The 139459-nt window shown below is 50.9% G+C and overlaps 4 protein-coding genes across 15 annotated transcripts in view; 3 read left to right on the top strand and 1 right to left on the bottom strand.

Moving 5' to 3' along the window:
• The window catches only part of CHERP (calcium homeostasis endoplasmic reticulum protein), an 18851-nt gene extending 16185 nt beyond the window's left edge, over positions 1-2666 (top strand). Inside the window, exons 14-17 of one of the 2 annotated variants that reach the window (XM_034657983.1) lie at positions 96-239; positions 327-443; positions 927-1021; positions 1290-2666. In XM_034657983.1, coding sequence (XP_034513874.1) covers positions 96-239; positions 327-443; positions 927-1021; positions 1290-1483 — 550 coding nt within the window. In that variant the 3' untranslated portion in view covers positions 1484-2666. The remainder of the gene's footprint in view (positions 1-95; positions 240-326; positions 444-926; positions 1022-1289) is intronic. The other variant, XM_034657984.1, reaches the window with a different exon arrangement.
• Positions 1997-19054, bottom strand: C4H19orf44 (chromosome 4 C19orf44 homolog). Of its 7 annotated transcripts, none has more exons than XM_034657986.1 (11): positions 18930-19054; positions 17603-17799; positions 15701-15859; positions 14104-14869; positions 11962-12277; positions 8613-8686; positions 7513-7915; positions 6228-6323; positions 4657-4823; positions 3166-3233; positions 1997-3082 (listed from the first exon to the last, which is right to left on the bottom strand). In XM_034657986.1, exons 3-11 carry the CDS (start codon positions 15709-15711, stop codon positions 3079-3081), a joined length of 1905 nt encoding a protein of 634 aa, XP_034513877.1. In that variant the 5' UTR covers positions 15712-15859; positions 17603-17799; positions 18930-19054; the 3' UTR covers positions 1997-3078. The 7 variants fall into 7 exon arrangements, with proteins under 7 accessions (XP_034513877.1, XP_034513878.1, XP_019652594.1 ...); XM_034657987.1 differs by having other exon boundaries at positions 17677-17799; XM_019797035.2 differs by lacking the exon at positions 15701-15859.
• A 155-nt stretch (positions 19055-19209) lies between these two features.
• On the top strand, positions 19210-39014 carry CALR3 (calreticulin 3). Of its 3 annotated transcripts, none has more exons than XM_002912707.4 (9): positions 19210-19364; positions 19576-19677; positions 21796-21999; positions 28336-28430; positions 31296-31484; positions 34587-34694; positions 34789-34917; positions 35511-35603; positions 38794-39014. In XM_002912707.4, the coding sequence occupies exons 1-9, from the start codon at positions 19274-19276 to the stop codon at positions 38935-38937; spliced, it is 1155 nt and encodes a 384-aa protein (XP_002912753.1). In that variant the 5' UTR covers positions 19210-19273; the 3' UTR covers positions 38938-39014. The 3 variants fall into 3 exon arrangements, with proteins under 3 accessions (XP_002912753.1, XP_019653838.1, XP_034513873.1); XM_019798279.2 differs by having other exon boundaries at positions 34774-34917; XM_034657982.1 differs by lacking the exon at positions 34789-34917.
• Positions 39015-42477: 3463 nt separating this feature from the next.
• On the top strand, positions 42478-136951 carry EPS15L1 (epidermal growth factor receptor pathway substrate 15 like 1). Of its 3 annotated transcripts, none has more exons than XM_034657978.1 (25): positions 42478-42560; positions 65102-65143; positions 65335-65424; positions 65876-65923; positions 68159-68254; positions 68936-68998; positions 71932-72057; positions 75569-75628; positions 78788-79021; positions 83836-83993; positions 86721-86877; positions 87504-87589; positions 88474-88546; positions 94861-95022; positions 95849-96046; positions 97332-97496; positions 102237-102360; positions 103272-103322; positions 104467-104603; positions 109739-109799; positions 110739-110821; positions 116883-117015; positions 119224-119271; positions 131252-131457; positions 136334-136951. In XM_034657978.1, the coding sequence occupies exons 1-25, from the start codon at positions 42528-42530 to the stop codon at positions 136478-136480; spliced, it is 2781 nt and encodes a 926-aa protein (XP_034513869.1). In that variant the 5' UTR covers positions 42478-42527; the 3' UTR covers positions 136481-136951. The 3 variants fall into 3 exon arrangements, with proteins under 3 accessions (XP_034513869.1, XP_034513870.1, XP_034513871.1); XM_034657980.1 differs by lacking the exon at positions 42478-42560 and adding an exon at positions 64991-65012 and having other exon boundaries at positions 97332-97502; XM_034657979.1 differs by lacking the exon at positions 119224-119271.
• The last annotated feature ends 2508 nt before the right edge of the window (positions 136952-139459 follow it).

The raw sequence follows: 139459 nt of genomic DNA, 5'->3' as shown, positions 1-139459 counted from the left end.
CCTCTGAGGGGAATGGGCAGCTCTGTACCCAGACCCGCCCACCCGGGGTCTTCTGGAATGTTCGGGCGTGCCGCTCACCAGGCCTCTCTCTGCAGTGGCCCCTCGCGGTCTCGGAGCAGATCCAAAAGCAGAGGGCGCTCTTCCTCCCGGTCCAACTCGAGGTCGTCCAAGTCATCCGGCTCGTACTCCAGGTCCAGATCGCGCTCCTGCTCCCGCTCCTATTCCCGCTCCCGCTCCAGGTAGGCCGCGGGCCGCCCGCCGCGCCGATGAGGCCCATCTGTGGCGCCCGTGGCCGCCGCCCACCGTCAGCTCTGTCCTCCCCACAGGAGCCGCAGCCGGTCCCGCTCCTCCCGCAGCCGCTCCCGCTCCCGCTCCCGCTCGCGCTCCAAGTCCTACTCCCCGGGAAGGAGACGTCGGTCACGGTCCAGGAGCCCCACCCCGCCGTAAGATTTCTGTCTTAACTGTCCAGTGACTGCTGGTAGCGCTGGAACCCTCTGATGCTTTGCTGTGAATGTTGAAACCTGTCGCTAGAAGATGTGCTCCCGGTGGCCCGTGCTGAGGTGGCTCCCTCAGGGACCCCGAGTTCTAGCACAGTGACAGTGGCACCCGCTCCTCTCACACCTTGCTCTTACCTTTTGGTGGTAATGTAAAGCCTGAGATAGCAGCTGGGCTGTCTCTGAGCCTTTTGGGGGTTCCGTGTGCCCTGGCCTTGCTGCTCAGTGTGGGGCAGGGGCCATCCTTAGGGAGCTCCCCCACCTGGCTGGCGAAGATGACAAAGAAGAATGCTAGAGACCCGGGATGTGTGTGTGCGTCCCTCTAACGCTGGTGAACGTTCACGTATGCCGCACGCTGTAATATTCTAAGACTTTTCATTCCAATAAATGTATCGACTCTTTTTTAAAAAACGTAACCTGTCTTAATTTTAGTTCCTCGGCTGGTCTGGGTTCTAATTCAGCACCTCCTATACCTGATTCAAGGCTCGGGGAAGAGAACAAAGGACATCAGATGCTGGTGAAAATGGGTAAGGCTCCTGGGAAGAACCACCACCCGCTTCGGGCTTTCGGGGCTGGGGAGCCAGAGCGGGTTCCGCTCGCTGCCGGTACTAGAAAGGGCGAACCTGCAGAGTTCTCGCTGGGCGCTCTTTCTCACCGCAGCAGGCTCCCGCGTGTCAGCCGCGCAACCGCGCGTCACGCAGCTCTGCACGTGAAGTCTTGTTTCAGTTCATGGATAAATGTGCCACATTTCGACTTCCTGTGGGTTGTAACCACCCTCCCCCCTTTCTTCTTAAGGCTGGAGTGGATCTGGTGGCCTCGGCGTGAAAGAGCAAGGAATCCAGGACCCCATCAAGGGGGGGGACGTCCGGGACAAGTGGGACCAGTACAAGGGTGTGGGCGTGGCCCTGGATGACCCGTACGAGAACTACCGCAGGAATAAGAGCTACTCCTTCATCGCCCGCATGAAGGCCAGGGACGAGTGCAAGTAGGCGCTCCGCGGGCAGGAGCCGCGACTCGGCCACCGCGTTGGGCCGTTGGGACCTTCCTGGCTCACTGGCAGTGACAGACGGTAGGGACAGCTTGGTGGTCACACAGTCGCCATCTCTGGGGAACAGCAGAAGAGAAGGAAGATGACAGCATGCCTAGGGAGAGCGCCGTGCTCCATAGCGTGGGAGGCCCTGGGCCCCGCGCCCCACCTGCCAACCAGCTCTCACGGAGAAGCCAGAACCTGCCCGGAGATGCCCCGGCCGCCCAGCCACAAGCCTCCTTCCCTTGACGGAGAAGTGAGAAACACAAGACCCTCCACCCCTGGACACCAACTCCCGACACCCGAAGGCACAGCTGCGCACCTCCCCGCAGTCAGCTCCGAGCTTCCACTTAGCCCAGGAGGAGTGTGGAGGTCGGACGGCCCCGGGCCCGCACCCTGCCGCCCGCACCCTGCCGGCCCGCGCTGGGTGCCGAAGCTCGGACCAGGCGCCAGCTACAAACAGAAAAACAGACCCTTTCTGATTGGCAACGTTACACAGGGCTTTCATTTTTACTCCAGATGTTTCGTTTTAGAGAAGGGAATGTTGGCCTAAGAGAATCCCAGTGAGAATTTGAAACCTGGTTCCTCAGACGTGCTCACGGCCCGTAGTTCAGTTACTTTAGTTGTTTGAGTTGAAATTCTTTCCCCAAACGTTAGCCACTTGTGGTCCCGCAGGAACAGAGGTTCTAAGGAAGCTGATCTGAGGCATCTTCAGGTCCCGGAGTGACGCCCTCGGAAAGCCTGCGTCCTTAGCGTCTCTGCTTGTGTGTTTCACTTAGAGGAACCCAACACCAGCGCTCGCGTGGACGGCCCGCTCCGATGCGGGGTGCAGAGAGCGACCCCGGCCAGGAGGGCAGATGCCGCCGGGGACTACGCAGGGATGGGCCGCGCCTGGCGTCTGTGGGCAGCTCGTGCGGTGCCGTCTTTGTACAGAAACATTTTTGAAAAATTCTTTTCAATAAGATGCAGAGTCCTCTCCAACTTTTCAACCTGATGTGATAAAATAATTTGATTTTGTTCTAGATTTCCTGTAGCTGTGAATTGTTCAAACGTGTCTGATTCAGGATAAAACGTAAACACGTGCTGTTAACGATTTCTTGTGGATTTTACTGTTTTGCCTTCAAATAAAAACTTTTTTTAAAGACCTTTTTCCCTGTGTGTTCGAGTTAGAAGTACACTCGGGCTGAGTCCGGGCGGTGTGCCGATTCCGAGTTGTGCAGTCTGGTCAGAAGCCGTGCCCTGGCATCTCCCATGGGTGTCCCCGGCGCGGACATGGGGCGCTGGCTCCTGTGGGGCAGATGGGGCTTCTCGCCTCTTCCATCTACCTCCGCTCACGGGGAAGGCAGTCCCGCGGGGCTCCAGACTGGCGCGCATCCTCCATCCTGCCGTGAGTGATGACAGTGCCTCCCACGGCTCCGTGGCCCCTGGCCTGTGCGTCCTCTCGGGCCGGGCACTCGGAGGAGGTGGGGGCTGGGAGTGGTCAGCCACTCAGCTAGGAAAGGCTGGAGCCGGGATTCCACTCAGGTGAGTCCTGGGTGCTGCCTGCTCCCGCCACTGTCACCTGGAAAACAACGTCACAGCCCGTGTACTGGCCCGGCTTGTTAGCTCAAACCCACAAACCCCGCCTCACCTCCTGGTACTCACAGCTCCTTCTTCACCTCCTCCAGGGCGTCCTCCATGGATAGCGGGGCGGGCCTGTGGTGCCTGATGTACTGTGGGGCAGAGGACAGAAATGTCACTGCTGCTGCCTCAGTCTACTGAGGCCTTGGGTGTTGGAGGTGGCACCTGTCCCCAGTGGCTCCCAGACAGGTGGACAGGAAAAAAGGTGGGATGCCATGTGACAGTGATGTGGAAATGACAGGTGAACCCAGACAGGTGCCTGGCAAAGCACCCCGCAAGGGGCGAGCCCTGACTGGGTCTGAAAGGGAAGAATGACAGTGGCAGGGCCGGCAAAGGGGGGCTTCCAGGGGGGCCCTCAGAGCACATGGGGACTGGGTGCCGCTCCCAGGACATGGGCCCAGCATGGGCAGTGAGGAGCCACGGTGGGCTGTAGGCAGGTGAAATGGACCAACCACGTCAGCTGTATCCCATCAACCAATGTGTAGGACCAACGGAAGTAAAAGGACTCTGCGGGGGTGCCGTCCACAGTCCAGAATGGGGGAAACTGGAACAACCTGTTTCCTTGAACAAATAAACTACAAGGAGACATCAGAGAGATTGGCGGGGGCAGGGGAAACCCGTGGAGCACGGGTTCTCAAAGTGGGCGCCCCTGTGGGGACGTCAGCAGCGTCAGAGCTGAGAACCGCTGCTCTGACCAGAAGGCTAAAAAGACCCCAGACAATCTTGATGTATGGACTTTGTCTGGGTTCTGATGAAAAAACAGCAACAAAATGTACAACTTTCATGAGACAAGTAGAAATCTAACGCTGGATATCCAACGGTATGAGGAAAAGCTCGTTTGGCTTCGGTATTATAACGGTATCGTGACCGTATTTTTCCAAAGTCCTTTGTTTTGAGAACTTCGCACTGAAATATTTGTAGATAAAAGGATAGAAATCACCATGCAGAACAGCTCATATAGTATGATGCCATTTCTATAAAGAAATACACATTATTAAACAGAACGTTGTACCTATTACCTTGTAATATATATTTGATAATACACAATTACAATATTGTACATTCTGTACATAACAGTTCATGTTTTACGTGCGGAAAAGCTAAAGAACATCACGCGGGTGATAACTGTCTCTGAAGTTATGGAGGGCTTTATAAATTACCTCTCTCTGAAATCAGATTTTTATGAGAACAAATTTTTTATAATCAGACAAAAATTAACTTTGGGGAAAGAGAGAGGTGAGTGTGACATTCCTGGCGCTTCAGCTCCCAGGACTGCGGAGACAGGCCCGCCAGGGCAGAGCTTGGGAAGGGTCTGTGGAGGGACAGAACCGCCCCCCACCCCCGCCGCCCCCTAGCAAGGAGGCTGCCTCTGATCCGAGGTCAGAACCAGGCTCCTTCCGCTGGGACCGTAGGCGGCTCGGTCCACAGTGTCCCTGCAGCCCGGGCTGTGCGCCGTCCCCCTCCACGCGCCGAGGCCCCCGCCCTCTCCCGGGAAGGGCTGTGCGCCGCGGTCACCTGTTTCGTTTCCTCCAGGGTGTGGTAGTGGAACGAGTCTCGGTCCAGGGACTGCAGGAGGGAGCCGTGCAGGTGCCGGCTGGTCTCCACGAACTGCCGCGTCAGGCTCAGCTGCTGCTTCAGCATGTCGTTGAGCGCCAACACGGCCGGGCTGTAAGCTGTCAGGGCTGCGCCCGCTCCGTGTCACTCGGCCGCCCGCCTGCCTGCCCCGCCACGGGTGCCCCCCCGCCCCCAGCAGGGGGAGCAGGTCCGCTGCTTTGGCCCCACGTGCTCGGCAGCGCCCCCGTGCGGCCACGTGGGGATGCTTTCTGGAAGGTACCGCCGCCAGAAGTACCAAAGGCCCCACCTATCCCTCCCGGCCGCCTCCACCCTGGAGTGAGTGAGCTGCTTTCTGCCCGCTGGCGTGTGACTCGAGAGTCGCACACGTGGGATGCTCAGCGCACCGGCAGAGACGCGAGTCTTAACTAGACGTCTGACTGCAGGACGAAGTCTAGTCAATCAGCAGCCCCAGCGGTACACCTGCCCACGGGAACCTTCTTCACACCACTGAATCGGACACTGAGAAATAGCTAAGAGGGTACATCTTACGTTATGTGGGGGTTTTTTTTTTTAAGATTTTATTTATTTGATAGAGACAGCATGAACAGAGAGAGGGAGAAGCAGACTCCCCACTGAGCAAGGAGCCCAGAATCATGACCTGAGTTGAAGGCAGCTGCTTACCCAACTGAGCCACCCAGGTGTCCCACCCATGTCCCATGTGTTAAACACATAACATGGTAATTAAGGCAATTAATTATAAAGTAATTAAAAATATAATTAAAAAATAAAAGTTTCCATTAAATTCAAAATACATTGAAAAATGGAAGTTGTGCAATGGTTCGAAAGGATCACCGGAAGGCTGCGTAACAACACGAGCAAGCTCTGGGGTGCTCGCCAAACGGGAGACGTTTTAGAAAGGAGATAAACAATCCCGTGGTTACAACTAGTGTATGTTAGTATCTTCATCTTCAAAAAAATTGAAAAGGGCAAAAACCTAACAGGTACTAAACGGACCCTTGTTTGTGTCCCTCGAGCCATCTGTGGCCCTGTGGGGACTGGAGGCAGCGTGGGCTCCCGATGGCAGCTGCTGGGGCCCCTATGCCACAGGCCAGGATGGGCCGCCTGGGACCCTGCCACACCCCGGACGTGGCAAGGCACCAAAGCCCGTGGCCGCTGCGCTGGCCGCCACCCAGTACCGGCTGAGTGTCTCTGGGGGGGAAACTACTATGGATTCTGGACACAAGGCACGGGCGGGAACACACAGAAAAAGCCCGGCTGGGGTGGAGGGCTCGGAGTTGTGTTTTTCGTAACTTCCCTGTTTGATCTGACATGGGTGTCGTTTGGCAAGACAGACTGAAAGTTCTCAGACACTCAGTCTGTCGTCTGGGATCCTAGGAACCGTGGCCGTTGCCTGTGGTGCAACAATCTCACCAACAGATTCCCCAAACCCAGCACTAACATGGGGGCACCCCCCCCCCAGTGGCCGTGACTCTGCGCCTTCACCACCAGGACCCGCCAAGCTGGGCTGTTACCTTCTATCGAGTCCGCGCTGACGACGTGACTGGCAATGGGCACAGGGTCCACGTAGGCACTTCCCAGGGCCAGCCCCATGGCCGCCACACCGGCCCCTGTCCCAGGGACAAAGGAGGAGGGGATGAATGGACAGGATGCGGAGCAACGCCTTTCCTCAGTGGATGGGACGTGAAATAGGCTTCACAAATCAGGTCTTGTCTGAACAGGACAACCGCCCTTCTTGCTTTGTGAACCTCTTCCCCTTTTAAAATGTCCCCACATCTGCCTCCATCTTCCCGCTGGCTTCTCCTGGGACAAACCAGCTGAGCCGGCTGCTAACCGGGGCGCCGTGCCCTCCCCACCTCGGCCTTCCATCTGCGGGGCCCCATGCAGGCTTCGGGTGGGCCCTGGACTCTAATGAGCCGGCTTATTTAGGCTGGGTTTTCCTCTCCTTTCAGTGTCAGTCCTGGTCTAGGAAAAGGGCATCAGCTGTGTTGTATGAAAGCTCCCTTTAAATTTCAAAAAAATACAGAAATGCACACATTTGTCTGCATTTGACAACCGGCTGTATTGTCAGGCAGCAGGGGGCTGCGGAGTGGAACCTGGAGGTTTCTGAGTCACAGCACCGGGCTCCCACTGCCTTGAACACCTTCTAGTGATCAGACTTGGCACATTTGCCTCACTTTCCTCCCCGAGAAACAAGAGAATGGCCATGCTACCCCCGGTGTGCAGCCCAGGCTCCTCTATGGCTAAGCCTCCCCAAATCAAAATGAACACCGCAGGTGAGAGTTACACCCCCTTGAGCAGCCCAGGAATAAGCCCTGGTGACATTGTGTGTGTCCATCTAGACGAGAAAAGAGAGCGGGGGAAGGTTTAAAAGAAAGGCCTGGGGCTGCTGCACTTAAACACGGATGGTGTGAGGGTCCACGCGACCCTGGGCTCCGCAGGACGCGGAACAACATCCCTGGCCTCCACCCACGAAACTGTCACTCGGTCACGACAGCCAAAACTGGCTCCAACCTGGTTGAGGTCCCCCAGGGACAGGATCGCCACAGTTGAGAACCACCGCCTTGGCTGTGGGTCCTGAAACCTTTCGGGGTGTTTTAGAGCTCGGGAGGCAGTTGCAAACACCCAGGGCAGCTGCCCCTCATCCTCGGAAGAGGAAACGCGGCCCCGCGGCCCCCCAGCTGGCTAACAATGACGACCCAAACCTCCAGACCTTGAAGCTCTTCGTTGTGCTCCCAAGGATGCCCGTGGCACGCACCCCCAGCGCCTGCACCTCCCTCGGGGGGCCCACCGGCTTACCCTCTGCCCACTGGTAGGTGAAGGCGGGATCGAGGGTCTGCACGGCTGTCTCCTTCACGATGACTCTCGTAACGTCCCTCACCTGCTTTCTCCAAGGCTCGAGTGTTGGCAGGGACAGGTCTGGCTGCAGGCTTGCAGAGAATTCCGACCTAGTGTCCAGCGTCCTGTCGGGAGACTCCTCAGAATGGGCCCTCGACTCCGATGCGGTTTCAAAATCTTCCGAGTAAGCCAAGCTCACTGTGCTCGCTGTGGGCTTCTGAGAATTCGGCCTCAGGCTGGAAGCCCCCTCAGGCCCGGCGGAGGAAGCCGATGGCTCACTCAGGTGCTCTGAGACCTCACTTCCAGTGGGGGGCCCCCTGGCCTGGGGGCTTCGGCTGGAGGCCTTTTCCCGCTGGCCTTCTTTCTAAAATGAAGAATGACGGAGGTAACTAGCAAGTGGTTTTGTCCGATCAGCATGCTCGAAATGCCGCTGCGTTGGAATGGGTACCCAGGGGGCCCAGCAGGTGAGGGTCCCCACTGGTCCTACAGTGGCTTTGGGTGGGCCCAGGACTGTGAGCGCAACTCGTGAGACGCTTCAACATGGGGTTGCTGCATTTGAACAGATGGCGTGAGCCTGTGTCGGTGGCATGTGGACGAACTCTGCTAAAAGGTCATTATTCTGTATTATGACAACATGCGTTCGGGAGTGAGAAGGTTACTAATATGGCAAGAATTGCAACGGGGCACCGGGATGAGTACAGGTCAGCGCGGTGTTGTTACGGGGCAGTTTAAGTGGGACCTGCTTCAATCATCTGCTGTATTAAGTAGCTTTATCCTGTTATCACCTAAATCAGGATCTCTCCCCCAGGGCGCTCCTGACATTTGAAACTCAAACATTCTTTGCGGCGGGGCCATCCTGTGCAGTGTGGGACACAGAGCAGCGTCCCTGGCTGCCACCCTCCCAGATGCCAGCAGCACCCTCCACCCCAGGCATGACCAACAATGTCTCCAGACATGCCAAGTGTCCCCCAGGGGTTAAGAACCACGAGCCTCAATGAAGCACAATCATTGTAAGCCTTTCCACGTAACCGACAATGGAAAGTGACGTTGGCTGTACTTACTTCCTGTTCCAAGTCGGAGTTCTCGCTGATAGCGGGGGCCAGATCATCAAGGGATAAAAGATTGATTCGAAAATCTGTAATCAAAAATGCAACATGGCAACACTGACTCATTTACTTCCTCCACATTGTTTACTATTATGTGGTAGTACTGAGTGCTAAGGACGGAAACGCGGGAAGTGTGCAGTCTCTGTCCCTAATAAGCCAGCACAGGGATCGACACCCTTTTTCTGTAAGTGGTAAATAGTTTCCACTTTGTATCCTAGCCTGTACACAGTTACTCAGCTTTGTCCTTACAGTGCAAGAGCCACCACAGACCATGTGTAAACAAGTGGATGTGGCTATGTTCCAATAAAACTTTATTTATAAAAACAGACACTGGGCCAGAAGAGTCGATAATGGCAATGCAGTGAAGGACGCGTGGTGACAAGTGCGCTCAAGGTATGGGGGGTGGGGGTAGGGGGACAACTCAGGCAGACACAAGACTAGACCCGAAGTGTCCTAAGTTCCCACTTAAAGCAAGTTAAGGGGATAGGAGCCTAAAGTGAACCAGCACTGGGCGTGCCAAATGTCCCGTCGCCAGCGCCTGAACACGTGGGTGCTGGAGACTTGGGAGTAGAGAATCCTCTGGGGAGCGCTGGCATTCCTGACAGATTTCTCTGGACCCAACAAATGAGCCGGCACCTACAGGCGGACGGGCAGTGAACATCAGCCAACGTTGGCAGGAACTCTATTCTGTGGTTCAGTTAAGGCCCTGAAGCACAGGAGGGGGGTGGCGTGTGGTGAGAGGGGGAGAGAGAGGGAGAGTGGGAGAATGTGCGCGGCCACAGGCACAGGAGGGAGCGGGGCCCTCTGTGCAGCAGGGACAGAGCTGGCAGCGAGAGGGGGAGGTCCACACTGTCAGCCCCCCACACCTGCCCGTCCTAAGCCCCAGAGTGAGTCCCCCGTCGCCACAGTCCTGGGGTCACCCCTCCCCCGAGCTCTCTGACTCTGTCGGTCACCCCAGCTCACATGGGCAGGTAGGCCCAAAGACACAACCCTTTGGAAAAGCCTCTGAACTAGTAGGCATCCCAGCTGGCCCGGAGCAAAGGCACGAGGGTGATTTTGGACTTGAGCACTTTGGAACCACATTGGCACTGGCTGAGGAACGATGTCATTGCCACGTCGGCCAACGCTTACACGCACGTGCTTCCTGTGGAGGACCAGCCGGTGCTTCACGTGCACGGTCTCACTAGCATGGTTCTGCCCTCACTTCACAGATGAGGAAACTGAGGCACAGAGAGCCCGAGACTGCACAGTCAGTAAGAAGTGAGGCCAGGACGTCCACCCCAGCTACGTCAGACCCTAAACTCAGAATGTATTCACCGCTCCCAGCTTGCCTCCCTCTCTGAGGCTACATTTGGACAAGGGAGGGACGGGACTGGCCCCCAGGAGAGGCCCCTCCAGGCTGGCAGCGAGGACGGAGAGGCAGTGGGACTGGCGGTATGGACAGACGGCAGAAGGGCAGGGACCTGGGTCTGTCGCCTGCCCTGCCAGTCTACGCCCGCTTTCCCATCCACGTGATGAGGCAGGTGAATGGAGCCAGGGGGACAAGGACACCCACTTACCAGCCCTCGGGCCCAAGGATCAGAACCATGATTAGCGAGGTGCCACGTGGCATCCAGAGGATGGCAGCCACTGAGGGGGCCCAAAGGGCTTCTCACACCGGCAGCCTAGAGCCGGTCCCCTGCATTCTCCGACCCTAAAGAGGGCACCTTTGTTGGCTACATCTCCCCCCTGCCTCGGCAGATCTGCTGCTGCCCTACTGGGGCATTCACGCCCGCATTTGTCTGTGATGGGGTTCGGGACACACCACCCCAAAACTTGGCGCCTCGGCATACTGAATATTTCAGGCTGAAGGAACTTGAGCAACGGCAGGCGCTGTGAGAATTCTCTGCCCTTCTCCCCTGATGCAGCTCCTAAGACCCTCATGGGAGAAGTGCCCTCCCTCTACCCGCCTCCTCTTTCCGAGACGGAGGGACGCCAATAGGAAGCCCAGCAGGCCTCACTAACTTTGCCCGTTTACTACCCTCGGCTCATTGCCTTTTGTCCAATCACATCCTTCCATCACTTCCCATTCCTCACCAAGCCTAGCGGAAAACGCTCACATACAACTGCTTCTTCGGGTCATTTCCTTATGAAGGCTCCTGTGTCACGTAAAACTTACACTAGATACTCATTTAACATTTATTTAACATCTGTATGCTTTTCTCTTGCGAATCTGTCTTTTGTTGCAGGGCCCCAGCCCGGACCATAGAAAAGCGATTTTTCCTCCCCTACCACGGAGTCACGAGCTCCGGGTCACCCAGCACGCAGGGGCCAGGGCGCTCATGGGCCTGTTTGGTATCATCCTCCTGCCATCACAACACTCGGCATGTGCCGGTGCCCAGGGGGCCCCCGAGACACAGTTCAACTTGGATCTCATGATGAAGCGCCCCAGACGGAAGTGTTGGTTGGTTGTGCGTCTCTTTCCTTTCTTTTTTAAATATGTGCAATATTAAGATTAAAAAAATAATGTTGGCGTGCCTGGGTGGCACAGTTAAGCATCCGACTCCTAGTTTCAGCTCAGATCATGATCTCAGGGTTGTGGGATTGAGCCCCCATGTGGGGCTCTGTGCTCAGCGGGGAGTCTGCTTGGGACTCTCTCCCTCTGCCCCCCCCCACCGCTCATGCTCACGCACATGCGCACGCGCTCTCGCTCAAATGAATAAATAAAATATTTTCTTAAAAGATACAGACAGGGACGCCTGGGTGGCTCAGTCGGTTAAGCGTCTGCCGTCTGCTCAGGTCATGATCCCAGGGTCCTGGGATCAAGCCCCGCATCGGGCTCCCTGCTCAGCAGGGATATCTGCTTCTTCCTCTGCCTGCCGCTCCCCCTGCTTGTGCTCTCTCTCTCTCTGACAAATAAATAAAATCTTTAAAAAAATAAAAGATAAAGACAATGTTGAATAATGCCGAAATAATACAAATGTCTAATTGTGACTGGTTAGAGATTTACTTCCTTTCCCAAATTTAAAAAAGAAAGGAGGCAAATTTCTCTTTCAACAAAAGGAACACAGAGTCGCCCTTCTGCTGTACATGGCCCTAGAATTTTGTTTTTGGGTTATTGCTCTGGGTCACTGGGTGAAGACATTAGACAGAGAACAAAAATCTGACTTGGCCCCTCCACCAGGAAAGAAGGTCAGGAAGCATGGGTGCAGCGTGAGCCATGCACTCCGCACGGCAGTGCCCAGTGACCCCTCTCCCAGGGACCCTCCCGGTGGTCTCGCCCTTTCTGCCCAGGGTGACAGCTGGGCACAGGGCCGTGGGTTACCATTCAGGCTGTCATCGGCAGCTTCTGAGAGTGACTTATCGCCAGGCCCAGCCTCACTCCTTCCAGGGGAGGAGAGCTTGCCACGCCGTGCCATCGAGGCTGACTTTGGAGAGGTGCCAGTGATGGAAAGCAGTGCCGTGTGGGCTGCTGTGTCCCCTGAAGTGTGAGTCTGTGGGGAGCGAGCTCTTGAGCCCACGCTGCGAAGGGTCCCGTCTGCAGACTGTGAGGCTGGCAGACGTGATGTCCTTAATGACTTTGAGCTGGAAAGTTCCTCACTGGGTAGCGAAAGGATTCTTGGCTGAGTTGGGATCTGATCCTACTTTGGCGGAAATAAATGAAATTAATTACCAAACAGGTGACCATAAAGTCCTTACCACTGAATAATATGGCCAGAGCAGGGCATGAGGCCAAGATCAGGGATCAAATAGTTCTCTTTCTGTGCCCTTTTCTCTTTCTCTCCCCTCATTTCTGGAAGCCAAGCTACAACATTTAAACAAGATAATACTGGGACCAGAAATACTCCACAAATAATCAGAAATATCACTTGGCTTTCAAATAAATTTTGTTTTAATTACACCTTTTTAAAATTAAGGCCCCTCGGGGGCACCTGGGTGGCTCAGTCGGTTAGGCGTCTGCCTGGGGATCAGATCGTGATCTCAGGGTCCTGGGATCGAGCCCCGCGTCGGGCTCCGTACACAGCTCAGAGTCTGCTTGAGGATTCTCTCCCTCTGCTCCTACCCCCACTCATGCTCTCTTTCTCACTCTCTCAAATAAAATATTTTTTAAAAAAATAAATAAATAAAAATTAATTAATTAAGGCCCCTGAGTACACGATCTATGATAGCCTGGACCTTCAACAGAATCAGAATGTATATACACGTATTTTCCCCCTTAAAATGCAGCCTTCCCATCACTTCACACCCACGAAGATGGCTCTAGTCACCAGTGTGAGCTCTGATCACAAGTGCTGGTGAGGAAGTGGAGAAACTGGAACCCTCGTGCACTGCCAGCGGGAGTGCAAAACAGTGCAGCTGCCGTGCGAAGTAGCTTGGCAGTGCTTCAGGATGCCACGCGTGGGATTGCCATGGGGCCCAGGAATTCCACTCAGACGGACAGACCCGAAAGAACTGAAAACAGCGACTCAGACAGATACGTGTACACAAATGTTCGTGACAGCACTGTTCACAAACAGCCAAATGCCCATCAATGGATGGCAGATGGATAAGAGGTGGTATGTTCACACAATGCCGTCTCACTCGGCCACAGAAAGGAACGAAGCCCTGACACACGCTACGACGTGGATGAACCTCGGAAACGGCGGCCAGTCACAGAAGGCCCCACGTACTGGGTGAGTCCATGTATACGAAAATCCCCGACAGGCAAATCCACCGAGACAGAAAGCTCATTAGAGGTTGCCAGGGGCTGGGGGAGGGCGAAGACGAGGAGTGATTATTTAACAGGTATAGGGTCACCTTTGGGGCTGAGGAAAATGTTCTGGAACCAGTCAGAGGTGGTTGCACAACACCATGAATGGACTAAATGGCGCTGAAGTGTTCGTCTTACAAACGTTACTTTTACGTTACCTCAATCTCATCTCAATTGAAAAACAATGGAAGGGCAGCTATGCCACGTTTCCTGTGTGGTGCCACTGACAGGCAGCCGTGGATCGCCACTGGCGAGCAGTCACACAAAGTGTGCTGACCGAGGTGCACACACTTCCTCCGGATAGCATAACCTGCCTAATACGTCCCAAATCCTGGCACCCACGGAGCAGCCCCAAAATAGGCAGCCGTGATTGGCTGGAGCCCAACCGTCCCTTGTCAAACCCCTTCCTCAGTAGCCCGAGCAAATTGGCTGCTTTCGAGTCTCGAGCCCCGTGACATGAAGAGCAGACTCGAGGCTTCGTTATGAGTAAGTACACGCCGGCGCCTGGGTGGCCCAGTCGGTTGAGCATCTGACTCTTGGTTTCGGCTCAGGTCATGATCTCAGGGTTGTGGGATCGAGCCCCTCCCCGGACTCCGCACTCAGCAGGGAGTCTGCTTGGAGATTCTCTCTCCCTTTCTCTCTGCCCCTCCCTCCCTCAAATAAATAAATAAATCTTAAAAAAAAAAAAAAAAAGGAATAAGTACATGCCAACCTTACCGAGAATAGTTCGGTCTGTTCTTCCTCACTGACTCTGGGGCCTCTTAAACGCTGATTCATGAAGTTTTCTTTTTCTCTAGAAGATTCTATCAAGCTTCCCAGCAACTCTTTCATTTCCTCCTCATCACTGTCTGGAGAATCCAGTTTTCTAGTAGGTTTTTTCTCTTTGGGTGTTTGAAAATTCCTCTCTTTTCCAAAACGTGCTTCAGGGAAGGTATTTTCAACGGGTGGTTCCCTCCTCTTTAGAAACCTACTGACCTTCCCATTCTGCGCGCTGCTCTCAGCCACAGGAATTTCACGGGCGTGTTTCTGGGAGGTTTTATCCAGGCTGTGTGAAGAAAGTCCGGCTGTACCCCTGGGGAGGACCGTGTCTGCGCTCCTTGGAAGACTGTCCTCAGAGGTCCTCAGGTCCGATTCCAAGCCAGACAAATCCATCTGCGCCTTCCGCTTCATGATCTTGGTTTCTATCTGTGCCAGCTTTGTGAGCACGGCGCTGGCCCTGAGCTTCGAGGCCGTGGTCGGGGGTCTCCCTGAGGAGAGCCTGCTCTCGCCCTCCACAACAGCCTTCTCTTTCAGGAGCGAGTGTTTTACACCCATGGTTTGGCTTCCTTTTAGAAATCTGCTATGACCGGGTGTTATTTTGGTAAGACTTCTACTGATTTTCAAGTTTCTGATTTCTTCCATCTTTGACTCTTCTAAGGAAATATCACTAAAATCATCAAAAATATTGCGCACGGGATGACTGGCTCTTCTTACGGAAGCCATTCTAGAAAGTGAAGAAAGAAAATGTAGAGTAAGAATACCTGACGTTCAGGGGCGCCTGGGTGGCTCAGTCGGTGAAGCGTCTGCCTTCTGCTCGAGGTCATGATCCTAGGGTCCTGGGATCGAGCCCCGCATCGGGCTCCCTGCTCGGTGAGCCTGCTTCTCCCTCTCCCTGCCGCTCCCCCTGCTTGTGCACTCTCTCTCTCCTCAGTCAAATAAATAAATAAAAATTAAAAAAAAAAAAAGAATACCTGACGTTCATATCATGCATTCAAATCTCTCAATGCCTCCCATTTGAGAGTTCAGATCCCTCCTCACAGTCTGGCTAGAGCCTTTCCTTCAAGCCCCACGATGACAATGAAAACGTCAACACCCAGTACCACTGACAGGTTCTATGCCAGGTCTTCAATGAAACGTGTCAATGTTAAACAGAAGAGCCAGTGCTTCTCAGGCTCCAGCGTTGTGCCCAGCGCTCTGCTCAGAGCTGTATTATCTCATTTAATCCTCAGGCAACCCTGACTCAGTTACCATCATCCCCCTTTTAGAGAGGAAATAAAAGCTCCCAAAGGTTAGGTCACTGGTCAAGGTCACCAATTCAGGTCACCTGGCTGGTGAGCAGCAAAGCCAAATTCAAAGCTCAGGTCTGATTCCAAAGGCCCCCTTCTTCCCCACCGTCCTTCACTGCCTGGCCAGCTACACCACCACTACTCAGAGTCCTGCTCCCAGCTCGCTCCCCAGATCAGGGCTCCTCCTTCACCCAGGTGTCCCTAGCTCTCTCACAAAGAATGGCTCGAACACAATCTGTACATTTAAGGAGTCCCCCAGAAAACCGTACTTTAAGTGCATAAACTACCGCCCTGGAAGGGTGGAGGGGTTACGGACAGACACAGCATCCACCAAAATGTCGGCTGAATGGTGTGCGCACATGCTGGTGTACGTTCTTTGGAGGAGAGGGGTCAGTGCTTTCACATATTCTCAGAGTTCCCATGTGCCCCTAAAAGAATAAAAACGACCCACTATAAGATTTCCAAAGGTTTCCAAAAAGTTTAAAATCTTAAAAAGATGGAAAAATAGGGCATGCGTGGGTGTGTCTTTGCTGCGGCCCCTTTAGTAAGGAATGTGGCCAGCAACGAAAGTGGGAAATGCCGAAACCCCACGACCTGGCGATTCCACGTCTGGGAATTTACCTACATTACATTCAGATACGCACACAGAGATGCGTGTTCAAGGAATGTCACAGCAGTACTGTTTATACTTGTCAACAACCTGAACCCATCCATAGAGACCTGGTGCGATCCAGGAGAGCGCACGCAGCTCAGGGACTACGATGTAGCCGATGAAAGGAACGAGAGAGATCTGTACGCATAATAACGCCCCCAGCATAATACTCCATGAGGCAGAAAAGACAAGATGCACAACCATTGCTTGTTTCCATACTGTTTAAATGTTTTAACAAAGCCATACGTTATTTTTATTATATTTTTTAATTCACTGTGAGACCTGAAAAAGCCTTTTTTCCCATCCCTATCCACTTGGAAAACAAGTTTACTGGGATCGCCAGATTAAATACAGGACACCCAGTAATCTGAATTTACAATAAACAGTAAATAATTTTTAAAACGTAAGTATGACCCCCATTTTTTTTTTAATAGGCTCCATGCTAGCACAGAGCCCAACGTAGGCCTGAACTCACAACTCTGAGACCGACACCTGAGCTGAGACCAAGAGTCAGATGCTTAACTGACTGAGCCACCCAGGCACCCCTGACCCAAATATTTCTATACTAAAAAGCAGTATGTTCCAAACGCTTTCAAACTAAAAAATTATCCGTTGGTTATCTGAAATTCAAATTCAACTGGGTGTCCCATATTTTTTTTTAAAGATTTTATTTATTTATTTAACAGAGATAGAGACAGCCAGCGAGAGAGGGAACACAAGCAGGGGGAGTGGGAGAGGAAGAAGCGGGCTCATAGCGGAGGAGCCTGATGTGGGGCTCGATCCCATAACGCCGGGATCACGCCCTGAGCCGAAGGCAGACGCTCAACCGCTGTGCCACCCAGGCGCCCCATGGGTGTCCCATATTTTTATTTGTTACATCTGGCAACCCTATGTCTTCTGCGCCTTTCAGAGCTGACCTCAAATGTTTTGTGCAAGGAAAAGTATTTAACCCAGACCTAAGATTCCGTATAAGAGTGAATTAGTTTTCTGGGGCGCCTGGGTGGCTCAGTCGTTAAGCATCTGCCTTTGGCTCAGGGCATGATCCCAGGGTTCTGGGATCAAGCCCTGCATAAGGGTCCCTGCTCCACTGGGAGCCTGCTTCTTCCTCTCCCACTCCCCCTGCTTGTGTTCCCTCTCTCGCTGGCTGTCTCTCTGTCAAATAAATAAATAAAATCTTAAAAAAAAAAAAAAAGAGTGAATTAGTTTTCTTTTACTCTGTTTCTCTGCCTGGTGTGCTTGCCTGCTTGTCCCCATCTTAACCACCTGGGTACTAAGGCCTGAGCTAGGACTAACAGTATTAACTAACCTAGCACAGGCCTGACCCCACGGGTCAGGGAATACAAAACCACACCCAACAGAAACAGTGCAGAATTCCTAGCCTGTGTGACACTGGGCAAGTTACTTAACCACTCTGTGCTTCAGCTTGCTCATCTGTAAAAAGGTGGTAATAACTACAACCCTATATTCATTGTAGGGCATGGAATAAATAGTAAGATTTAGATAGTAATGTTTGGAATACCTGCTTTTAACAGGCTTTTAGCTGGAAGGACGTGGTAAAGAGGAAGCGGATGCCGCTGGCACATCAACAGCTACCTTCATTAATATTTTTGTAACTGAAGCTCAGGAGAGGACTCGGACCCGGCCATTCTGTGGGTCAGAGGGAAAGCCCGACCGCCAAGCCAAGTTTTCCAGCATCTAGTTCTTCTAAGAGTTTCCCTAGGTTTAAAAATAAATCAATGATGGTTAAAGAGGCAAATATTGTGTTATGTCCATATTACCACAAGCTGATATATTTTTAAAACACATAATTAAAAATAAACCAATGGGCAAAAGATATGAACAGATACTGCACTGAAAAAAAAAAAAAAAGATACGAATGGCCAGCAAGCATGAAAAGAGGTTCAATGTCACCAGCCATTAAGCAAATGCAAATTGAAACCACCAGATCCCACTTCACAGGCACTAGAATGACTACAATCAAAACTACAGATAACAAGTGTGGGCGAGGATGTGAAAAAACTGGAACACTCATACACTGTCATGGGGACTGTAAAATGATACAGGGGCCAATTTGGAAAACAGTCTGGCAGTTCCCACATAGCCGGAGACGATTGAAATGTATGCAAACGTTCATAATAGTATTCGTAGTAGACAAGAAGCGGAAACAACCCAAAAGTCCATTAACTAGTGAATGGATGAGAACTGAGGTCCATCAGTAAACGAAATACTATCCCGCAATAAGAAGAGAACAAATACAGATACACACAACAGCATGCATGCATCTCGGACACATCATGCAAAGGGAAAGTAACCAGACGCAAAAATCCCACACACTGTATGATCCCATTCATAAGGATCATCCAGAAAAGGCAAATCTGCACAGTCGCAAAGCACCTCAGTGGCTGCCTGGGGCTGGAAGCGGGAGCGAGGAGGGACTGCAAAGGGCCAGGAGGGATATCCTTTGGACAACGGAAAAGTCCTAAAGCTGGATCGTGGTGATGGCCGCACCACTAGTTAAACTTATAAATAAAAGTAACTGAGTTGTACCCGTAAGAGGGGTGAATCATATGGTACGTAAATGAATCCTCAGTCAAGTTGTTTAAAATAAGTAAACCTAACTTTGAAAACACTGGCTCCCCTCAGACCATCGGGCCCTTCCCCACCGCCGGGAGCGACCCACTCCCGACCACGCTCCCAAGTGGGCCCCGACCGGCAAACAGGCATGAGGCGCCGGGCCGCCCTCCCGCCGCCCTCCCAGCCCAGCTTCAGAATGCTCCCCTTTCCCCGCAACTCCTCTCCCGAGTTCTGACGCCAAGCCCCGCGGCAGCCCACCCAACTATTCCAACCTCCTGCCGGGATGTCCAGCCGCAGAGGCCACCGCGGTGCTTCCGCCAGCCACTGGGGCCAGATGGGACCGTTGCCGGGCAACAGAGCCAGGGCGGAAGAGACTACACATCCCGGCGCGCGCCGCGCTCAGAGGACCAATGGGGCCCCAAGTCACAATCGCGGTGCGTCATGGATATGGTAGTGCCGGGAAGGGCCAGGCGTGCACTGCGCGCCGGGGGCCAATGGTGCCTCAGGTCACAATCGCGAGATGTGACGGGAGTTGTAGTTCTGGGCCGGACCGACACGCCGCGGAGACCGCCGGGAGCAAAGGGGCGGTTACAAGAAGAAGCGCCGTGCGCTTTCCATGGCTGTGGTTAACGTTCCGATTTGGGCCGTCTGCATGCTGAGGGTGGCGCTGGCCACCGTCTACTTCCAAGAGGAATTTCTAGACGGAGGTGAAGAGGCGACACCTGTGGTGGTGGAATGGGGGCGTAAGCTGCCCAACCAGTAGTCCGAGTAGCCATTGGCCCCGGTCCATCGCCGTGGGATCGGTGGTGGCGAAGCCTCCAAGCTTCGAAACCTCGAGCCTCCTACCCCCCCGCCACACACACCTTTCATGACTCAAATGAACAGATTCAGCCCTAACCGGTGTTGTTTCCTCCACAGAGCGCTGGAGGAATCGATGGGTGCAGTCCACCAATGACTCTCAACTTGGGCATTTTAGACTCTCGTCGGGGAAATTTTATGGTCATAAAGAGAAGGACAAAGGTTAGTGTAGGAATGGTGAGAAAATCGAGCTAAGTGACACACACACACACACACACACACACCCCACCACCATAGCAACCTTGCAAGGTTGGTGTGGCACACCCCTAACACCTCTTACAGCCGTTTCACCAATGGGGAAACTAAGGCTTGGAGAAGGTCTGGCGTTACTTTTTCTCTTTCCTTTCTTTACTTGCCCAAGATCGCCCCATTGTATACCAACTAGTCGCATGAGTTTGGAGACCCCAGCTCTTTGACCTGCAAAGGGAAAAAGATTAGGGGATATTTCTCATTTTTGTTTACACTTTAAGAAGAAAAAAAAATGAGGTTAAAAGGTACGTGTTGTCAGGTGCATAGATCTTAGAGATACAGAAAGATGAGTGTTTACATCAGTACACTCTGGTCAAGATAGGGAACATTTTCAGAGGTCCCCTTGAGCCCTCCACCCCCCCCCCAAGTCAGTACCCTCCTGGTGCCAAGGATGCCTTCTGTCTTCTCATTCCTGATGATAAGAGGTGGACACACCACAACTCATTTACCACCTGTTTTTTGCACTGGTGAGATAAGAATGATTTTTACATTTTTTTAATTGTTGGGGGGAAATCAAAAGGGGAATAGTATTTTATGTCATATAAAACAGTGAAGTATATGAAATTTCAGTGTCCATAGCAAAGTATTAATGGAACACAGCCATGCCCATTCATTTACATAGAGCTATGGCTTTTTTTATGCTGCAAAGGCAGTAAGTTGGGACAGAGACCATATAGCCCACAAAGTCTAGAATATTTGTTCTCTGGCTTTGCAGAAAAGGTTTGTGGACCCCTGATTTAGATGAAAAGTTTCCCTCTTCGTCAGCCTTCTGCTAAACCTCCATCTTGGCTCTGTTACTCCAGGGTTGTCCTGTCGGCAGCTTCCGATTTTTCTACTATATATTCATTGTTTTCTAAATTACATGTTGACCCAATGAATTGGTCAAAATTCAGCTCATAGGACAAAAGAAGAGTGAAATTAGGGGCGCCTGGGTAGCGCAGTCGTTAGGCGTCTGCCTAATTTGGCCCCTTTCACTGTGGTCTCCCAGGACCATCACACAGAAGTGGTGGAAGGAAGCATAAATAGAATTTAGTTGGACAGAGACGGGAAGTGGTGAGAGATGATTGGGGTGGCTGAGGAGGGTGGTGAGAGAGAGGGAGGCGATGAATCCTGGCCTTAGTAATTACCTGGATGGTAAGGGGGTAGAGGAGGGGGTGAACCTATGAATTCTTTGAGAAAGGGAAAGGTTGGGGGGAGAATGGAAGAGAGAGAGAGAGATGAATGTGGTAGTGAGCCATCAGCCATGAGTTCAGGCTTGGACATACTGATAGAAAATGAAAATGCCAAGTGCATTTATGATGAATCTCAGTGTTGGCAGGTATGGAGGCAGGAATGTGGAGCAAGGAAGACTCGGTTATATAGTAAGACTGCCTTTGTTTTCAAGTTTGTTATACTCCAGTATAAGATAAAAATTTGGTACAGAGCCTAGTGGCTACTGAAAAAGGGGGGGGGTTAGACTTGAAGTGAGCACATAAATTTATAAAATGTGAGATGATTCATGTGACAAAAGGGTGGTATCTTTGTAAAAAGAGGACAGCTGCAGGCCAGTGCATCCTGAGCAGTGAAGCACTTTTTTTTTACAGGACAGTGCTCTGTCCTCCATCCACTGTGGTGTGTCTTAAGCAACTATTTTAAGATAAGAGTTAAAAGATATGGGATGCTCTGTTTTTTAATTAAGTTGCTACACAACCTTTATTGTATTTCCCACCCTTTGGAAGATGAATCTGAAGCAAAATTAACTTCTAATCCACAATTAGGTTGCATATTTGTAATTTAAAGCTGAAGTGTTTTTGTAACTTAAGACATGACAGTGGCATATTGAGCACAAAAACAACTAAGCATGGAAAGTTCTGTGGCAGCAGAGAGCCTGTTAGTGGTATGCCTATCATGTGTTATTGTAAAAATGTGTTTTAGGCTTGGATTGACAGAAGTGGTTATTATTGGGGGTGGGAGAAGGACCACCATTGAATTCCCGGCAGCACTGAGCACGGTGTCGTTCCTAATCCCTCATGAGTATTTTTTTGTTTAAAGGTCTGCAGACCACTCAAAATGGCCGATTCTATGCCATCTCTGCACGTTTCAAACCGTTTAGCAATAAAGGGAAGACTCTGGTCATTCAGTACACGGTGAAACACGAGCAGAAGATGGACTGTGGAGGGGGCTACGTTAAGGTCTTCCCTGCAGACGTGGATCAGAAGAACCTGAATGAAAAATCCCAGTACTATATTATGTTTGGTGAGTTTAGATAGTACAAAACAACCATTTCTCGGGACTTTGAGCACTTCCATTTCATAGAATCTCAGACTAAGACTTTGCCAAAGTAGTAGCATTGAGTATATCTGACCAAAGGTTTTAGCACTGTTTAACCTGACTAATGTAAAAAGTCAACTGTACCATTCTATTGTACCTTTAAAAAAAAAAAAGATTTATTTATTTGAGAGAGAGGGTGTGTGAGTGAGTGGGGGAGAGGGGCAGAGAGAGAGAATCCTGAAGCAGACTCCCCATTGAGCACAGAGCTGGACATGGAACTCAATCCCAAGACCCTGAGACCATGACCTGAGCTAAAATCAAGAGTCGATCGCTTAACTTACTGAGCCACCGAAGCGCCCCCTATTGTATTTTTGAGAAAGTTATTTATTCAACATTAATGTAGCCCCATGTACTTTGGAATATATCAGGAGTCAGCAGACCTTGGCCAAGGGCCACATCAGCCCACAGCCCATGTTTGTTATGCCTGAGAGTGGGTTTTAACATTTTTAATAATTGAAAAAAACTGAAGGATAATATTTTTGACACATGAAAATGATAGGAAGGCCAAAATGTTTCCTGTCTAGCCCATGCTGGCCCTGGAACACTTTAAATATTTCCTGATAACAGGAGTAATTGATTTAAAAGTTGTGCTAGATTCGAGATGGGACCACATTGGGCCATAGGAACTAGACATAACCGAAGGGTGTGAATTCAAAAAGCTTTCAGAACGAAGAGGATTCTGGGAAATGAAGTAGGAAGCACCAGGAGTCCATCTCCCCACCTAGACAACAATTACAACAATAGAATCTAATGTAACTGTTTTGGAACTCTGGAGTCTATGGAAAGATTGCTTCTTCCAGGGGAAGAACAGGAAGGTTAATTTTGGTCAATTTCAGCTCTTAGCACAGTAGACATACCCGTCCCCCATTTCATGCACAAGGCAGACAGCTTTGCATGTGCTCCTGGAGCAGCCTACATACAGCTTGCCACAGAGAGGGTGGGCAAAAAGGACCCTGTCCTCCCAAATATCAGGGGTCTGAGCTCTGATTACTGATTGCTGCTTCTGATCACAGAGGTGCAGACGAAGAGGTGAATAGCAGAGTTTTGTGTGTTATTGAAGTTAAACTGGTATAAATTCAAATTAGAGAATTATAACTTTAGTATGTTTAATGTAATCCCCATGGTAACCACAAAGAAAATAGCTATAGAATATACACAAAAGGAAATTAAAAAGGAATTTAAGCATTTCCCTACAAAAAATCAACTAAAAACAGAAGAAGACAGCACGGCAGGAAATGAAGGACAAAAAGCTGTAGGGCATATAGAAGACAAATAGAGTGACAGAAGTGAGTCTACTTTAAATGTAAATGGATTAAACTCTCCAGTTAAAAGACAGAGATTGGCAGAATGGATAAAAACACATAATCCAACTATATGCTATCTAAAAAAGACTCATTTGAGATCCAAAGACACAGGTTGAAAGTAAAAGGAAGGGAAAAGATATTCCTGGCAAGTAGCACCCAAAGGAGAGCAGGGTGACTGTACTAATATCAGACAAAATAGACTTTAAATAAATCAAAAGGTTATAAGAGACAAAGGACATTATATATTACTAACAAGGTCAATATAGCAAGAAGATGTAACGATTATAAACATGTATACGCCTAATGAACATCAAAATATATGAAACAAAAATGGGTAGAATTGAAGGGGGAAGTGGACAGGGATAATAAAAATTAGAGCAGAGATAAATGAAATCATGAATAGAAAAACAACAGAGAAAATAAATCAAAAGTTGGTTCTCTGAAGAGATCAACAAAATTGACAAAACCTTTGGCTAAATGGACAAAGAAGACTCAAATTACTAAAACCAGAAATGGGATGTTACTACCAATTCTACAGAAATAAAATGAATTATAAGACAGTGTTAATAGTTGTACACCCCAAAATTGGATAACCTTGGTGAAATGGACAAATTCCTAGAAACACAAACCCCGCCAAGTCTCAATCATGAAGAAATAGAAAATCCAAAGAGAGCTATAAATAGTAAAGAGAGCAGTAAGCCAAACTCTCCGAACAAATAAAGTCCTAAATCTGATGAATCTGTCATGATTTCTACCAAATATTTAAAGAAAAACTAATACCAATCTTTTTCAAACTTTACGGAAAAAATTTTCAAACTTTACAGAAAAAATTGAACTGGAGGGAACCTGTATTTCCGAACTCATTATCCTGACACCAAAGCCAGACACTACAAGAAAACTATAGAACAATATGAACATTGATGCAAAAATCCTCAACAAAATACTAGCAAAAATAATTCAGCAGCATATTAAAAAGGATTATACACCATGACCAGGTGGCATTTCTTCCTTGTCTGCAAGGATGATTTGAAATAGGAAAAATTAGTCAATATTACATGATACATCAACAGAATGAAAGAAAAACACATGATCATCACAAATTTTATCATTACAAGATAAAAACAGTCGACAAACTAGGAATAGCAGGAAACTACTGCAACATAATAAAAGCCATCTATGAAAAACCCACAACAAACATACTAAGTGGTGAAAGACAAAGTTTTTCCTGTAAGATCAGAAACAAGGTAAGGGTGCTCACTTTCACCACTTCTACTCAACATAGTCCTGGAAGTCCTAGCCAGAGCAATTAGGCAAAAAAAATAAAAAAATAAATAAAAATACAAGTCATCCAAATTGGAAAAGAAGAAATAAAATGATCTCTTCGCAGATGATAAATCTTATACACAGGAGACCATAGAGATTGCACAAAAATTATTAGAACTAATGCATGAATTCAGCAAAGTAGCAGGATGCAAAGTCAACACACAAAAAACCAGTTGCATCCCTATACATAAACAATGAATTCGAAAGGGAAATTACAAACACAATTCCATTTATAATAGTTTCCAAGAGAGTAAAATACTTAGGAATTAAGCAAGGAGTTGAAAGACTTATACAGTGATAACTACAAAGTATTGCTGAAGGAAATTAAAGAAGATATAAATAAATGAAAACATACCCATGTTCATGGATTGGAAGACTCAGTAGTGTTAAAACGTTAACACTGGACACAGCAATCTACAGATTCTAAAGCAATATACAGATTCAACCTAATTCCTATTAAAATTTCAATGACTTTTTTTTTGCAGAAATGGAAATACCCATTCTAAAATTCATATGCAATCTCAAGGGATCCTGAATAGCCAGTCTCAAAAAAGAAGACCAAGGGGTGGGGCGCCTGGGTGGCACGGCGGTTAAGCGTCTGTCTTTGGCTCAGGGCGTGATCCCGGCGTTAAGGGATAGAGCCCCACACCAGGCTCCTCCGCTATGAGCCTGCTTCTTCCTCTCCCACTCCCCCTGCTTGTGTTCCCTCTCTCGCTGGCTGTCTCTCTCTCTGTCAAATAAATAAATAAAATCTTTAAAAAAAAAAATAAAGAAGACCAAGGGGTGTCTGGATGGCTCAGTTGGTTTGGCATCCACTCTTGATTGCAGCTCAGGTCATGATCTCAGGGTCCTGGGATGGAGCCCTGTTTTGGGCTTCGCACTCGGGAGCCTGCTTGGGATTCTCTCTCTCCCTCTTCTTCTGTCCCTTCCCCCACTCGCATGCGTGCATGCTCACACTCTCTTACATGAATAAATAAATCTTTTTTTATTTATTTGCGAGAGAGAGACAGTGAGAGAGGGAACACAAGCAAGGGGAGTGTGAGAGGGAGAAGCAGGCACTGGGATCATGACTTGAGCCGAAGTCAGATGCTTAATGGCTGAGCCAACCCGGGCACCCCTCAAATGAATAAATAAATCTTTAAAAAAAAAAAAGAAAGAAAAGAAGACCAAAGCTAGAGGACTCAAGTGCCCATCAGCAGATGAGTGGATAAACAAATGTAGTGTCCATACAATGAAATATTATTCAGCTTCATAAAGGAGGGAAATGCTGACACCAGCTACATGATGAACCTTGAATACATTATTCTTAGTGAGATAAGCTGGACACAAAAGGACAAATACTATACAATTCCACTTATTTTAGGTCCTTAGCATAGTCGAAATTATAGAGACCAAACATAGAATGGTGGTTGCCAGGGGCTGGGGGCAGGGGAGAATAGGGAGTTCTTCATGGGTGTAGTTTCAGTTTTACAAGGTGAAAAGAGTCAGGGGGATGGATGGTGGTATTGGTTGCACAATTATGTGAATATTTAATACCATTGAAGTTACATTTAAAAATGGTAAAGGTGGTAAATTTTATGTGTATTTTACCGCAGTTTTAAAAAGTGAAAAAAAGTCTTTCAAGAATGGAAATGTAGTTTTAAAATATCCATCGGTAATTCAAATTTAAGGAACCGTTTTTTAATAAAATTCTTTCCTCTTGTGATGTGGATAGCTTGCAGAAGTTTTCTGTCATAGTTTTTCTATGCTTATCTCTGAATTTATGATCAGCGTTAGGCTTTAGACACCTGTTATGCCATCATCATGTTTGTATACACAGCTGGTCATAGTGTTACACAGAAGTAGAGAGAATAGGGGCACCTGGGTGGCTCAGTCAGTTAAGCGTCTGCCTTGGGCTCAGGTCATGATCCCGGGGTCCTGGGATCGAGTCCCACATGGGGCTCCATTAGGCTCCCTGCTCAGTGGGGAATCTGCTTCTCACTCTGTCTGCTCATGGTCTCTCTCTCTGTCTCTATCAAATAAATAAATCTTAAAAAACAAAACCAAACCCGAATCTCGGGGTGGCGGGGGGTGGGGCTGGTTGGCTCAGTTGGTTAAGCAGTTAAGCATCTGTCTTGGGCTCAGGTCATGGTCTTGGGGTCCTGGGGTGGAGCCCTGTGTCAGACTCCCTGCTGCTCAGGGAGTCTGCTTCTCCCTCTCCCTCTGATCCCCCCCCTGCTTATTCTCTCTCTCTCTCTCTCTCTCCCTCTTGTTCTGTGCTCAGTCTCTCAAACAAATAAAATCTCAGAAAAACCAAAACAAAACCCTAAGGCTCACAAAGATTAAACTTCCTTGCCCAAAGGCAGGTCAGCATGTTTAGAGCCCTTCTGTCTACCCCATTTCCTCATAAAAATACATTATGTGCATAAATATTTTATGATTGCTGTGAACAGAAAATGTCCAGATTTTCCAGTCAAGTCTGGGCATGTTCTGAAGCTTAATTTAATATTTAAAACGTGTAGGTGCTTAGAAATAGGGAAATTCTGACCAGTTTTGAAGGAAAAATTTCATGTTTTAATCCCCAGGTAGTAGACTTTTATACAAATAGTTCACATACCGTAGCTTTTGTTTTAAAAATTGAACTGGAATGTTTTCCAGTGATAAGAAAAAAGGAAATTACACAAACCAGCGTCTCTGAGAACTCGGGGAGGTAGACATGGTGTTCTTTGTCAGTCCTTCAGGATGCTGCTTCCAAGTTCAATGTCACATCCACTCTGGCAAATTGATAATATCCTTTTAGTAATTATGTGCAGCCTGGATCTCTCTTATTACGAAGGTTCGTCACTGCAAGTTCTAGAAAAAAAATCACAGTCATCTGCTTGTGTTTACACAGCCTCACAGAATCCCCAGGGGGCGGGTGCAGGCCCGGGTCAGTGGATGTGGTGGAATTTGATTTGAGACAGAAAGACACCCAGATGCTCTAGTACATTCCTAAGGCTTAAGGTCAATAAAGCAGCAGCAGTGGGGTAATTCCAAACATCCTCCGAAGGTTTGACAAATTTTCCAGATCCCTCCTGCAAACCTTGTTTAGTATATTCAGAAATCCTTAATCTGAATATGTGTGTGTCGTCTTAGGACATAATAATAACAAATACTGAGCTTTGCCATATTAAATGCTTGACACACATGAGCCCATCTAATTGGCAAAATAGCCTTGGAAGATTCACATCCCCGTTTTAGAGAACAGAACACAGCCATGGGGAGCCGCATAGTTGCAGATATGTCTCAGCACAGTGAATGAGAGCGGGAATCCCAGCCAGCCTGTCCCGCCCTGAAGCCCTCAACCTGGGCACAGGGCACCTCTCAGATTCAGAGCGAGCCCAAGCCTCAGGCAGCACGTCAGGGATGCTTCCTAGACCGTTAAACCCTTTTTTACTCACGTGCTGCCTTACGCTTGAGTAGCTGCAGTGACCAGAGAAGTAACGGGAAGGGCGTCACTGCCCATTTCAGTATCCACGCCGAAGTCTGATTTTTCTTGCACACGTAAGCTTCCGGTCCTCCTATGTTATTTCAGGGGAATGGTTGGGGGTTTCCTGTGGGGATGCATTAGACAAGGAAATTGAGAGCAGCTCATATATATATTTTTTTTTTGTAGGACCCGATATTTGTGGATTTGATATCAAGAAAGTTCACGTTATTTTACATTTCAAGAATCAGTATCACTCAAACAAGAAATCAATCCGGTGTAAGGTAAACGCGTTCGTCTTCAAATCTGTGATTGTGTTAACTCTTAATGATAACCTAAATTTAGAGAAAATAGTTTTGATCTTAAAATATTTAACTGAGTCAGGGACGGATCTTAGCAGCACACCCCTGCCCCTTGGTTTCCAGTTTAACAGGCTCATTAGAGACACTTACATACCCCGTTAGCTTGTTTTCTGAAGTTTGTACCCAGTGGGAGGGCAGACTCACTCTTTACTGTGAGCTGCACTAGAATTTGCCTTGTAAGGGTCACGACAGTACAGTCACATTTCTGCTCTATCCATCCTCACTAAGGAATGAAATATTCAGCATGGGGAAAAAAACATCCTGGAGAAATTAATCTTCAAAATACCAAAACGTTTAGAAATGGGAATGTCTCTGAAATGAAAGCATGCTTTCTTACCTTCTATCCACGGATCCTGTGAAAATAACACTTTCTGTCTTGAGGCCCACTTTATAACTCCATGGCCCAGCCCAGGGCTTCTCCAAAGACACAGCTTGGGTCAGTTCCCTGGTGCTGGACCTGTGGAAGGGAGGTACACTTCCTGAAGCACCCCCTCCATTTGAAAGTAGCAGCCAGGAAGCAGGGACCTGTCCCCTGGGGTGCCCCTGGTGCCCAGAGCTCCAACATGGGAAGCCTCCACAAATCTGGGCGAATCTGGACAGGAGACCAGAGTGTGTTTTGAGAGGCACGTTGACAGCATGGAGGGGAAGTGTCCATAACCACCCCTTCTTCAGTCCTGACCCAAGCAGGGGGGTGTTCAGTCTCCCCACAGAGCCCCAGTGAGTCTCCATTGGCAGCGTGGTTCTTCTTGGGGTCCCACCCACTGACTTGGTGGCTGCAAAGGATCATTGGGTCCCCTCCACACGGAGAGGCCTGACATCCCTCCTGTGGGGGTGAGGGAGAGTTCGAAATCCAAGACTTTCTCCCCCATCTTAGTGTACAGGTTTTACACTTGATTCCCAAGAAATTGTTCAGTTGCACATCGGGTGTGTGGGACAGAGCAGGGGTGACACTACGGAGGCCATGAAGTCTGGCCTGGACCATGCTGGAGATGTTAGAGCACGATCCGCTCAGGTCAGCCAGCCTAGGGCACCCCCCTCCCCCGAGTGGCACCTGCAGGCTGATGATGCTCTCAGACTTGTGCTATTTCTGCAACCTGCTAGAAAAATAAAATGCTTCTGTTGAAGGAGCACCCGCTCACAGCAGGTAGTTGGGCATTCTGGTCCTTCCAGTGAGGAACGGCTAACTCCAGGGGGTCTGATTCATTCTGTGATGCTGTGAAGGAACCTCTGGGAGCCTCCCCTGCAGGCAGTGGTCAGCCCTCAGGGGATCTGCAAGGAGAGGGGCAGATCTGCCTGTTAGAAAAATACCTCGGATGCTCTCTCTCGGGATGAGGGGTGGAGGGATAGGGTGATCAGTAGGCAGGGAGAAGGGTGAGATTGTTAGGCCAAGGCTTCAGCGGGATGCAGAACAGGGGACTGTTTTGACAGATAATTCAGGGGCCGGACCCAGAGGACTTCCCGATGTTTGGAATGTGAGTACTGGGGATGTGGGCCATGACTCTCAGCAGCATTGCTATTAAGCAGCAGGAAAAGCAAAAAGGCCAGGAAGGAGGCCAGGGCACACTCAGGAGTTGTGTTTTGAACTCTTGGTTGTGAAATCCCAGCAGAAATCCAGATAGAGGTGTCCAGTAAGTTGTTGGAAACCGTGGTTGGGATTGAAGATCCTGGTTTGGGTCCATTGCATATGTGTGGGAGTGGACGATATCCCTCAGGAGGCTCTGCGCCTGTGGTTAAATCCTGGAAGGTACCAACTACCCGGCCAATGAGCCCAAAGTCTAAATTAGGAAAGGTGAGTGGAGACCAAGGTGGGCAGAGAGTGGGAGACAGCGCTGGGAGAAGCGTATACTCAGCTGTCACAGCGAACTACAGAGGCTGAGAGGGACACAGAGCACACAAAGCCATCGGCCACGGTGTGACAGCAGTGACCTGTCTCTCAGGGCAGAGCAGAGGGGTACTAAAAGAGATTTATCTTGGCTGCTAGAAGAGGGAGAGTCCTCCCGACAGAGCGTTTAAGATGCTGGGTTCCCGAATCTGAGCAGTGTCAGCACCTCCGGACGGTCTGCCCAGGTGCAGACACAGCAGGTCAGCTGACCCGGGAACAGACACTTCCCAGGCATTTCCCCAATGACGCTCAGGCTGCCTGGCCCCACGTTGAGAGCTGACCGCTGCTGGAGCAGAGTGCAGGAGTCCCCCCTGCTCCCGACAGGCAGGGACATCCTGGGGACCCCCAACCTCTCCTGCACCCACCATCCACCTTCCATCTCTCATTTATTGAATGCTTGCTGAGGGTTTCCCTTGTGTCTGGCCTGGGGCCTTAACTCTGACCAAGAGAGGCACCAGGCCTGCCCTCGCAGAGCTTGAGCCATTGGACAGCTCAGAGCATTAGAAAGTTCTCCCGTGTAGAAAAATAGACTAGGCTTCATTTGGTATCTTTCAGAGAACAGAACACGAAGTTGTTTTCCACATAACTTTTCATGAATCAAACAGAGCAGAGGTCCCTTGGTTTACACCCACCACCGTGTCATAGCCGCCTGTGGGGGTCTAGGTAGGAGCCATTGTCTACACAAAAGGAGGTCAGCCATTCAAGTCAGCTTGGTAGTGAGGAAGTTTTGTACAAAGGGGGGATTTCTTCTGCTGGACACATTTTTTAGTCAAGTCAACCCCTGTCCCTAGAACCTCTCTCCTTGCTGTTTATAACAAGACTTTGAAGACCTAAACCACGTATGCCGACCTGCCCTGAAAGGTCAAGGGTCTCATCATTATCCTTTCTCCTCCTAAAACGTGCAGGTTGATGGCTTTACACACCTCTATGCTCTGATTTTAAGACCAGACCTCACTTACGAAGTGAAGATCGATGGTCAGTCGATCGAATCCGGCGACATTGAGTACGACTGGAACTTAACGTCACTCAAGAAGATGGAGAAGTTCTCTGCAGAGTCCAAGGATTGGGACCAGGCTGAAGGTGACAAATCCCAGGTATGGATTTTCCCCAAGCAACTCTAGAGAGGGTGCCAGTGAAGTCTGTAAGTAGCCGGCTCCTGTGGGATTCCTGCACCGCCGGTAATCATGATGTCAGCATTATCACAACCAAAGTGTCCTCCCCGGGGGCTCCCGGGTGGCTCAGTCCGTTGAGTGTCTGACCTGTGATTTTGGCTCAGGTCGTGATCTCAGGACTGTGAGACCGAGCCCTGCATTGGGTTCCACGCTGGGCATGGAGCCTGCTTAAGATTCTCTCTCTCCCTCTGCTCCTTTTCTCTGGCCCCCAGCTCGCACTCTTTCTCTGTTAAAATAAATAAATAAATAGATGGATAGATAGATAGATAAATTTAAAATCGATTTTCTGGGGAAAAAAAAAAAAAGAAAGAAAGTGGACTCCCCGGAACATTTGCCGCTGAAACTGGCCACGCACCTTCATCCAGGTCTCGTGAAAGACTTTTATAATACTTGAGATGAAAGCAAGTAAGTTTTGTGTTTTTGACCAATGCTTTTTTTTTTCTAAAAGATAATGCATCAACAACCTTTATAAAAATGATTTTGTTTGTTAATCTGAATTTGAACATAAAGTATTTTTTGAGCCTCACATTTGTGGCTGACCAACAAGGACCCGTTACTATAACGGCTGTGGTTCCTAGGGCCGCCGTAATGAAGCCACGTGGGCGGCTTAAAAGAACAGAAATGTATCCTCTCAAGGTTCTTGAAGGCAGAAGGCAGAAATCCAGGTGTGGGCAGGGTCCCACTCCTTCTGAAGGGGGCCAATCCTTTCTTTGTTTCTTCCAGCTTCTACTGGCTGCAAGAGTTCCTTGGCTGGTAGACATCAGTCTCTGCCTCCGCCCCCACAAGGCCTTCTTGTGTGTCTCTTTCCTCTCTTTTAAAGATGTTTGCCCTTGGATTTAGGGCCCACCTGGATAATCCAGAATGATCTGCCGTGAGATCCTTACCTGAATTACATCTGCAGAGATCCTTCTTTCAGTATAAGCTCGCATTCCCAGATTCCAAGGTTTAGGATGAGAACAAACTGTTCCTGGGAACTACCATTCAACCCACTACCTCTGTCTTGTTTTGGTTTCAGTTTATGTTTGTTTATTGTTGCAACGTTTTGTTTTGAACATCAAACACCACACCAAACCCATGAGCCATTTATCTTAAGACAGTTGTCTTTGCCGTAACTAAAAGTACTGGACTCTGTGTGTGTGTGTTTTAAGATTTATTTATTTATTTGAGAAAGAGAGAGAGAGAGAGAGAGAGGGTGAGCGTGAGTGGGAGGGGCAAAGGGAGAGGGAGAGAGAATCTGAGGCAAACTCCCTGCTGAGCTCAGAGCCTTACTTGGCCTCGATCTTAGGACCCTGAGATCATGACCGGAGGCAAAACCAAGAGTAGGTCACTTAACCGACTGCACCAACCCAGGCGCCCCTGGGCTGTGTTTACCATTAATTTCTGGCAACTTAAAACTGGTCCGTGGCACTGCTGTCTGACAATGAAATACGTCATCACAGACAGTGTAATCAGTAAAGCAAAAGAACGAAGTTTCTCTCTCCCTTCCTTACCTTCAGAACAGACCAAAACAGTTTTCGCTTGGAAAGAGCGCTTACTTTAACAAGGCACAGAATGGCAAAGAAAACCGATCTGGCTGCGCACAAGACACAGGTGTTGGGGGGAAAGTCCCAGCCGCCTGCGTGCCGGCCAATAGCGCTGTGTGTCTTGGGGCGGAGCGTTCGCGAGCCGGGTCCCTGGTGGAGCCTAATCAACCTTCCAGAGGCTGGCCTCCAAACTGGCTGTGTTTTGTCCATGTGTTTGGTTCCGTGTGAGCTCCCCAACAAATGAGTTCATGATGGTGTTATGATTTAATCACCTGCAATCATAAGGAGCCAGCTACTCGGAGGGAATTGTAACCATCTCCTGGTCCCAGCACAAGAGCGGCTCATCTGTTGCCAGTTGGGGTGGGGGCAAAAAGCAGTAGGAGAGGCAACCAAATCCTGTGTGTCAATCATTGAGAAGTATTGTGTATCACGGAAAAGCCACAGTCTAAATGCAATGTTACTCTTTTTCTGTTATGCTAGAAGAGAAAAAGCATCATTGTACACAACTTCTATGTGTTTATGTGTTTATCTAAATATTAATCCATAGGACCTTTTCCTCATCCATTTATTCAACAAATACTTATTCAGCACATACTAAGCCACATATATATGTAGAGATGTGTATGTATGTATATATATGAGTACACATATACACGTGTTAAGTGTGTATGTATGTGTGTACACATAATATGTGTGTATTATGTACACACGTATGCATGTGTGTTCATATGTATTACACCCAAGCACATGTGCGTGTATGTATACATGTGTGTCTATATGTGTACAGTGTGACTGTTATATATAGAGAGAGAAGGTCTGTATAACATAACTGCTTTTCTCCTGCTACCCAGCGGTCCCCAGGTAAGTCCTGGAACATTTCTTGGTTGTCCAGCCTCTCTCTCTAGAACACTCCATGTATGACTGCTATGTAGAAGTACAGACCACCTAACCAGCAGTGACTGTGTGGCCCCTCCCCCTGCCATCGTCACTTTTGTCCCATCCTTTTTTTTTTAAAGATTTATTTATTTATTTGAGAGAGAAAAAGAGAGAGCCTGCACATGAGTGGGGGGAGGGGCAGAAGGAGAGGGAGAGAGAGAAGCAGTCTCCTTGCTGAGTATAGAGCCCAACGCAAGGCTTTGTCCTAGGACCCTGAGAGCATGACCAGAGCTGAAACCAAGTTAGCTGCTTAACCGACTGAGCCACATGGCACCTCTCATCCCCTCGTTTAGCTTTAGCCACTATTTTGAGTTTTGCGCTCTGTTGTTCCTCTCACCAGCTTGGGAAGGGTGGTGTGATCACGCCAAGGCTTAGGGAGAAAATCCCGGCAGTGTGTGGCCCCAAAACCCTTGGTGGGACTGGGAACCCCGAGCACTTGGCCCTTTGACCACCAAATTGATGGGGAAATTGTGACCAGGGCCACGGGCCTGCTCCTGCCCCTTGGTAACTAGGAATTTCTTTTCTCAAATCTGGGAATTGATTTTCTTTTCTTACACACATTTAGGACTGGGAGAAGCATTTCCTGGATGCCAGTGCCAGCAAGCCAAGTGACTGGAACAGTGAGCTGGAGGGGGACTGGCAGGGGCCGATGCTGCAGAAGCCTCCATACCAGGTGCGTGGCATCTTCTCCTGCGATGCCCTGAGATGCCCCTCCCCCTCCGTGGCCTGCATCCTTTGGAGCCGCCACTTAGAGTTTGTTGTTGCAGGATGGCCTGAAACCAGAGGGTATAGACAAAGATGTTTGGCTCCACCAGAAGATGAAAAACAACTATTTGACAGAATATGACCTCTCTGAATTTGAGAACATTGGTGCCATTGGACTGGAGCTTTGGCAGGTCACGTGGTTTTTAATTTGCCATAGTCTGAGAACTCCGAGCTTTAGCCTAAACTCCTTCATTCACATAGCTGGTCCTCCTTGAGCTCCTACTATGTGCCTTCCCCCCGCACCCAGACCCAAGACACATAGCCGTGGACAAAACAGACATCCTTTCTGCCCTCTGGTCACTTCCTGTCTGCCTCCCTGGGAAAGTGTCACTCCTCTGCTTGGGCAGTGCTGCCGCTGCTGGCCGTGGCCTACTTTGCACAGTAAGGTTCTCGGGCAGTGGTTGGCAACTATCGCCGAATGCTCGAGTCACTTGGGTGCTCTTCCAAGTCTCCATGCCCATGTAGCACCGGGGACCAGTTAAATCAGCATCCCCATGGGTGAGGCCAGGCATCAGGAGTTTCTAAAATATTGTTGGCGATCCCAATATGCAGCTAAGTTTGAGAACCAATGCCTTGGATTGAGCGGATGTTTTAGAAATGAGTTTAAGCATGTGCTACTGTCGAGAGCCAATCACTGTGACGGCACTGAGCCAGATACAACTCTCTTGGTGGAAAGCTGCCATATTCCTCACATCAGTAAGAAAGGCCCCATTTTCATCCACAGGTGAGATCAGGAACCATCTTTGATAACTTTCTGATCACAGATGATGAAGAGTATGCTGAGAATTTTGGCAAGGCCACTTGGGGGGAAACAAAGGTATGGTGCACACAATGAACTTCTTGTTCATTACTCATTTATTTCTGTACTTGATTCTAACATATAGGAAAGGGCTTGATGAGTTTTCAGTAGTGAACCGCCCACCCAGATCCAGATACAGAACATTAGTGCCAACCTCCTTCCGCCGCCTCCCAGCCACCGCCTGCCCACAAAGGAACCACCACCATACATCAATTTGACCTCCTTTTGAAATTCATAGAAGTGGAGCCATCCAATATTTACCTGATAATATGAGGTTCATATTACCAAATACGGCAGCAGCTCGTTTTTTAGTGTGTGAATATTCCAGAAGGTAGGTATCTGTTCTGTGTTGATGTGGCTTTGGATTGCTTCCAGCTTGTGTCCTCGTGAATAAAGCTGTTACCGTCATTCCTGTGCATGCCCAGGAGAGGACAGGCTGGGTTACAAGGTCCCACACAGCCAAACAGTTTTCAAGGTGTCATCCTATTTCCTGTTCCCTTGTGCCGTAGAGGAGAGGCGAGTCTTAGTTTATGCCACATCTTGGCTACGCGGGGTACTGTTGTCAGTTGCTGACAAGTCAGATTTCCTGAAGTATAATTTACATACTGTAAGACTTACCCTGTTGTGGTGTAGAGGCCTGTGAGTTGTGACAAACGGAATCCTGATGCGGAAGAGTGTCACCACCCCCAGAAGTCTCCTTGGACCCTTTGTAGCCAAACCCCCTCCTCCTCCAGGCCCCCACTGATCTGGTATCTGCCCCCGCCGTCTTGCCTTTTCAGAGCGTCCTGTAAATGGATTCATCTCGGGTGCAGTCTTTTTGAGCCAGCTTCTCAAGCATAGTGTGTCTGAGATCCATCCGTGTTGTTGGGGCATCAGTCAGTAGTTGGTTTCTTCATACTGCTGAGTGGTTTTATCTCTTCAACAGCCGACAGACAGTTGGGTTGTTTCCAGTTTTTGACATATGAACAAAGTTCTTATAACTGTCTGCTTGCAGTTTTTGTGTCTGGATGTCTGCTTTTAGTTCTTTGGGATGAATAGCCAGGAATAGCCGAGTCCTGCAATGGAAGTTGCACCCCACAAGAAACTGCCAGGCTGTTCCCAGAGGGGCTGTGCTGTCTCGCATCCTTACTGGCGCTGGGGATTGTGGGTTTCTCTAGGTCTGTGGTGGTATATCTGGTTTTAGTTTCGTTACCCTGATGACAAATGAAGGTTGGCACTGTTCTATGGCTTTTGTGGCCATTTGGATGTCCTCTTTTGTAAAATGCCTGTGTTTTATTGTTTTAATTGAAGTATAGTTGGCATACAGTATTATATTAGTTTCGGGTGTACAATATAGTGATTCAACATGTATATACATTATGAAATGCTTGCCACGATAAATCTGCTACCATCTGTCACCATATGAAGTTATTGCAACACTATCGACTATATTCTCTATGCTCCACGTGACACCCCATGACTTATTTATTTTATAACTGGGAGCTTGTGCCTTTTGACCCCCTTCACCCATTTCACCCAGCCCCTACGCCCTGCCTCTGGCAACCGTCAGTGTATTCTCTGTTTCTATGATTTCGTTTTTTTTAAAAAAATATTCCATATAAAGTGAGATCACATGGTATTTGTTTTTCTTTGCCTTACTTATGTCACTGAGAATAATGTTCTCAGTGTCCATCCATGTTGTTGCAAATGGCAAGATTTCATTCTTTTTTATGGCTGAGTAATATTCCACCGTGTGTGGAAGACACACACTGTGTAGACACACACACATGCATACATATCACATTGTCTTTATTCATCTGTTGTTGGACAATGGGGTTGCTCTCATGTCTTAGTTAAATAATGCTGCAATAAACATGGGGAGCCGGTGTCTTTTTGAGAGAGTGTTTTCATGTTCTTGAGATAAATATCGAGACGTGGAATTACTGGATTATAATGCATTGCTATTTTTACGTTTGGAAGAGGCGTCATACTGTTTTCTGTAGTGATTGCACCAATTTACATTCCCACCAGTGGTGTGCAGGAGATCCCTCTTCCATACATCCTTAGCCAATGCTTCTTACGTAGTGTTTTTTTGACACTAGCCATTCCAGCAGGTGTGAGGTGATAGCTCATCGCGGTTTTAATATGCATTTCCCTGATGATCGATGATGTTGAGCATCTCTTCTTGTGCCTGTTGGCCTTCTGTATGTCTTCTCTGGAAAATGTCTATTCAGATCCTCTGCCCATTTTTAAATCAGATTTTTTTTTGCTATGAAGTTATATAAGTTCTTTATATATTTTGGATATTAATCCCTTATCAGACATGATTTACAAATGTTTTCTCCCATTCGGTAGGTTACCTTTTCATTTTGTTGATGGTGAACCATTTCTTTTTGGATCTGACTTCTGCCACGAAGCCTTACTAAAACTCTTTTTCAGTAATGACTATGGAAACCATCTTGAGGTGTCTGCACCCCTTAGCCCTTCTGTTGATCCCATGGACTTGGATTTTCTCACTTAGGCTCAGAGGAACCCTTGCACTGCCTGTTCACTGCTCAGCTGATTGTGGGACAGGGGCCCAGGTACTCTGGGAATAGAAAGAAGTGAAGTGAAAGAAGTGAAGGGGAGGGTTGTATTTATTTCCTGTGGCCGTTGTAACAAATTACCACAAACTGGCTGGTTTCAAACAACACAAATTTGTCATCTCACTGTTCTGGAGGCCAGAAGTCCAAAATCAGTATCATTGGGCTGAAATCAAGGCCTTGGCAGGACCACGCTCCCTCCAAAGGCTCTCGGGGATCATCCTTCCTTCGCCTCCTGCAGCCTCCAGTGGCTCCCGGTGTTCCTTGATTTGTGGCCATGTGACTCTGATTTCTGCCCCTGTCTTCATGTGGTCTTCTCTTCTTGTGTCTGTGTGTATGTCAAATCCCTCTCTGCCTGTCTCCTATGGGGACACTCCTGATGGAATTTACGGCCCCGGATAATCTTCCCATCTCAACATGCTTAGCTTAATCGTATTTGCAAAGACCCCTTTCCCAGAGAAGGTCACATTTACAGGTTCCAGGGATTAGGGCCTGGCATCCTTGGGGACTCCTCCAGGCCTCCCCCAGGCAGTGTGGAGGCTTGCAAGAAAGAAGGCAGGAGCAGGCTGCAGGTGGACACCTGGTCTGTCCCCTGGAAACATAACCCCCAGTGGCTAATGGCTCGTGTCTCTGTTTCTTTCTCCAAGGGCCCAGAAAGGGAGATGGATGCCATCCAGGCCAAGGAGGAAATGAAGAAGGCCCGTGAGGAAGATGAGCAAGAGCTGCTGATGGGCAAGTTTGGTGGGCAAGAGGACACTTTCCAGAGATTTCACAGGAGGGATGAGCTTTAGTCATTCCCACCCCAGATAAAGATGACTGGTAAAACCTTGTTTCTACTTTAATCTACATGTAAAAGTGCAGATGTCAACATATGTGGTAATTTGTCCAATTTGCTCTGAAAATGTTCCTATGCTTCTTAGTGGGGTTGGTCTGATGTTCCCTGAGCCCCACCCCTGGGCACCGAGATATTTTCTCTCGACCAAGCTGAGTGCTAGAAGCCAGAGGCCAGTGGGGAGTCTGGCCAAAAATATGATGCTCTTTTCTTAGCCTCCAACATGTTTTATAAATAAAAGTAGGTAAAACTTATGAAAAAAGAGACATGGCACCTTATTTCTTCAGGCTGCAAATTATAGCATATGCTAACCTTTTCCAATAGGAAATCTTTACCCAGCATCACTAGTGAAGAAAGGTGTTGCAGGCTTCACTGGCACACTGGTTGTTTTGGAGAACCCGGGTCTGTGTGCAGACTTTTGTCGTGCCATAACAAAGCCGCTGCTTTTCCTTCACTCTGTGACCCACTTCTGTGGCCTTTTGTTCTCTGAAAGACAGAGGAATGAAGTTCCTTTTCTCAACTGAAAATAGTAATTACTTCTCCGTTCAATTTTTTTGCCTTAATCAAATAATTGGCTTTTTTAAAAGTCATACATAACAGTCTAGAATCCAGTGATATTACAAATAAGCTGGATACATTGGAAAGTATGTGTGGCACATTGCTAGGTGATCCATGTGAAAAGTCTGCCCATGAAGTGAAATCCTGGAAAGTTTTGTTCTCATTTTGGCTGAAGTTGGCAGACCCTCAAACGTGGACTTTAAAAAATATATTTTATGTATTTATTTTTAGAGAGAGAGAGAGAGACACACACACACACACACACACACACACACACACACACGTGAGTGGGGGTGGGGGGGAGGCGCAGAGGGAGAAGGAGAGAATCTCAAGCAGGCCCCATGCCCAGTGCAGAGCCTGATGAGGGGCTGATCTCATGACCCCGAGATCAGGACCTGAGCTGAAATCAAGAGTCGGATGCCCAATTGGCTGAGCCACACAGGCGCCTCTAAATGTGGACTTTTGGACTGATGGCTGATGTTTATTGGGGGTTGGTTGTCACTCTCAGAAATGAATGACTCACTTCCATTTAGTGCAGGGATGGGAGTCAACAGTCTACCCCTTTAATCTCTGAACGGTGTAAAAAGTTACTGAGGAAAGAAGCAGAGCCAGGCTTAGACAGAAAATGCTGGAACACAGTTGTACAGAGATGGGTCAGACCATCTCAGATGCTGCAGAGCTCATCTTTGGAGCAGGCCATCCTGGAGAACTTTCTGTGAAGATGGAGATGTTCCCCATTGCAGTGGCCAATACAGTGGCCACTGGCCACATATGATCCCTTGAAGTGTGGCTGGTGGGACAGAGGAATGATTTTTTTAAAGTTAAAAATGGGTGTTAGAGTAGTTTTAGGTTCACTGCAAAGCTGCGCAGAAAACACAGAGTTCCCATATACCCCCACTCCTATACCTACATCCTCCCCCACGATGAATATCCCACGACATAATGGTACATTTGTCACAATTGGTGAACCTGACACATCATTATCTCCTAGAGTCCATAGTTTACATTAGGATTCACTCTTGGTGTTGTATATTCTATGGAGGAATGAATTTTTAATCTTATGTAACTGTAATTAATTCAAATTGAAACTTACTTGGCCACACGGACTGTGTCGCCCCCATGTTGGACAGTGCAGCCCTGGACTCTGGTGAGGGAGGTCTCAGGATGGTGGCTCTCTGCCCAGTTGGTGGCTACAGGAGTAAGAGGGAATCCCAGGCCGCTAGCTGGGTGGGACTCATACTACCAAGCCTCCGTTTCCAGTCAAGAGGATACAGGAGAGTCTCTGTGGTCATTGACTCTGTAGAGGCTGGAAGCCTGCATGACATTTCACAGACACTTTTACCCATTGGTTTCCTGTCATGTTCTGTCAGAAAGAAGTGGGAAGGCAGGCAGAGAGGAGAAGCCGTTTTTTCAGGCTTCTGCCGGCACCTTAGGCAATGGTGAGAAAAACAGCAGTGACTTCAGCGATGGCAAAACAGCTGTGGCTGGTGAGAGTGGGCATCTGGGTTCCTGCTCAGGGCCCAGCGATGATGGGTTTTGGGTAACACCTTTTCCCCTTCTGACCTTTAGCCCTAGAAGAGCCAGCAGCTTCTTACAGTTACTAATCTTCAGGTAACCTTATATTACTCTTCTGTTTTTGCCATACTTTTATACTCATTCTCTTATATCAAATGTCCTCTGTTGGAAATGACTCGACTTTTCCTTATGGAACACAGACGGATAAAGAACTCACGACAGCTAAAAGCCTCCATCTCCATACCTGGACCACCGCTCCAGCTTTCCAGCTGGCCCACTCCTGGCATCCATTGGCACTCAGGCCACTTTGCCTGCTGCATGGAGACTCACCATTTTAGAACACAAATCTGATCATGTTCCAAACCCTCTGGTGGCTTCCCCTTGCTTTTTATACAAGGAACCGAGGGGTGAAGGAACATGGCAACAATGAAAACTTGGAGCTCAGACAGCAAAACAGTCTCAAGATGAGGCCAGATGACCCATGGTCTTATCTCATTGTTCTTTGCTCAGCGGTGTCTCAGACCAGCAGCAGCTTGACTCCAAAATGGAAGAGGCGGACAGGAAGCTGTGGCCCACCCCTGAGATCACATGGCTTTTTAGGTTGCCTGCCTGAGACAAGGTGCCAGACTCACTGTGCGGCCACCACAGGAGGCCGGGTAAGGGAGGCCCACCTGCTTTGAGGAAACCTTGTGCCTCTGTGGTCAGCTGCCTGGCTGGACCTTTCTTTCTCACCCTGTTAGTGGAAACTGGCCACAGATGAGTGTGTGTCCTTAGCCAGTGGAAGAAAAAACGTCTAAGGAAATAAATGCCCCCTCCGGTTTGGGTTCTCCAGCAAACATCAGGCGCCTGCTCTGTGCCGGGCACAGTGTGAGCCGTGGAGGTGGAAGGACAGCAAACACATATTACCATCCCCTCTTCTCAGAAGGGGATTGGGGGCTCAGAGAAAATACTTAGGTGACTTGCCAAGGTCACCCTGCTAGAAAGTGGGAATTGGGAAATAATACACACACACACACCCGCCAGTCACCCCCCCACACACGCACCCTATCCGAGAAACCGGGAGCGTTGTTGGGCACGGTAAGGTTCCTGACCCTCTGCGGGGTGGGCAACAACCTCTCCACAAGGCGTTTGCCAGGCGCACGGGGAAGGGAAGGCACCTGGAGGAATGACAGCACATCATTCCTCCAGGTGCTGGGCCGGGGAGTGGGGGGTCGGGGTAAGGTGGTAAGGGGCAGAAAAGCTTGGCGCACACCCGGCGACCGGCACTCCCCCGCGGACCCGCCCCCTCTCGGCCCCGGCTAGTGTGCACGAACCCGCCCTCGGCCCCGCCCCTTTAGGTTTGGGCGCGCGTGCGCAGCCCTGTTTCGGTCCCGCCCTCTCGCAGACTCAGCTGCGCGCGCACCGCCCCTCACACCCGTGCGCACGCGCGGCCCCGCCCCCGTCTCCCGGGCGCTCGGAGCCCGAGTCCGCGGGAAGATGGCGGCCCCGCTCATCCCGCTCTCCCAGCAGGTACGGGCCGGCGGGCGGGGGTGCAGCGTCGGGGTGCGGGGCGCGAAGCGGGCGCCCCGATGAGGCCGATGCGCAGGGAGGCCCAGTCGAGTGTCGGCGGCTTGCGCTGAGGGGCTCCCGCGGAGGGCGGGCGAATGGGCGGGCGGTCCTGAAGGTGACAGGCCGGCTCGGCCCGCGGCCTCCCGCGCCCTGGCGACCCTTTGCGGGCGGCTTACAGGCGGGGCCGCTGCCTGTGTCTGCACAGTCCGGGACCCGAGCCCGGCTCCACGCCCGGCCTTCGCCGCCGCTGCCAGGCCGGGCGATGCACGGTGGCTCTGGGCTCTCATTGAGGGAGGTGGGCAAGGGGAGTGAGCCTTTCTACCGGTGCGTCGGCCCCGCGAGTCTTTGTTTCATGCCGGGTCCCACCGTCGGAGCGGACTGTGTCCCCGCCGGGGTGGAGGGCTAACCCTGCCATAGCCAGGACCCTCCAGCAGTGCGATCCAGGACTCATCCGTCTCTTCCTTGGGAGCTGTTTCCGCCACCCTTGAATTGAGAAAGGGGAGATCGCAGGTCTCCGGGCCCCTCTCTGTGCCCTCAAATACGCCTGGTGGTCTTACTAAGGGGCAGTAACAGTGGCGCGACACATACGTGCAAAAAAGAGCCTTGCGCAGGCAGCCCTGCTTTCTGGGAGGGACGTTCATTCATTTATTCGTCAAATGTGCGTTGGTCCAGGTGCTGAGAACGCAGCAGTCACCCAGACAGACAAGGTCGCTGCTCTCCCGGAGGTGACATTCTCATGGGAACTAGAAACTACCTGTGCCCTGCTCATAACAGCTGCCTTTATTGACTGAATACCTGTGTCGTACCAAGCACAATACTATAAGAATTCTGTCTAAATGATCTAGCACAGAGTTGGGATTAAGAGTGGGGACACAGGGTCGTATCATTTTGTGTTTAGTTTTTGGCTCTATCATTTATTCTTCTGAGTGTCCTTGGGTAAGTGCTTAGAACTCATTTAGAAAATGGAAATATAAAAAAAAATACTGGGATAATGTGAAGATTAAGCATGTAAAGCACTTAGAACAGTGCCTGGCACATCAAAGCACTCAGCGATACTGTAATTATTATCATCATTTAATTATCCAGCAGATTGGGACATATGGGAATGTAGACCACAGCAGTAAGAATGCTAAACCTTAAGAGAGCTGATAAGCAGGTAGGCATGACTGGCCAGCTGTTCCAAGGAGAGAGATATGCATACCTGCTAAATCTTGCAAGAAGTAGCGAATTTGTGACACTGTCAGTAAATTAAAAGTATTAAAGACGAGTGGTTATTAATTAACATGTTCTTATAACAGGTACTAAAGTGCTGTGTAAACTAGGTGCCATACAGATGTTGGGTATTATTATTATTAATAGTTGCTACAGTTTAGGGGGTGTGTGTGGGGGTGGCGGGGTGTAACTCACTTTGGCTCACTTAATGAAAAAGTGCTCCCAGTTTTGGGGGGAATCTTTTTAAAACTATCAAATTTTGACAGTAGCCCTAAGTTGAACTTTGGTGATGACAATGGCTGATGTTTATTGAGTGCTTTAGAATTGAAGTGCTAACACGTTGGCGCTTATCCACACGACGAGAGAGGAATTTTTTTTTTTTTAAGATTTTAATTATTTATTTGACAGAGAGAGACAGCAAGAGAGGGAACACAAGCAAGGGGAGTGTGAGAGGGAGAAGCAGGCTTCCCGCCGAGCGGTGAGCCCAATGCAGGGCTCGTTCCCAGAACCCCGGGATCATGACCTGAGCTGAAGGCAAACGCTTGACGGCTGAGCCACCCAGGTGCCCCAGGAGAGGGGAATTCTTATTTTACTGATGAAGGATTAGCTTTGGAGGAAGGGAGTGGTTCGCCACTGTGAGTTAAGGTATGAAAACATGAATCGGGTCATATGATTTGCCTACCTATCACCTTTTGGAATAAAATCCCAGTTCCTTCTCAGGAAGCCTTGCTGGTCTGGTGCCTGCCTGCCCTCTCTGGTCTCATTCTTTCCCTGGTACCCACTCTTTCCCCGGTAACCACACTGCGGCCATACTTGCTGCTTTTCTGCTCCTCCCATAGTCTGAGCTTTCTCTGTCCTCCAGGTGTCCCACTCGCTGTTCCTTCTCCTGAAGTTCTCTTCCCGAAGTTCTCCTCCCTGTTTCTTCCCTTGGTGCTGTCAGTGCTTGGCTCTTTTTCCTTTTTCAGGTGGTAGCTCAGATGTCATTCTTCCCAGAGGCCTTTGCTGACCACTTGTCATAAGTAGGGGCCCCCTCTTCTATCCCACCAGCAGTGTGTCTCCTCCACACACCCCTCAGCACCTTTCCTGGTTTACAGAGGCCTGTTTCCCCATTAGACCAGGCACCCGGTGAGAGCAGGTGTAGATTCTTGCTCCTGTGACCAGCACCCAGGAGGTGTCCGGTAAACTCATGAAGCAGGAACCAGTCAGTTACACCTACCAGCGCAGTTTACAGGTGGCTTTTCTTCTCTACATGTGGGATGGGGCTAGGGGTGGGAGCAAAATTGAAGGAGTTTCAAGAGACTGACAGCCAGGAGCGTATGACAGCTTCAGGTTGCTGACTTCTGGGTTTTTTCCTGTTCCTTTATATGTTTGTTGAACAAAGGCACGACCAGGTTTTCTTCCTTCAGGTAGTTATGTCAACAGTTCTCTTTACTTTCTTAGGTGAAGTTCTGCACCAGGTGTTTGCCTCGAGCTAGGTGGGAGACATAGCCCTTAAGGTGTTTTCAGTCTAGCCGAGGGATCACACAGGTTCACAGATTGTTACTGGGGAAGCATGGATATGATTCTAGGATAATTTCTGGTTGGGGGCAGTCTGGGAGCCCCCTGGAGCATGAGGCTGTGCTCTGGTTGGACTGAGGTGTAGGGTGCACTTGGAACGTGGATGGCCCGTTGAAGGTGAGTAAAGTGGTTGCCAGCGGGTTTGTAGAGGGGAGTGGGGCATTGTGTTTCTCCTCTGGCCCCAGTACTTTAACCATCAGCATCTTTCCTGGTCTGCTCCATACTCCCCAAAATCTATGACACCTCTTGCCCTGTACAGTCTCTTCTGACCCTGAATACAAATCTTGCCTATTTGAAGAGTCAGGAGTCTAGGGTTGATTTCTCCCTCCATTGGTGTCTTGGTGATTTCTGTTTCTCCCTGCCTCCGAGCACAGCTCCCCTTTGCCTCTCCTACCCTGGAAATTCACCTGTGTCCCTCACCCCCTTTGTACCATATGGTCTCATAAGTTACTGGTCGCCATGCCATCCTTAACCCCAGTGGCCTGTAGTTGGTTGTCCTTGAACCTCACAACACTGGTCACTATAACCCACCAGTTGGCCTTCACTCTGTCTTCTGCATTCTTTCTCTCTGTCTGCTCCTGTCTTAGGGTCTCCCCACAGAGCATGCCGTTCCCCCACCAAGACCCTTCCGGAGTCCAGCCTCCTGTTTCTCCCTTGCTAACACCCCACCCCTGCCGGCTGCCAGATGGAATTGGCCACCTCCTTACCCACATCCACCGGTTCACAGGTCTGGGGTTGTCCCCCTTCCTACTTAGCCTCTCTCTCATAGTTCATTCCGCACAACCACCTCCTGCTCCAGAAACCTCCAGCTGCTCCCATTTCACTCCCCTCCTTATGTCCAGCTTGACTGTTCCTGGTTCAGCATTCCCACACCCCCTGGGCCTGCTCCACCCGACCTTGCCGGCTTGCTCTCCCACACTTGCCCCATTTTCATGTAAGGCCTTGCTCTTCCCAGTGCTCCCCCTACATACCTCCCCCCTTGTGCTGTGATCTCCTGTTTCAACCTAGCCTACCCCCCGCCCATTGGAGGCCATTCTCGGAGGCCTCCTTGGTGGTATCTTGCCTCAGTCCCACCTCAATGACAGTTCTCCCTCCTGTACCTTCTGTGGGTCCCTTGCATGGCCCTAGACCCAGGAAGCACATGGAAAACATTGGGCTCATTGAAGAAGAGAGTGCCTTGTGCCCAAGGAGTTCCACCCCCTCCCCCTTGCCACTGGGGTCCTCCTCCTTTGTCATGTGCTTCCTATGCCCAAGCATTCGAGATGCATCATCTCTTTAATGGGTGCCAGGTTTTAAGGTTTTTGTTTGTTTTTTTTTTTTTAAAGATTTTATTTATTTATTTGACAGAGAGAGACAGCCAGCGAGAGCGGAACCGCAAGCAGGGGGAGTGGGAGAGGAAGAAGCAGGCTCCTAGCAGAACAGGGAGGCCAATGCGGGGCTTGATCCCAGGACCCTGGGATCATGCCCTGAGCCAAAGGCAGACGCTTAACGACTGAGCCACCCAGGCGCCCCAGGTTTTAAGGTTTTTATTCCTATTTTGCAAACAAGAAACTGAGACCCACAGAGATTTATGTCACTTGTTGCAGTCCCATAGTTGGTGGGTCAGCCCCACATCTGTCTGCCTGCAGAGCCCTGCTCTTTCCCCTATTCCAGGCAGCCTGCTGGGCACCTCGCCCAGAGCAACACCCGGTGAACGTGTCTTCAGTGAATGCCAAGTGCTTGGGGCACTTGTTTGTCCTTTCGTCCCTTGTTTTTTTTCTCTGAAATAATTGCTACTCTCTCTGTCTTACTAGAATGCTAATGGTGATGTGGTATAAATTGGTGAATAGAGAATCAGGTTTTAGAGTAAAGATTGGCCCTACCCTGTAAGACCCAGAATTCCCTGGCTCTTTATCTTACTGACCTGCATTGGCCTGGTTTGTGGACCGAGTAGCTCCCAGTTAAGCAAGAACATGTAAGTTTTGCTCCCTCCACACCAATTTTGAACTTATTTTTTAAAGATTTTATTTATTTATTAGAGAGCACAGAGGGAGAGGGAGAAGCAGATACCCCACTGAGCAGAGACCCCGATGCAGGGCCTGATCCCAGGACTCTGAGATCATGACCTGAGCTGAAGGCAGACACTTAACCAACTGAGCCACCCAGGCACCCCAATTTTTAACTTTAAAGCAACTTTCCCACGCCTCATTCTTCACCCGATCAGCAAAGAAGTGAACTGTCTTTGATCAGATGGTACCCAAGAGCTGAGTGTGTGCTCTCTGATGCCTCAGGCTGCTTTTACGTTATGATGCTGTCGGACGACACAACCGCCACCACCCCCATGAGAGACGCCTCGGCAGCCACGCTGGGGGCGCTCCCAGGTTCTCCCCACTTAGACTTCACCTGAGCAGCCAGCGTCCACACAGCTCATGTAATGCAGGCCTGGGGCTCTGTGTGGCAGCGTAGGTTCTGTTTGTTTGTTCGTTTGATTTTTTAAGCAGGCTTCATGAGGAGCGCAGTGCGGGGCTTGAACTTACTATCCTGAGATCGAGACCCGAGCTGAAATCAAGAGTCGGATGCTTAACCAACGGAGCCACGCAGGCACCCCTTTTAATTTTTTTTTAACTGCCAAGCATACAGCAGTATGAGATCTCATTTGGTTTTAAACAGTGGTCATGCCACCTAACCTCTAGATACTGTGGAGTCTGGTGGAGAGAAGATCACTTGTTTAAATTCTTATTTTGTTTTAATCTCATCGCACTGGAAAGTCATGGGAGAAACAGAAGCTGCCTTATCGTCATTACAGGTTCCCCTGCTCGAATGGGTGTTTGGTGCTTCATGGCTGATGCAGAAATGAGCGAGCCATGCCCAGCCCATGAGGAGGGTCGGCTTGGTCCAGGCCATGGTGGAGGCCTGGGCCATGGGTGGTCTGAGCTGGGTGAAGGGTGGATAACTTGCTTCTGCTTGGGAAAGGGCTGCATAGAGAAGGGGCGTCTGGGCTGGGCTGTGGGGACGCTGGGAAGAGAGGAAGGAATGCTTTTTCAGACAGAGGCAAAGCAGAATAAACAGAAGCCAGGACACTGGAATTCTAGCTCAAAGGGCCTGAATGTGAGGCCAGGGCTGGGGACTCTGGGGTCCCTATCCCTCTTTTTACTAGGGTGACTTAGGGATTAAAGGAAGAAGGTGGTTTGGTAAATGGGACACAGTTTGTGCCTGGCCTACAGATTGGCCTGAGACAAAAGGGACTGACACGGTGTCTGCTTGCCTAGAGAGTGGCTGATGGTGGTGGGGGGTGGGGAGGGAAGGAAAGGAGACCTGCCTGCTGGGTGGCCCAGAGGGCTGCTCCTGCTTAGAATGCTCTGTCCGCCATAGCAGGCCCAGCCCTCAGTGTCACAAGCTGCTGGAGGGAAGTAGAGGTTGCAGATGACCAGAAACAGCCATGTCCTTAGACTTCCGTCTGGCCCTGCCTCTGCCTACTGGGTGGGATTGCTGTACTTAACCGATTTACCGATTACATTTCAGACCAGCCGATACAAAGTCAGTTCTCCTTTTGTGTACACCCGTTGCAAGCTGGGAAGGGTGGTGCCAGGAAGGCTTGCTGTCACTGTCTGCAGACTAGAATTGGGCTTCTGTCCCATCTAACATGCTGCTCACCTGCATCCCACGCTTCCCAGTTCTACCCTCCCTGTTTGCTTAGCCCTGTGGCCCCTGAGCCTTTTTTGTTTGTTTTTTTTAAAGATTTTATTTATTTGAGAGAACGAGCATGGGCACGAGGTGGCGGGGGGGGGGGCAGAGGGAGACAGAGAAGCAAACACCGTGCTGAGCAGGGAGCCTGACGTGGGGCTTGATCCCAGGACCCGGGGATCATGACCTGAGCCGAAGGCAGACACTTAACCACCTAAGCCACCCAGGTGCCCCAACCCCTGCACCTTTGTTTCAGTTGCTTGCTCAGGCGATGTTCCCTCTTGCCTCAGGGCCTTTACACATGCCTTTCATTGCTCCCTTTCTGGGATGTTCTTCCCCCCCCACTTTATTTCTGGGTTAACCTCTACTCCTCTTCCTATCTCAGGTGGCACATCACTTCCTCAGGTAAAGCCTTCCCTGACAGGTTGGCCCAGCTTCTTTGTTGCTGCCTGTGGGGATACTCTGTACTTTTCCACATGCCAGTCTGTAATTTTCTGTTGGTGGGATTATTAGAGTGATGGTCAGTCTCCCCCACTGAGTAGACTAGGTCCACAAAGCCTGTTTTAATTCATCCTTGGTCCCTAGGTGCTCAGTAATCATCTGTTGAATGAATGGCAGAATGGTAGGGCAGGTCCGCAGTATGTGAGGCAGGGAGGAGCTGTGTCATGTTGTTGACGAGTGAAGTGACACGTTCAAATCTGACTGCTTGCGTAGAGAATGGGCAGAGCTGGGGACTAGCTCAGGTTTGTTGTGATATGGGCGTGAAGTGATAAAGAGGAACCTGGCCTGAGGTTGTTTCCAGAAGAGCAGAAGGGGTTGGTGATTGAAGCAGTGTGTGGGATGGTTATTTGCACCGGGGCATTCTAAGTGTGGGGAGGAGGCAGGAGAAGGAGGCAGGTGTGGTGTGTCCAGCCAGCAGGGCAAGACAGCCTTCCTGGGCGGTGCCAGGTGGGTGGCTGGGACGGGTGAGACAAGACCCATCACCTTGCAGCGGGCCCTCCAGACCTGGTGGGATCCCGTATATAGGGGCAGTTGAGAAGCAGCCTAGCTCCTGGGGGCACCGTCAGATCCCATTTGCTGAGCACCTAGCCTGTGCTGGTCTGGGACCAAGAAGACTAAAACTGAGCCCCTGCCCTTTAGATGGCTCAACCGGAGCTGGGCTTCCAGGCACAGAGATAAGTAGGACCCTGTGTCTAGGATACCCTTGTGGAGGTCGGGTGGCAGCCTGCAGAAGTGGAATGAATTGCAGTTGCCTCCACTGGCTTGGAAATAAGGAGAGCAGGAAGAGGGGGCCTGGGTCTTCCTTCCTCCTTTCCCTCTTCCGTTCCAGCAGCACTGGAGGGAGCAGATGGGTGCAGCCTTTCAGACTGGCTGCTCTCCACCCCCTACCGCTCGTCAGAGGCCCCTTCCCTGACTCTGGTAACCCAGGTGTTGGGGAGAGATTTGAGGTGCAAGTTTTGTACAGAAGAAGGGAGGGGGGTTGGACACCCACTTTGTGCCCATTCACCACTGACCCCCCATTAGGGAAGTGTCATTGTCACTGTCCCTGTGCTCATTTCTGAACAAGGAAATGGAGAAGGACAGAGCTAAAATGACAGGTTTCAGGCCTCCCAGGGAGTTGGGATGCTTGGATCAGCCTTGGCTCCAAAGCCAGTGTTCTCTCCTGTGGACAGCACACCGTGGGCTCCTGGGAGGGCAGGAGCAGCTCTGCCCCTGCTGTGTCCCGAGCCCCTGGAGCAGGCAGGTGATAACTGTCTGTTGATCGGTGGCAGCAGGGTCCAAAGAGCAGCCAGGAACAGTCTCTCTAGCTGACGGGAGTCGATTAGTGGAAATGTTCTTTCTCCTGGGTGAAGAAGCAGACACCTAGTGTGCTGGTGAAGGGGAGTCAGGGAGGCCTTGAGGCCCAGCATCCTGACGGCCAGGCCCCCACCCTTTCACAGGGCTCCCTGTGTCCCTTCACTGGTGCTGTGAGAGGGTGTGGGGAGGGGGTTCTCTGATTTACTAATGACAGTAACGAGCATGCCTGTTGAGCCATAGAAAATTGGATTTCTTAATCCACAAAGGATGTTTGCAGTTTTACATGTCCAGTGGGAAAAGGAAACGATCTTCTTTCGGACTGCTTTTAAAGGGGAAAAGAATAAATAGGAAAAAAAAAAAAAAGACAAAAGGCCTGTTGAGGGTGAGATCCTCACAGGGACATTATGAAGTCAGGACTGGAAAGTTTGGGGCAGGGATTAGCCCTCTGAATTCCCCCGCACCTTAGAAACAGCACTGTGTGTGGCTGGAGGTGCCAGGACCTGGCAGACCTAGGTGTGTGCTGTGGAGAACATTTCTTCTGCTGGGAGTTTTTTTTCATCAAGACCAGAACGGTCTCTGAGCCCGGAGTGCCATATCCCTGTATCCATTGTGGATGCTTTCTCCACAGAGAAGAGGATTCCATCGGGGATGAGCAGACGCCCATGGTTGCTGAGTGCGTGCAGGTCGGGGCTGTTGTTTCTGTTGCCCACGTACCAGACAAGGGAATCGGCATTTTCTTTCACACCAAGCTGGTCCTGTTGGCATTCGGCCTCTTGATTTAATTTTTTGTTGCCTCTTAGCCACTTGGAATTATCCTTTATTTCACAGCTACTAAGCACTTAACCTGCTGTGTGTGCAATTGGATGTTTAAAAAAAAAATAAGACTAAGAGAACTAGTAAAAGACTGTTGGAAGCGGCTTAGCCAACTAGTTGAGCGAGAAAATGAGTACGATATGTACTGTAGTGTAGCCAACATTTGGTGAAATATTGTATCATTTTTTGGCAAAGATCATTTGGTGTGGCGTGCTGTCAGGGCTGTGATGTGATTCTTGCCAAACACGCCCTGATTAATAACCTTGCCTGACTTCCCTTCCCGCTCCTCATGATTCCTTATAAATAAAGCCAGCTCTCTGTCTCCGTGACAGTAATAAGAAGGGCAGCAATGGGTACAGTAGCATCTGGGGATTGTAGAGTGTGCTTTACCTACATATTCTCATCCGGTACTTAAAGTAATCCTCAGGGCAGGCGCTGTATTAGTCCCATTCCTTGGCTGGGGAAACTGAGGCCCCGGGAGGCTTTGTAGCTTGTCTTCACTCTGCTGCTGAGTGGTGGAGCTGTGTCTACCCGATCATCAGCCTGCCTGCACCCATCTCACCCACTCCCTCCTGAGACTCCATCAAAGTCTTACCCATTCTGTAAACAAACAAACAAGTTTATTTTTTAAAAAAGTATACGGAAGGTTTGCTTACGGAGCCAGCGCTGCAAGAGGTAGAATAAGTGTGAGACTTCTGCCTCACCCCCCACCTCCCAGACCTGAAAATGTAGGAAGGAGGGGGCCCACCCAGTAGAGTAGCCTTGACAAGAATTGGACATTAAGAAATGTCCCATTTGTAGGTTTGGGGCTATGGGAATGTGGAGGAGAGAGAGACTCATTTCAGTTGGAGAATTGGGGAAGTTTTTAAAGCAGGGGGTCGGTTGCGGGGCTGGGAGGTAATTGGCCTTGAGCAGGCACAGCGCCCCCCGCCAGGCATAGGGAGTAATTTGTGCCCAGAGAAGGAGCATCCGGTGCCCAGTATGTAGAGAACCTGCCAGAGCAGGAAGGAGGGCTGGGATTGAGCGCTGTGCGCTCGTGAGTGTGTGCAAGTGTGAGTGAGTGTGAGCGTCCAGGGGAGTGCGTGTGTGGTGGGCAGCGGGGGAGTAGTGAAATTAGCCCAGCAGGGTCAGGGGATGGCTGTGGGGCACCTCGAGAGCTAGGCTGAGGGTTGGAACCTCACGCTCTTCGCCAGCCACAGCGTCTTTTCTGAGCTGGGGAGTGACCATGTGAATTCCCCTCCCGGCTCCTGCCAGCACGTTTGCTCTTGTGTATTTGTTCCCTGGCCAGACCTGATGCTCTGCTCCACCTCGGCAGTGGCGACTGTCTTGCTCACTGGAATCCGGGAGCCTACTGGGTACCTGGTGCCTAGAAGACCCAGGCTCTGTAGAAGAGCAGTGGGTGCTGGGAGGCTGATGATGCCACCCTCAGAGAGGAGGGGAGGGGCATGGAGAGCGGCCGACCTGATCCGGCTGGGGGTCCCTGAGTGCTGGGCAATGTGCCTGCTGAAGGGATGGCAAAGTATCGGGCCAGGGCTCAGCATGTAGCAGAGACGTCGGAACCCCAGGGTGGCTGATCTAGGAAAGGAATTTTGGGAAGATTCAGGGCACCCTTGGGGAGAGTTGGGAGCACTGTGCGAAGTGGGCATTCTCAAGGAAGGCAGTAGGTCCCTGCTGTGTAGGGGCCCGTACTGCTGAGCTGTCACCCCTGTGAGTCTGTTCAGGGCCTGGTCCTCTGTGCAGAGGAAGGAAGGGCAGAATGGACGGGTGCTGTTCTCTGAGATGCTGGGAAGAGCGATATCCAGGGACGCTCTGGGGAGGCCAGGGCTGCTTTTGAGCTTAAGCAGCATTTTTGGGAGAATGGGCTAGAGTCTGTTCCCTGCTCTGCCGAGCTGTCTGGGCAAGGTCCCGGGAACTCCTTTTTGTCTGACCCTTTCCAGTCACATCCACCTGTCCTCTGTGTGGCCACCCTCAACCCCATACCTCTCCCTACATGCCTGTCCCCTGCTCCCTTCAGGACCCTGCTCCCTTGGTGTTTTCCCACCAGTGGTGCCTCTTTCCATCTGTGTTGCAGGCCTATCTACCCCCAGTGCTTCAGCGCAGGTGCCCCTAGGTGTGGTTGTTGTCTTGTATCCCCTCGGGCAGGCTCAGCTGGGCAGTGTCGGTGTCCCCAGCCTCACAGCTGAGTGTCTGGGGCGCCGAGTGCCCCCGCCATCCCTGTCTGTTCCTCCCAGCACTTGGCTGCCTTCTGTGTGCATTGTCACATGTAATGACATTCTCCTCCAGACTAGTTGCTCTGCAAGACGCCCTGTAGAAGCTGCTTGAATGGGAATGAGATTTCCACTTCCCTGTCCCATAGGGACATCCCAGAGAAGCATGTTTAAAGGTGAACAGCCCCCTTTCTTTGTGTCTGTGCACAGTGAGTGGCTGTACTCCTTGGCCTCATCCTCCTGGAGGCCTACCGAAGTCTCCCCCCGGTCGCTCCCCTGTCACTCACTCCACATAGCTAAATGCCTATACAGTTCACTGCCTCTGTGCACATCTGCTCAGCTCGCTGCGGGGATCATGTTCTGGGCATCTCGGCAGGGCGGGCACAGACCCTTTTACCTCACTGTGTCTACCCTTCCTGGCTTGCTGAAACCGTGCTGAATGACCTCAAGTCCCTGCCGGTCCCCTCTGCCCTGGAATCCACCTTGCCCATCCCTGAGCCCTGGCTCAGGCTCTGGAGGCTTCAGCTGTGCCTCCTGCTGTCGTAGCCCTCATTTCCCTTGTCACCTTGTGCTGTAGTCCGGTGCTCACTTTGCCTGCCTGTCTGCCTCTCTTGAGCTCTGTCTCACACCCTTTTGTATCCTTGATTCCTCCTCATAGTGTGGACTTAATGTGTGTTTGCTGAATGAGTGAATGAATGAATTTCAAGGCCCAAGGGCAGACCGCTCTTTCAGGAAGTTTTCTGTGAAGAGTAGGTGGGAGGTCAGTAGTCTGAAGTGGAATGGCCTGAGGGGACATTTCTAGGGATGGGATAGGATTTCGCATGGGAGCAGGTGGAAGGAGAGGACAAAGAGGAGAACGGGGCTATAAACAGCCAGCGTTGGAGGAATGAGCACCCCATGCCAGGCTCTGGTGGTGGGAATGCGATGAAGAAACCGAGGCACAGAGAGACTGCTCGCCCTTCCCAGAGTTGCACAGTACTCTAGTGGTAGGATGGGACTCGAGTCCACATCTGTCTGGTGGCACTGTTGACCTCGCTGTGGTTCTGCTTCCCCCGGTGCTAGGAGCGCCAGGCCAAGAGGTGTGGGCGGAGACCTTCGGAACTCAGTGTACGTCTTGCCTCCTGCACAGGGTGGCCGTGTCAGGGTGGGAAGGTTGCCTCAAGTGACCTCCGTTTCTCTTTTATTTCCATTTCTGATAGATGGGGCCAAGAGCAGTGGTCTCGTGGGAACGCTGAAGCTTTTACACCTTGAGTCTGCGTTCCTGCTGATAGTTCCTGGCCCTGAACTCCGTCTGGCTGTCTTGTTCACCTTGACGCTTCGTTGTGTGTCTAAACTTTGGGTCATGGTTCTCTTGCTCTTTGGTTCTCCTTGTAGGTGGGGGCTGCAGGCCTTCCCCCCCGTGTCGTGTCCCCACCGCAGGCCTTGAGTTCCGAGTGGGTTGGACGGAGGCCCTGCATGCTGTGCTGAATGGCAGGTTCACATCTTTGTCATGGTGATCATTTGGGTCTCCAGGGAGAATCATATTATCTTCGGATCCCTCTTCTTGTATGTGGCTCTTTCCCTTTTCTGTCTTATTTACAAAAGCAGTGTGCACTAATGTAGAACACTGGTGAACTCAGAAAACCACGGGGCAGGTACGGGGAGCCAGTTCACTGGTAGGAATCAGTGTTAGTCTGTGGCGTCTGTCCTGCCACATTCAGGTCCATGTGCATATGTGATCGCTGTGGGCTTACCAGCCGGGTCATCACTGGCTGTGCTGGTTTGGGCCCTCCCTTTGCACTTGGCAAATACCTGACGATCATACCCCGCTTGTAAATGTTCTGCCCATGCTGTTTTACTGCTATGTGGGATCCTCGCCTGGGTCCAGCCTCTGCTGTCACGCGTAGTCCTTGCCCTCCAGCAGGGTGAACTGATACAAGCTCTTGCCTTTCCCCACCTCCTGCATAGTTGATCACTTCCTCGGGGTAGACCCCCGGGGAGAGGCCTCACAGTAGCAGAAGGGGTGTGTGTATGTGTGTGGTAAAGACGTGCTAGTTTTTATTGCTTGTCAAAAGTATCACACTGCTGGTGATACAGCTGCTCTTTGTTCATCGTACTTAACACCGGAAGCGGCAGCATCCCTGCCGAAGCAGAAGCAGAAGCACATCAAATGTTGGTCTTTAATTATGTAAACACACACTCAAAGTAGAGGGAAGAGTTTAATGAACTCCCATGTGCCCACCACCCGTTTACAACAAATGCGTTTTTTTTTTAAGTAGGCTCCATGCCTAATGTGGGACTTGAACTCATGACGCTGAGATTGAGTCATATGCTCTACCAGCTGAGCCAGCCAGGCATCCAAACAAATACCGTTTTGCAAATCTCTGCACTTGTCTACCATGCCTTGACCTCCTCTGCCATATACATCTTTATCTCTGAAGTTTTTATTTTAAATCTCAGAAATTGGGGTGCGTACGTGGCTCAGTAGGTGTGGTGTCCCAGCTCTTGATTTTGGCTTGGGTTGTGATCTCAGGATTGTGAGATCAAGCCCTGGGTCGGGCTCCGCGCCCAGCGTGGAGTGTGCTTGAGATTCTCCCTCCCTCTCCCTCTGTCCCTTTCTCCCATGCTCTACCTGCTCTCTCTCTCTCTCAAAATAAATAAATAAATCTTAAAAAAGAATAAATCTGAGAATCGTATTTCAATTTGCATCTCTGACAAGAAGACCGTTTATCTTTACATAACCACAGTGCCACATCAACCCCTTACACACTTAATCATCCCTTAGTATTACCCCACTGATACCCAGTCTGTATTCAGATTTGCCTGATTGTCTCAGAATGTCACCTTGTTACTTGATTGTGAGGTCTCCGTACTCTCTCACTCTCTTTTTAAAATTTATTTTGAGATAATTATAGATTTACATGCAGTTGAGAAAAATAATGCAGAGTGATCCTGTGTATTCTTCACTCCGTTTCCTGCTGTGGTAACACTTTACAAATCTGTAGTACACCAACCATCACAACCAAAACTTTTTTTTTTTTTTTAAAGATTTTACTTATTTATTTGACAGAGAGACAGACAGACAGCGAGAGAGGGAACACAAGCAGGGGGAGTGGGAGAGGAAGAAGCAGGCTCCTGGCGGAGGAGCCCAATGTGGGGCTTGATCCCAGGACTCCGGCATCACGCCCTGAGCTGAAGGCAGATGCTTAACAACCGAGCCACCCAGGCGCCCCCACAACCAAAACTTTGACATTGCTGCAGTCAGATGCAGACAGGTTCCATCCCACACAGGGATCCCTCCTCTTGGCCCTTTTAGCCACTCCCATGCCTTCCTTCACCTCTGGCACCCACTGATCTGTTCATTTCCAGAAGTTGAGCATTTTAGTGATGTTATATAATGGAATCATTCAGCACATACCCTTTGGAGATTGGCCTTTTTTACTTAGCATAATCCTCTGGAGATTCTTCTGGGTTGTTGTGCATATCAGTAGTTCATTCCTTGGCATTTTTCATTGCCAAGTGGTATTTCACAGGGGTGGGGGGGGGTCTCAGTTCATTTAACCAGTCCCCCATCGAAGGACATCTGGTGTGTGTCCAGTTTGGGGCAGCTATGAATCAGTCTTCACTAAACATCTGAGTACACGATGTTATGTGAACCCAAGTCTTCATTTCTCTGGATGAATGCCCAGGACAGTCACTGGGTCTTGTTAACAGTCACAGGCTTAGTTCTTTTTAAGATAATGCTGATCTTAAGATACATTTTTATCTTCCCACTGTCCACCTGTGAGTGATCCAGTTTCTCTGCGTGCTCACTGGTGTCATTGTTATTTTCGCCATTTTGATGGGTGTGTGGTGCCATCTCTCTGTTGTTCTGATTTGCATTTCCCTAATGACTAACCTGTGCTGACCATCTTTTCATGGGCTTACTTGCCCTCTGTGTGTCCTCTTGGGTGAAATGTCTCTTCATCTCTTTGGTCTGTGTTCTCATTTGATCATTCCCCCCCCCCTTTTTTAAGCAAACTCTACGCCCAACGTGGGGCTTGAACTCACTACCCCAAGACTGAGTCACATGCTGCACCCACTGCGCCAGCCAGGCACCACCCCGCCCCCCTATCGTTTGCTTTTGTGCCATTGAGTTTTGAGAGTTCTTTATATATTTCAGATACTAATCCTTTGTTAGATCTGTGATTTGCAAATATTTCTGTGACTTGGCTCGTCATCATCTTACCATGGTCTTTCACAGAATAAACATTTTTAATTTTGATGAGGTCCTTCACAGAATAAACATTTTTAATTTTGTTGAGGTCTAGTTTCTCAGTTTTTCCTTGTATGAGTCAGGCTTTTGGTATCAAGTCTAAGAACTCTTTGCCCAGCCCTTGATCCTGAATATTTTATTCTGTTTTTCCATTTAAGCCTGTGACCCATTTGGAGTGAATTTTTGTAGAAAGTGTGAGACTTAGATTGAGGCTCATTTTCTTCCTCTAAATGTCCAGTTGCTTCAGCACCCTATGCCGTGCAGGCCTCTTTCCCCATGAATGGCCCTGCACCTCTGTCAGTAGTCGGTCGGCTACACCCATGTGGCTCTGTTTCTGGGCTCTCCGTTGTGTTCCGTGGCTCTGTGTGTCTACCCTTCATCACTGCCATGCTGCCTTATAGTGAGACTTGAAATCAGGTAGACTGATTCCTCCCAATTTTTTTTTCTTCTTCAAAATTGTTTTAGCTATTTTGGTTCCTTTGCCTGTCTCTGTACATTTTAGAATAATCTTATTTTTATCTACAAAAAATCTTGCTGTAGTTTGGTAGGAATCAAGTGAAACCTGCACATCGGGGCTGTACATGTTAACTGTGCGGTGCTGCATCGCCCTCCAGGAAAGCCAGTTGATCGTCTTCCCACCAACAGGACCCAGGATGCTCGTTCCCCCTTTGCTGACTCTGCCAGCCTGATAGCAAATGCTGGTGCTTCCCTCTATTTTGCAGTATGGAAATTGAACATTTCCCCCAACTTTGCTGTGTCTTTTCTTTCTGAATTGCTTTTATCTTATGCTTCGTTTATTTTAAAATTAGGGTATCTTTTTTTCTTGTGATTTATAAGAGCTGTCTCTCACATCAATGTTCTCCTTCTCTCAGCAAGGTTTACCTTAGCTCTGGTTTAGAAACCTCTGATGGGGCAGTTGGAGAGAGCTCTCAGTTGCTGGGAGGTTAGGGATGCCCCAGTTTTTTCTGATGTTTTTGAATGTTGCCGAGCTAAATCCCAGTTTCCTCAGCTGCAGAATATGACTGTGCACGTAGCCAAGATAATGACTTTGCAAGCAGTGAGGGCAGCCAGCACTGAGTGGAAGGCAGAAACGTAAGGACTATCAAGTGAGCACTTCTTTGGCCTGCGGTTTTATTATTTTAAGCTTTATTTATTTAAGTCATCTCTACACCCAGTGTGGGGCTTGAAGTCACGACCCTGAGATTGAGAGTTGCATGCTTCTCTGACTGAGCCAGCCACATGCCCCATGGGCTGCGTTTTCGTGTCAGCATCTGGTTTTCCAAGTAGAAACACAGACTGGGCTGTCTTTGGGTGTTACTTGCCTAATTCCTGCAAAACTTGGCAACTTGATTGAAAATACAGCATTTGCATTTCCCTGATGATGAGTGATGTTGAGCATCTTTTCACGTGTCTGTTGGCCATCTGGATGTCTTCTTTGGAGAAATGTCTATTCAGGTCTTCTGTGCATTTTTTAATTGGATTATTTGGTTCTTTGGTGTTGAGTTGTATAAGTTCTTTATATATTTTGGAACTAACCCTTTATCAGATATGTCATTTGTAAATATCTTCTCCCATTCAGTAGGTTGTCTTTTAGTTTTGTTGGTTGATTGCTTTGCCGTGCAGAAGACTTTTATTTATTTTTTTTCAAAGATCCTTTTATTCATTTTTATTTTTTTTAAGATTTTATTTATTTGAGAGAGAGAGAGCGCGCACAAGCAGGGGGAGTGGCAGGCAGAGGGAGAGGGAGAAGCAGGCTCCCCGCTGAGCAGGGAGCCCAATGTGGGGCTCCATCCCAGGACCCTGGATCATGACCTGAGCCGAAGGCAGTTGCTTAACTGACTGAGCCACCCAAGCGCCCCAGAAGCCTTTTATTTTGCTGGAGTCCGAATAATTTATTTTTGCTTTTATTTCTCTTGCCTCAGGAGACTCTATCTAGAAGGATGCTGCTATGACCAGTGTCAGAGAAATTACTGCCTGTGCTCTCTTCTATGATCTTTACGATTTTAGGTCTCCCATTTGGGTCCTTAATCCATTTTGAGTTTATTTTTGTGTATGGTATAAGAAAGTGGTCCAATTTCATTTCTGCATGTTGCTGTCCAGTTTTCCCAACACCTTTTGTTAAAGATAATGTCTTTCCCTATTGATATTCTTTCCTGCTTTGTTGAAGATTAATTGACCATATAATTGTGGGTTTATTTCTGGACTTTCTATTCTGTTTCCATTGATCTATCTGTGCATTGTATCTTTCTGTGCCAGCACCATACTGTTTTGATTGCTACAGTTTTGTCGTGTAACTTGAAGTCTCAAATTGTGATACCTCCAGTTTTGCTTTTCTTTTTCAGGATTGCTTTGGCTATTCAGGGTCTTCTGTGGTTCCATACTAATTGTAGGATTGTTTGTTCTAGTTCTGTGAAAAATACTGTTGGTATTTTGATAGGGATTGCATTAAATATGTAGATTGCCTGGGGGTGGTATAGATATTTTAGCAATATTTGTTCTTCCAATATCACTCATCATCAGGGAAATACAGATCAAAACCACAATCAGATATCACCTCACACCTGTCAGAATGGCTAAAATGAAAAACACAAGAAACAACAAGTGTTGGCGAGGATGTGGAGAAAGAGGAGCCCTCATGTACTGTTGGTGGGAATGCAAGCTGGTACAGCCACTCTGGAAAACAGTATGGAGGTTCCTCAAAAAATTTAAAGTAGAACTCCCCTACAATCTAGTAATCGCACCACTGAGTATTTACCCAAAGAGTACGAAAATACTAACTTGAAGGGATATATGCACTCCTATTTTCATTGCAGCATTACTTACAAGAGCCAAACTGTGGAAACAGCCCAATTGTCCATCAATATAGAAATGGATAAAGAAGAGGCAGTATATATATGTATATAGTGGACTATTACTCAGCCATAAGGAAGACTGAAATCTAGCCATTTGCAATGATGTGGATGGAGCTAGAGAGTATTATGCTAAGTGAAATAAGCCAGTCAGACAAAGACAAATACCACATGATTTCACTCATATGTGGAATTTAAGAAATAAAACAACGAACAAAGGAAAAAAGAGACAACCCAAAAAACAGACTCTTAACTACAGAGAACAAACAGATGGTTACCAGAGGGGAGGTGGGTGGGGATGGGGGAAACAGGCAGAGGGGGTTAAAGAATAGTTATCTTGATAAACACTGAGTAATCAATGGAAGTGTGGAATTGCTGTATTGTACACCTGAAACTAATATGACTGTGTGCTGACTACACTGGAATTAAAAAAAAAGATATATGACAATAGAAAAAGAAAAGAAAGTTACAGCTGTTATAGGGTGTTGGTTTTCTGGGGGAAATGACATGCTGTAGTGGTTTTCAAGACAGTTTATGTACTCGGGTTGAGTCTTGTACTCTGACCTCTTGGGTTGAATAAAATGCACCATCACGTAATCATGTGCATGCATTTCCCCAGGGCTACCACACATGGGAGTCTGTGCTGTGACCCAGTGCCCAGCTCTGTCATGCCTGGGCTATTTTTGCAGCGTGCAGAGTAGGTTAGGGCCACATGACCTGGGTGCTTCTCTGGCGCTGTCACTCATTGGCTCTGTACCGTCAGTCTGAGCACCTATAAATTGGGGCTAACAGTATACCTGTGCCTCAGTGTTGTTGGAGGATTAAATGAGGTACGGGATAGGAAACAGTGAGTGCTCCATAAATGTGACCTCCTGTTTATCAGAACAAGAAATTAAACTTTTTTCCAAAAGTCTTAAAAGCTGGTTTGCTTTAAAAAATGCCGTTTTTGAAATGAGCAAGTTTGGCACTCATTGGTTTGTTTGGCATGAAAGCGCATCTTTTCCCGGAAGAGTGGGAATTCTCCTGGTTTCAGGCATAAAGATTTAGGAAGGGTCCTGTCTCTGGACAAAAGCGGGGATCAGAGCTGGATGGGCTCAATCCTGAGGTTTTGGAGTAGCTAGAACCCCGATCTTCAAAGGATTTCCCCTCCAAAGTGGTTCTGCTGTGTTCTTCATCTCAAGCTGCTTTTCTCCAGTGTTAAAATTGCATGTGCTCACATGAACTATGGTGTTTTAAAGCCCTCCCAACCGAAGGCTGTGAACTTGTTCTCGGTACACTCCCCTTCCCTATCACCCCTGCTTGTAAATTGCATCTAGGCTGGAGGACAGAGCGAAGAGGCCACAGGAACTTTTCACGTTATCTCTGAGTATTTTGAGATATGATGGGAAACTGAATGGTCGAATTGAAAGTTACAATTGATCCTCACCTATAATTCAGTCACTGCAAGTTGAAGATGGCTCCTTCGCAGAGTGGGCTGGCGAAAGAGATCGCATCCTCGGCTGGCTCCATCCTGTTTCCATTTTCAAGGACCTCGGCCAGCTCTCTGCATCCTCTTACTCTCTGCAGCTTTCTTATACTGAAAGCTTCATTCCCTGGCCCATCCCCTTTCTGCCTGTGCCCCAGGCTTGGCACTGGGCTCGCTTTGGGGTCAGACGGAGGTGAACAGCCCCAGTGTCCGCTCTCAGCGTGCTCTGTCCCAGCAGCTGTAACACTCCCTCTGGGAGCTGCTGCGGGCACCAGTGAGCTGGTCGTGACGGTGGTCTCTGCCCAGGAGCTGGCCACATAGGCTGCCTGTCATTGGGGGATTTGAGGTGTCAGTTGTCAGCTCTGTTTCGGTGGCATATTGGGCAGTTTGCAGACCTGCCTTCCCCATCCCTGGGATGAGGCGGGGTGGTGAGAGGAAGTGCCAACTGGATCTGATGTTTTCCCCTTTCCCCCCTTCTGCTTTTGCAGTAGCTGAAGTAGGAGTAATCACATTGGAGCGTCTAACTGTGATCCTTGTCCCAGCTTGACTAAGTTGATTCCCATAGAGAGGAATAGTTGAGGCACACTCATGTGGTTTCCGGTCACTTGTAGATCGTGTGAGATTGAAAGCTGGCCATAGGCCATCTGGGGGATGAGCCTTTAGCACAGACTGTTGGAGCTTTGGCTGTGGTGCTTTGGAGGCTTTTCCAGATTTATTCAGTCTTGTTGTTCTTGATGATGGATCTGATAGCTCAGAAGCATTTGGGAAGTTTGAAACAGTTGTTAACTCCATATGCCCCAGATACCCTTTTTTTCACTGGAATTATACCAGCTTGGAAACCTCTTTTCTTGCCTACCCTGAGATCTTAAAAAAAATCCCACTGGAAATGTCTTTCAGATGTGAGCCTCTCTGATTTGTTGGTGGGAAGGGGACCTTTGCCATCAAGGTGGAGGCCTCTGGGACTTGTGCACTCCATTCCTTTGAGCTAGTGGCAGGCCATGTGCTGTCTGGACCCGGCCACTGTCACCTTGACAAACAGCCTGCCTGACTTGGCTTCCTCTGTCCGCCTTCCTTCTCTGACGATACGTGCTTTGGAAACATCCCAGAGTTTTAAACCTGGGAGGTGACATGAGGTGTGATGGTGGGCACTGTGGTCTAAGGTCTGAAGGAGCTGAGAGTGACAGACCCCCCACCCCACCCCAGTGACTCTTGTCGGGCCAGCGCACCAGGAAGCAGCCAGCCAGAGAACCACTGTAGCTGTGTACTTACCTCTCGATCCTTCTCCTGTGTGTCATCCCCTTTTCTTTCTCAAGCCGTGGCTCCTTTGTCATACAGCCTTGCTTTCCTTTTCATGTTGCTCTCTGTTTAGTTTTCTCTGCTTTTTCAAGATCTCCCCCTTTCTTTTTGTTTTGACTTTCCTCTCTCCCCTTTCAAGTCTTCATGCTCTTTCCCTTCTATTTTCGTTCTGTCTCGGTGGTGTTCTCTGTACTTTCGCTTCTTTATATGCTCGCAGGTGTTGGCATCCCCCAGAGAAGCTGACCGTAATCTCAGCATTATTTTTAACCTGAAGTGAGTCTTCATGCCACAGCAGTATGTGAGTGTTGGGCTGGTTCACATCCAGTGATTGTAACTTGAAAGAACCCATCTCCGCCAGTTTTATTCATTATGAAAAATCACAAGACGGCATTCAAAGACTTTTGAAATAAACACAGTACTCCCACCTTTCGTTCAGTTCTCGCTTTCCCTGTCCTCCTTGCCTTTAGTGGTTCCTGTGCCCGTTCTTCTGTATGATTAAGCATAATTGTGTATTCTTCACTTTGCTCAGTAAGTCAATGGCAGGCTTGTGGAATGCTGTTTCCTTTCACGTGGCAAAACACCAACATGTGTAAGCCTTTATAGCTGACGTTGTAGTTGCTGCTTAATTCCTTCCCCAGCTGACACCTCCGCTGGGCGACGGCTCACTGAGGTCAGGAAGAGAAGCTGTGGACACAGTGCAAAGTGTGAGGGCTGGGCCGCCAACCAGGCCAGATCCAGACATCGCTTCAGTGAATCACATGACCCTAGGGCTGGTGGTCACCTCTAAACAATGATGTCTTGGGGATCTGATGGTTGGAATGTGGAGTGTCTTCTGTGCCAAGCTGAGGACTTTGGACTTCCTGCCTATTACAGTAGGAATGGTCACTGGCCAGCTCTCTCCCAGAGGGGGCCAGTCAGTGTGTATCCCTTGGTGGCTGGCTGAGGACAGGTTGGGTGGGGACGAGATCTGAGGCCGGGAAACCAGTCTGAAGCTTGCGTGTCTGGTGATTCGTGATGGCATACAGAAACTCCTGTTTGGATTCTGGAACCAGAAAACAGTCTCAGAGGATAGGGTGTCTTTTCCCTCTGAGCTCCTGGACACGTTGAAATCCCTGCATTCGGTGAATAGAAGTCACCGTGGCTGCTGCTTCCTGAGTACCAAGTTGTTTGTGTAGGAATGAGGACTTGCGAAAGAGCATTAGCGTTTCTTCTTCCCAGACTGAGTAAGTATGTGAGATCTGTGTCTAAAAACAAGTTGCAGTCTCTGTAGAGAGTTCGCTTAAAGTGCATACATTCTGATTTTCACTGTTGTACATTTTGGTAATGACACTTTGAGAAGATGACTTTTTTTTTTTTTTTTGGGTGGGGTGTGTCCACTTTTGACCAGTGTCTGTGGTTTTCGTTTACAGATTCCCACTGGAAATCCATTATATGAATCTTATTACAAGCAGGTAAGTTTCACTGGTGTCTTTTTGGATTGACTTAGAGAGGGCGTGTCTCGGCAGGCACACACCCGAGCAGAAGCCAGTTTAGTCCCTTTCTGTCCTCCAAGTGATTAGCCGGTAGCCAGTGCGCTGTGTGCTGCGTTATCTGCTGTTCCATTTGCTGAGGCCTTGTCTCAAGAGTTGTTCCCCCATTCTAGGTAGACCCGGCATACACAGGGCGAGTTGGGGCGAGTGAAGCTGCGCTTTTTCTAAAGAAGTCCGGGCTCTCAGACATTGTCCTTGGGAAGGTATGTGATGACAGATAGTGACCTCTCTTCTGAGGCCACCCTCAGGGCTGCCCTGGCCGCTGAAGACCAGACCCTTCTTCCAGGGGCTGTGCCTCCTGGGGAGTGGGCAGGCCACTGGGAGCCTCTCGGGCTGTAACTGGTGGATGTTCCACTTACTGCTTGGGCAGCTGACAAGAGGCCTGAGGGCTTTGGGATCTTGACAGCTTATGGGTTCATTTTGGCTTTGGAGCCAAGTAGACCTGGGGGTTCTTGAGACTCTGCCACTGACCAGCTGTGTGGCCATGGGCAGCAGGTCATTCACCTGTTCCAAGTTTGCCTCCTCACCCACAGCTCAGGAACAGCCACACCAGCTGACGCGTAAGGCCCACACGTGCTGGCAGTGGCTCCTGTTCTGTGAATAAATGGGCAGTGATAGGCAGTTGCACTCATGAGCATTTTTGTGTTTCCACAGATATGGGACTTGGCCGACCCAGAAGGTAAAGGGTTCTTGGACAAACAGGTATATATATATGTATATACACATATACACACAGAGCAAGTGAAGGGACTTGGGCCAGAGCCCCGCAGGCTGGGTCGCCTCTGCACTTCCTTCCTTGTTACCACTACGGACAAGTATTACTAGGCATGAGTGCGGCTATCAGACTATAAACACGGGAAGGTTTCATTTTGAAATAAAGGTCTTTTGAACAGTTGGAGCATCTTTCATGGTTAGTGTATCTTTTAGTATTTTGTGTGCTTACAAGTGATGAAAATGTTTTCAAACTGATCTATTTTGAAATAAGACTCGTGGAAGTTGCAAAAACAGTTCAGAGAGTTCCGGTGTATCCTTCCTCAGCTCCCCACAGCAAGAGCTGCTTACTGACGTCAACATAGCATGATGCTCAGAGGCCAGCGTGGTGCTAAACTAGAGGCCTTGCTCGGAGCTGGCCGGTTTTACGTGGACTTTTTTGGGCGGGGGGGGGGTTGGTGTGTATAGTTCTGTGTAATTTTATCACTTGCACAGATTCATGTAATGACCACCAGAGTCGGGACACAGAACTGCCTGGCCCCCAAAAGAATCTCTCTCGTGTTGCCCAGCGGTAATCACACCCTAACCCCTGGCAACCCACTGGTTCCTTCTCTAGCATGATTTTGTCATTTTGAGAATGTTCTGTAAATGGAAATCTATAGTACTTACAAATGATTTTAAATGGTCGTATTTTAATTTAGTTCAGTTTTCCCCCAAACCATATCCCAGGGGATGTCGTTCCTGGTGTCCTACTGTCCATGATCTGATCCATTGGGAAAGCACTATCCTTTCCCTTCCTTGAGATTCACACTGTACGTCTGCATGTTGAAAGATTCTGAGGATCCTTGTGGACGAGAAACCTGTTAACTTTGTGTATTGCAGCTCCTGGAAGCTTTCTCACATCTCCTTTTCTGTACTTTCCACACGGGCATTCTGTGGACATCAGTCTGAGAAAGGCTGATCTAGCGCTTATCTCTTTGAGGATGTTTTTAAAGATTTTTTTTTTTTTTTTTATTCATTAGACAGAGATAGAGACAGCCAGTGAGAGAGGGAACACAAGCAGGGGGAGTGGGAGAGGAAGAAGCAGGCTCCCAGCGGAGGAGCCTGATGTGGGGCTCGATCCCATAACGCCGGGATCACGCCCTGAGTCGAAGGCAGACGCTTAACCGCTGTGCCACCCAGGCGCCCCGAGGATGTTTTTAAAACCGTAATTGTGTTTATAGCTTTAAAACAGTTCATGTTCTCAGGCTATTTGATCAATTAAAAAAAAATTAGATGATGCTGTGTGAGTCCACTAAGCCTGTGGCATAGCCGGTTCTGGGTTAGGAGAAGGGTTGGGAGGAGCAAAGGCTCCTGATGGCCTAGTTCAGGCCTTTTAATGTGGATCTCACCTTGCCATGGGGGGTGAGTGGGAGAGACTATCTTCAGCAAGGCCGAGGGGATCACAGCGAATCATGAGTGTCAGTTCCCAAGTAACTATGTCTATTTCAAACCCTTTTTAAAAAGTCAACACATATTTGTATCATCATTTATTTATAATCTTAAATTCTAGGCTGCTACTTATCTAATTTAGCATTTTCCTAAATGTTGGGAGCTCATCGTTGCTTAAAATACATTTATTTGAGGGCACCTGGCTGGCTCAGCGAGTAGAACTTGTGACTCTTGGGGCGCCTGGGTGGCACAGCGGTTGAGCGTCTGCCTTCGGCTCAGGGCGTGATCCCGGCGTTATGGGAGAGCCCCACATCAGGCTTCTCCGTTATGAGCCTGCTTCTTCCTCTCCCACTCCCCCTGCTTGTGTTCCCTCTCTCCTGGCTGTCTCTATCTCTGTCGAATAAATAAACAAAATCTTTAAAAAAAAAAAAAAAAACTTTAAAAAAAAAAAAAAAAAAGAACTTGTGACTCTTGATCTCAGGGTCATGAGTTCAAGCCCCATGTTGGGCATAAAGCTTCCTTAAAAAATAATAAAAGTATAAAAAAATACATTTATTTGAAATTTCACAGTGTCCAGAGTGCAATGGACTGAGTCCACTTGGCATATTCATTTAAACAGTGCTCCCAGGGGGAGATCTGTTCAGCTCGACACTTTAAGTGACTTTTGTACATTGAGTCTTCATTGTTGCAGTGAAGTGAAGTCCCTCTCTCCCAAAGCCCATGGCTGCAGACAGTTCTCCTCCTGTCATGGCCAGCCGGCTAGTGTTTACACCTCCCTCTTTTTTGGATTTGCAGGGTTTCTATGTTGCACTGAGACTAGTGGCCTGTGCACAGAGCGGCCACGAAGTTACCTTGAGCAATCTGAATTTGAACATGCCGCCACCTAAATTCGTAAGTGTCAAAATCCTGGAATTCTTTGTGCTCTTCTAATATCATCTGTTGATCTGTGTTTTCTCTCTCTCTTTTTTTAATCAAGGTGGAATTCATATAACCTAAAACTCACCGTTTTAAAGTGAACCAACTTAGTGACATTTAGTACACTCACAGTATTGTACAACCCGCCCCTCCCTCTAGTTCCAGAAGGTATTCATCACGCCAAAAAGAAACCCTTTACCCACTAACTAATCACTCATGGGATTCCCCTCCCCCAGCCCCCGGCAGCCGTTCATCTCTCTGTGTGCATGGATTTACCTGTTGTGGGCATTTTATGGAATCATAGATCTGGCTGCTTTCACTCAGCATCATATTTCCAGGGATCATTTGCTCTGTAGAGGGTATCAGTGCTCAGTTCCTTTTCATTGCTGAGTCACATTGCATTCCGTGGTCCATCCATTCCTTTGTTGGTGGACATGACAATTTGTATTCTGGGATTTGTTTGCACACCTGTTTTTAGGTCTCTTGGGTCTGTACCTCAGAGTGGAATTGCTGGGGCTTATAGTAATTCTGTGTTTAACTACTTGAGGTCTTTCCCCATTTTGAAAGCACTTTGAAATGTGTGTCCTTTGCACACACAACGTCCTCTGTAGTTGAATTCCGTGCCAGCCACAGCGGACTGTTTCTCTTCCTTTATAGCACGACACCAGCAGCCCTCTCATGGTCACGCCGCCATCTGCAGAGGCCCATTGGGCTGTGAGGGTAAGTGACCCCCGGCGGCGCCCCTCAGCTGTCCTTCATGTGCAGTTGTTTTAGCCATTTATGGTGTTCAAAACGTTGCATGGGGCGATTGTATCTGTTCTGTTTCAGAGTGAGTTTGCCCCAGAATTTAACCAAGACACTCTTTCAGATTAAAATCTTTTGAAATGGCCGTGACCTTTTTGGGCGTTGCCCTGCTAAGGCAGTTAGCTGAGTTTCAGGCAATGGATTCTTAAAATTTTACAGTTATATTTTGCATTTCTGGGTCGCGTTCTGTGGTTTTTGCTGCCTGGGTTGGTTAATCAGGATAGAAGGGGCAGTTGTGAGAACTTGCAAGCGTGAGGACCTCCAAGTTATGTCTGTAGCTCTCGCTTTTATTTCTAGCCCGTTGTTATTCCTTTCTGATGCTCTCTCATTGCTTTTTGAAAAGCTTCTCTCTGTACCTGGGGGGACGGTCTCCATGTCCCAAGTCTTTCTAGAAGCAGCAAAGAAAGACACGAGTGGTAATCTCTCAAAGGTTCAAAATTAGTCCTAAAGGAAATGCGTGTGGGACATGGAGATGGTCCCTCAGATACTGAGACCTCCTCACTCCTCTGTTGTAAGGAGATTGTCACATTTCCTCACATTTATTTGGCTTAAGTACTGACATTAATAACAGCCTTGCTATAAAATAAAGAACCCCTCCCCGCCCCATCTCAAGTACATTTGTCCTGTTTTTACACAGTTTTTCTGTTCCATCCTTGGAAGGGTTTGGAGAAGGGGAGGTTTGTGCAGGGACGGGGCAGGACGGGCCTCACGTGATCCAGGAATGGCAGAGTCCCCTCTGGAATCCGCTGAGCGCTTGGCCGGCGGCAGTCACAGTACCAGAGGAGTTCCTTCTTTGTAGTCCAGTTGCATGGCACCTACTTCGAAAAAGAGCTGCTTTGTTGGAAAATGATGCCAGAGAGCTTGTATTCCTTGAACCGTTCCCGTCCCTTTCTGGCAGGGCTGTGTTGGGGCCTCATGAGACGGAATGGCGCCAGAGGACGCTGTGGGGCCTCGCACGGGAGGCTGGGCAGGCTTGGTGCTGTGATGGGGGTAGACTCTCTTCAAGAGAGAGTCAGCCGTTTCCGTCAGAGAAACGTTGACAAAGCTGAAGTGCCAATGTTCTTTCCGTTGGGAGAGCTGCTGGGTTTCTCAAAGCAGCGAGCCGGTGGACGGAATTCAGACACTCGAGGGGGACACACGGCGCTCACCTTCTCCGTGCTTCCACTGCCTCATGCGTACGGTGTCTGCGTGTGGTCTCCTTTCTGTTTTCTTGTTTTCTTTTTAATTGTGGTAAAGTATATGTGACATGAAGTTCACCATCTTGACCATTTTTAAAAAATATTTATTTATTTTAGAGAAAATGCGCGTATGCCCACGCACACACGTATAGATGTACACACGCATAGAGGGGAGGGGCAGGGGAGAGAGAATTTCAAGCAGACACTGTGTTGAGCAGGGAGCCCAACGCAGGGCTTGATCCCTCAACCCTGAGATCATGACCTGAGCCAAAACCGAGAGTCAGACACTCATCCGACTGAGCCACCCATCTTGACCATTTTTTTTTAATAATAATTTTTTATTATATTATATTAGTCACCATACAGTACATCCCTAGTTTTTGATGTAATGTTCCATGCTTCATTACTTGCGTATAACACCCAGTGCACCACGCAATACGTGCCCTCTTTACTACCCATCACCGTCCTGTCCCATCCCCCACCCCTCCCCTCTGAAGCCCTCAGTTTGTTTCCCAGAGTCCACAGTCTCTCGTTCATCTTGACCATTTTTAAGCATATAGTTCAGTAGCGTTAGGTACATTCACTGTTGTGCAGCAATCTCCACCATCCATCTCTAGAACTTTCTCATTGCTCCAGACTGAAACTCTGTCTCCATTAAACACTAACACCCCCCTCCCCTCCCGCCCCAGCCCCTGGCGCCCACCAGTCTACTTGTCCCTGAGAATATGACTCCTCTAGGGACCTCATAGAAGTGGAATCATACAGTACCTGTCCTTTGGTGTCTGGCTTATTTCAATCAGCATGAGGTCCTCAGGGTTCATCTGTGTTGTAGCCTGGGTCCAAATCTCCTGTTTTTGAGGCTGAAGAATATTCCATTGTGTGGATGCCCCACATTTTGGTTATCCATTCTGTCGACGGACGCTTGTGAGGGTTTCTTAGTGCTCCCTGTGGCTCCAGGTCGTGGGCAGAGCAGGTGGTGAGGGGTCTGCCACCCCCTGGGTCCAGTCACTGTGGGTTTCGTTTCCGGAGGAGGGCAGACTGCCCCTGTGCAGACCCGCCTCACCGACGGCCCCTTTGACACGCCACCCGCATTTCATATTTCACAGTGGCTGTAGCTGCTACTCTGCGTTGTAGGTCCTGTTCAGACCTCTCTGTTTATGGGGAGCTTTTATCGTTTATTTTTTTACTCTGAGAGGACTTCCTGTTCTTAAAGTTGATTTTGATAATTGGTTGCTTAAGTCTTTGGTTTATTTTTATTTTTGGTTCTTGAGCTCTTTTAGTTCCATAGGTTGATACCCAGATTTAGATGTTAGTCTTACCAAAACCCCATTCACACTTGCATCTTTCTCGTCCTAGTTCGCTCCTAGGAGGGAGGTAGGAGCGATCTTTGTCTCCCAGGCAGCCCCTGTGGTGGAGAGCAAGGCCCACGGCCAGGTCCTGTCTCCCATTGACCTTGGCTGCCAGGTTCATAGCTGCCAGGTTCATAGTTGTCAGGGAGCTCTTTCCTTCAGGGCAGATGTTCACTCTGGAACTGCTGTAAGACATCCTGTGCTTTTAGGGAGGCCAGTGGCAGGTCCTTGCCTGTTTTTATTCAGCTTCGGGTCAGAGCTCATTTTAGAGTCTCCCAAAGGCACCCTTTTTTTACTCACTCAGGCCATTTTTTCCAACTAGGTAGAAGAAAAGGCAAAGTTCGACGGAATTTTTGAAAGCCTCTTACCCATCAATGGTTTGCTCTCTGGAGACAAAGTCAAGCCAGTCCTCATGAACTCAAAGCTGCCTCTTGATGTCCTGGGCCGGGTAAGTGGTTCTCTCACATCCTGCACTGCTGCTAACTTCCATCCGCCCCAAGCTTGCTCTCCACGCACATGAATGAGGCTTTACACACGGCCATGCACCGTTGGGGCCTTTGTAAGAGCCGATGCGCATGGAGAACTTGCTATGATCAAGTTGGCTCAGGGCCCCGTAGATGTAGCTCACAGATGCTCTCTAGCCTGTGTGGGCCCATTGCACGCCTGGGGAGGCAGCCTCAGAAGCGAACTTGCTGCCCAGGGCCCAAAGACAGTCAGAGGTGAGATTTGAACCCAGACCTGGGATTTCCCCTACTCTGTGTGCTTCTTGGGAGAAGTACGGGAGTGTATGTCTAGAACTCTTTGCTTCTTTTCTATTTTCTTTTTAAAGATTTATTTATTTATTTTAGAGAAAGAGAGCCCATGAGCGTGAGAGGCAGAGAGAGAGGGGGAGAGAATCTCAAGCAGACTCTGCACCAAGTGTGGAGCCCAATACGGGGCTCGGTCAGACCTGAGCTGACGCCAAGAGTTGGATGCCTGTGCCACCCAGGCACCCCTCTTTTCTATTTTTAATTACTTTTTTCTGGCTATGAGCTTAAGGTAAAGGTACTTTAAATTTGCAAGTTTAGAAAAATTTTTATGCGTTTCTTAAAAAAAAAAAAGCCCTTAGTTTTGTTCCTATTAAATACAAGGTTTTTAGATACAGCTTTCTATTCCAGACTACCTTCCCTCCAGTGAGGTTTGCATCATGGCCCCGTGTATTTGCTCTGTCCACAAAGCCCAGTTCCACAAGGCCGTCCGTACTGAGTTTCCTACTTCGCACTAAGAAGGGACGGATGTTGTCATCTGTATGGATTGGATCACAGCGACATGGCAGGCACAGGCCCAGAGCAGGGGACTGAGCATAGTCCCTGCTGCCCCAGGCGACACCTGGGGGTCTAGCTCACGACATTTAGTAGAACTTTTGGGAAAGGTGCAAATTCTTGTCCCTTGGATTCACCTAATAAAGTTTCTGTTTGTGGACTCTGACCCATTTGATAGGACCCAGGTAGAGCCCATCTTAATACTTTGTTTTGAAAGAAGCCTGCTGAGAAAGTGGACTCTCTCAGATCCCTTTGTGTAGGCGGAGCTCTGTGATGGGGACCAAGCGTCTTCACAGGGCATGAGTTCGAATCACAGCGGGATGGGGCGACCCTGGCCTGCACATTGTGTGCGTTTTTTTAGCAGTCCTTGCAGAATAGCTGACAACTGGATGTAATCATATTCTAGAGCGAGATCCTGAACAAGACAGAGAGGCTGACAGAGGTGGAGTGTGCTTCATTAGAAAGGGCACTGTGGCTGGAAGGGGCGCATGCTGCAGATCTGCCCGGGCTCCAGGTCTTGTGGCACACGGGTCACTTCTCACCTGCTGTGCTCGCCTTCCCTCCTTTTCTGCACACGCGAGCCTTATGTGCACCCATTCAAGCATGTACATTTTCATCCGCGTCCATGCAGCCATGCACGCACTTATCCCTACCCGCGCACGCACGTGTTCATGACTGTGCACCCATCCATCTGTGCTCCCGTCTCTCCGTGATGCACACGTCAGTGCACTCGTGCATCCGTACATTCGTGCTTGGGTTCATTTGTCTGTGCTTCTGTGCACCAGCCATCCATTTAGTCATTCAGGAAGTTTGGAGTCTGCTCCGGGCCAGGCCTTGCTCTGAGCACCGGGAAGATGAGGATGAAATTAGATGTAGTCCAGGAGGTCAAATAAATAAATAATGGTTAAGATCATAATATTTATCGTATTTATTGAGGGCTTACTAAATGCCAAGCCCCGTTAGAGCACTTTGCATGAATGAAGTCCTTCAGGACTTGGAACTGCCTTGTTATGGATGATGTCCCTTCCGTTTTCTAGATGAGGAAAAGGGGGGCTTCAGAGTGGCCAGTATGCTTCTCGGGGTCTCATAGAGAGGGGAATGAGGCCCTAGGTGGTCTCCAGAGTCCTCATTCTTCCCTGGTGACCCCCTACTGCCCATTGCCTCCCTGATAGTTGTGGTTCTGCCCGGTGAGGACAGTGGCAGAGGGGGCACAGGGCAGGCAGGGAACGCTTCCCAGAGTAGGCATTTCTGGGTCGTGTCCTCCAGAGTGAAGAGATGGGTGGCTGACGATGGGACAGGAAGGCCAGGCTCATGACCGCATGAGCAGAGGTGTGCTGGGGAGGGCTGGTGTTCTTACAAGGTACTTCTCCCCCAGGGATGTTCAGCAGTATCTGGAGACTGTTCTGGTTGTCCCACCTCGGTCGGGTGTTGTTGGCATCGGTGGGTGGAGGCCGGGGACACTGCTCAACACCATGCGGTGCCCAGGTCAGCCCCACCACAGAGGGTGACTCAGTCCCGATTGTCAGTGGTGCTGAGGTGGAGAGGCCCTGGGTAGGGAGAGGCGCGGAGCCAGAAAGTCTTGTTCCAGTCCTAGTTCCCCGAGCAAGTGCCGTATCTTTGGAAAAGTTACTCTTTGTGAACCTCTGTTTCCTAAATTGAAGCCGGAGGCATAAAACATTCAGCCTGATGCAGAATGCCTCTGAAAGGGCATCTCTGTGCTTGAAGGGACTGTGAACGGTTTGGGCTCCCTAGAGATCAAGGTGGAGTCCCTGGAAGCTGGGCTGCAGTGCAGGGACCTGCGTAGGGCACAGAGGGCTCCATGTGCCAGTCTAGGGCTGGCTCAGAGTGTATTCTAGAACAGTCCCCGTGGTAACCCTTTGGAAAGGGTTAGAGGCAAAGAGGCCAGCTGGAGGCTGTGGCCTCTGTGGCATATTGGAGAGGCCCAAGTCAAGGACAGCAGCAGGGCTGGGGAGGAGGACCTGCACATGAGAAATGTCCCTGGGCTGATGTCACTCATGACTGACCTGAGAGGGAACCAGCACGTGAAGCACCACGCTTGGACACTAAAGTGTCTGCTTAGCTCTGGGCACTGGCAGTGTGCCCAGCATTGCCTGATGCAGGCTGGCCTGCTGGTTGGGGGTGGGGCTGACTTAGGTCAGGAAGCTGGTGCTTTGATTGTACCTTAGAAAATCTGACACCTGGCCTTTGACCCAGAGTAGGAACCTGGACCTGCCTGCCTCATCCTCAAGGTGCTAGGTGGGCCAGGCATCCTTGGTGGCACCACCCACCAGTGGTAAACACACACCCACGGCCCTGCACAGGGCGAATGGCGGAGGCTTGTGTTCAGAGCAACACCTGTGCTGAAACCAAAACATCTTTTCTATCTAAGAACTCCTTGTAAGAGGGTAAAGAAAAAACCAAGGTGGACATGGTTATAATTATGATCATTTGTTAGAGAAGATGAACGTAATATAACAAAAAGGATCTTGGAATTGACGATGCTTCCTCAGCTGGTAGATTTTCAGAGAACCCAGTGACTGGTTCTCAGATGCATTGTGATTGCCTCGTCTTAACCCTGCTATGCACCGAGCACTCAGAATCTGAGTTCCGGCCCGCATGCTTCCCTCCCCAGTTAGCCTTGCTCTCTTTCCCTTGCAGGTCTGGGACCTCAGTGACATCGACAAGGATGGGCACCTGGACAGAGATGAGTTTGCTGTGGTAGGCCCCTGCTGTGACTCTCTTTTCCCACTCTGCTGAGGAGGGAAATGTTTCTCGAATCGTGTTTGTTTTTTTTTTTCCTTCTGATTTTTAAAAAGTGTTTATTTTGATATACTTTGGATTTAAAGAAAAGTGACAGTAATACAGAGAATCCTTTTGAATACCCTTCAGTCACATTCCCCAGTGATACTATGTTACCACATTGCTTTATCCTCCTCCCTCCCTCTCTCGCCGTGTGTGTGTGTGTGTGTGTGTGTGTGTGTGTGTGTGTGTATACACACCTAAAATTTTCCTTTGAGCCATTTTGGAGTTAGTTGCAGACACCATACCTTTTTGCCCTAGAATACTTGAGTGTGTATTTCCTAAAACCAAGGAATTCTCTTATATACCCAGTGTCTAGTTCAAAATCAGGAAATTAACACTGGCATTGTCTAATTTATCATAGTATCTATTATGTGTCTTATCGTATAGTTTCTACATTAATATGTCGCTCTGTATTATCAAAGGATATTATTCAGACCTTGGCAGTTGTCCCCAAACGTCCTTTGCAGCAGGGAAGTTCCAGCCTCCTGTGTTACATTCTGCAGCTCCGTTTGTCTCTGTCTCATGGGCATTTTGAATAGTGCAGGCCAGCAGTTTGTAGAGTGTCCCTCAGCTTGGGGATATCGGCTGTTTCCTCATGATTCCTCATGTTTCCAGGTCATGCACTTGTGTAGGGCAGGACCCCACTGAGGTGATGCTTGTTTCTCTTGGGGTCTGTGCCGTTGGCTGGACCAGTGATACTTACCCCGTGTTGTCGACATGGTATCAACCTTGATTGCGGTCGGTGGAGGCTGCAGGTTTTTTCCTGCAGCGTCACTCTCTCCCTGCGTGCTCAGTCTCTTGTGGGAGACACGTGGGGACTGGACTCCACATTACTCCCCACCTCTCACCTGCTAGTTCTCAAGCCCTCCCAGGATTGAGTGAGGATTATGGTGGTTGCAGGACGAGTTTCTAATTCTGGCACTTCTTGCATGTTTTCTAGTTAGCCTTCTGCTATAAGGAGCTTGTATCAGAGTGGAGTCAGGGCTGCATCCTGTGTTCATGGTTTATAATCTTTTAGTGGCATGATTTATTTTGCCCTTTGGGAGCTCCTCCCAGCTGGCTCCTTTGTCCTTTGGTCACATCATTGTCTGAGCACTTGCTTCCTTTGGCATAGTGGGATGCTCCCAGCTCCTCCGGTGTATTTCTTGCCCCAGCCCTGTTTCTCCAGGGAGCCCCGGTTCCATGTAGTGGAGAATGATGTGAGAAACCAGGATGTGGGCTCTGGGGGTGCTCAGTGCCCCTGGGGTGCCACTCCTTTCAGGACCTTCAGTAGACAGAGCTGGAAGTACATGTATGTGTGGATGTGCCCAGCAGGTGCCCCAAGGCACCACCGTCTGCTTTCAGGTCTGCTTATGTCCGTGCCAGAGCCCTGGCACTCCTGCCCTCTTCTCCTTTTAATGGCGGTGGTGTGTCTGTGTGTTGATCAGGGCTCTCCTGTCCTACGGGCTGCCTTCCCATGCAGCTGCTCCCTCCACACCCCTGTAGCTCCCCACCTTCCTGTTCAGCTGCCCAGCAGCCAGGCTTATGTCCTCGCAGGCCAGCCCTCCTCACCCTGGGCCTGTGTCATTCTTTCTCTCTTCTCATTGCTCCCTTCCCTCCACCTCACATCTTTGATCTTTCCCATTCATGGGATTTATTCACTCACCTTGTTTTCTTATATCTCAAGCGAAGTAGAACAAAGCAGCTTCTTATAGTTAGGGGCAGTGTGTTTTAGTTTTATTTTTTTAAGATTTGTTTGTATATTTATTAGAGAGAGAGCACATGTACACAAGGGAGTGAGCATGAGTAGGGGCAGGGGGAGAGGGAGAGAGAGAATTTCAAGCAGACCCCACACTGAGCCCAGAGTCCAGCGCAGGGCTGGATCTCACGACCCTGAGATCAGAACCTGAGCCAAAATCAGGGGTCAGGCACTCAACTGACTGAGCCATCCCAGGTGCCCCTATTATTATTTTTCTACTGTGGTAAAATATATAGAAGATAAAATTTACCATCATAACCATTTTTAAGTGGGTGATTCAGTGGCATTAATACTTTCACATGGCTGTGCAGCTGTCACCACCGCCCATCTCCAGGACCCTTCATCCTGCAAAACTGAAACCCTGTCCCCATTGAACACTGGCTTCCCCATCCCCCAGTCCCTCATTATTTAGTTTTTGTATTTCCTCTGACTGCATTGGACTTGAGGTGTGTGTATCGTTGAACTGGTCTTGGGGTGATCCCCAGGAATGGTTTGGCGGGCCCAGAGTGAACCCGGGCACGTCCCCTTCTCTTCTCAGGAGCCCTGCATTTCCATTCTTGTTTTGTTTTTATCATGTCCCATCATTTCAGCCGAGATTTATATTGTTCTGTAAATGGGTCTTAAAATTGTGTCATTTGGGTTTCTTTTCATCACTCGCTGGGTTTAACATTCTGTAGTGTTTTTAAGTGATGGTAAATTTTACCTATGTTAGCGATCTGGTCTGTAGTCACATAGCAGCTTAAGGAATATTTTTAAGTGGGAAGGGTTTTAATGTTGGTTCGATTTTTGTGACTTTTTTTTTCTCTTTTGGAGAGAGGCGGGGTGGGGAGGGGCAGAGGGAAGACGGAGAGAGAGATTCTTAAGCAGGCTCCACGCCCAGCGTGGACATGACCCCAGTTGAAATCAGAGTCACCAGGGACCCCTGGTTTTGTTACACTTTAAAATGCACTTAAATCTTCGTATTAGACAGTTTCTTTCCTCTGCGTGCCTGAAGCAGGAAGTACACATGGTCGCGGAGTATCTTTAGACTTCCAAATTCCAATACCTGGAGGCTCACCAGCCCTGGAGCTGTGTGGTAAAGGGACATGTGTGAAGTCTGGCATGATTGAATTCCTTTTGGGCTCATGTTGGTCTTACGTGATTAAACACATCTTGGAAAAATGATGCATCGGAAGAGAACACATCAGGAAAGGCTTATTTTTTACACTGTTCAGCTTGGAAGTGACCTCGAAAAGAGCAGTCTCTGTCCTGTCACTGCAGTCCTGGAAAGAGCTGCCCTTTCCTCGCCCATGGCCTGCGGCTGGCCACCTGAATGTAATTCTCTTTCGCATTCAAAGGCGATGCACCTGGTGTACCGAGCCCTCGAGAAGGAACCTGTGCCCTCTGTCCTGCCCCCATCCCTCATCCCACCTTCCAAGAGGAAGAAGACGGTGTTCCCAGGCGCTGTGCCTGTGCTGCCTGCCAGCCCCCCGCCGAAAGACAGCCTGCGCTCCACACCTTCCCACGGCAGCGTCAGCAGCCTGAACAGCACGGGAAGCTTATCTCCCAAACACAGCATCAAGCAAACACAGGTACGGGGCCCTCTGTGTGCGGCTGCTTCTCAGAGCCGCCATGTGCACCTGTAAAGTCCCAGCCAGGTGTTCCTTGGGAGCAAGTTAATTTGGGACCCCGCCCGGAAAGTTAACATGTGTGAATATGGTTTTTATTTTTTATTATTTATTTTTAAAAAATATTTTTAAAATATTTTATTTATTTGTCAGAGAGAGCACAGGGGGAGCAGCAGGCAGAGGGAGAAGCAGACTCCCCACTGAGCAAGGAGCCTGATGTGGGGCTTGATCCCAGGACCCTGGGATCATGACCTGAACCGAAAGCAGACACTTAACCAACTGAGCCACCCAGGCGTCCCCATGATTACGGTTTTTTTAAAACAATATTTATGGTCGGTATCTTCGTCCGTTTGAGTATAATGGAGTACGATAGACTAGGTGACTGTGACAAGCATTTATTTCTCACAGAAAATCTGGAGGCTGGGAAGTCAGATCCAGGCACTGGCAGATTCAGTGTCTGATGAGACCCTGATTCCGGGTTCACAGATGGTTTTTTCGCCATGTCTTCACGTGGTGCAAAGGACGAGGGAGCTCTCTGGGGCTTTTCTATGGGGGCAGTGATCTCATTCATGGAGCTCCACCCTCATGACCTAATCACCTGCCAAACGCCCCACTTCCCAATGCCATCACATTGGGGCTAGGGTTTTAACATATGAATTCTGGGGTGGGGGCACAAACATCAAGTCGAGTCTGTAGCTACAGGGAGGGATTCCAAGTTACTTTTCTCATTCATTTGCACACAAATACCACCCTCCCTCAGACACACTAAGCTTCCTCCCACCTCTGTCTCTCTTCTCTTGTCCCTGTCCCTCCTGCCTCAGGAAGTGCCTCTGCTGGGCAGGTGCATTCCCAGATCATACCCCAGCACTTGGCATCATGAGGCCTTGCTCACATGGGACACCTTAGCAGGAAGCTTGGGCGTGACCACAGCCACTGTGCCCTGGGCTCTGTCCACCCTGCGTTCTAGATTTCCCATGCCTGGCCTGTTACGTAGTTAGTTATGGTCATCTGTCTCTTCTTCCCACATCCCTCCACTTTACCTTCATGAGAGCAGAGTTAGTTCTTGGTTATAATCTCAGTGTCAGAGCAATCTCAGGTACTCTGATGCTCGGTAAACATGAGGAGTGTCAGGTGAGCAAGGGAGGCATCCGTGTCTTGTTAGGAAGACAGCGTGGGGGCTCTGACTCCTAGCAGGCAGCGTCTTACGTATCAAAAAGACCTTTCTTGTTCTGGCAAATGTAGCACACCATAAAGGGCTCTTTTATAAAAAGGCACCTTTGAGGTGACCTAAAACATGCAAGAATGTGACATCCTGAGTTCCATCCTGAGTCATGCTTTGTGTTCTGTCCCATTTGTGGCTTCAAAGGGCAAGCAGTACAGGTGACGTTAAGAGGGCCAGCCGGCTTTGCCATGCAGGTTCGGATATGAGTAGAAATGGGAAACCATCTTGTGTTGGTCTTGGCCTGGCAGTAAGTGACACTGTCTGCTAGGAATGCCTGTGGCGCTCACTTGGGCCCCTGTGACTTATGGTGAGCACCCCCCCACACACTTCCCAGATAGAGCAAATGTCTTTGCAGCTCTTGTGAGAATTGTAGAATGCACCTCAGCAACAACGATCAGGAAAATTTGCGAAACTAAGGTCGATGACTCACAAGTCCTGCAGAGTGCAAGTCACACCGGGGCCACCACAGCAAGGCCAGGGCTAGAGAGCAAGCTCGGGCACGGGGCTCTGCCTTTTTGGGGTGGAGCATGGGGGCCTAGGGTGTCTCGGGTTCACTCTTTACTGGTGAGTTTAAAACATAAGAGTGGGAATGAAAGCATGGGAAGGGAAAAGTGGGGTCACTCAGGTGGCCAGTTATTGAGGCCACCCTGGCTTTCCCAGGGGACTGTCATGGGCCGGCCTGGCTCTTTCCCTAGTTGTGTGGCTAGCGATGTGTTCATCTGAGTTGGGTATTTTTGAAGTGGGTGCCTTAGCAATCAACAGCTTAAGGACAGGCACTTAAATTACAATCAGAAGACGAATTGTCAGGCACTTAACGCTTCAGAAATATGTGATCAGATGGTGATTCTCTTCATGTGACATACTTGTAAAGTTAAGCATTCTGCTTAATGTTGGTGGGGAGGGGGGCGGCTCATTTCCCAGGAGCTTGCCGCACCGTAGAGCGAGGGTTCTCTCAGAGAGGGTCGAGGTGGGTTGGTTGGGGAGGAGAGGTGCTTGCACAGCCTCCGTCACTGCCCCGGCCGCATGGAGAGGCACAGGCAACAGGGCTTCCCCTCTGGTTGGTGGGTGTCAGTTAATAAGCCCAGTGTTCAGATGGCCCAGTCTGGGCATCTTCACCAGCTCAGCAGCCCCCCAGCCGTGCCCCACACTTCCTGGGGATGCCACAGTGACCATGGGACTGGCCTCTGCCCTCCTTAGGGGGATAGACAGTAAGCATATCAATAAACTAAGGAAAGTTAAATAGCTATGAGAAGCAGAACAGGGCCTGGCCCGGAAGTATTGGGGTGAGGAGAGGGGTGTGCTCCTGTAGATGGGGTCAGCTGGAGGGTCACTAAGGAGGTGAGAGCTGATACCCGAATGACAAAAAGCCATCAGAGGACTAGCCTGTGCCAAGGCTCTCTAGTGGGGACCTCTAGAAACAGGAAGAAGGGTGGGATGGAGTCAGAGAGGGGGCCAAGGCTGGTAACTTAGATCTGCATGAGCTGTTCTTATTAAGCACTGTAGGTTAGGTTAGTGTTGACGGCTTTTGCTGACAAGGAAGCAAGTGGGGTCAAGGTTGCTGGCAGGTGCAGATTGACTAGCCTGGTAACCCCTGTCCATGATGAACTGGTGCCCCTTCCCAGATCCTGGGAGCACACTGCTGATTGCAACTAGACCTGTTTTACCAGGGACCTCTGTCTGGCTAGGGGTGGGAAGAAGTGGGTGCATTCCCTTACCCAAGGATGGGGGCAGCTGGTGGAGCCACAGACATGAGAGCAAGCAGTTCTGGGAACCCACAGTCACCATGCCATTCCCTCCCCCACTTCTCTCATTGCCAGCCTAGGGCCACCAGGTCCTGTCATCACAGCCAGCTGTGGGTGCAGCCCCTTTCAGCCACCAGGCTCTCTTCCTATTTACTGGGGGCCTGTGGCTACTAAGGCAGCCTTAAACCCAGCCCTTTCTGGGAGACCCAGCTGCGAGGAGAAGGCTGTCCCATGTTGGATTTGTAGTGAAGTAGGCTTCTGAGTGTTGCTGTCAATATACTCTGAGACCCCAGAAATCAGACAGCAAGCTCATTTTTTGTGCACGTTGAATGTTAGGATTTTTGTCATCCCAGAGTTGTAATATCTTGGGACTTGTGCAGCATAGAAACCGTTGTCTCTTTCAACGTAGCTTGTCTGATCTGCTCAGGTTTCTTGGCCTCTGAGGTTTAGCTTACAGGAGCCGCTGGACATAAAGACAGCAAGCCTCTTCTTCGTTAGAGATCCTTTATGTGCATCTTTATGTCTACTCTGAGGTGGCCTACAAAATTCACATAACGTGACAAGTAAAGTGCAGGAGGTCTCTCTCGTTATCTGAACTCCTGCTGCCTAAGCCCCTGCTGTTTGAATTTGGTCCATAGATTCTGATAAATCCTTGCTGGACTAACTCATTACTCCCTATCCAGAATCCTGGAACTAAAATGATCCGGGCAACATGGTGTCCCTTGCTTCCCACCCTTGCTTTCTGGATTCCCATTGCTCGCATCAGGATCATGCTGGATTTGGATAATTGAGGGAGACCTGTTCAGAAAGAGCGGCCGAGGAAAAGCGTTTCTAGAAAAAGGGGCAGAGGTGCAGTGGAACTGGGCTTAATGAGTATGCCAAAGGTCAGAGGTGACATGTTCAGAATTAGCAGCTGAAGGGGCCCTGATGCCCCTATATTAGGAGGTGCATGGGCCCTGATGGCCACTCGGTGGCATTTGCCCTCTCATGTAGACCTGAGCAGGCAGCGGGGGAGGTCACACATGCAACAGGTGGCCAAGCCCTGTTGCTGCCGAAATGGCACTATCCGGGGCTCACAGATAGTCTTAGCTCCATCTACCGGGGCAGTGCCCTTGAGGGTGGTGGGGCCCTTGCAGATGGCAGGCATGTTCATCTGGGGCCCCAGGTCCCCTGCCAGCACCCGAGGGCTCTGGGCACCTGTCCATCCAGCAGACAGTTTTCACATCTGCCTCATTCATTCCCCGTCATTGTCGGGTGTGCACTGATACCTCATGGGGACACTGCTGTGTCACGGGGAATGGAGTCAGGGGCGAAGGACAGAGTATAGAATCCTGAACAGTGGGCACAAGAACTCTGGCAGCTGCAGAGAAGTGTTCGCAGGCAGAGGACGAGAGGACCAGGAAGGCTGGCGTGGGAGCGGGGCTGGTTGGTTCTCAGGAGACTGTCCTTCTATTGTGGGCCGTCAGGAGGGTCTTGCCTGGCATACTTGGACCCCCTTGTGGAAGGAGGTCATCAGCTTCCTTTCGAGCCCCTTCAGCCTGCTGGGTCTTTACCTCCCTGTAAATACGAGGAGGAGGGGGATCTGCGATGGGGTGGGAGAGGCTGACTGAGTGGTGTTCACTGCTCTCAGCCTCGGTTTCCCCACTTAGAGAATGGGGCTCCTGTCTGCCCTCTTGGTTCATGGAGTCGTTCTACCCACATGCACGGAGAAGCGCTTTAATAGTCCTCCTGTCAGGAGCGCATGGAAGCGCTTTAATAGTATGTGTTTATGGTGATGAGAAGCTAGAGACCAACCATTTTGAAACCCCTTTCAGCCAACCGTGAGCTGGGTGGTGCCGGTTGCAGATAAGATGCGATTTGACGAGATATTTCTGAAGACCGACCTGGACCTGGATGGCTATGTGAGTGGCCAGGAGGTGAAGGAGATCTTCATGCACTCGGGCCTCACCCAAAACCTTCTAGCACACATTTGGTAAGGACGGGTAGCTGGACGTCAGCTCATCCGGGCCTCCTGTGTGGAGGTCATGGCTATGGGAGGGTCTGAGGGGCCCCGAGGATGAGAGGCTTGTGCTTAAGGAAGGGCGAGTGGCTGTCAGGGTGTGGCGGTCAGGGGCACCTGTCCAGCGCTGCAGCAGGCCTCCACGTCTGCCCGGGCGGATGGGGGCTGAGTGAGGTAGGAGTGTGAAGGCCCTTTCCCCATATCTTGGGCACGGCAGCTCACTCTCCGCCCGTTTAGTCCCTGGGGCCAGCTCTGGGGCGATTTGCTTGAGTGGCCAGGGCTAGTTCTTGCTGGTGGTTATGCTGGTTCTAGCGGGAGACCCAGCCTTTGCCACAGCCAGTCGGGGTGCAGACACTTGGTCCTGCCCCTGTGGGGGGAGTGTGTGGTATGTCTCCAGTAGCTCGGGTAGAGCCGCCCTGGGCATTGGGGGCTGCGGCCACCTCCCCTAGGAGGCCTGTGAAGGTCAGGGACTCGGCTCCCAACAGGAGGGTGAGCAGTCAGCAAGACTCCAGTCTGCCCCTCAGGGCCAGTCAGGGAGCAGGCCTCACCCCCACTCCTTCAGGGTGGACCAGACCAATCTTCACAGCACTGGGATGACTCCTTTTGTAACTTTGTCCTAGGGGCTTGGGGGGCTTCACTTGGGAGTCCCAAGGAGAGCATTTCCATATAATTCTGGAGAGGTGAACCCCTCCAAAGAAGAGCAGTGAAATTTAGCATGTTACTGAGTAGCTTGGGGAAGTAACTGTCCTTGGCAATAATTTGTAGATGTGCATCTTGTGAGGGGAGGCCCCAACCTGAGAAAACGGGCTGTCCCTTCAGAGGGAGTATGTACCACCCAGACTGACTCTGGTCAAACAGAGTCAAGCCGCTGGGGGAGGCCAGCTGCTCCCGACAGGTCAGGGACAGTCATTCTCCGCCCCTTTAGCTCCAGTGCCCCCTTTTAGGAGCCAAGGAAGTGCACTGTCCCCTTTATCACCTTGGAAGTGGATGTGTGTGTGATTCAAAGGCAGCGAAGCTGCATCCTGATTATAGCCCAGGGACAGTACCTCAACCGTGGCACAGTGACGGGGAGGTGACAGTGAAATCACCAATATACTTGCATTAAAAGAAGGAATGCAGAAAGCGTGGCGTGTAAGGGAAAGGCAGGGTGAGCACGCTCGCTGTAGAAGAGCCGCCGGGAAGGTCGCACCGCGGTCTGGGTTTGGCTGCACGTGGTTGGGGGAAGGGGGCATCCCTGGAGCACAGGTAACACGCCCAGGGGGCCGGCGGGGAGAAACTGCAGCCAGGGGCCTCGTGCGCAGAGCCCTGGAGCCAGAACGTGCTTGTGCTGCTGCGGGTGGAGGCCGGCCGAGCACCGCATGCAGGCCTCGGAGCCCACGCTCCTTCAGAGACGGGAGGAGGAGGGGGCAGCAGGGGAGAGTCTCGGGCCCAGGGGCGGCTGTGGGCTAGGGGTGCAGCAGGACCGGCCCTGGCGGGCAGAATCCGCACACTTCACCCTCAAACGGCAACAAGAATGAAGAGGTCTTAAGTCAGCCTTTATTGGTGCCGTTTGGTGGGGCCTCTGTGCCCCCTGCAGCCCCGGTCATTGGCTGTTTGGGCCTGTGTCTGTGCACCATTTCCGGCTGTCTGCTTTGTGTTAGAGAGTGATGTCATCACTCTGCCGTCACCATGCGTGGTGGGAAGTGAGGCCGCCTGTTGAGGGGCCAGGCGGAGACATTTTTGCAGATGTGGAGGCCTTGTCCAGCTGCGTGAGGCTTTCCTTCCCGTAACGGCCAGCTCCTGGTTACTGGGCTGGTTGCAGAGCTGCTCCCCCAGGCTTTGCGGGAGCTCCGGGTGCCGCTGGCTTACATGCTGCCTTGCCCGTCTACCAGGATGCCGGAAGGCCACGTGAGCAGGGACACCTTAGCAGTGAGGGACTATCCTGTGTAGCATGGTCAGGTGTGGCTTTTTGGGCCCCCTCGCCTCAGGACAACAACCCCAAATGCTGTTGCTGTCATCCCCGTTGAAAGCCAGCAGCCCAGGCTGCTCAGATAAGCGGGGCTGGCTAAAGACTGGAGGGTGCCCGCTCGGGTCCCGCTTCCATGTCCACCAGAATGGCTGCTCTGTATTGGACCATCACAGTCCCCCATACACACATGCCATAAAGAGTCGGTGGCATTTCTGCTGATTGCTGATGAGATCTTCCCAAAGGCCCGCCACCTCAGCCTGTGGGGTGGGATTTGGTGGTTTTCCAGCCAGGTAGGGCCCCCTTCCTGTTCTGACGACCCTCTCCTCTTTTTTTTTCTTTTTTAAAAGATTTTATTTATTTGAGAGAGAGAGACAGGGAGTGAGAGAGTATGAGTAGGGTGAAGGGCAGAGGGAAGCAGACTCCCACTGAGCAGGGAACCAGATAAGGGGCTCAATCCCGGGACTCCGGGATCATGACCTGAGCCGAAGGCAGATGCTTAACCGACTGAGCCACCCAGGTACCCCCTGACGACCCCCTCCTTAACCAGCCTTTGGGCAGGGTGCTCGGGTGGGGGGTGTTGGGACTGCTGTCTGGGAATGGGATGTTCAGTAGAAAAGGAGTTGCTACTGTGCCCCAGTCTTTGTATTGTCACTGTTCATTTCTTAAAAGGATGGGTTCTGTGATTTGTACTTACCACTCAGGGCCGAATTCTTGCTTCTGATCTGTAATTAGCATCTGCACATTTCTCCCAGGGCCCTGGCTGATACGAGGCAAACGGGGAAGTTAAGTAAAGACCAGTTTGCATTAGCTATGTACTTCATTCAGCAGAAGGTCAGTAAAGGCATCGACCCCCCTCAAGTGCTGTCACCCGACATGGTCCCACCCTCAGAAAGAGGCACTCCCATCCCGGTGAGTACTGCTGGCCGCACCGTCCTGTTCATGTGGTTTCCCGCAGCCTGCCACCAGGTGGCGGCAGTGGCCTGTGTGAGCTGGCCAGTGCCCTACTGTCCTTGCCTACCTTCACCTGGCCCTGGCCTTTACCAGGGGCCCAGGGATGGGTCTGGGGGGTGTGTCTGGGCCACTGAGATAGTTTTCCAGGCTGGGTGCTGGCCCTTTTGCTACTGTGAATTGGATATACCATGATTGTATCCCTCATACTAGGACTTACTAGGACCTGCTGGGCAGTAGGGTCAGCTTGTCAAATTTTTTTTTTAAGGTTTTATTTTTAAGTAATCTCTACACCCAGTGTGAGACTTGAACTCACAACCCAAAGATCCAGAGTCACATGCTCCACCAATTGAGCCAGCCAGGTGCCCCTCAGTTTGTCAGGTTTTTTTTAAGGTGGGGGGCAGAGGGAGAGGGAGAAAGAATCTTTAGCAGGCCCCATGCCCAGTGTGGAGCCTGACGTTGAGCTCAGTCTCACAACCCCGAGATCATGACCTGAGCCAGAATCAAGTCAGATGCTTAACTGACTGAGCCACCCAGGCACCCCTCAGCTTGACAATTTTTAATTCTCTCTCTGAATTTGGTTCCAGGACGGTTCAAGTTCTCTTGGATCAGGGGAATTTACTGGTGTGAAGGAACTCGATGACATCAGTCAAGAGATCGCCCAGTTACAAAGGTGCATTAGAGCTCCTTCCCCGGAGAATCTGAATCTTACGCCGGCCCTGTCCCAGCTGTACCACAAATACCAGAGGCTTGTGAGACATGCAGCCAGTTGACCATCACAAGTTTGTACAGCAGGAATGAAGTGCTGCACATTCCCCTGAGTTCCTGAATTGACATACTGAGCTCAAGTGATGATGTCCGCAGTAGTCTCAGTGTGGTGTGGGCTGTGGGGTCTCAGGCAGGTTGTTGCTAGGCAGCCCTGGGCCCTGCCCCCTGACCTCAGGAAGGCCTTGCTCTCCCTCAGCACATAAAATGGCTGAGTCTCAGGTGGCAAGTTAATGGTTTAGGACCAACAGCTAAACGAGAGAGGCTTCATGTCCAGGTCCCTGGCTCCTCTCGGTGCCTTCTGCCTCAGTTTCCCCATCTGTAAACAAGGGCTTTGGGTGGGTGGGATGTCTGCACGCTCAGCATCTGGCATAAAGAAGTGCATCCATTTCCTATATGTCCCTGGGATCCTCTTCAAAGCAGCCACCCCTCACCAGTTAATTCTGAGGGAGGGCACTGAGCAGAAGGGCCCAAAAAGCACTTTGCCCTCTGTGGGCAAAGTCAGTGAGGGCATGTTGAGCCCTCCTCACCCTGGGCATCGCTCTGCCTTTGTCTTCCCTCTGTTCTGGGGGCTCAAGTGGTCTCACTGGGAGTGATGCCTCATCGTATCCACAGATTCCACCCACACTTGAGGGGAGGGGATGAGGTTGGGGGCACAGTCACTGGGGGCCAGCTGGGTTCTGTGGGTAAGGATGGAATTGGGCGTTGAGAAGTTGGAGCCGAGAGAATACACTGTTCTATAGCCATGCTGTCACTCATCTGTGCTTTCCTGAAATCTTTTTCAATGCCCAGAGAGAAGTACTCCCTGGAACAAGACATTAGAGAAAAGGAAGAGGCAATCAGACAGAAAAGCAACGAAGTACAGGTAAGCACAGTGCTCACCCTGGGCACATGAGCTGTGCCCCCCGCAGTACTGGCCACGGCTGTCCGTGGGGGTGGGGCAAAGGAGAGCTAGCCCTGCCCTTCTTGGAAGCAGGAGCTTCTGGGGGGCTTCCAGATGAGGTTTTTAAATTTCCTACAGATGGGGTTTTCTTTCTCTTTTTTTCTTTAAATGGAGCTGTATAATTCACATCACATAAAATTTGCTGCTTTAGAGCGTACAATTCAGTGGTTTTTAGCATATGCAGTATGTTGCTTGGCTATTTCCTCCATCTAGTTCCAGAACATTTCCATCACCCCAAAAAGAAACCCCATGACCGTTAGCCCTCACCCCATCATTGCTCCTGCCCCAGCCCCTGGCAACTACTAATCTGCTTTCTGTCTCTATGGATATGCGTGTTCTGGATGTCAGAGGTGAGGCCTTTTGTGTCTGGCTTTTTCCACTCAAGTCTCAGTGTTTGAGGTTTAGTCAGTGGCTGCTAACCTGTTCTCAGGACAGTCCTGCTTCCTGGAGTTTCTCCTAGCAGGTGGTGGTGATGTGGAGATTGGGAGTCTGCTGCGCTCGAACCCAGTTCTCCTTAGCTGTGTGACCTTGGGCAAGTTACTTAACATCTCTGGGTCTTGTATGACATTGGTAATGACTGTTCTGCTTTCCTGAGTTGTGGGGCTGGAAAATGGGGTCTGGCGTATACTCAGCATTCACTCGGGGCCCGCCCTGCACTTCTTATCATTTGAGCAGAGGGGAGTCTGCAGCAGGTTCCCACAATGTCTCGGGTCTGAGTGGATAGAGAAGGTGCCACTGTGAGGACAGCAGAGGTGGCCGTGGCACCCTGACGGTGAGCGCAAGAAGTGCTGCTGGGACTGGTGGTCTCTGCTTGAGGTCCTGGTGTGTCCTGAGCTCAGAGCTGGGCGGGGGAGAAGAGCATGGCCAAGTGGTCAGGACTCCAGCTCCACCTGAGGGACCTCACCTGAGGGACCTGGACGGGTGGCTCAGCCTCCTAGCTTCCCTTTCCCCAGCTGGCACCAAGGGTCAGTGCATGGGCTGCTCACAGAGCCAAGAGCAGCGGCTGGCTGCCGTGTGCGCTGTGAATGGCTGGTACTTTCTGGGCCACCTCCGAGGATGTGACCCGAGCCAGGGGAAGTAGTGTGTCGGACTCTGTTGGGCTCTCGAGGTGCTGGGCGGCCCCCTCCTGCACCACCCGCAAGGGGACTGGAGGACTCTGAGATACTAGGAGGATGGCACGTTGTGCCGATCTGTGGGAAATGTCATCTGTCACGGCTGTGGGCTGCTGGTGAGGACCCGCCCTGCTTTGGGACACTCACCAGTTCACACTGTGCATTGTCCAGACCCTTCTTTCCTTTCCTGGCTTCTCGCTGTCTGTGCATGTTAGCAGTGAGGATTGGGCTGTAGATGGTCTTCTGGAATGTTTCGGATTGGAAAGCAGGGACTGGCCTCCCTCTGACAGGAAGGGCTTTTTGCTTCTGTTATAAGGAGACGTTGCAGGCGAAGTGACTATATTTCTCTGAAAGCCCCACAGTACTTACCTCCTGTCATTTTATTCTCTTTCAGTCCTCTGATTTCCACCCATGTCCTAGAATTGATCCCTCAGATCCAGAGCCCACTCCCGCCCCTCCGTCACCTGCATCCTCTCAGCCTCCATCGTTTTAGTCAAGTGGTGTGGTGGAGCTGGCCGCCTCTTCCCTCATGCCCGGGCTGGGCCCAGCCAGCGACAGGGATGTGTGGCTGATTCTCCCTTCCTGTTGTGTGTGGGTTGCCATGAACATGCTTTCGTTTGCATTCTGGTCCCTGAGGATCGGGGTGCTATGATGGCCTTTAACTGCCCAGGAAACCAGTCATCTGCTGCCAGCTCTGGGCGATTCTGAGGAAGGTGTCGGCTCTTTGCAGTGACTTGTTCTGACGGCGCAGCCAGGCCACCTAGAGTCCTGGCTTGTGGGCTCTGTTGGCACACACCTGCAGCCTTTGAGGTGCTGGGGTCCTTGTGTGCCCCAACAGCCCCCCAGAGCTGGGAGGGACCCCAACTCCAGCCAGACCGGGGGCCTCATTTGTAAGCAGGCCAGGCTGGGGCTCTGCTGTAGTGCTTGCTGGCAGCTTTTTGGTCCTAGACAGAACACTGTATTTGTTGAAAGTTCCCCCGTGAAAACCAGGTTTGGCTTTGGTTCCTGTCACCTTTTCCCATGTGGGTCTGGTCAGGAGATCACTTGCCACACCCGCTAGCACAGTCTGCGGGCCAGGGCCCCGCGTGGAGTACGAGTCCTTTGTCCTCAGGTTTATGTTTGGTTTTAGGCAGCGGAAGCTTCAGCTTCAGCCCCCATGGTCCTGTTCCCAGGGTTCCCCTTCCCCACCCTCCTTGGGGGTTTCTCGCCTCCATTTCCATCACTGTCGTTCTGGTGAGCACCTGCAGTGTCTTTGCCTGGTTTCTGGTTTTATTTTGTTTCTGTGACAATGTGTTACTGAGCTAGAAACTCACATCCCACACAGTCCATCCACTTAAAGTGTATAATTCAGTGGTGTTTAGTGTATGCTCAGGGTTGTACACCCATCACCACTGTCAGTTCTTCAGCACTTTCCTCACTCTGAAAGGAAGCCCCATCCCCACTAGCAGTCCCGTCATCCCCCAGCCCCCCCAGCCCCTGGCAACCACTGATCTACTTCCTGTCTTTGGATTTACCTGATCTGGACGTTACGTGGTAATGGAGTCACACATTGTGTGGCCTTTGTGTCTGGCTTCTTTCACTCCACCTCGTGTTTTTAACGTTCATCCACGTCGTAGCGTGTGTCAGGGCGTCACTTGTTTTTATGGCTGAGTGAGACTCTGCAGTGCGGCTGGACCACATCTTGTTCATCTGTTCAGCCGTTGATGGATATTTGAATTTTTGACTTTTTAGCTGTTACAGATGACATCACTGTGAACGTTCACATGCAAGTCCTGCGGACATATGATTTCACTTCTCTTGGGTCTGTTATCCAGGGGTGGAATTGTTGGATCATGTGATAACTCTGTTTAACCTTTTGAGGAAGTGCTGGACTGTTTTCCAACATGGCTACACCATTTTACATTCCAACCTATAATGCATAAGGGTGCCTGTTTCTCCATACTTACTTACTCCCCATTTTTTATTTTAGCCTTCCTAGTGGGTGTGGAGTGGTATCTCATTGGCCCTAATGCTTTCCCTAATGATGTTGAGCATCTTTTCATGTGCTCATTGGCTGTTTGTGTGTCTTCTTTGGAGAAATGTCTATTCGGGCCGTTTGACCATTTTTAAATTGGGTTGTCTTTCAGTAGCTGAGTTGTAAGAGTTCTTGATAGTTTCTAGATATAAGTTCTTCATCAGATACGTGATTTGCAAATATTGTGGGTTGTCTTTACTTTCTTGATGGTGTCCTTTGAAGCATAAAGCTTTTAAATTTTGGTGAAGTCCAGTCTATTCCTTTTTTTTTTTTCCTGCTCTTGCTTTTGGTGTCGTATCTAAGAACTCATTACCAAATTCAGGGTCACAAAGATTTACCCCATGTTTTCTTCTAAGATTTTATCATTTTAGCTCTTACATTTAGATCTTTGATCTTTTTTCAGTTAGTTTTTGCATACGATGTGAGGTAAGGGCCTGACTTTATTCTTTTGGATGTGGAGATCCAGTTGTCCCACACCATTTGTTGAAGAAAATGTTCTTTTTCCATTGAATGGACTCGGCACCCCTTTTGGATATCACTTGGCCGTCAATGTGTGGCTTTTTTCTGGACCCTCAATTCCATCCCGTTGATCCACCTGCGTTTCTCGTTGTCACCAGCACACTGTCTTCATGCCTGTAGCCTCTTAGAGGCACACCTCATTTTATTGTGCTTCACTTGATTGTGCTTTGCGGATACCGTGTGGTTTTTTGTTTTTGTTTTACAAATTGAAGGTTTGTGGCAACCCTGTGTCAAGCAAATTTATCAGCACCATTTTCCCGGTAGCATTTGTTCACTTTGTGTCTCTGTGTCCCATTTTGGTATTTTTTGCAACCTTTCAAACTGTTTCATTATTGTTATATATGTTCTGGTGATCTGCGATCAAAGATTATGACTCACCGAAAGCTCAGATGATGGATGGTTAGCAATTTTTAGCAATAAGGTATTATTTTATTTAAGGTGTGTACATTTATTTTTAGACATAATGCTGTTGTATACCTGATAGATTGCAGTATAGTATAAACAGACCTGTATATGCACTGGGAAACTAAAAAATTCATTTGACTCACTTTAGTGCGATATTTGCTTGTTGTACTGATTTGGAACAAAACCCACGATATTTCTGAGGTATGTCTGTTGTAAATTTTGAAATTGAAAAGTACGAGTCCTACAACTTTTTTTCTTCTTTTTCAAGATTGTTTTGGCTATTCGGAGTCCCTTCCATTTCCGTACTGGATTTTGGCATCAGCTTGTTAGTTTCTGCACAGAAGCCAGCTGGGGATTCCAGTGGGGTTTGAATTGAGTTTGTAGGTTGTCTGGGTTATTTCTGTGTTCTCTTTGCTTAGACACCTCCCCCATTCTGACCCAGCTCCCATCCTAACCATGAGCTGGTGGGTATTTGTCCCCTCTTTGAGTCCTCCTTCTTCATTATAGAATGAGGCTCAGATTCCTTGATGTCCCAGGCTGTTGGCCATCCGGTGTCCTAGGCTACCACACTGGGCCTGACCCCCCTCCCTGCTTCATCTCCTCCTCCTCTGTCACTGTTCTTCCCTCAGATGTGGCAGACCCATGTCCTGGACTCCCAACCACCAGTCTCTTCTCTTCCCCAAACTTGTCAGACTGAGGATCTGCTTTCTGAATTAAAGGTCAGGGGCAGGGAGAATGGGGAGCTGTCTAGGGAGGAGAGAGCCATGACATTTTTGTCCTCAAAGCAGAGAGGAGACGCTGGGCCTGCTTTGGGTTTTTTCCTAAAATGGCACCAGCAGCCCACAGCCCAGGCCAGCCCTGGGAATCAGCCTCACCATCCCTGTCTTCCTGCACCCTCAGGGTCCCCTCAAATCTTTCTTTTACTTTGGTTCCCATGGCCACCATCTCACCTAGGCTGGGGTTCCCTCCCTGCTCCTTCTGTCTGCCCCCCAGGCTTCTGTCTGCCCCCCAGGCTTCTGTCTCCTCTGCCCCACCCATCCGTGATTTTAGCTTTAGTTACGAGACATTTGATAAGACATTTGCCTGGTTGAAAATCAAAAGGCGTGAAGTTTCCTGCCTTCCCCTTTGCCCTCTCAGAGATGCAGCCCATTAGCTCCCATGAGGCCTTCCAGGAAGGTCATGTGCATGTGTAAGGAGAGAGATTTGTGCATATTCTCTCCTTCCTGTTTGCACGAATGCCAGAATGCGAAGTACACGTGTGCTCTGCCACGTGCCTTGTTTGCTTCATGTTGTAACTCAGAGTATGAGGTGCAGCTTCCGTTAGGGTAAAACTGTACCGCAGTTGTTAGCCAGGCCGGCCTGGTGGAAATTTACATTGTTTGCAGGTTTTGCTGTCACATGCTGCATGTGGTCACACGTGTCATCACCTCTAAGATGCTTTTCCTAGAGGGGTCATAATCGGATCTGAGGGTACCTGCTGGGTCATCTTGATGGATACTGCCAATTTAGAGAAGCGTTAGTAGTGGAGAATCGTTGTATCCCAAGCCTATACTTGAATGTCCTGCCCCAGGAGCAAGTGCAGTCTCTTTGGCCTGGCCCTGCTTCCTTTGGCTCAAGTTGGAGCCCAATGACCCCCTTCCCCACCTTGGGCCCTCTGCTGCCCCCCCCACTGGACTTGTTCCCTCCTGGCTCTTCACCTGGCTGCTGCCGGCTCGTCCTTTGGGCCCTCCTAAGTGGTGCTTCTGTGGAGGGTCCCCTCCCTCCATGCAGCATCAGTCCAGTCTCCCCATGTCCCCAGTCCCACCCAACAGCACCCATGCATTCTGTTGGTTCCATTCCTCCTAGTTTATTTGTGTTTGGGTGATGCCTCTCCGCTCCCCACCCCTGACCACATGTCACTGGACAGCTCTTCTTGGTGGGACCCAGCCACTCTCCTGGCCCCCGGCCTCTCCTTAGGCCGACAGTAAGTATTTTCCAAGGAACTTAGTGAGAATTCAAGCTGCAGCTGCCAAGCCGAGATGCACGCATTTACAGCAGGTGTGCACAGGGTGCCTGCCGAGTACAGACTGGGGGCACGGGGCGGTTTTGTAGGACATCGTGGGGACTCCAGCCCAGGCTGAGACCATGTTACCTGGATGTACCCCATTCTCATCCGTCTGAAGGGGATTGATGTGACTCTTACCTAGGAATTACAAAATGATTTAGACCGGGAAACAAGCAGCTTGCAAGAGCTAGAAGCTCAGAAACAGGATGCCCAGGACCGCCTTGATGAAATGGATCAGCAGAAGGCCAAGCTCCGAGACATGCTGAGTGACGTCAGGCAGAAGTGCCAGGACGAGACTCAGATGGTGAGTCTCACACCCAGCAGTGCAGGGGGGCTTCCTGCGGGCTTCTTTGAGCTCACGAAGCCCTTGAAACACAAGGCTGAGACATCCTCCTGCTTTAATAGAGTTGCCGGACATACCACTTGAGAAAGTGACCAAGCATTTGTGGCCTGACCTTAGTCTCGCCTACCAAGCCATATGGTGAACAGCTTTGGTCCCTGCTAACCTGTGTGTGTGGACACCTCACCCTGGCCCGTGCCTCACAGCCCAGGCAGGCCAGCATACCCCTGTCCTCACTCTGCTGTCTTCACTGCTCATTACAAACCAGGGGGCTGTAGCCTCAGGAGATTGCAAAGCCCTTATGTCTCCCTCGGAGGCCTTGTATGGGGATGTTTAGCCCCTCGGGGACAGATTGCCTGTGCTTATCCCAGGTCTCATTCTTCCTTATCCCAGATTGACTTTCTGTCAGTTACATGGCATGCGTATGTCTGCCTTCTTGCTTCTCTCTGTCTTGCGAGTGGAGAGAGGGCCTTGGAAGGAAGCCAGGCATCCGGGCATCAGGCTGGTGTCTGCCTCACTGAGTTAGCTCATTCCAACAATGTGAATTAAGAATTCTCCCTCGGGGCTCCTGGGTGGCTCAGTCGGTTGAGTGTCCAACTCTTGGTTTCAGCTCAGGTCGTGGTCTCGGGGCTGTGACATCAAGCCCCACATCGGGCTCTTCACGCATGTGGAATCTGCTTGTCCCTTTGCCTCTGCTCCTCCCCGCACTCGCGCACTCTGTCTCTCTCAAATAAAATCTTTAAAAAAAAAAAAAAGAATTTTCCTTCAATCATATTTCGTTTCATTTCAGATTTCCTCATTGAAGACCCAAATCCAGTCTCAGGAATCTGACCTCAAGTCCCAGGAAGATGACCTGAACCGGGCCAAATTGGAGCTGAACCGATTGCAGCAGGAAGAAACCCAGCTGGAGCAGAGCATTCAGGCTGGAAAAGTTCAACTGGAAACCATTATCAAGTCCCTGAAATCGACGCAAGATGAAATCAACCAGGTATGTTTCTGAGGGCGGTCCGCCTCTGCTGGCCATGGCCGGGTCTTCTGGCACGGGGAGTAGCTGCAGTGACCGGTCACATCGCTGTGCATGACGAGTCTGTGTTGGTCTGCACCTGCCCTGAGGCGGCTTGTTTCCTTTGCTGTCACCCACCTCATTTACGTTAGGTTCTCTTCTTAGAGGCTGTCGTCCTGGCCTGGAGGATAAGCACCCAGAATCCTCCAGCATGTGTTCCAGCATCATGGCCCAGTGGTAGTTCCCTTTGCCTCGCCGTCCTTCCACTTCCCCCCTTGAGCGTGTGCCATTTTGGGGGAATGGGCAGGGTCTGCGTGAGGACTTGAATAGCTCCTTTGGAGACAGTCTTGGGTACAGTAATGCCCTCACCAGCGTGGTTCTTGGACAAGAAAGAGGGACGGAGTCTGAGACCGGTTCTGGCACCTCTCTATCCCCGTGCAGTTTGAGGACTGGCACATGGAGGAGGCCCCACTCTGTGACGAACATCACCCCATGCGGGGTCCTTTTCTAGTTCTTCAGACTGTCTGGGCACCCCATCCTTCTGCACTGATGTGAGGGCTCTGAGGCCTGTAGCGGGGGCTCGCCAGGAGAGGGAGAGCTCCTTTCCTGCTCCCCTGTATGCAACGGTCCCTAGGTGTCCCATCTACAGTGTGGGGTGACGCTCGCTCTTGGCAATGTCAAAATGGCTGGTCATGCTTCCTTTCTTGATTGGCTCCATCTCTCCCTCTTTTTGTCAGGTTACAGACAAAAGTTGATCACAAACGTGTGCCGGGGGTTTAATACCCTATATTGTGTTTCATTCTTAAGGAATAGGTATAGTATTATCTTAAGACCTTTTTCCTCCAAGCACTAAGAGTCTGAACAAGGTAGATAGAACCGAGACATGAGTATGTGCTAGTAATAATAACAGTGATGTTCGCTGCTGCTTATTCATGCAAACGGGGTGATAAAAACCCCATAAAGGAAAACGTCGACTATCGCTTAGAACAGATTGTGAATCTGGATTTTACCAATTTCAGTTTGTTCAGAATTGACAAACGTCTGTTTGAACACAGGCCTCCCTTAGGGGCTGGGGATACAGAGAGGCCTCACGGGGCTGTGGGAAGGACCTCATTCTGGTTTACAAGTGGTCTCACTTCTTGTAAACTCTGTAGGCGAGTAATTCAGTTTCCCATTGAATCACTCAGGGTTGGGCATTAGGAGAAAAAAATGTCTCGCCTGACACTTTTCCCCTAAACCCTGTGTGATATCAGCCATTTTTGTTGTGTAGGCAAGAAGCAAGCTTTCCCAGCTGCACGAGAGCCACCAGGAAGCCCACAGGACCCTGGAGCAGTACGACGAGGCGCTCGATGGGGCCCACGGCGCCAGCCTGACCAACCTAGCCGACCTGAGCGAGGGGGTCTCCCTGACAGAGAGGGGCGGTTTTGGAGCCATGGTAAAGGTCGAATAAACATATTCCAGTCCTGGGCTTAGGTCCCACGTTGAGATCAGAGAGTGCCCTGCCTACCGGATCGGGCGCTTGCCAGCCTTGATTCTGTCCAAATGCAGGGCATTTCTTGTGTTCGCTGCTGCTCTGTGTGTCCCCACAGGCCCTGCAGCCCAGCGCACGTGGCTGTGCGCCAGCCTTGCTTCCGGGACAAAACGAAGGATAGGCCTGAATTCTTTGTAAACAGTATTTAAAGACCTTCATCTCCGGTGGGCCAACCACTCACATTTGGAGGGCTTCCCAAACTTAACCAAAATTGAATCAAGCTCTCACACATTGTGAAACCCTATATTCTACTAGTTGGGGGGACCAGGGGAATGTGTGTGTATGTGTGTGTGTCTATGTGTGTCTGTGTTCCCACAAGGAGCACCTTGAAAATCGAATGTATTACTAAAGATCCAAAAAAGTGACAGCCCTTCGAGGCACTGCTGTTTGACCTATGAACTGGCCTCTCTCTCGCAATTTTGGTAATGCCGAAAACCTCGGCACTTTATGACCCTAGGGGTCCCGATCAAGGCCCAAGGGGCTGTTGGCCTCTTAGGTTTCTGTGCACTCTGGGGCTGCACACAACCAGCCAGTGTTACTTTTTCCCTAGATTGTCACGTCCCCTTATTCCTACCAGAGCCTGCTGTTGCGGCCCTGAGCCCCAGCGTTTCCACTTTAGTCTGGCTGATGAGAGCATCTGTGTGCTCCTGAGGGAGCCAGTGGGATGCGGTTGGTCTTGATGGTTTGGTCGTGCTGTGCTTCCAAAGCCTTTCGCTGCTCGCCCTGCACTGCTGCCCCCTTGTCCAGGGCTCCCGCTCTGAGCCCTCTTTCTGCTCCCGGCCCTGTTGGCTTCGCAGATTCCTTTTCCTTCCTGTAATAATATAGCTTCTCTCTCTTTCTCTCAACTAGAGACTTAGCTCTTCATGTTCATTTCTTGACATATTTCTTTCCTCAGTAACTGAGTACTCAGTCCCAGGAATTTATGGGAAAGCTTATACCTCCTTCTCTGAGTCTCTTAGAAGACACTGTTGGTGCTCTCATCTGTCTCCTGTCTCTGGCCTTTGCTGCTTCCCTCTGCTGTTCACAGATTCCTTTTTGTCATGGAACTGTAAGTGGGTGAATTCCATATCCGCCCTGGGGCCCATCATCAGCTCGATTGTCCAAATGTAGACTACGAACATCCATTCTTCGTTAACTGTGTGAGGCAGAATTGCCTGCTTGGCTCTCTGGCTGTGTCCCATCTCAGTGTGTGCCTTCAGCTTCGTGACCCTGCTTTCACTTTTCCCATCTGGCGTTGGTCCCCTTGCACAGCTTTGGGCTTGTCCCGTTTCATCTTAGTTCACAGGACAGCTCACTCTCAAACCCTTTTGCACGTTCGAATAAGATGGGTTTCCTTGGGTAAAAAGTTGGCAGCAAGGTGGCAGTTTGCAAGTGGCCAGTGATTTCCCTCCTCTCCCCCACGGATTTTTAATCTTTCCTTATTTTCATTTATCTTGTAAGTGAGGCAAAGTTTACATGATAGTCAACTCATCCTGGAATGTCGACGTCAGATATGTTACATAGAAACTTGCAACCAGTGTCTGAAAGAAAAACTATATTTATCTTGTTGTACAAATACAGTTTTTAAAGCATTTTTCGGTTTGTTTCCTTTTCTTAATAAACACTTTGAAGAGGGCTTTTTGTTTACTCTTGAGTATTTCGAGACTGCTTCAGAGAGCTCTTAGTTCTCTTTGAGGTGGGCAAAAGTGAGGGGTTTAGTTCCCTGAGAATAGTGTAACCAGAGAGGTGCATCTAGAACTTTCTAAGGCTGGACAGTTCTAAAGTTACTAACTTTAGTGTTAAGCTTATACTGTGTTACTTTGTCCAAGAGACTAATGTTTCTTAAAGCCAAATTTATTTCTTGTCTCTCATCTGGTGATGAGAATACTGGCCTTTTGCCCTTGAAGACAGCACCCAACCAACCTGTCTAGTAGAGAGAAGGTAATAAATCATCCCAGACTTAGGCCTCGTCAAGAACTCATCATTGGGTCGTCTCTCGCATCCAGTCTCACTGGAGTGCTGGAGCCATATTTTCTTGACTTTCCAGAGCTGATTATTAAGTAGGAATTTTGTAACCTGATTGTTCAACTTTTGGTAACTTGGATTCAGCCACGGTGGGAGTATTTACACCATGGGAACTGGCAGAAGCTACCAATCAGGGCTCCCCCGCCCCCCCTAGAGAGCTGGTTCACCAGCACACCACTGCCCAGCCCCCATCTAAAGGGAAGGAAAGTCACAGAAACTCCTTTCAGAGTTGTCACATCTATTTCTTACCAAGTGCAGAACTTAAGATTAGTTACTGAAGTCCATGTTCGAGGTCTTTTGCCTCTGCTGAGGGATCTTTCGCCCCGGTGCTTGTCTACTGCGCTTGCGTCTCCCAGGTGGCAGATGGCTCAGTTCTCATTGCAAAGTGGTCAGTGGATGGTGGAGTTTACGGCATTTCTGCAGCAAGGGAAGGGTCATTCTCTGCTCTGAACCTGTGAAAGGGAGTCGGAACGATTGGTGGTTACCTTACGTACATGAACCCTCCTGGGGTCTTGTCAGGCTTCTCCTTTGAAGGGGAGAGAGCGATTGCTGCCTAAGGCAAATAATTGCTCTTGAGAAAGAGACTGCAGACCTGACTTTCAGTTCGGGGCTCACAGTCAGAGCCCCTAGAATCACAGTCTCCTTTCTGCCATCGCCCCCTTTTATTTGGCAGGCTTCCAAGTGATGATCTCAAACATTAGAAAAACAAACAAGTCCACCAACTTGTAAATCAGTGCTATTAAAAACTAAATAGAAGCATCCAGCCTGAGACCAAGCTGTCATTCTTAATGCACACCTGTATCCAGGTCATCATCTCTCTCCGTTCTTCTGGAACAGATACAGTCCTTCCCCCGGTACAGTGTGAGAGGTTGATTCTCCATCTTGGCCTCCCAGCTTCTTCAGATTGGGACTTCTCCATCCTATTTCTCTGTGTCTGAGCACCCCATCAGACGCTTGCTGGGTGCACACATGGAGCAGGTGTTAACACCATGCTGTCCTTAACGAACCGCACACTTCCGCCAGACGCGGTGCTTGCGGACATCTGCACTTACTTGCCTAAGAACCCTGCTTGGTTTCCCCACCTTGGGAAGCCCTGTGGTTGGAGGCTGCAGATAATCTTTCCCAGGTAAGAAAAATCATTCTGGATTCATCAGAGGGTAGGGGTGTTGGTCGTCCTTCTGAAGCCTGGGGCTTCCTATTGGCCCAGTGCCTCTGAGAGCCATCCTGCTTCCCCAAGTCAACCAGCCCAGAGTGCTAGGAGCCTTGTCAGGAATCTCCCTTTGGCACCTTTGACGTCATTGCCCTTATAACCATTGTCTGTATTTTTACGGAAGCCCCAGCTCTTGAATTATTTGGCTTTGGAATAATGGATGTTTGCCAGCCCCACGGGTGCTGACACATCTGCCAGATTCAGTGAGGATGTTGTGCTTTTTCATATCACAGTGAAACCTTCATGTTTTCACTGAGGGTGTGCCTTTATTAACCAAAATATACTCACTGTTTCTAAACGAAGTGCATTGTTCCTGTGTAGATTACACCCCCCCTCCAACATTTGGACCATTTTCCACTATAAAAATGTGCTCTTCAAAAGCAAATCTTTTTTTTTTTTCTTCTGGTTTAAACATGCTTGTTTGTTTCTAGAAATAAGCACTTTTTAAAAAACATGCAAAATGCAAAGTGTATGTGCTCTAGTAGTTCTAACTGCACACAACTCATTTCCTCCCGAGATGTAAATAGCCAGCATGTTTCTTGGTGTGGAAACAGCTTTTTTAAAAATGCCCACATAGGTAGACGTTTTATGAGAAAGAGATGATTGAGGGAGGCCACACTTTTGAACGAGGCCCATGCTGTCGTTGAGTGGCTTGTTAGGTTTTCTTTTTGACATTTCCAAAAATACCACTGTTTTCTGACTTAGTGATTTTTTTTTTTAAGAAAAATTTCTAATTGTGAGAAAATACACATAACACAGAATTGATCATCGGAACCATGCCTCAGTATATTCACACTGTGCCACTAAACTCCAGAACATTTTCATACCCACTAAACACTCACTCCCCGTCCTGCTCCCCCAGCCCCTGGCACCCACTGCTCTGCTTTCTGTCTCTGTGAATCTGACTCTTCTAGGGACCTCATATAAAGTGACACTGTCATACAGCATTTGTCTTTTCGTGACCGGCTTGCTTCACTCAGCATAATGTCCTCAAGGGTCAATAATATTCCCTTATATTTTTACATACTACATCCGGTATATCTCTTCGTCCATCGGCGGACGTTTGTTTGGGTTGCTTCCACTCAATTTTTAAATACACTTGTATATTGCAAGAGTGGTGGACTTACAGGAAAACTTAAAGATAGCACAGAAGGTTCCCACATGCCCCGCACCCAGCTTCCCCTATTGTTAACACCTTGTCCCTGCGAATGAACATTTGTCACCGCGAATAAACTAGTGTCGACATGTCACTGTGAACCCGGCGTCCACATTTCTTCTCGTCCACAAATCACATTTCAGTGATTTTTCAGTTGTTCTCTGTAGGGTCCCACTGTTTGAAGGAGAAATACACAAGTTGGGTAGGGAGTTCTTTACTTTGCTTTAAATTTGAAATAATAAAATTCCTGTCCTGTCTCTTCACACAATTACAGGACGACCCTTTCAAAAATAAAGCCTTGTTATTTAGCAACAATGCCCAAGAATTGCATCCGGATCCTTTCCAGGCCGAAGACCCCTTCAAATCCGACCCATTTAAAGGAGCTGATCCCTTCAAAGGTATCTCGCTCGGTGCCCACTTCGTCACTGGAGGGCTGTTTACTTTGTGCCATTTAGAACTGTCCGATGATTAGAGTGGGTGCAAGATAGCACCTTCTGGAATGGAGGGGGAAGGGAGTTCTGGAGCCTCCTGGGCCACCTGAGTGTTTCACCTCAGCCGGCTCACTCCAGAGCTGAGGTGTTGGTGTGTGGTGGGAAGAGCTGAGCTCCCAGCTCCCAGCGAGGTACCCACATTCAAGGGCAGCTGGCTCTGCCCTTAACCTCTGTACATCTTGGTTCCCAGCCTCCGATGGGTGGTAAATTCTCCCTCGCTCTCCTGGCAGGATCAGTAAGACAATCAGATGCAGTCACGATTATGAAACTACCCAGTGAAGGACAGGTTCCCCACGTAAGTCTAAGGTCTTCATGTGACGCATTTACCCAGAGCCACACACGTGGCGAGAGTAAGACGACTTCTAGAAACAAGTTTTCCCCGGTTTCTCGGTTTTTTTCAGAGCAGGAAGCCCGAAAGCCTATCTGTACGTTCCTGCACGAAGTGCTGGGGCAGGGAGAGGGCAGTGGGGATGCCTTTCCAGTGTCAGACATGGGGTCGAAGCTCTTGAAGCTCGCAGGTGTGGAGCTCCTCGTCGCTCCGGGGCTGCCTGTGGGTTGAGGACTGGGGCAGCACCGGGATCCTGTCGCAGCTGCGGGAGGTGAGAGGGAGATGAGATACAGGCGTAAAGCGTGGCGGAGAAAGAGAGGAGTGAATTCTGGCTCACTGCACATTTTCCCCGCCTCCGGCCAACAATACCTCATTTCATCCTGAACACCCCAACTAAGAAAAGCCATCTCGGCCAGGGGCTGCTCCCACTTGGATATGCCAGAGTCCTTTCTGCCATAGAGCTAAACATTTCCTCTCTCCTCTAACCTAGGTGACCCATTCCAGAATGACCCCTTCGCAGAACAACAGACAGCTGCAGCAGGTGAAAAGCCTTTGTTGAAAAGACTTCTTGTTTCTTCGTGGACTCATCCTCAGACTATCTCCATTCCTAGTTCAAACTGAGGGAAATAGAAAAGCAGCCTGTCTGCCAGGCCTCCTAGGACAGGGCAGCAGAGGAGCTTAGTTTCTGAGGAAGCCTGGCAGTGACTTGCCCTCCCCTTCACGGTCGGGTGCCCCTTCTTGCCAACCTCACAGCGTGAAGAGAAGCAGAACTTTCAAGGAGTTCCCAGCGGCCAGGCGATTTTTCAAACATGCCCATGGCAACTCGTTCCCGCGTGCTCACTTGTGTCACCTGTGGTAGCATCAGGGGGCCTCCGTGTTGCACCTGCCTGCAAGGGGGCTTCGGTCTACACAGACCAGAGGTGGCGGCGGCAGTGAGTACTGGGAAGGACCACCATCTGCACTGCGTGAAAGCCTAGTTCTTGTTCCCTCCTGGTGACAGCGGCTTTGCCCCACGTCCATTCACCATGGCTGCACCCCGCATTCCAGGGATGAGCGCACCATGGGTGTGGTGTTGCGATCGTGCTGCCTGTTTATTTATCGATTTCTTTATTTCTCTTTGTTTTTTAATTGAGGTGAAGTTCGTATAACACAGAATTCACCATTTTCAAGTGACAATTCAGTGGCTTTTGGTACATTCATAACGTACAACCACCACCTCCATGTAGTTCTAGAACATTGCCGTCCCCTAAACGGAAGCCTCACCCCCATGAGCAGTCACGCCCCTTTCCCCCTCCTCCAGCCCCTGGCAACCACTACTCTGCTTTCTGTCTCTGGATTTATCCATGTTTTGATTATTAAAATCAGCTTTGTTGGGAGGTGTAATACACAGCAAAATTCACCAATTTTAAGTGTATAATTAGATAAGACTTGGTAAATGTGTGCAGTCGTGTGAGGTAGAGAACATCTCCATCATCCCAGAAGGTTCCCTTGTGGCTCCTACCCCCCACCCTAGGCCCCGGCAATCACTGACCTGCTTTCTGTCATTACGGTTTTTCCCTTTTGTAGAATTCCATATAAGTGGCGTCAGTCAGCTGTGTGTTCTTTTATATTTGGGTTCTTTCATGAAGCAGAATGTTGTTTATTCATGGGCCATGTTTTTCTTCACTTTCCAAAACACCCTCTAGATCCATTCGGAGGGGATCCTTTCAAAGAAAGTGACCCATTCCGTGGCTCTGCGCCTGACGACTTCTTTAAGAAACAGACAAAGAATGACCCGTTTACCTCAGACCCATTCACGAAAAACCCTTCCTTACCCTCAAAGGTGAGTGACGCCAGGGAGGTGTACGTGCTAAATGTGTGTGTACGTGCTAAATGTGTGTGCCCGGTGCTCGTCCCTGTGAGGCTTGTCCCATGACTCAGGCTGTCACAAGCAGTGGACCAGTGAGCCCATGTCGGGATGGCTTGGGTCCCAAAGAGCTCTCTTTTCTCTGTTCCTTTCTGTGCCCCTGTCACCTCAGGCCTACGGGGTGGCTCAGGCCTACGGGGTGGCTTCTCTGTTCTATCGCCTGCCCCCACTGCTGCCCCGTTGCCCAACAAAACTGAAACAAAACAGAGCATCACATGCTCCACACGGCTGCCCTGCCATCTTCCTGGCACTGAAAGTGTGTGAGGCATTCACATGCCCCTCTCCGTCCCCAGCATCAGCAGACCTATGTCTTGCACGGTGTGAGGCCCAATGCACTGCATTAAATTGGTGTCTGTTGGGATTTAAAAAGCAAAAAAGTGACTCTGATTGAACAGAGAATTCTTGTGTCTAGTGAGGGCGGTGTATAGCCTTTTTTCATGTTCTAGGCTGCATCTCTCCCTCTGCCCCACACATTCCCTGGTTTTCCTCTTCTCCACGGGCCTGTTTGTCGCACTAGACCCAGAGCTTCTTGAAGGCAAGGATTAATTTGTAACATTCTGTTGATAGACCTGTCTCGGGAGCCCCCTTTTGTTTCTGCTACTGATCTGTATGTGTGATCTGTGTTCTTGCTCTCTGTTGATCAATTTTGTTGAGCTTGTCTGTGAACCAGCTTTTGACTGCATTAATTTCCTCTCCTGTTTGCTTCTATTTCACTGATTTCTGCTTTTTATTATTTCCTTCCTCCTGTTTATTTTGGGTTAGTACTTGCTCTTCCATTTTAACATCTTAAGATTCAACCTTAGGGGCGCCTGGGTGGCACAGCGGTTGAGCGTCTGCCTTCGGCTCAGGGCGTGATCCCGGCGTTATGGGATCGAGCCCCACGTCAGGCTCCTCTGCTGGGAGCCTGCTTCTTCCTCTCCCACTCCCCTTGCTTGTGTTCCCTCTCTCGCTGGCTGTCTCTATCTCTGTCAAATAAATAAATAAAATCTTTAAAAAAAAAAAAAAAAAGATTCAACCTTAGGTCACTGACTTTAGACCATCTTTTCTAATATAAATATTTTAAGACGACACATTTCACCCTAAGCACCACTTAGCTGCATCCCACACATTTTCATATGTTGTATCTTCATTGTCCTNACCTTAGGTCACTGACTTTAGACCATCTTTTCTAATATAAATATTTTAAAACGACACATTTCACCCTAAGCACCACTTAGCTGCATCCCACACATTTTCATATGTTGTATCTTCATTGTCCTTTAGTTCGAGTTATTTTCTACTTTCCCTTGTGATTTCTCTGTTGAAGCATGGATTATTTAAAGTACTGTTTTATTTCCAGGTATTTGTTCTTTCCTTCCTTTACGTATCTTGTAATACTGATTTTTAATTAAATCTGTTATTAGAGAACATATTTTGTGTGTTTGCAGTCCTTTTAAATTTATTGATAGCCATGTTATGGTTTGTGTTGTTGTCCATCTGACATGTACAATTGAGAAGAATGTTGATCTGCAGTTGTTGGGTGTCACGTTCTATAAATGCCAATTATGTCAGTGTGGTTGATAGTATCGTTTGGATCTTTTGTGTCCTTACTGTTTCTGTTTGCTTGTTTTGTAGCTCTACCACTGTACCCATTGCTGAGAGAGCAATGTTAAAGTCTGTGATTGTGGAATTGTCTGTGTCCCTGTTAATTCTGTCAAGTTTTGCTTCATGTGTTTTGAAGCTCTGTCCGGTGCCTGCATATTTATTCTTCTTGTAGCACCCTGATGCAGTGACCTTTTTATCATAATAAAAGCTTCCTTTTTTCCTGTGGTGATATCTCTGTCTTGAGATCTGTTTTATCACATATTGAAATAGCCTTCCTTCATCCTTCTTATGCTTGCTCTTTGCCTGCTGTATCTTTTTCATCCATTTACTTTCAGTCTACCCAGGTTTTTATACACAAAGGGTTTTCTATAGCGAGCATGTAGTTGGGACTGCTTTTCTCTCCAGTCTGGAAATCTCTGCCTTCAAAATAGAGTGTCTAGTCCATTAACATTTAATGCAGTTACTGATATGGTTAGATTTGAGTCTACTGTTTTGTTATTTTCTTGCTTTTTATCCCCTGTGTTTTGCTTCTCTGTTCCCTCTCTGCCTTCTTTTAGATTATTTGAATGTTTTCTAGAATTCCATTTTCTAATATCTGTTGGCTTCTTTTAACTATACCTATTTCTATTATTTTTTGGAGAGATTAACCATATACAGTCTTAACTTTTCATAGGCTACTTGGAGTCAATATTATATCACTTCATGTAAAATGTAGAGAACTTGCAACCATATAGGTCCATTTGTTCACCTCCTCCCCAGCCAGCAGTGTCTCCTCTTATGTTCTAGCTGTTGTATGAATATAATATATCTAAATATGCCATAAACTCCGTAAGACTGTCTTACAAGTTTTGCTTTAATCCATTGCATGTGTCTAAAAGAAGTTTTAAAAAGGAAAAGGCGGTCTATTTATCTTTACCCATAGATTTGCCATTTCTTTTTTTTTTTTTTAAAGATTTTATTTATTTATTTGACAGAGATAGAGACAGCCAGCGAGAGAGAGAACACAAGCAGGGGGAGTGGGAGAGGAAGAAGCAGGCTCATAGCGGAGGAGCCTGATGTGGGGCTCGATCCCATAACGCCAGGATCACGCCCTGAGCCAAAGGCAGATGCTTAACCGCTGTGCCACCCAGGCGCCCCAGATTTGCCATTTCTAATGCTCTTGATTCCTTTCTCTAAGATCTGATTTTCCCTAATGATCCCCTTCCTTAAGCCTGAAGAACTTTCTTCGGCATTTCTCACAGTACCGGTCTACTTTGTTGCCATTCTTTTTTTTTTTTTTCTCTTTAAAGATTTTATTTATTTATTTGTCAGAGAGAGAGAGAGTGAGAGCGAGAGAGTGCACGCGCACAAGCAGCGGGAGTGACAGGCACAGGCAGAGGGAGAAGCAGGCTCCCTGCCGAGCAGGGAGCCTGATACGGGACTCGATCCCAGGACCCTGGGGTCATCACCTGAGCCGAAGGCAGACACTTAACCAACTGAGCCACCCAGGCGTCCCTTTGTTGTCACTCTTGAAGGGTGTTTGTGCCCAATCTAGTATTATTTTTTTTCCTTCCAGCACTTTTAGGATGTTATTCCCCTACCTTCTGGCCTCTGTGTCTTTGAGGAGAACCCATGAGTCTCTTGGGCAGTCGTTCCCCCATAGGTGCTATGCTGTTTTTCCCTACCTGCTTAGGTCTTTATTTCTGCTTTTCAGTAGTTTGACTGTGAAGCACGTGTGTATATGGTTTTCTTTGGATTTAAGCTGTTTGGGGTTTGCTGAGGTTCTTAAATCTGTAAATCAGGTGTTTTACTAAACTTGGCAAGTTTTTGGCCATTACTTTCTTAGACATTTTCTTTTTCTACCATATTCTCTCCTTTTTTTGTAGGATTATAAATACTTTTATATTAGAGGTTTTGCTAATGGCTCCCTGAGTCCCTGAGACTCTGTTTTCTCTTCATTCTTTTTTTTCTCTTTTTCTCTGTAGATTGGGTACTTCTCCTGATCTGTCTTCAACTTCATTTACTTTTTTCTTGATCATCTGTAGTTTAGCTGACCTAGTGAAGTTTTTATTTTATATATTGTGCTTTTTTCAGTTTTCGAATTTCCATTTGTGTCTTTGTATAGGTTCTATTTTTCTGCTAAGATCTCTTATCCATTCCTCTTAAGTGTATTTTCCTTTACTTCATTGGACACAGTTATTCCTGCTTTAAAATCATCCTCATCAGGGGCGCCTGGGTGGCACAGCGGTTAAGCGTCTGCCTTCGGCTCAGGGCGTGATCCCGGTGTTATGGGATCGAGCCCCACATCAGGCTCCTCCGCTATGAGCCTGCTTCTTCCTCTCCCACTCCCCCTGCTTGTGTTCCCTCTCTCGCTGGCTGTCTCTATCTCTGTCGAATAAATAAATAAAATCTTAAAAAAAATAAATAAATAAAATCATCCTCATCAGAGAATTCCAGAACATCTGGGTTCTCTTGGGAACGGTTCTATTGATTGTCTTTTCCCTTGATTGGCCTTGGGTTTTTCGGTTCTTGTTCTGTTGAATGATTTCAGAACATACCCTGTGTATTGTGAGTGCTCGGTTGTGCTGACTGGGTACTGTTAGGTGCCTCCAGAGAGCCCAGATGCTTTTGTTTCAGCAGGCAGTTGACTTGGTGCAAACTCATTTTCTCCTGCCCGTAGCTGTGCACTTAACGACCTTAGCTGTAGGCTGCATTCAGTCTGCCCTCCCGCACACGGTGCCTGGGTCAGCCCTCGTCTTGGGCAGAGCTTATCATGAAATTTCGGACATGAAAGTTCTCTGCCTCTCTTTTATGGGGCCCTGACCCTTTCCCATGACTGGTTGTCCCAGACCACCATCCTCTGGTCTTTAGGCCAGAAANCCAAACTCATTTTCTCCTGCCCGTAGCTGTGCACTTAACGACCTTAGCTGTAGGCTGCATTCAGTCTGCCCTCCCGCACACGGTGCCTGGGTCAGCCCTCGTCTTGGGCAGAGCTTATCATGAAATTTCGGACATGAAAGTTCTCTGCCTCTCTTTTATGGGGCCCTGACCCTTTCCCATGACTGGTTGTCCCAGACCACCATCCTCTGGTCTTTAGGCCAGAAAGACAGTGAGTTTTCTGTTGGGGTCTAGCCTCCCAAAGCCCTCAGATGATAGCTGTCTAGACAGAAGACGCAACCTTGTGCTGTTGGCTCCTGCCAACTTGGAGTTCTCGTCCAGTCTTTCTGCTCTGGCTCCCTTCCTGAACCTTCAGGTGATTGCTTATGTTTACTTATTTGTTTTGCATTTTGCCCCGAGTTTATAGGTGTGCTGTGCAGGAGGGGTTGGTCTGTTGGGGTTTTACGCCGCCAGGGCTTAGTTTGAATCGTTTTCTCCTCACGGCCAGCCCTAGCTCAGTGTATGCAGGTAACAGGAAAGTCTGCAGTGGGACAAATGGCTAGGGGAACTAATGAACTGCTTTTTACTCTTCCCTCTCTCCTTTCACTCAGCTCGACCCTTTTGAATCCAGTGATCCTTTTTCATCCTCCAGTGTCTCCTCAAAAGGATCAGGTGAGACTGATGACTTATTTTCCTTCCGACTCTCCCCCAGCCAGTGGAAGGAGCCCACCCAGTTCATGCATTCATTTCCGAAGCTGTGTGTCCTCAGAGTTTATGTCCTTAGTCAGTGGCACTCACATCCTCGCCTGAGGCCCTTCAGCCAAAGTCAGCTCCCCCTGGCTGCTCATCTTTCCGGAAAGGAAGGTTGGCAGTAGGAATGAAATCAGTAATAACACCAGTGTTCCTGGTTACTCTTCACTCATTTCTACTTACAAATCCTTGATTTGTACCTTCGGATCTTTTTCCTAAAAGAATTGAAGTTTGACTGCGGGTCCTGGCTTGTGCATTAAGGGAGGGGGGAGCGTTTGGATTCCCCCTTGCTTTTGGGAACAGGCCCCGCTTGGTCCTGCTGCCTTGCCTCGCAGCTCGTGCTTGTTGGTGATAGAGTTTGGGTTCATAGGTGGGTGTGTGGGTTATGCAGGCAAGTTGCCCCACCAAAGCAGAAAGTTCTGCAAAACTCTGCACCCGCAGACAACCTCCCCACATACATGGTGTGGATGGAGGGTCCCTGCGGAACTTCACCTCCCTCCCTGACCCAGGAGGGCAGTTGGCTGTGCTTCTGCACTTATCACTCCTTTGCTGACTGTGAACAGTGCTGGCTAGAAGTACAGATATGGAGCACAGTCCCTGTGGCTCTGCCCGAGGCGGCCGTCATGGCGAGAGATGCCTGGGCTGAGCTGCACCAACCATGAGCCAGAGTGGGTTGGGGGCAAGGAGGCCGTGTTGAAGGACCGCATCCAGATGTGCAACCCTGGCAAGCAAATGCTACCTCCTCGAATGTCCCGCGCTGGGGGCCGTTGACTACCGGGAGGCAGCACTTCCCCCTGCCCCCGGAGGTGCGTTCCATGGATGCCCTGTAATTAACTCTGCCACTGTTGGTGCTACTTGCAGGTCCCTTTGGAACTTTAGACCCCTTCGGAAGTGGGTCCTTCAATAGTGCTGAGGGCTTTGCTGACTTCAGCCAGATGTCCAAGGTAAAGCCCCTCCCATGGAGCACGCGTGCCTCTGCCAGTGTCTTTGTGCCTCTTGTCGTGGTCGTGTCGTGAGTGGCCAGGCATAATTGTTAGCACCACGTATGTATTTCCCGGCACCTGTCAGATGCTGAAACATATCCTTACATGAGGTCGTGAGCTGGCAGGGAGGGTCTAGAAAATGCCTGTCGTTGTGATCGGTTCCATTTCCCTTCCTCTGAGTGAAACTGCCAGGGCCCTGTGTCCCTCTACAAGGCATAAGTGTCGCTCCCCTGGTCCTACTGGTGTCTGTAAGCTGCCAGATCTCAAGCAATGAAGCTGTGGCTGCACAGACTCAGAGAAGGTGTTAGGCACAGAGGGCTCGGGAGGGTCATGGGGGCAGGCCTGGTGTGCAGGCAGCTGAGGCTGGAACTGTGGGCCCCAGGCTGGCAGGCGGGAGGCATCCGGAAAAAGTGGACCGGTTATGTAAGTGGGAGCTGCCCAAGACAACCCGAGAAGGGTTTGGAAAGTGAGGGCTAGATTCTGTCAACAGATATACGGGTGAAAAGGGAGCTGTTCCAGACAGATGACATTGCCACAGTTGTCAGGCTGGGCAGTATCTGTGTGGCCGCAGTTAAGTGAATATAGCCCCAGATGGTGTTGGGGCCCTGTTGTGTGGAGGGGCTGGGGAAGGTGTGGCTAGAAAGCTAAATCTTCAACGTAGCAAGAAGACAGTCAGTAGATCATATCCAAAATGGACAGGTTAAGAAATAAGAGTAGAAGTCCATGATTATGGAGGTAGATCCCAGAAGAAACTGCTAAGAAGTCAAAGACATCGGCCACGATGAGTGGGAAAGGCAGTGATCTGAGGATCTGCTGGTGTTTGTTATAATCTTTAGTGTCCTTTGCTTTTGAGTATGACTATGTGTTTCTTTGATAAGGAAAGCAGCAGTAGGTGTTCCCTATGTTGGCCTCCGGGCCCCGTCCCTAGGACCTGCTCGTGCTCCGCTGCTTCTTGGCCACCCCTCAGGCAGGTGAGGGCCTCATGGAGCACAGCCTGCGGCCAGAGTCCTGCGTGCTTTACTCACCCCACCGATCTTCAGTGTCCACCTGCTCCAGCCCCATGTACCATCAGCATGGGGTGGGGGTGGCCACAGGCAGAAAACAGTCCCATCCCTGATCTCCCGTTGGGGAGGTTCAGAAGCCAGATGGTGGAGAAGGAGCTGGGGAGGGAGTCTCCGGAGCATGTGGGAGCCGAACATCTGCGACAAGGAGTCACTTGCTTCTTGCACCCCGCCAGCCCTTGCTGGGCACCCTCGCCATGCCAGCAGCTTGGGGTGTCCTGCCTGCTGACTCTGTGTTCACTCAGCCTGACGGGCACGCACTTGCCTGGGCACTGAGCACTTGTGGTGAACCGGTGCGTGTTGTGGCACACGGCTTTCAAGAAACATTTGAGATTCTGTTTAGGTTTTCAAAGAAGTGTGTGAGTGTACTTTATCAAGGTAGCAAATCCAGCTGCTGGCCAGAGAGAGAATGTGTGCCCATTGGCTGTCGCAGGAGGGAGCCCTGAGGTGCTGGTGTAGCTGCCTCTCTCATTCCAGTGCCTGGAGGGAACGAACCTCCCTTCCCCTGTGGAAACGCTGTGACACCAACAGTCGGAACGCTGTCTGGGATTGGCCAGAAGGCACCAGGGCAGGAGGTTTGCCTGTCACTTGGTGGCTGTTACACGTGCCCCGGCTCCTCCTCGAGTGGAGCTGTGCTGTGCGTCCTCTGCTTCCGTCCCTGCTTAGCGGGCAGGAAATCAACTCCTGAAATCAGAGAGCTTGTGCCACACGGTGGCAGCAATCCCCAGATGAAGGGGTCTGCATTGTACTCTGCCCTCTGCCCTCTCCCTCCCCCTTCGGGAGGCCCCAGCGGCAGAGCAGGGGAGAGCTACCAGGGGCCAGGGCTGAGACCAGGACAAGGGTACTGGCGAGGCCCCTGTTTTGAGAGGCGCTCTGGTAGAGCTGCCTGGGCTGGCGGAGGGCTGCGCAGGGCGGCCAGTCTGGAGGGGCTCCGGACAGCGGAATGACCGCCTCTCTCCCTTCCAGGCAGTCTCTCAGTGTCCTGGGGCTGCGGAGACCCCGCGGAGCCAAGCAGTTCAGAGCCTGGCCCTGCCTGCTTTTCTGCCTGTTCTAACCTAATGTCGAGTTTTCCCTCTGATTCGGCTTCCCTCTGGTCCGCGTGTCCCTTGATCAGGCTGCACACACATATGCACTTGTGACTTCAGAGCTGGTGGCCCCTTCCTGTTGGCGGCGCCGGGCGGGACATTGCTGGACGGGGCTGTGGAAAATTTGTCTCGGGCGCTCCTTTGTTTGGTTTCCACGCTCCTGTCAGCGCCTGATGTCGTGCCACTTGTCCAGCGGAACACCGAGCCCTCACCTCGTAGGTCTCTGTTTTTCCCTTTGGTTCCCTTTCTGTTTTTCAAGAAAAACATCATGTGTATAAATAAAATGCTGAAGGAAATGAAAGTAAAGTGGCAAGAAGGCTTTTTTTTTTTTTTTTGGCTTCTTGGTTTTGTTTTTTTGGTGTGTGTTTTTTACATCGCCAGCTTTTCCCCATCTGAGTGGGGTGGCGAGGTGATGCACACTGGCGCCCTTTCTTCACTCCACCCTGAATCGCGGTGTCGTCTTCTGCCTGACGGTGCGGAGTGAGGTTGGCAGCCAGTGGGCTGGTTCGGCAAACTCTTTTGGGACCGTCTTCAGGCTTGCACTCGAAGTGGAGGTCCCTCACTCCTGCAGATACTTTTTTTAGACCCTGTCAATACATCACCTTGCTTTAAGAACAAATTCTGAGCATCTGAGAATAAAAACAAGACTCAAACGTAATTATTTCACCCCTGCCCCATGGAAAAAAGCTATCCCTGCAGTTCTTGGCTGGTTGTCAGGGCCTTTCCAGTCGTTTCTCCAGTGGTGTTTAAAGCTATGCATTCCCATTTAGGGCTGTTTCTTAAAAGTTGAGAGTCGCTTGCTTTAAACCAGCTCTTTAAACTGTGGACCCCAAGCATGTTCCTCTTAGAGCTGCTTTTTATAGTGGCTTTTCTGTCCTTTTTTTTCTTTTCTCTCTTTTTTTTCTTTCTGAGCACACTTCACGCTGTGCCAGCCCAGAGAGCCCCTGCCGGCTTTACTGAAACCCTTCTAAAAATAGCCACTTTCCCTGAAGCTGCAGCATGAGGAAGAACGAGTCGGGTCCCAGAGGAGGCCTCTTGGGAAACCTGGAGTCATGGAAAGTGGGATTCGGAAATGACGCGGGCTTGGCAGTGTTAGAAGTGCTACAGCTCACGGTCGCGGGGGGAGTGGCCTTTGTGGCTGGAGCCCTGTCACACTGGAGCGAGCCCACCGGCTCAGTGGGTTTGAACACAAGAGGGGGGCGGAGAGTCAACGCCGGGACCCTCCTAATGGCTCGTGGTCCAGGCTGCAGCGTGTGGGATAGGTGGACGCTCAGTGGGATGTGTCCTGGGGCCTCCAGGAGCCGCTGCGCACCCTTTCCCCAGAGTGGTTGCTTTCTGGACCTCCCGAGACAGGGGTGGGGGGCTTCAGGCCGGTCACGCCTCCTCTCCACTAAGAAGTTGGTTTTAAATTCCTGCCTGCCCATCTCAAGTTGTGTGGGAATCGCGCGAGCTGTGTTCTGGTCCATGAATGGCAGAGGCAGAAGAAGAATCCCGTGCCCTCCTGGTTCCTTTGCCCACTCCCCCGCCCCCGATCTTCTTCCCCAAACCGCAGACCCTCAGCCACCATTTTAAAGCTAAGCTGTGGCTCAACACTTCACCTCTGCTCCCATGCTGTCTCCTTCTAGGGTAAAGTCTGTGGATAACAGCAAGCAGCAGGGAATAAAAAGATTGGTAGTTTGCGGGGCGTCTGCAGATTTTTACAGGCATCTGAAGGAATTCCGGTCATGTCCACGTCCTTGGTGTGATAAAAATCATGCCATCTTTGCGCCATGTTGTTGGTGTGCCTGTTGGAGCAATTTACACATGTCTTGATTGCATTTTTGTGGCAGCCCTAGGGCTACGGTGTGTCGTTTTGGGTCATTACACAGATAAGGGAGCGGAGGCAGGGAGCAATTAGCAGGGCTGGGACTCCAGACCCTAACCCTGACCACTCTGCTCTGCAGCCTGGCCAGGCAGATGTTCCAGAAACTGAAGCTGCAGGATTTTCAGAGACTCCTTGAATTTTGTACCTAAGAGGACAAGTGTCCACAGAGCCCAGAAGGGGGGAGCAGCAGCCGTGGAGGGAGGCACCTCCTTGCCCTACCATAGTCCTGCCAGCCCCATCTGCCCCTCTTGCTCAGAGCTTCCTGGGGGGCCAACATGTTCTGGGCAGGAAAATGAGTCTTCCTTATTTGACCCCTGTCTTCCTCGGGGCTTTCTCTGGCGCGCTGACCCCTCGGCAGGCTCTGCCTTTTGCCTGTATCCATTCACGTCTCTTCCATGGGCCTGAGGACAGAGCTATGCCTGGAACAAGGCCCCAGACTTACCTCCAGCAGTGGAGGGCAGGGCCCAGGAGCCCTGGCCCCGGAGGCCGACACGGTGATTCCCACCCCGATTCCACCACGGAGGGTCTGAACGACTGCAGGCTGCATCTCCTCTCCGTGCCTCTGCTGGGGAGATGAGAAGATGAGCACAGAGCCAGCATCTCCTAGCCTAGAGGTCCTGGGAGCTGGGAGAGGGGAACCAGCGTGCCTGGTGGGATGCCCAGCAGCCTCTCCAGGCCCCCTCCCTCTCACTGTGGGCTGGCCACCTCTTCCCCACCTGAGACTAGTATCTGTGGCTATACCTGAGGCAGCGGTTGCCACATCTGTGTCCCTGTGACCAGATCCCAGAGGAGGGGGGACCTGAGCTGGCCCGTCTGTGGCTCATCCGTCTGCTGGGGGTAGGGGGGGTTGTCGTGCCCAGCACTGTGCTGGCATGCAGGGTGGGGGGCGCCCATGGAGACAAGTCACAGCCCACCACAGGCCCAGCCAGCATATGTGCTGCCCCATCACCTGTGCCCACTCAGAGCAGACACGGCCAGGTGGGGGGCACGTGCTCGCCCATGGTGACCTGGGTCCTGTGGAGTCCCACCAGGATGTCAAGCGGCACAGTTGGCAGGAAGGGACGTCGGAGCTCTAGGGGCGGCAGTGAGAGCTGGTCTGGTCAGTCTCTGAGGAAAAGAGGATCTTGGGGTGGATGGGGTAGACTGAGCTCCCCAGCTGGAGACCCTGTGTGCATGGGGCCCTGGAGACTGGGGTGCATGCAAGGGGCTCCAGGGACTGGGGAATTGTGGGGAGGGGAAGCTGTAGAGATGAGGTGGAAGAATTGGGTAGCAGGGGGCTGTGATGGAGGCCCCGTGTGCCTTGAGGAGTGCTCCGGAGGTTAGCTGTGGGCACTGGGGCTGTTGAGCGCTACGGACCAACCTGTCCTCTCTACCCACACACCTGCCTGTGCCTCTCTCTCTTGCTGGGATGACATGGTTTGATTTGCACTTGAGATGGGGTTGGGTGGGAGCAGGGGTCGAAGATCCGGGCTGGAGGAGCCTGACGGAGGCAGCCAAGGCTGTGGGGGTGGGCTCTAACCTGAGTCACTGTGTAGGCAGCAGCACCCGTGGGCCACATCGGGGCGAGGAGGTGGTCTGCTGCCATTCTGACCCAGTGCCGGGAGCTGCCCAGGTGTGGCACACGGAGGGGTCTGCAGCCAGCGTGAGGGTGAGGTGGGGCCCATCTCTGAAGCATGAACAGGAGGCCCAGGGGACCCCGGGGTCAGGAAAGACTTGATATCCCTGCATGGGTAGAATGCCGTGCGTGATATAAGCCTGTTGAGGCACAGGGCGGCTCTTGCCTGCTCTCCGTTTGCTGGCTTGCCTCTCACAGGCCAGAGGACCCTGGCTGTTGAGGGTGGAGGAAAGCAGAGGTCTTGTGAGAGACCTGGGTCCCTATGGGGGCTGTGCCACGGAGCTCAGAGGGTGGGGGCCTCACTGAGGCTCTCGGTACTTGAGCATTGGCTGAATGGACATCCGTTGCCTCCATTTTAACGATTATTTTTGCCTCTCTTTCGTGTCCTCTTTTACAGCCCCCAACTTCTGGTCCTTTCACCTCCTCCTTTGGAGGGGCAGGATTCTCAGATGACCCCTTTAAAAGTAAACAGGACACTCCCGCTCTGCCTCCGAAGAAACCTGCTCCTCCACGGCCTAAACCGCCCAGCGGTCAGTACGCTTTCTTCTCTCGCAGCCGCCCGCCCACCGTCAGAGGACGGCGGGGGGAGGGGGACCAAGGGCTTCTCTGTTCACCAGCCGAGTGGAGCAGATGCCGGGGGGGCCCGCACTTGAAGCAAGAGGGTCTCCCTACTGCTTAGTGACCTGGGTCCTCACAGGGTGTGTGCCTGGGGCACGCCTCCCATCCCACCCACCCTCACTCCATCCTGGGGGCCCCTTGGCTCGGGCTCAGTGTGGGCCTCCAGGGTGGTCTCCAGAAAGCCCAAGGCTCAGCCCTTGTGGTGGTGAGAGCTGCCGCATGGCCCCTGGCAGGGTGTGTGGTCAGGACCCCGTGGCCCTTCTGGCTTCCCCCCAACCCGAGCTCTTTCCCACGTTGGCTGAGGCCACCCCCTCAATCTGGTGCTTCCTTACTGGTTGAAGACTCAGAGTGGGGTTGGGAGTGGGAGTCTTTGGCCGTGTTTGATCAAGAGGAGGCAGATGGCTGTGGGCTCTCTTCTGCTTGGCTCCTGCCGGGTATCTCTCCAGATAGCTCCAAGCAAGGGGCTTCCTGCAGACCTCACCTCTCCTGGCTGTGACTGGTGCCACTGATCTCTCTTGATCTTGGCCCTGGGGCCCTACTCTCAAGGGCCCAGGTGTCCCCCTGAGGCTGCTGAGGACTTGGAGGTTGTGCGGGGGCTCTCTCTTATATGATGGCCAGAGGCCGGCAGGCCAGGTTGCCAGACTCAAAAGGGAGAAAGCTGTTGCTTCAAGTGGCAGCGGGATTCACCGCAATTTTCCAGCCCCTTTATCCACCCCTGCTCACTGTTTTCTTGGTGCCTTGGCTCCAGGCAGTCTCAACTGTGCTGTCTCGAGACTAGGGGTGGCCACAGGAGACCCACATGCTCCCTTGAAACCTTGGTCCCGCCTGAGCTAGCTTCTGCCCTTCAGTCGGCCTGGGGCTCCTCTTGGTGGTCCATGGAACTCTCTAGTTACAGGTGGTCATGGATCCCAGGCCCTCTGGTCATCCTACACAAGGTCTGCCTGTCAAAGTCCTCCTCTTAGTAGAGATGAACGGAGGGGAAGTTGTTTTTAAGAGGCTGCCTGCCGTGTCCTGTCACCTGGGCCAGCCAGGGCTTTCTTTCAGGAGGATGGGAGCCCTGCCTGCAGTGCCCACTTTGGTGGCTCTAAGGGGACACCCCTGACAGTCTCCTAACGGAAGAGTGTCAGGCCTCCATACTCTGCCTGAAAGATGGGGGCCAAAGCATGCAAGCACATGCCTGCATACACACATACATACAAGGCTTGGGTTCACACTTACGTGCATATGTGTGTGCACACGTGCTCATGCACTGTTACCACGTGCAGGCACGTGTATGCATATATGCACGCATTCCCGTGCACCCTCGCATGTGCATGTTCTCACAGCGCTTGCAGACACCTGTGTGCACACTGCACGTGTCCACACGTTCCCGTGTGAAGGTACACACACACACATGCACGCACGCAGAGAGCTGCAGTACTTGTCAGGCCTCAGGGAGCTACTCCACATGCCGGCTACCAGGTGCAGAGCTTCATGCGCAGGGTTTCTTGGAAACTCTTGTTTTAGCTTCCTCCCCTTCCTTGAATCAGTGCTGGGTCTGCTTTTGAACTTGCCCTTCACTGTCCCCTCTCCCTTGTATTGCCCTCTGCAGGCCTCCCCACCCCATTTTGGCTGCTGCTTTTAGTGTATCATGCACTTACAAAGCAGAGGCCATCCCCATTTTGGGAGGCTTGGGCCTGTACCCTAGGGAGTCTCAGGCTGCTTTGCTCTTGGCTTTGGGCCATCGCACCCTTGCTCTGTCCTGGCCAGTGCGGTGCCAGGTGCTCCAACTATCCTTGTCACATCCATGGACCCGTAGGAAGCACTTGTGGGACTGTTACCTAGCCAGATCCTAGGAAGACCCACAAGATAGGACAGGCACAGTGATGCTCTCTTCTCAGAAGAGGAAAGGGAAGTGAGAGAGGTCGCATGGGCCACCCACTGTCACACAGCAAAGTGCAGCAGGGCCAGCCCTGGACCTCTCCACCCCATCTACAGCTGTACTGAGGATCAAAGCATGAGGCTCAGAGTTCTCACAGGTTCCGGAGAATGGTGATGCATGTGCGGTGTGGAATCTGTAAGCGGCCACGACATACCTGCGTTGAGGTCTAAGTGTTTCTCATGTGATTCTTTTAACCTAGAAGCAATGGCTGATCAGGAAAACTCTGCGCTGTACACACTGCTGGGTGGTAGGTACAGACCGCGTGGCGAGTAGTGTTTGAGCAGCTTCCAGTGGTGGCTCTGCTGTGATTTCCTACTAACCTCTAACAACGTGGACACGCTGGCCATGCAGATGCATCCCACGCATGGTGTCTGACCCAGCAGTTGACCTGTGAATGAGTTGCGTCTGGGGGGAAGCGTTCGGTTCTTGGGGGATTCAAGGAAGGTGTCTGCCCCACACGGCTGCGCTGATGGAGGAAACCGAGGCCCAGCTGTGCACACCGCCCTCCCTCTCCGCGTCCACACTGTGGGGAGCGAGACTGCTTAGGCCCTGGAGTGGCCCGGGAGTTAGCTGGTTACTAGCAGGACAGGTCAGCCGATGAGGGCTGGAGGAGGTCCTGCTCAAGGTGGTCTTTATGAAAACACAAGGCACAACTCTTGTTTTCTTGGCTGCTTAAGATAGGATGTCCAAGTTGTTTTTGTTTTAAGAAAACAAAGTCCAACAGTTTGAAAGTGAGGGACTAGATTGTGCTTCTGTGCTCTTGTCACTAACCTGGCCTTTGCCCGCGTGGAGAGGCCCCGTGGTCACCACGCCGTGGTGGCCATCGCCACCTGGAAATGCCATGTCATCACAGTCAAGGGCCTTCCCAGCATGCAGAGGGAGCTGCGGCCCCAGCACGGCTGAGTACGGACAAGGCAAAGTGGGCACCCTGCTGCCGGGGGCCCTGCAGCCCTAGTGATGGAGCCATGATCCCGCGGAGATCCCAAGTGGATGTTCCAGACTGCTGTGATAACTTTTTTTTTTTTTTTTGCAGACCAAACACACAACTTCATACCCGCACTCACAGAAACCAAGATGGAGGGATGGCTCTTCCATAGTTTCTAGAACCCTGCCAGGTCTCTGCACCTGGAGGTGTCTCCGATATGTGAGGCCACTAGAATCCAGGAAGGTTGCTTGATCAGGCTCAGGCCACTTTTCTGGACATGTGAAGCCAGGGCCTGGGTTCATGTTCTGGCTCTGCCACCATCTGGAGGGGGCTCTAGGCAAGTGTCTCAACCTCAGCAAGCCTCGGTTTCCCTGACTGAACATCGGACCAACTCTGGCCTAGCAGGTGGGCGTGTGGGTAAAGTGCCTCGCACAGTGATGACCCGTGATATGATGTGTGTGACATGTGTCCCCATCCCATCCCTAGGGTGCTGGGACCGGGACACAGGTCCTCCTTCCCACAAGCTCCTTCCCAGGGGCAGACAGAGGCTGGGTCTGAGGCAGCCATATGCATGCAGGGAGATACCAAGGGATCCCTTTCCCCCACGAGATTGCAGTTCAGCAGAAATCTTTGTAGTTGAAAAAGTCAGGGCATGGGTAGTTGAACTTCAGAGAGGGTGCCAGGGTCCTCGCTGGTGAAGCTCAGCTGTGGTCGCTTGTCTGGGACCAAGTGCACGTTTGGGTCTGAGTCACGCGTGGTTTTTTAGGTACCACCTCCCGTACGCTGCAGCCTGCAGTTTTCACATTCCATGGGAGCTGTTTTGTTTGTTTTTAAAAACGTGACTGAGGTTTACTTGACATGCGATAAACGTGTGTAAGCGTCCGTCCGTGCAGTCACGGTGGGGGACCCTTCACCCGGGAGCCTCACCGAGGTTCCCTGTTGAAAGAGTTCTGGCGTCGTGCATGTGTGACTAGAGCAGCCCACGGCTGGCCATCTGCTTTCAGTGCTAAAGATGGAATTTTCTCTTGACCCAAGCCAGAAAGCATACCCTCAGGGACCATGGAGAACCACCCTCTGGGGGCACACCTGGGGCTCCAGTGTCCTCATGGAGTTCTCTGTGCTCGGGGCTCTTTTCTAGAAAGGTCTATCAAGGTATTGGGTAACCAGCAGGTGCCTGTTTGGGGTAGAGAGAATTGGTTTCTTCCAGGCAGATGCAAAACAGACCCCACTCGCAGCCTCCGAAACCTGTCAGTTAAAGCTGGCGCTCGCACACCTCCCCCAGGTAAACAATGGTGTATTTTCTGCAACGGATCAGAGACCGAGATCAGTCAGAACTCACCGCTGAAGAGTTTCTAGGTAAAAGTTGTTGATTTGCAAAGGGAGAAACAGATTTTTTTTAAGGGCAGGAAATGGCTGTGTGGGTGTCAGTGATTGGGCCTCCGCACCCCAGCGACAGATAGCGGGATCCTGCGCCCGGCCCCACCCTTGCCACTTCCTGCAAGTGCAGCCCTGCATTCGGGCCCTGCAGCGCCCGGGTGACACCAGCTAGCGGGCCTTCACCGCTAACCAGCCAGTCACCTTTAACCTCTCCGCTATTTATTACCCTTTTATTACTGCTAATGACCTTTTCACCTCCAGGATCAAGCCGTGCACATGCCCGGGGTGTCTTTTTTTGCCCCTCTGCCCCCTCCCCTCAATTCTTCCAACGAACACAGGAAAACGAGATAGCATTTAATCTGTGTCCTGTTTGAGTCAAATGATTTTCGAAAAAAAGTAAAAAAAAATAAAAAAATCCTGTCTCCCCTAGAACGTGAGTCCCCTCCCACACGGACGCGCACGGGGTGACCGCGGCTTCTTGCTCGGGGCGGGTTTCTGCCTGCCGCCCACCTGCAGGCCAGCCCACTCGCCCTCCGGTCACCCTGCCCGTCCTGGGGGAGCTGCCCCGCGCTCCTTTGCGCCCCAGCCCGTGTTCACGCTCGGCTCTCGTGTGCTCTGAAGGGCCAGGCTGAGACTGGGGTGGCCATCCTTCGCCCGGGTGGGTCCCGACCTCTTGTTTGTTGCTCAGGATCCACTTTTAAAATGGCTTCTCCAGTTGAGCCGTGCGGTTAGCACCTCAGCCCTGAACTTAACTACTTTAATTCCGTTCCCACGATGATTTCAAAGAGATAATTCGGTGGGTACATATGAAGTTCTAGAATGGGACAAGAGCGGTTCACCGCCATCTCAAGAAGCCTGGAAAATCCTGGTACTTGCTGGCCAGCCAGGGTCGGGGTGCTCCAGGGGAGCCCTGGGTGCCCAGCCTGGTGGAGCCCTCCTTTCCTGCCCGCCGCCCCCACCCGCTGGGGAGGGGGGTCGGGTCTGTGTCAGGCCTGGGGGTGACGCCCTGGCAGCGCGAGCTTGCCGCCAGTGCTGCTCCCAGCAGAGGGAGAAACGCCCTTTTCCTCTCAGCCTCTTCCTTGTGAAATGCCTGGAGACAGACTGTTCTTTGGGGTACATTTCTCCTCCGCAAAGTCGGCTGAGTTTGAAAATAGAAGCATTTGCCTATCTTAGCACACGCCCACCCTCCTGCACCCAGGAGGGAAGATTGAGTGGGAGTTCAGTGACAGAGTTGTCACCTGTTGTTCAGTGGCATAGGGTCCTGGAGCAGAGGAATCAGAGCTCAGGCAGCCAGGTTCCTGGGGGGCTGTGGGGCCTCGGGGTGGGGTGCAGGTGCAGAGAGCCTGGACCCCCCCATCCTGCATCTAAGTGTAGGTGTGAGCAGACAGGAGCTGCAGTGCTGCGCCCGGCCCCGGCCCCTCCCTAGCCGTCTTGAGTGCCTCTTTGCCGCCACTCCTCCCCCAACCCCTTGGTTCCACCTGTAGCAAGGTGAGGGAGCCTAGGAAGATGTGCCCAGCGTGGCCCCTCCTTTTCGAAGGTCCCTTATCCCTTCGTTTCTCAGATTCCAAGGACCCGGTCCGCCCCCTCCCTCTGCCATTGTCAGGTGAAAACAGCACGGGCACATGGGTGGGATCGATGTATGGGGAAGGGGGTAGTCGGCCGTAGAGAGAGCAAGAGTGGGGGGCGCCCATTCGGCTGCAGGCTCTCCTGACTCCTTCCAAGCTGCCCCCACCATAGGAGGGAGCTCCTGGTGGGCTCTACAGCTCCCGCGCTCGCACACCTCCTCACCGTCTTTCTGACCCGCCACGTGACACTCCGGTGATTTTGTTAAATGTGGGTCCAGCGTCCTTCTGCCTGTGCAGAGGTAACGCTGTGGCAGCCTTGGCACTCCTCTGTAGGGAGGAACAAAGGCTGGGCCACCATGGTCCTGTGGCACAGACCCAGGGCCCCCCCATCTGGCTGCTGTGTAGCTATGAGTGTCCCCCCTCGCCCCCCCACAAGGTGCCCTGAGTCCCTGGGATGGGGACGGGGCAGGATGGCATGCAGGGCTGCTCCAGCAGAGTGTGTCGAAGGCAAAAATCAAAGAAGAAATGTGATTTTTGAAAAAGCAGAACTGTGAGACCTGTAGTCTGTATTGTTTTTGTTGTAAAGACCGATTTGGGATTTGTAAATTCATTCATAAGTCACAAACTCCCCTCCCTGTTTTTGCTCAGAACTAAAGGAGTTTTTTGTTGAAACTTCTCAGAAATTGTATTTCTCACTCCCAGTGGTGTGTGTCTTTTGAGGACCCAAAAAGTGTGGTTACTTTTTTTCCCCTTTTTCTCCTCTCTCTCTCGTAAGGGTGGGTTGACCCCACATCCACGGGGCTCTTCACCAGCTCACTTCCATGACCTTTGACCACCTTAGACACCACAGAGGCTCGTGGTACCACTCTATCAGTGGTAGAGATGCCTGGTGGATAATAGTAAATATTTGTTCAGCTTTTCTCAACAATTCGGTACCAAACCTCATCCTGTTCCCTTCAATGCATTAAGCAGATTTTCTTAAAATTCAGTAAATATTTTTAGTGGAAAATCTCAACGCTGTGATGGTGGGGACCTCAGATTTTATCTGCCAGGGCTGTGCTACTTGGCACGGCTTTGATCTGCCGGCTTTGCCTTCCCTCATGTGCATCAGTGAGAGCGAGCAGGGCTGGCGTGTGCAGGACTCCTCACTTGCAAACCGTTAGATGGTCCCGCGCATCACATTTTGAGAAATTAGCTTCCCTTGCGTGCCTTGCGCGTCCCACCATAGGCGGGAGCCAGAGGGAAACATCGATACATGCTGGTGAATAGCAGTCTCTTGCAGTAAAAGATTCCCAAGTGATTGTGAATTTGAAAGGTTGTGCTCTGGACAGCCTGCTCTCTATTTCTCCCCATGTCCCCCCGAGTTAAGCTTTTCTGCCGAAGGCAGGGGGGCAGCAGGGTGGGAAGGGAGAAGCCGAGGAAACAGGGAGCGCCCCCCACCCCGCCCGTGTGGTGTGACAGTCAGAAGCTATGGAGGATGAGCGGCCGTTGCGTGGGTGTCCCTTGTGTCGGGCGAGTGACAGCTGCGTGGGTGTCCCGTGTTGGGATAAATGGCAGTTGTGCGAACGTCCTGTGTTGTGTAGGGTTATAGCTAAGGTGGGGCAGCTGTCTTGACCACAAGCCCTTTGTTTTTTATTTTTTTGTTGTGTTTTGTTGTTTTCGTATTTATCTCTCATCTACAGAAATGTAGTTGCATTTTTCAACTTCAGCCCTGAATTTTATAAATAGAACCAGCAAGTGTCCAGTTGGGATGAAAACAAACTCACACTTGGGTATATTTTTGATGTCTTTACCCATCAGATTTATTGAGACCCTTAGTCACCCAGAACCTCTTCATCTTCTAAGTAGAGACTTTCGAACAAGGGGATCTACCTTCTCTCGGAGTTTTGAGCGTTCACATCTTGCAAGTGTTCATTCCATCGTTTTCCCTTCGGGCGGGCCGGGCTCTTGGGGTCCCTTCCCGGGCAGCGGTTTCCTGAAAAGCGTGTTGGGAAAGGCGCAGTGAGGAGGGAGCTCTGCTGCCGGAGACTCGCTCAGGAGCACCTGCCCGGGACCTGGCTGCCTCCCCGACCCTGGGTGCCTGTGGCACGGGGGACACGAGGGGCATGGGGGCACACGCAGCCTCGAGAAGTTCAATAGAATTAAAGAAATTTCTACCAGGGTGGAGCCGGCCACCGAGTGTTTTTTTTGTTTTTTTTTTTTTGTTAACAGCACACACTGTGGTAAACCATCGGGCTCATACTGTTTTTGCTAAAGGCGGTCCTGTGTGCGGTTTCGGTGCACCGCTTGGGCAACTGCTGAAACTGCTGCGGTTTGAAATGAGCCCTATTTTGCCTTTTCTTCAATCTTGCATTCCTCTGCCCTGTTAATGAGGACTCCTCTGAATATTGGAGAGTCACTGTGGGCGCCAGGCCAGCAGCTTCCAGCCCCCAGGGGGTCGTCATCCCGCTGGTCCTCACTCCCTGCCTTTGCGCTGCTGGGGGTGGGTGTCGGGTGGCGCTGCACACCGACATCTAGGAATGGCGGTGCCACACCTGCCGCATGGCACGTGCCGGGAATCACCCGCAGTAGCTCTTACAGCAGTTCTTAAAAACCGATTATCACTGCCTTCTCTGACACGTGCCATGGTCCATGTCTTTCCTTACGATACCTGGAGCCGCGAAAAGGCACAAACGCCAGTGAGTTCACTCAGGGCCACGGAGGTAGCCGAAAATGACTTTGTCACGCTCAAGATAAACTACACCTCAGAAAATCGGAAAAACGATTAAGGCGTTAGCAGAAGTGGTTACATAAAAAGCAGGAACTACACCCAGAATGTTTTAAAAGTGCAGCTGCTAAAAATAAATGCGGGTGCGGGGTAGGAAGCTTGGACCGAGGGCCGTCGTGGAGTGCGTTTCTTGGCAGAAAGCCTCCGGTCACCAGCACAGTGTCAGGCCAAGCCAGGGATGCCACTGATGTTGCACGTGTCAGGTCCAGCAAGTCAGCCTCTGTGCCAAAGCACAAAAACAGACAACCGAGAAAAAAACCGTTCTGTTTCTTTTTTTCCCCTCTGAAATCAAGAGCAGTTGATGTGCCCTGGTTTCATATTAACACAGTCATGATTTCTAAATAACAACGGTTTCGGCAACGGAGCAAGACCAGGCCCCAGCAGTTTTGATGTGAATGACGCTTTTCATCTCCCCGATCACCTCTTGGCTTGTCAGAAACCTCAGCTTGAAATCCTAGCAGGCTGGATTCTGAACCACCACCCCCAAAAGCAATGTAAAAACCACAACAAACCCAAACCAGGGTGGGGAGATGTTCCCAATTTAAAAGAAGGAAAGAGCACAGAAGTGGGCGATACCTTTGAATATTCGGACCGTTGTGCTCGCACTTAGGGCTGGGCTAGGGTCGGCTGACCCCTTTATCCCTGCTCAGATAACCTGCCCTCTGGACCAGACCCTGCAAGAAATGCTCCGAAAAATCAAGCAGCTGTCCACCTGGAATTACTGCTGAACTAGGAGCGGTGCCATGCCCTGAGATTTTCAGCCTGTCCCCAGCAGCTCTTTATTTTTTTCCTGTATTCGAATTTTTGCTGTTTGGTCCATTGTCATTTTAGTTTTTGATTAAAAAAAAAAAATCAGCCCAGTAAACGTTGCTCTTTCTTGCAAAGGAGGGAAGCCAGACATCTTACTCTTTCCTAGCTCACCAGAGAGGTTCCCCGAAAGGGCCTTTGTCCCTCGGGACAGTCCTGTGGCTCTCGTATGGCAGCAACTGGCCCACGAGGACACCCCCCACCAGGACTTACTTCGTCAGTGGTTGCTGAGCCCCACCTACGAGGAACTGACCTTCATGTGTGCTGGAGGCCAGAGCAGGAAAGGCCGGTGCCATGGGAGGTGGACAAGGCATTGGGGAGCCGTGTGGGGGAGGGCCTGCCGGGGAGGGGCAAGGCTGTGCCAGGCTGGATGCTGTGGGTGGTCAGGACAGTGGAAGTGGCCATGGGAAGGAGGCTGGGGGTGGCCAGGCCATGAGGACCGTGCAGGCTGAGGTCAGCTTCCCTTCCCCATGCAACCTGAGCCTGTCCCCCCAACTCTCAGGTTGCTGTCCCCCATGGCACTCCTGCCTATGGCCTTGAGGGTCCTTGTGCATCCTGGCTATGTGTGCAGATGAGGGCCCTGGAAGGGCTGTGGGTGCTCCAGGAGCCCCCGGAGCGGGCTTTATTCGGAAACACGTGTACCCGCGATCAAGCCTCGGATGGTACCGCCGTGTGGGGTGTGGAAGGCGCGGTGGAGTCAGCCTCCTGGTACACTCCATGGGGGGCTCTTCTGGGGCTGTGCATCTTCTCTTGGGGGTGGCAGCTGGCACGTGGCGCTGCTCCACCGAGGGGAAGGAGGATACAGAGGGGGGTTTGAGGAGGTGGGATGGAGAGGAGCCCTCGCCTGGAGGCTGTGAGTGCCACAGTGCCGCACACAGAGTTTCTAAGTGGTTGTGTCAGAGTAGAGAGCTGTAGTCGGGTCCTCGGTTTCCTTGTGGGGGCCCAGGGGCCTCTTTCCTGGGGCCTGGAGCATCCTTCCATCTCCCAGAAGGGACTGATCACCTGGCAGTAGCATGTGATGTGCTTGCCCCCTGGCAGGTGCCTGAGCTGGGCGCCTGCTCCACCGTCACAGGTACGCGTGGGTCTGTGAAAGGCTGGAGTCGCTCTTTGTGCCCCTGTGGGCCTTCCATTTTCCCAGCTGCTCAGCTCTGGTGGTGTGGCACGAAAGCCGCCAGAGAGGGCACACGAGTGAGTCAGCCCAGCCCACTGGTTTGGCGTGCTGGTACGACTTGATGCACGAAAGCAGGCAGCCCCATCATGGGTCGACCCCTCCTCTTGGTGACGGCTCTGGCAGCCACGCAGGGCGGCCTTCTCCTGACGCTGCCGAGCAGGACCACAGGCTGGGCGGCATAAACAACAGAAGCGTAGCCTAGTCTCACGGCTCTGGGGGCTGGAGGTCCAAGGTCGGGGTGTTAGCAAGGCTGCTTCCTTCTGGATCCTCTCTCCTTGGCTGGTGGTGGGCCATCTTCTTATCTCTTCACATCCTCTTCTTTCTGCGTCTGTGTCCTAGCCTCCTCCTGTTATAAAATCACCAGTCTTATTGGACTAGGGCCCACCCACAGGACCTCATTTTAACTCAACTACCATTTCAAGGACCCCGTATCCAAACACGGTCACGGTGTGAGGTGCTGGGGATGAAGACAACATCATGAATGTGTGGGGGATGCAGTTCAACCTGTAACAACCCCTTCTCGTGGATTTGGAAACGGAGTCTGAGAACAAGGTGGGGGGGGTTGTTGTGCTGCTCCCCGTTTTCCAGGGGGTGAACCTGGCCTGTCCTGGGGCTGGGCTGGAAGAGTTAGACACAGGTGCCCGGGGGGATGGGAGTGCATCCTGGGCAGAGGAACCATCCGGAAGAAAACCCTGAGTTGGGGGTTTCCCAGGGAAGGAGGTGCCACTCGGGCCCTGGAGGGCTGGCGGGGGATGAGGTTGGGAAGAGTTTGGCATGGGTTGTGGGGCCTTTGGGAGTCGCCTTGAGGTGAGGGAAGCATGGGCCTGAGGCAGGGCTCGGGGCCGGGGAGCTTGCACGGTGGAAAGCTTCGTTCAGCAGGGAATTTAAGCGGGGGGCCCTGCGCTCAGCAGGGGACACAGCTGTGGACAGCGGGGTGGGGAGGACAACCCCACAGAGTGTACACTCTAGGGAGAGTAAAAATACAGCTGTGGCCTAGGGACAGAATGTCGCAAGAGCTGCAGAGCAGCAGATAGGGAGGCGTCTCAGCCAGAAGTAGGGAGGGGCAGCCTCTGAGCGTCTGGCACCCATGAGAGGAAGGGCCTCCCGAGCCTGGGAGCAGCAAGCGCTAAGGCTGGAGCTGGGCAGGGCGGAAGGTGGCCGCGGTGCTGGGGCAGGGGGCAGGTGGACAAGGCGGGTGGGTATTCCTGGGGCAGCCTTGAGCCTTTGGGATATCTAAGCAGCGTGGGGATCAGTTCTGTGTTAAAAAGCCACTTTGCTGGGTGGGGATGGCCTTAGGGGCAGGAAGCCGAGAGGGGGAGCGGCCACTGGAACGACCCCATTGTTGTTAGGTGCATAGCCTGAGTTTGCAAGCTGCTGGGCTGGCCTTGCCTGACAGCTGTCTCCTCTCCACACAGTTCTGGGGGCCAGGGAGGCCTTGATTCACCTGTCGGCTCCTCCCTCGGGCCAGGGAGTTGACTGGCTGTGTATGGCGGCCGTGGGGGAGGCCCATTTTCCAGGCCGGTGGAACAAACTGGGAAGCTGTGGCGGGCCCCCAGAGCACCCTGTTCTCTGCAGCCCTGGGGGGCCTGAGGTCAAGGGTAAGGAGGAGGTGGGAGAGCTCACATCAGCGAGGATGGCATGGGGGGGCATCTGGTGCTGGACGGACGGCTTGAAGGTCTGGGCTCCGTCACGGATAGTGGAGGAGGTACCTACCATAGAGACTCGACCAGTACAGAAAGTGGGGGGGGGCACCCCCAGGCCTTCACTGTGACAAGTCAGGTGCTGTGGGAGAGAGAAGCCCTGTTGCATGGTGGACTTAGCGCTACCCTTCTGGGGAATAGTCCTGTGACCTGTGTCGGGGGCACACCCAGGGGCTTCGGCAAAGGCTTTCCGTGGACCCTTCTAGCTCATAGGGCCCACCCATCCTTGGGCCCTACGTCTGCCTATGAATCAATTTGAGGCCCCAGGGAGAGCAGACCTATGCTCCAGCCTGCCCCTCCCCCCTCCCCCGTTTTCGGTTCCTGCGAGTCCTACTGGTACTGCCCGGGGCAGGCAGTGTGACTGAGAAGGGCAGCACCCAGTGCGGTGTGGGATGCCAGGGCAGCCTCGGGGTGGGTCGTGAGCCGTGCTGCTCCAGGGGGTCTGTGCACGCATAAGGAGCGGCGCTCATTGGCCGCCTCATCTGACCCCTGCCTCTTCATTCCCGCTTCACGCACAGGAAACCGAGGCTAGCTGGGGCTGAGGGACTTGCCCTCGTTGAGGTCTTGGAGCTGAAAGAAGTGGAGGCAGGCTGTGGCCTCAGAGCTCTCAGGGACAGCTGGGGGCCCGTAGAAGCCGGGCATCAGAGAGGATGCTTCTAAGAGCTGGGCGTGGAGATGGATGGACGGGTGCGCTCTCGCTGCCAGGTGCTGTGGCTGAGGCTGGCTGGGTGAGGAGGGCAGGTGTCCCAGGCTCAGGTGCTGCATGGGGGTACTGGGGGTGCTGCTCGGGGCTGGGGGCATTTTCTGGATGTTCAGCTAGATGTCCAAGGTTGTGTGTGGAACATGGCCCTTGGCTTGTGGGTTCTTGGTGCATATCAGCTTTGAAATTGCAAGAGTAAACATAAGCAGCTGGACTGACAAATTGGAATTATGTTAAGTATCCTCTAGTCTCTGACCTGGGGCTTGGACACAGAGCTGCTTGGACTAAATTGAACATCTCATTCCTGGTTCCCCCAACAGGCAAATGAGTGGCATCAGGCAGGAACCTGGCCTACAAAACTGGAGGATCCTGAAGGTTCATCAAGTGCTGGTGGGCAGGCCTGGAGAGGCCCCTGATTCCTAGTGGAACATTCCGGCACATTGGCAGGACTTGTTAGGAGAAGCTTCCTGCCCTCAGGCCACAGCCCCAAGCATGGTCTCATGGCCCAGATTCCCTCTAATTCTGAACACATCTATCCCACACACATCCGGTTGAGATTGGCCTTGCTAGGACCCAGGCGTCCTGGAAAGGCCCAAACCCTGCCCCTTGGAGCCCCCAGCACCAAAGGGCAGAAGCGGGAGCTAAGAACAGATGTAAACCTCAGGACGGCAGAGGCCAGACCCTCACAACCAATGCTAACTATGCTAACTCTGTCCCATATGATGAAACTCATCCCCCCTTTTAATTGCAAATACCACCTCCTCCCCATTTCTTTATTGTTAGAAGCTTGCAGTATATTTTTCTGCTCAGCCATGACTTTTTTTTTTTTTAACTCAGTGTGATAGTAAATGTGTTGCCACTAAAATGAGTCACTTTGAAACATGTCTGCATGTAAACTTGGTAAAGACAGTACATTTTAGCTGTGTGGGGTGGGGAAGGGAGGGGCTTGTCTGAAGTGGTTTTCTTGTATCGCCCACAAGCCCATGAAGCCTCCGGGATAAGGTGAGAATAAAGTGAGATCCATCCAGGATTCCCCTGGGATCTGTCTTGTCAGCGAGTGGCATTCCAGCCCTTTCCAAAGAGGGAGAGGGTGTCCCCGTGAGCGCTTGCCGGCCTCCTCAGTCAGGACTCTGTTCTGTCCATGGTCAGTAACTTGTATTTCTTTTTTTTTTTTTTCTTTTCTCTTTTTTTTTTTTTTTCTCCTAAACTTTCCAGGTAAAAGTACACCTGTAAGCCAGCTTGGTTCTGCAGACTTTCCCGAGCCCCCCGATCCATTCCAGCCACTCGGGGCTGACAGCAGTGACCCGTTCCAAAATAAAAAGGGGTTTGGGGACCCGTTTAGTGGAAAAGATCCATTTGCTCCCTCCTCTTCAGCTAAACCTTCTAAAGCCTCTTCCTTGGGCTTTGCAGACTTCACCTCTGTAAGTTGAGTTCCCTGCGCGTCACCCCTCCACCCTCCGCTTGCAGCTTCTTTGGGGTTCTTTTTTGTCTCTTTGAAACGGCAAACCTGGCTTCTGTCTCCCAGTACCTCTATGCTATCCCTTGTGTTATTTATTCTGTACTGCTGTTTTCTGTAAGAAAAACAGTTTCTCAATAAAAAAAGAAAAAGAGCTGCAGTTTGGATACTCTGTGATCAGGGCATGCTTTCTTCCAGCAGGGCGGCCAAGTGTGCCCCTTTCTGTCCTTCCTGCTAGGCTCTGTGTCGTTTCTGTGGCCCGGAGGCCGTGGCGTTCATGGACTTTTTGGAAGCTGAAGTGTCAGACGCTTCCGAAGTACGCACACGAGATTGCCAAAGTCCCATTAGGGTTTCACTGTCCCCAGAAGGGGCTTTGTGCAAGAGTTGTGATAGGCCCACCCCAAGGCATTTTGAGCAGCAAGTAAGGATTGAAGGACCCAGGCAGGGCATGCAGAGGAAGAGCAATTTGGTTTTTTAGAACTTATTTCAGTTCCCAGCTACGACAGGAAGAAATCCAGCCCAGAACAACTGCTCTGAAGGCCTTTCCCCTTGCCAAACCAAAACCAAAACCAAAACCCTCGCGGAGCCATTTAGCAAAGTGGTGAAGTGCCTTTTCAGAAGCTAATCCCAGGATCTGGAAAGCCTGGCCGTTGTTTTTTGGTGTGCAAAAAAGATTCCGGATTGCAGGACGCTGTCACTTGGGGGTGTTTCCAGTACCTTCCTCGGTACCAAGAACCTTGTTCTCAGCTCAGATGTTGTCTTCCCAGAATTGGTTTCACCGTCTGTGGTGCACTGTTTTTACATTCGAATTTGCAGAGTACTTTGTTTCCTGGTTCGGTGTGAGATGCGTTGTTTAATAGACGCTCCGGCTCCTAGAATGTCTGTCTTAAAACCAGCTCTGCCCTGTCAGTGCCGGCGAGCGCCTGACTCGCTTCAGTTCCACCTCGTGCACGGCTGTCCCACGGCTTCACCGCGGTAGCCCAAGACGGATGCCGGCCCGGTCCCGGCTCTTGGCAACCTGTAAATGTTTTACGACGGCAGTTAGCTAGATTTTGTGGACAGCCGGTGCATGCTGTGGATGTGTCCAAACGGCAGTGGTATTAATAAAAGCCAAAAACAAAACCCACTTTATCTACAGTTTCTTGAATAGTACTGCATTTGTGTTTTGGTGGGGGAAGAAATATCAAATGCCGATGAGAAAAAGAGAGCTATTCACACAGGCTTCAGGTACTATGTTTTGGGTAGGGAAGAGGGGTAAGTAGATGTGATTGGGAATTTGGAGAAATGACTGTTCTCCTTCTGAAATGCATGATCTGTTTCTGTGCCCTGCTCCATCCCACTGCCACCCCCTGGCTGGTTGGGGGGAGAATATTAAAAAACAAACAAACAAAACCCTGAGGTTTTAAGCTATCATTGGCCCGATATTTCTGGTCATTCCAGAAACATCCCTAGTATTGAATCATCCTTGTTTGTAGCCCTGCTGTTCTTTGTTTAAAATTACTTTTCCCTCTTCGGATGCCCCAGTTTTTCCAGAGGAAACACCCGACAGCAGGATTTGGCCCCTCTGAGGGGATGGAGTGTGGGAGAGGCAGAACACCTGGCTGGCTTGGTTTGTCCCCTTTGGTCATACCATAGTCCAAAAATGGTCAGCCTGTCCCACCTCAGGGCACTCGGGATGTCTTTGCATTTTTGTGACATCCGGGGACCCAGTCTGTTGTCCAGTGGTCTCTGGTTTGCCGGACCTCAGAGGTTTGTGCTAACTCAGGACAGGCCAGAGTTGGGTCCTCCAGGCTGTGTGCTTCCGTTTCCCCCAGGAAACGCTGAGAGGTCTGGCACCGCGACTCCTTGGGCGCGGATGTTCTCGAGTGCCCCAGGACATGCTGTCAGCCGTGTGGAAGCAGCGTGGCCCGTGCTGGAGTTCAGGGAAGCCGATGGCACACGCGTGGGCAGTCTCCCATTGGCGCCCTGGCTCTGCCCCTCTGGAAGCCTCTCATTTATGAGCCCCGAGTTTCCATCAATGCGTTACTTGTGCTTGTAGCCGTTCGCAGGAAACGTCTCCGAGATTTCTTTAAAAACAAGACTGTCTGTCTCAGGCAAATGTGTTTATTAGGAAGTAGCCTTTATAGGGTAGCAAAACGGCTCTTTTCTCCGGAAGTCTGCATTAAGCGCAGAGCGACTCAGGAGGGATGTGCCACGCCAGGCGTCGTCGGACCAGCTGGATGCGACCCTTGCAGCAGCGGGAGTGAGCCAGCGGGAGGTGGCTGCGAGGCCCCGTGTAGTGCGGGGCGGGTGCGGACCAACGCGCAGGCCCCAGTGAGGAGTGGCCCCGGGTGCCCGCGTGTGCGCAGCCGTCTGAACCCCGGATTTCTGCCCAGAGGCTGCTGAAGGAAAACCGCCTGGCGTCCGCCCCGCACCCGGGAGATGCCACGGGAGGCGGCGTTCTGTGCCCACTGTCTCAGCTCCAGGACGGTGCAGGGGTGAAGCAGGAGTCACCTGCTGTTCCTGGAGTGGCGGCTGCACCCACAGGCGCCCCAGGTTCTGGCCGTCATGGTGCATGTGGGTCGGAGGACCAGAGTGGCCTCGTCGAGGGGTCTCCACCGGTGCCGGGAGGGGCTCTTCTGCTGGTTAGAGGCTGATCGGCAGCCCGGACGGAGCAACCCTCGTCCTCCAGATCCTCTCTCGGACACCACAGTCCAGCCTGCTCAAGTGCACGCAAACCGCATGCAAGGTGCGTGTCTCCAGACAGGATCCAGAAGCCGACCCCAACCCGGCGTGCTCTGAAGGCATCTGGAATGTTCCTGCCAGCACATTTCATTTGAAAATGGGGACCCCTTGAGCAGGAGGCTCTGCAGGGACGTCTGGAGACTCTGGGGCCGGGCGGGAATCGTGGAGCGGCCTCGTGGTCTCCACTGCTGCTTGCCCCTCCTGGCCTGGCTTCCAGGCTGTGGCTGGGTCACCCTGGCCGTTACTTGTCAGCCCCCACCCTCCCTTCCTCTGGGCTAACAGAGGACGAGGTCCCTGTCAGCCATGCTGTCCCCTCCCGCTGCTGTCAGCAGCACTAGGAAGCTGTTTCTGCCAGTATTTGTGGGTTTTTCCTTGTTTTTCTCCTGATGAGGTGTTGGAAAATTCCCCAGAGAGTGCAGGGGTGGAGGCTTTCTGTGATGGGGGCTGGAAACAGGCAGGGTAGGGACCAGATTACAGGGAGTCCTACCTCAAGACCCGTCAGCCCTGAATGTTTTTCTGGGTAGTTTCTTTAAGAAACTGGGACTCAGCCTTTCTTCTTGGGGACGGCTCTTCATGCTGACCCCGCACCTGTGCCCACCGCCCCCACCCCCACCACACCTGCACACAAGCCCCTCGCAGCCCCTCCCACCCCGTGCTCTGTTCCGGCAGCGCCAGGCTTGGGTGCTCGGCACCCCCCACCCAGCGCCACACTCACGAGGGTGCCCTGTTGCCCCAACTCTGCAGCTGTGGCTGACCGCCCCCGCCCCCCTCCACCCAGACCCGGACCCAGAGGGAAAGTCCAGCGTGTTGGGGGCCAGGCTCTGCAGCCACCTCCCCTCTCCCAAGGCCTCCGCATCCCCACCTGTCGCAGGAGCTCACCTGCCAGGTTGTCACTCAGGCTCAGTATACGTGTGAAGAAGGAGCCCTGAATTTCTGTCGTGCTTGCTTCCCCAGTGCTCCCGCTGGGGTCTGTACGGGCCTCCACAAATCCTGTGTCAGATCAGGATTGTCTGTGTGTCTGCTCCCAAGGGGCACCTTTCAGAGGGCCGGACTGCTTCTTTCTTTGGTGTCATCCAATGCTTAGCAGAGACCCGGCGGAGCCAGGGAGGAGAAGAGAGACACGAAGGGAGGCCGAGCCCGTGGACAGGCCACGGCTTTGCTCGGGGGTGTGGGGCATGTGACTGGGGCCTGTGGGGGAACCAGAGACCCACACCGGGGGAAGTGCCTGTGAGATCTAGCTTTGCTTTTCTTTCATAGAGCTAAGATACCTTGAATGGTTTGAAACCAGCCATCTTGGTATCAAAACGGTTTCCTCCCTGGTTTTTTAATTGGACCTTTTGGAAAAAGACCTCAAGAACTCCTGGACGGATTGGCAGTGTAAATACCAGGGCTCCTGTAAATGTTCAAGTACGAGGTGGCCCCAACGGGCCCAGAGCTTGGGGTAGCGATGTCACATTTCAAGACCGTGTCGTCTGCGCATGTTTGAAATGCAGGGCCATGCGCATGCCAGAACTCTCCGGTCCCAGCGCCTCCCACCTGCTGGTGTCATCAGCCTGTCATCGAGGCCCAGGCCTTGTAGGTTTGCTGTTTGAGCTCTTCGGTTCAGCTGATCTCTGCTCCACGGCCGCCTTCACAGACGCCCCTGCCATGCCTGGAGAGGAGGCCAAGCGGGGGCTCCTCCCTCACACCCTGGCGAAGCCTCAGAGACTCCGACCCAGAGACGTGCGGGAGCCCTCTGTGTCCCCAAACAGATGCCTAGTGTTGCCTGCTGTGGTTCCCTGCGTAGGGCCAGGCGGCTAGTTTCTCTGAGGTCCGAGGTGGTAGCTCAGGTCAGACTCAGCCCTGTTTCTCGGTGCATGTGACTGTGGGTCAGGACTGGGGTGCTGCGTGTCCCCTCCCCACTCTCGACCAAGACACAGGCGTCTGGCGTTTCCTGGTTTTCTCGTGCACACCAGGCAGCCCCCAACCCCCGCCACCCCCTGCCCAGTGCACCCCAGCATTGCATTTCCCTGCACCCCGACAGCACGCGATGGGCACCCTCATGCCCCGGCCCCCACCCCCAAGCGGCAGGTTGCAGCTCCCGGGCCAAGTAACCCAACCTCCATTTTCCTTTGCAGTTTGGCAATGAGGAGCAGCAGCTGGCCTGGGCCAAGCGGGAGAGCGAGAAGGCGGAGCAGGAGAGGCTGGCGCGGCTGCGGCGGCAGGAGCAGGAGGACCTGGAGCTGGCCATCGCGCTCAGCAAGGCTGACATGCCCGCTGCCTAGGCGCCCGGCCCCGGCCACGAGCGCGCAGGCAGGGCGGCCACGGGCGGTTCTGCGAAAGGAGAAAACTCCAGTCTGTCTGTACACACACACACACACACACACACACGCTCGCAGTGGTCCCCATTCACGTTGTGACATGTCACAGCCACTGTTATATCAAGGACTCGCTGGTCAGAGGGCCTCGGGCTCTGGGGGCTCGCCCAGCAGAGAGGTGTCACTGCCGCAGATCCCGCTCTCCGTGGTGACGTCCCTGTCGAGTGGCAGCACCGGGTCTCCCTCCACCTGGAGCACAGGGCGAGTAGAGGGAGCGCAGCGACTCCTTGCCTTTCATCTCCTGCTCCTACTGGCGCCCGGGCGCACCCACCCCCCGCTGCCCCGACCTCCCTCCTGAGACAGACATCTGGGCGATGTATGCATTCGTTGTATAAAATTAAGTTTGAATGATTAATATAAAATATTTTAATACAAAAATGATCTTTTCTCCCTTTCATTTAAATGGCACTTTCTTCTCATTAACATTCACATGTGGTTCAGGTGAACGAGCCCCTCGGGGCGGAAAACCAGATGGAACATTCTTGTTTCCATCCTAAGTGTTTGAGTGGCTTCTAGGGCCACAGAGCCTATTTGGGAAGTTTCTAGGGGTCACCCCGTCACCCCAGGAGGCAGAATGTTTCTGAAATGATTGATTGTAACCTCACCGTCACTAGAGCAGGGCCTGCAATTTGAAGGAAGATTTCTGCACCGTTCCCTGAGGCCTGGCCTACGTAGGGGGGTAGGGGGCGAGGCCGCTGGGCGGTCCTGCACCGGGAAACCTGTTGTCAGAACCGGGAGACAGAAGAGTTTTCCACTAGGATGCAGCCGGATTCCCCCAGAACATTCCAGAAGCTTGGGCGTAACTGTGGGGACGACCTCAGGAGCTGGTGAGGACATTGCAGATCTGCCCCCAGCTTTGCTTCTCACCGTCCCCAGGGACACGAGACAGCCCCAGGCCAACTTCTCGCGGGTAAAGGTGATACATCTTCCGAATCCGAGCAGCCAGAGTGCACACAGCCTGGGAACTGAATGGCGGCAGAGAGCCACCGACCGCCAGCCCGTGCAGGTTCAGAAAGGGACGAGACGGAGGCGCCAGGACTAAACAGGCCCTGAGTGTCCGCATCGGGACCCGCCTTGATGGGCAATCTCGGGACCCGGCCCCAGCGCCTTCTGGTGGCGCCGGTTTCTGAGACCCTTCTTCGGGAAAGCTTTTCAGCGTGTGTGCTGGGCCTCCGGGTCAAGGTCTCTGGCGGCCCCCCTTCCGCAGCCAAGGCGGGCGGCCTACCGCCTGCCCCCAGCATGCTGCCTCGCCGCCGCCTTACTCCACAGGCTTTCTCATGGGCAGGGAATCATCCCGCGACGGGGCTTTACGAACTCGTTTTTACATGTTAATAAACTTGATGTTTTAGGTGCAGTTTCAGATTTGCAGAAAAAAATCACAAAGAGAATACAAAGGGGTTCCCATGCATCCGTACTGTTTCCGCTGTGGTTAACATCTTACGTTAATACGGCACGTTTGTTAGAATTCATGAACCAATATTGAGAAGTTACTATTAAAGGTCACCCTTTATTCAGTGTTTTTACCTATTTTTGTCTCAGGTCCCCACCATATATATAGTTGTCTCGCCTCCTTAGGCCCCTCGGGGCGGAGGCGGTCTCGCAGCAGCGTTCTTGCTGACCGCGCCAGTGTGGATGGCGCTGGGAGGTGTCTTCTGGTGTGGCCCTGGGTTTGGCTTGTCTGGCGTTTTCCTCCTGCTGGGACTCGGGGTGGCGGGGTGGGGGCGGAGCGCAGAGGTGATGTGGGTCCCGGTCATCAATGCCATTTGTCACTGCTGATGTTGACCATCATCTGAGACGGATGGACTTTTGAAAGGCAGTTTTTCAGACCCAGGTATTTTGTGACACAGACCCCTCTCGGGGTGATAACCCATGAGGCTGAGAGGACACCATGAATTGAGGTTTACGACGGGTAGGGAATGTGGAGGGCACCCTGGACAGTCAGGGTCCTTGGAAATCTCCCTTTTCTGGATATGGACGAGAGGCCCCCGAGGTCCCGGAGGGCGTGGGGCCCCCTGGTGCCCATGAGATGGCCTCGCTTCTCAGTCATTGGCAGTGACGTGGGCCTGGGGCCTCTCGCGAAGCCTGCAGGCTTCCTGAGCTCTGATGTGCTCCTAATCCTCTCTGGAAGAGCGAGCAGCTTCCAGAACGTGTCTGGAGGCGATTCCTAAGGCTTCCTCCTCCTGAGGCGGGACCATCCTGTGTCCCCTTGGGGAAGTCACTGTGTCACCGCTCCCCCAGGCGGCCACGGCTCCGCACTTGAGCATGAGGGGACAACCTCACTGTTGTTGGAGGGATTCAACCTCCAACTTTTTGTTTCAACCTCAGAGCAACCTCGCAGGTGAGGCGGGCAGGGTGATAGAGCATTTTCCTGCTGGGAAAACCGAGGCTCGATGCCTGTACTCATTTGCCCAGAGCCCCAAAGCCCCCAAGGGGTCGTGGCTCAGCATTTCGCTGGCCTCAGAAAAGGTTTGTTTTTTCTTGCCTGCTGCTTTTTTACGTTTGCAGTGCACTTAGAAAAGGTACAGAAGAGTCTCCTTATGTCTCTGGAATGGAGGGCCGTGCACTGAATTAGGAGTTCTTCCTAGGGGGTGCAATGGGTTTTAGGGAACCCTCAAACCCCTGAGGATACATTTGTGGATTTTTCTTGTTTTTTATGCAGAGGGTGTCCATGATGTTTTCATTCCGTTCTCAGCGGTTCCCAGACCCCTCCCCTCCCACTCCCCCGCCACGAAAGGTTATGAGGCAGTTTTAAATCCTGTTTCCTTTTTCCCCAACCTCGTACACACACTCAGGGATACCCCCCCCACACACACACATCTGCTGTGCGAATCATCAGCCTCGAATCCCCCGAGCCATCCCCACTCCCACAGGCCCTCTCTGCCTCTT

This window comes from Ailuropoda melanoleuca, chromosome 4 (assembly GCF_002007445.2).
Source record: "Ailuropoda melanoleuca isolate Jingjing chromosome 4, ASM200744v2, whole genome shotgun sequence".
Taxonomy (NCBI): Eukaryota; Metazoa; Chordata; class Mammalia; order Carnivora; family Ursidae; genus Ailuropoda; species Ailuropoda melanoleuca.
This window is presented reverse-complemented; position numbering and strand designations above follow the sequence as displayed.

Coding starts and splice junctions, on each gene's coding strand:
- C4H19orf44 (XM_019797048.2), bottom strand. CDS start 19,039: ATGTGTAGTCTCTTCCGCCCTGGCTCTGTTGCCCGGCAACGGTCCCAT. Junction 7,916..8,612: donor ACTCCGACTTGGAACAGGAA/GTAAGTACAGCC, acceptor TCTTCATTTTAG/AAAGAAGGCCAGCGGGAAAA. Junction 3,234..4,656: donor CCCTGGAGGAAACGAAACAG/GTGACCGCGGCG, acceptor TCTGCCCCACAG/TACATCAGGCACCACAGGCC.
- CALR3 (XM_019798279.2), top strand. CDS start 19,274: ATGGCTGTGGTTAACGTTCCGATTTGGGCCGTCTGCATGCTGAGGGTG. Junction 19,365..19,575: donor AGAGGAATTTCTAGACGGAG/GTGAAGAGGCGA, acceptor TTTCCTCCACAG/AGCGCTGGAGGAATCGATGG. Junction 31,485..34,586: donor CTGAAGGTGACAAATCCCAG/GTATGGATTTTC, acceptor ACACACATTTAG/GACTGGGAGAAGCATTTCCT.
- EPS15L1 (XM_034657978.1), top strand. CDS start 42,528: ATGGCGGCCCCGCTCATCCCGCTCTCCCAGCAG. Junction 86,878..87,503: donor AAAGAGGCACTCCCATCCCG/GTGAGTACTGCT, acceptor ATTTGGTTCCAG/GACGGTTCAAGTTCTCTTGG. Junction 97,497..102,236: donor GGGGCGGTTTTGGAGCCATG/GTAAAGGTCGAA, acceptor ACACAATTACAG/GACGACCCTTTCAAAAATAA.